At 38.4% G+C, this 105,050-nt stretch overlaps 2 protein-coding genes across 11 annotated transcripts; one reads left to right on the top strand and one right to left on the bottom strand.

Moving 5' to 3' along the window:
• The first annotated feature begins 18,688 nt into the window (after positions 1-18,688).
• Positions 18,689-85,789, top strand: REPS1 (RALBP1 associated Eps domain containing 1). 10 transcript variants are annotated; one of them, XM_069852016.1, is made up of 20 exons: positions 18,689-18,941; positions 34,427-34,550; positions 41,527-41,723; positions 50,341-50,494; positions 56,750-56,877; positions 57,358-57,520; positions 57,829-57,892; positions 58,451-58,605; positions 63,377-63,516; positions 68,012-68,092; positions 71,424-71,511; positions 72,359-72,460; positions 73,984-74,056; positions 76,218-76,336; positions 77,091-77,155; positions 78,284-78,469; positions 79,857-79,952; positions 80,569-80,674; positions 81,329-81,434; positions 82,233-85,789. In XM_069852016.1, the coding sequence occupies exons 1-19, from the start codon at positions 18,789-18,791 to the stop codon at positions 81,406-81,408; spliced, it is 2,274 nt and encodes a 757-aa protein (XP_069708117.1). In that variant the 5' UTR covers positions 18,689-18,788; the 3' UTR covers positions 81,409-81,434; positions 82,233-85,789. The 10 variants fall into 10 exon arrangements, with proteins under 10 accessions (XP_069708117.1, XP_069708114.1, XP_069708110.1 ...); XM_069852013.1 differs by having other exon boundaries at positions 18,690-18,941; positions 56,750-56,814; positions 80,569-80,717; XM_069852009.1 differs by having other exon boundaries at positions 18,691-18,941; positions 73,987-74,056; positions 80,569-80,717; positions 82,233-83,602.
• A 7,170-nt stretch (positions 85,790-92,959) lies between these two features.
• CCDC28A (coiled-coil domain containing 28A) lies at positions 92,960-99,046 on the bottom strand. The gene is made up of 5 exons (XM_069852002.1): positions 98,842-99,046; positions 96,230-96,393; positions 95,303-95,457; positions 94,681-94,703; positions 92,960-93,734 (listed from the first exon to the last, which is right to left on the bottom strand). The coding sequence occupies exons 1-5, from the start codon at positions 98,997-98,999 to the stop codon at positions 93,680-93,682; spliced, it is 555 nt and encodes a 184-aa protein (XP_069708103.1). The 5' UTR covers positions 99,000-99,046; the 3' UTR covers positions 92,960-93,679.
• Positions 99,047-105,050: the final 6,004 nt, after the last annotated feature.

Genomic DNA, 105,050 nt, shown 5'->3' with positions numbered 1-105,050 from the left:
ATGCGCATACTCTAGATTCCTTAATCATCGGAACACCATTATATATGGAAAAACTATATAGGCCTTCGCTATGTATAATGGGATTATTATGGATCACTTATGTTTGATCAAGCAATAGTTCAGGACTTTCCACACCAAAGGTGGTATTATTATTATTACTGTTGTTGTTGTTACTAAATAATTCATTTTAGAAATCCTTTTCTAAGTCTGTTTTGAATGATAACCCCTAATTTATAAGAAGCAGATCAACTTACACATATGAGAAAGATGAACAAAAATCTGTAATTCTTATTTTCTTTTAACCCTTCTTTTATAAGGAAGTACAAAGTATATTTTTGTAATTCTGCTTTTTGAGAACAAAGTGTCATGTACTCAGGAACATATCAGGAGATTATCAGAACACAATATGCTTTCATAACTATTTCTTTCATGGCACTTCCTTGTCAAGTAATGTTAAAATAAGTCTAGGTAAATCAGTACTCAAAACCATCTGTTACCATAACAATTAAGGGAGCAGTGATGCTGCCACAGTATGAAACTGAGCTGGGCAGCATCAGGGCTAAGTGACTGATTATGTCCTTACAGGGACAACAGCAGAGAGCTGGAAACATGAAAATTACGGAGATAGTGATTTTCGGTCATTCTGCTTCCACAAAATTACACTTAAAAAAAAAAAAAGTGTAAAATAGTCCCTTAAAAGCATACAGGACAGACATGGAAATACTGCTCATACATATTTCGTATTGCTGGTCAAGGCCATCATTGGAAACATAATTCATATTCCCCTTTCTGCATTTTCTACTGAGTGCTCCCTAAAAGTCATTAGATTCTCCCTTAAAACAGACTATTATAATTTGACCTTCCTTGGCCACTAACTGTACTGTCACTGTCCCCTCAGAAGTACAGTTTTACATCAAGGCAGCCAAACATAGGAATTATATAACAAAAAATTTTTGAGAACATAGCAGGCATTTGCAAAACAATATAATCAATGAAAACTTTGGTTGATCCCCTGGTTTCTGTACTGGCTCCTGGCACTTATTTGAACAAGTAATTATTCCATCTTCTTTCTCCATCATGTTCATCCTTATAGCTCTCCAATCGCTCATCTTATTTTCAAACTGAAGAGCCATAGTTTTATTTAATCTCTTGTAAGATTAATGCCTTTCCATGTTGCTGATTCCTCTTGTGGTTCTTTATAATCTTTGAAATAATTCCATGTTATTTTTGGGGATTGAATTGGTAGAACTGTCAGCATTATTCAGCATGTGGGTATAGAATATACAATGATATAATGATGTTGTGAACTTCATGAAATTCAACAAGGCCAAGTGCAAGGTCCTCGTTTGGAGAAATCCCAAGCACAAACACAGGCTAGGCAGAGAATGGAGAGCAGCCCCGAAGACAAGGACCTGGGGATGTTGGTTGATGAGAAGTTAAACATGATCTGGCAATGTACACTTGCAGCCCAGGAAGCCAGCTGTATCCTGGACTGCATCAGAAGTGTGACTAGCAGGTCGAGGGAGGTGATTCTTCCCCTCTCCTCCACTCCTGTGATACTCACCTGGAGTACTGTGTTCAGTTCTGGAGGCCTCAGCACAGGAAGGACATGGGTCTGTTAGAGCGAGTCCAGAGGAGCACCATGAAGATGATCAGAGGGCTGAAGCACCTCCCATATGAGGACAGGCTGAGTTGGGCTTGTTTATCCTAAGAAGAGAAGGCTCCAGGAAGCCCTTATAACAACCTACCAGTATTTAAATGGGACCTACAGGAAAGCTAGGAAGGAGCTCTTTGTAAGGGAGTGGAGGGATAGGACAAAGGGTAATGGTTTTAAACTGAAAGAGTGTAGATTGAGATTAAATATTAGGAAGACATTTTTTACTGTGAGGGTGGTGACGCAGTGGAACAGCTTGCCCAGAGGAGTTGTGGATGCCACATCCTGGTGTTCAAGTCCAGGCTGTATGAGACTATGAGCAATCTGATCTAGTGGAATGTGTCTTTGCCCATGGCAGGGGGACTATTCTATGATTCTGTTTCTATTTTGTTCTCAGTCCTAGTAAGTCCCAACATTTTACCGGCCTTTTTAAAAAGTGCTTTGCACTACTCATGCTGGTTTCAAAAACTATTTCCAAAGTGGCAGTAATTAATTGTTCTGTTACAAATAGATAGTATTCTTTCTCCCCAGTATATTACTTTGCATTTCTCAGTACCGTCAGCTATTTTACTGTGTGATTTAAAATAGGATTACGCAAACTTTGTCCCCACCCACGCCATCAATGACAGCTTTGGACAATGCAGGTCCAAACAGAGATTGTACTAACAGAGCTCTAGTAACCTCGCTCCCTGGTGAAAGTTGACCATCCGCTTTACCTATTTGTCTCCTCCTTTGTTTCAGCTGTTTAGCAATTCTGAATGCAGCTTCTCTTCTCACCCTGTGAGAAATTGGTTTTGTAGAAGTGTTTAATATTTACAGTAAACATGTTGTAAACATCTGTCGTAATAGTTTTCTCCAGAGACAGCTGTGTGGCAACACAGGCCAAGACTGAAAATTGTAGGAGAAAGTTACAAGGCCATTAGCTAGGTAATGGCCATTTTTTCTGTTTTCCAGCATATATTAACAAAGTATTCTCACCTCACCAGTTTATTGATAACCCCTGCTGTTCTTGTTTTGTACAGTACTGTTCTCTTGAATTTTTGTTGCATTATATGTGCCTGTGAATAGGCAGACATATGCACCACACCTACATACACACAGTTTTCTGTTGAGATCCTCCCTAGCTAAAAAACATTAGAGCTGCCACTGTGATTTGCAGATTTTACTGCTAGAAATAATCATCTTATCTGTCTTCTTACATAGTCCAGGTCTCACTTAGTTTTTTCAGCATTTTTGTTTCATTTGTTGATTTAGCAGAGACATGAGTTCCTACCACCTGTGTCCATGTCTTATCCCTTTGCCTTAACACCAGCAACTTATTCCCATGCAAAGTGCCAGAAATTCTCTTTACTGTTTCCAAAGCTGGACAAAGCTGTGATTCAACCAGAAGCGCATGTGTGTGTCCTGTCGTAGCCCAGCATCATCATGTATCTGTGCCGTCTGCCTGCCGTGAGTCACGTCTCTACATGGGTGTGCCATATTATGCAACCCGTTGTAGGGTTATGATTCAACGTGAAGTTGTAAAGCCACTTCAGCCCAGGCTAAAACAGGTCTTTAAAATATGTCTTCGCATGATTTGAAGATTTCATACGGTAGAAGATCTACTACGTTGCTTCTTCCTGTGCACTTAGTATCACCACAGAAGAAGTAAGATACATTTTCCTAGAACAAGACAAGGTGTTTGGCTGCAATGAGAACTTAAAAACCACAATAAGTCAATGCTGCTATAGAAATCTCAGGGAAGTAAGCGCTATCCAGAGAGTATGGTTGTTAGAGATAGTCAGAAGAACAACTATATTGTTTAAGACAAGCCAATCAACCAGGAAAATAGCACTCTTGGAGAAGAGAAGACTCCAAGGAGACCTTATTGCAGCCTTTCAATATTTAAAGAAGGCTTATAAGAAAGATGGGGAAAAACTTTTTAGCAGGGCTTGTAGCAATTGGACAAGAGGTAATGATTTTAAACTAAAAGAGAAGTTTAGACTAGATGTTGGGAAGAATATTTTTTTGCTGAGGATGGTAAAACACTGGAACAGGTTGCCCAGAGTTGTGGTAGATGCCCCATCCCTCAAAACACTCAGAGTCAGGTTGGATGGGGCTCTGAGCAATCTCATCTAGTTGAAGGTGTCCCTGCTTACTGCAGGGGGGTTGGACTAGCTGATCTTCATGATCCATTCCAAACCATTCTACAATTCTATGATTCACTCTGTTCTCTTACAAACTCTATTTCCAAAGTATCTCCATCGTTTTTAGTCCAGCTCGTAGTTTCACTTGGCTGCTCTTTCTGTCTTAAGTCAGCAGTAGTTTTAAGAGAGAAAATTATTTTACCAAAATGAAAAGCATAGTGACGTTCAGGAAAACTTTCCAAAAATGTTCATGTTAAGCCATGTTTTAAATTATTAACTGCATAGGCTCTTAGCTTCACTTTTCCTATAATGACTGAAAAAAACCAAACTAAAACCAAAACAGAACAACAAAAAAACGCAGCACTTCCTCCTTTTTTCTCTCAGTGAGTTGAAAAAGTCACCTAGCAAAACATATGCATTTCTTTTAAGGTATTAATAAAAGCAAACATGATAGACCAGCCTCAGAACAAGAGACTACAAACACAATGACTGCTAACACTTTAATGAGCACTTCCATTGTGGTAAATGGAGTGATTCACTTATGCTGTTACTCACCTGTGTCTGTCCAGGAGAGTGGACTTGTTTCAGAAATCACTCTCTTTGTTACCTACTAGGTGCCTCAAACAATGTAATGCAGCTTCTTCCTAAACTAAACATGTAAATATTTACTACAGTCGAACAGAAAAGAGTCGTAGTACTTAAAATCTTGATGTGAGTTATCAAGATGATTTGCTCTACCCCTAACTTGAGAGCAAACTTCTGTATGGAATGACAGAAAGACAGTAGGGAGTAAAAGGCTGGGCCCATAGCGTTACTCATACAGCATGCACTGTAAAAACAACTACAGGATGACCTCATCATATGTCTGAGAGTAGTTATTTGAAAACTGTAAGACTGAACTCAAAACCGCCTTAAGTATATTCAAAGTCAGAATTAGTAGGGCGTGTATTTTGAGCTTGGGTGATGCTTTTCTACACAAAAGGATGTGAAGTAAAGAGGATCTGCGGTAATGTCTTGAGAGAGCAGAGTATCAAGTGTTTGGAGACGGATAGCAAAGAAAAAAGCAATACATAAATAACTGATTGTATTTAATGTGTTTTATAGTGTTTTTTTGCTGTAACAGCTGAATATTTGAGAGGGAGGAACATGAAGACTAATTACTTTCGCATATTCCTGGTATCAAAAACTCTCTTGTAGCAAGGAAACAGCAGTACATCTCCTGATCTCCAGACAGCATGGTAACAGCTGAATCATCATGTCTCTCTGTCCTCTTGTTTGGTAAGCATCATTAAAAAAAGCACACCTCCCCTTCTCCCTTTCCACAACACACATACATACATATACTGACATTTGGGGGACTTATTCAGAAAACCAAAAATTGGCTTCACATATAGATGTCAAAGAATGGTAGTAGAAATGACAGCTACATTAATATAGAATTATTATTCACATCCACATTAAATACTCTAGGCATGATATCTTTATTTATTAGTTTCACATCAATTTCCTTCCTAATGCTTAGGCATTTATAATGACTCAAGACAGAAGTACATCAAATCATTTCCTGAAGAAAATCTTATTGAAATGGAACTGTGGATTGACCTTTGTCAGAATGCATTTACTTAACACATGAGATCTTGTAATGGCAAAAGTCATTACATTAAATTTTTTTTAAAGTGAAATGTCAAGACCTCCTGCTGGCCAGGCAAGTATGGCTGACAGAAGTTTATAGCTGGTTAAAAAAAAATAAGAAAACTTTCTTTATCACTGGATTAATGACAGTTAACAATAATTTAATGCAGCAATCCAGATTATAAGCATTTTTAGGGGTAAGCCTGTACATGCCAGGTTCTCAGCTCAAAAAACTGTGCTTAAAATGCACACTGGATCATTTGAATCTGATAATTCTTGCAATTACACTGAATTCATACTGCATTATGAAGTTAAGTACAGGAGCACGTTATTCATCTCTGCGTATGGGGAAGTGTATTTTGTGTCAAATTTATATATAAACTACCTTTTAAGACTTCTTCTCTGGTTTCAAGATGCAATGCCAGCTCTGAAATCCAAATGAGGTTCAAATTCATAACTGATCAAACTTTATTACAAGGAAGCCACATGTCTTTAGATCAGACTCTCAACACAGCTTCCCATAGAGCACTGCTAATAGTCTCAAACTGTATGCTGATTTCAAATAGTAGACAAATATCTACCAGGGAAGTACGATGAGAACATCAAATTAATTTACACTTTTAAACACAACACATGCTCTCATTACAAATGATATGCCAGTTTTCTCTTTTATCTAACATCTAAGTTTCATCTGTCTAACATCTAATTTTCATGAATTTTTCATCTGCAAAGTGAATTGTAATTGTGAATCTCAAACCTCTGGGATAAATCTTACCCTTTTTCATTTTTCCTTGAGGAAATTTTGTCCAAGCATCTCTGACATGTTGGAGAAGCTTAGACTTACAAAGATGGTTAAGAAAATTAAATATAATTATCTTCGTTTGGTTTATAATTATCCTATATAATTGTGTTACACGGATATAAATAATAATTGCTTTTCCAAGTGTTGTAATGTACTATTTTGAAGAAAATAGTATTTGTTCTCTGTCACACAAATAGCACAAATTAATTCACTTCCCTTATGTCTGCTGAAGGAAAGCACAAAAGCTGTCTTGCACACAGACAAGTGTTTTCTTTGTGAACTTACAGAAACTTCCCAATGCACTTCCTCTGAATCCAAGTCTTCCTTATGTAAGTTTAGGCCAGCTTCAAGTTCCTTCTGCTTTTAGGAACCAGCATATTACTCCGTTTTAAGAAGTTCATCTCAATGTTTACTTTAGTGGAAGCTTATAAAATAATATTAGATGACATGAAAGCACACTTCTGATGGTCTGCAAATCTGGCAGAAACAAGGAGAGGTGGGCCAATGATTTCAGCAGTTATATGTGGTTTTGCTCTAAAAATCATAAATAATTGTAATTACAGTGCTAACAGGAAACAGAAGTGGGAGGAGTAGTTTTATTTTTTTCTTTACACAATTGGCTGCGTCACAGACTAAGCAAAGTAAGTCAGTGTAGGATGAGGAACTTCCCACCTACATAAACAAGGTCTGCATGTCCATTAGAGGGAAACAGTACCAGTGGGCACAAGTACACCAACTGAGATAAGGTTCAAAGGAAACGTTATACTAGCCATCTTCCTCAGGAGTACATTCAGTATACGCAGGGTTTTAAAATGGAAATAAAAAACAGAACAGGGACTTATTCTCAGTTATTTTGCAGGGTCAAACAGCTGGAGTTGCAAAAGGACAGCGGACAGAAGTCCTATAGGTGGAGAAAAACTGGAGAGATGGTTTCTAAACCAGGGAGAACTGATCATTAGGTCAATCAGTGGATCGGTTCTGTCTAGCATAAGGGAGGCATGCAAAGCCAAAGACTCCAGGCAGCCAAATTTCCCTCTTTTCTCCTATTGTATTATTTTACTTATCAGTGGAAGCAAAGGAGAAAATGAGCTGATGGGAAAAGGCAGGGAGAGCCTAACCTCTTGTCTTTTTCTTAAAAGGGTGGGTTGTGACCTTTCATGCTCTAATCCTTCAGAAGACTTCCCTTGACCTGAAGTGGCATTTTGTCAGTGCACATTTCAAAAGAGAGGCTGACCACGATGACACTGTTTAAAACGGCTTGTGTTGCCCTAGGATGTACATCAGCCATGGAAAACTGCTTATCTGCAGACGCCTGCAAAGTAGGACTGCTGTGAACCGCACAGACCAATCTCCCTGAAAAGTCAGCAGGCATTAAAGAAGTCATTGGGTAAAGTGCTATGGCTAAGATTTTGAGTAGGGGTTCAAATATCCCTAATTTTCAGGCAGGCTTTTAAATTGTACTACTGTCCATACACCTTATATCACTATTCATCTCACCAGACTTTAGCTACCTGAAAGTGAAGTGTCTATTTTGAGTTAGTATACATAGTAATGTCTTTATAGTAAAACAGAAAGATAAATACCTTGCCTTTCAGAAGTCTCAATAAGAAGGTCAGAGATGACAAATAACTTTTAGATAGCTAAAGACACATGGAACAAATATTAGTTTATTGGTCACGGGTGTAGGCTGAGAGATGTATAAACTGAAGTATTAAGGCTTTATTGTTGACCCAATCCTGTTGCTTAACCAAAAATTCTCTAAGCAAACACAAAAATTATCCTCAGTATTAACAGCTTCTCACAATTGCAAACAGTCATCAATAAAGACTTGGTACATAGGTTAATTTGTTACTACAGATCAGAATGTTTCCATCACAGAGGCAAACAGAAGGTGGAAAGCCTAGTATCTCACACCAGAAGAAATGCAGGGTTTTTTCTGTTCACTTACTTTCTAAGGAATCATCCTTTATTTCATTACTGGGAAATAGAGTTTGTATGTGTTCCCAAGCTAAAAACTGACTGCACAGGCTATTTTTCTCACAGGTCAGATGTGAGGAAACAGAGCCATTTAACTTCCTTCAAAATCTCTATATAAAGAGGAAAATGGGACCAGACCTATTGTTCTTACAGTTTCCTGCCTCCTTTTTCACTATGCTTCATTCAAAAAAGTATGGGTCTGCCACTTTGAGTGCATCATCTCTATTTAGTGTATTTGGATATCTAATAATATATAAATGACTCTCATGGTACATAGACAATACCAGAGAAGTCTTTTTTGATAAATATTTTATTTCAAAGGTAGCTGCTGCCTCTATTTTTCTTTCATATAAAATATAGTAGCCCTTCATTCAAAGTGTTCTTTATCTTCCAGGATATTACAAGATCAAACTATGCAAATAAATAATCTGCCCACAAAACCTCAGTAACCATTTTTGAGTTTCTTTTTCTCAGCTATTTTTCCTAACTCTTCAGTCATTGGAATGGCTGGAGTACTATGATCAAATATAAATAAGAGAAAGGTCTGAGTTATGAAGTACATTTGGCTGTCTTGGCTACGCTAGTTCCAGGCTTTTTGCCAGGGTTGCAACAATCCTCACTGGAATGAACTGGGAAGTGGTACAAGAAGTTTCTGCTCTTACTGAGTGACGAACTGTAACTGGAGATGTGAGGAAGCAAGCATGAACCCCCTGTATGGTCCCAGCAAGCCCTGCTTTGCTGTCATGTGCAATTTCTTTTATCTGTACAGGATCCACAGCAAAGGAATTGCAGAGATCATGCCTGAGCCTTGTACTCTCTGTCTCTCAACCACTTATAAAAACAAACTCTACCCAGACATTTCCCATAGCTGGCCATGAAAAAACCTACTAGTAGATCTCTCTGTGGGTCAGGAGAGGAAGAGGAGGATGAAATAGCCTGATATTTTCTAGCACCTGTTCAAGTTAGGAGGTCTAGGCTGCCACCTTAGCTGGGTAACAGCAGTGCTTGGATTCCTGCAAAGAATCAGCATTGCCTTTTATCACAACTGTTGTTTGATCTGTTGGTATCTCTGAAGAGATACCAATTTGGGACACAGCCTTTCAATCAGAGGGGCAACTATACATTCTAATCCCTTCCTAATGAAATTACTTTCTCTATAGGAGGCCCAAACTGCTCTTAGCCTGGAAGAAGAGGTGTATGGGAAGAGTAATGATGCAAAGAGCTGCTTTTCTTCACCTTTTATTTCACCCTTCAGTACAAGAGAGGTACACGCCTCATGTGCTCAGAGTATTGTCTCTCTCCCCTGTCACAGACACAAACTCTGGCAAAGGACTTTGCTGGAAATCACACACAAGGGCACACACATATCAAGTTACGTGAAAAAAATGTGTGGGTAGCAAAAGATCCAATTGTCTCTCTGTATTAATGCATGTATATTCATTCCATCCTGCTAGTTTCCAATACACTCATTTTATGATTAATTTAAAGAACTGTAAGATCCAAACCTTTTTTCTAGAAGGAACAGGGACAAATAAAGTACTTGGCAATGATTCCACTTAAATTCAGAGAGCTGTAGCACTATGTAGGCTTAGCCCAAATTCTACCAAATAAGAGTCCCTCTAAAATGACTGGAACAGAACACGATGTTTCAAAATTAAAGAAATGCGATTTCTTTAGAACATTTTCAATGTGTGTTAATTAAGTGCATGTCCACTCTGCTCAAATAATAGGTTTAGTTCAAATCACATTTATTGATTTTACATTACAGGACTGTCATTAGCATTTGCTGACTGAGTCAAGTTTAACAGGAAGTTATGATGGTAAGAGCTTTGCTCCAGGCATTATTTATATACTAACAGGAAAACTACATCTTTCTTCTCTGACATCTTGAGTCTCTTAATTCAAACAGAAGAATTTTCAGTTCTGTGTATGATGTGCATATCTTACTGTCAAATATGAAAAATGGGGTTTCTGTGAACAGGAATGGTAATGCAGTGAACATGCTACCGTATTTCAAAATCAATTTCTGCTTCTGATGTAAATGCAAAGTTATACTCCTCAGTGTGATGAAATTATGTCAGAAGAGATGCTGAGAAAAAATGACCACGAGTGTTGCTGGGCCTCTGGAGCAAGAGTGCAGAGAGCTTTGATAACCAGCGAGCCTCCAGCCTGAGAAGACTCAACATCAGTGGCAAAAACAAGAAGGCATGAAAACAATAACAGTGGTCACAAGGAGCTTTGAAGGAGAAGAACATGCTGTGGAAATTTTTATGAAGGATTTGCAGGACTATTGTTGACATTTTCACTAAGGTATAAATATGAGCTTGTAACAATAAACTTGGTCTTAGCTTGAAATGAAAGCTGAGTCTGTGCCTGTTCATACTCCACAAAATTATTCTAGCTTTTACAACAGTAGATATAAGTTGGTGATGTGGAGGTGAGGTCAATGACCTAAAGATGGAAGTAAGGGCTTGGCTGTGGGGGTCAGGGCCAGCTGCAACTTGGCTGCTAGAGGGGCAGCCACAGCCAGTGGAGACATCATCCTGTGGGAACTGCCTTCATCTGAGGGTCTGAAGTAGGACCTGGCCAGAGCTGTAGCCACAGCTACAGAGCTCTGCATCACAGCCCTGCCTGTCCCTGGCCACAGGCCACTGGCCCAGGCCTCCTGGCCCTACCCAGTGCTCTGGCAGGATGGGACTTTTGTCAGCAAAGATAGCCACCTCCTGTCTTATCATCATGTGCAGCTCCTGGCTTGCCTTGCTAATCCCTGACAATAAATATGGATGAAGAGATGCAATTGGAAATAGAGCTTCAAAATAAGTCAAGATGTTCAGAAGAAAAAGTTGAGAGAGGGGACAGAAAAAACAACATAAACATTAGAAAGTGTGAAGAAATTAGAGTCTATAAAATACATTAAACCAAAACTATATATAGAGAGAGGCCTTTATTTATTAGACTCCTTCCTATAGCCACCACAGATGGAGCATACAGCGTTCTTAATAACCCTCCTATACCTGACTCAAACATGAGAAAAATGTCCAAACAGTGTTGTTTTTAACCAAAGAAGCAGATTTGCAAACACGCTGTGGTGTTTTTGATGTGGAGAGCCGTTAAGAAAAAGAAATAAACTAGATTATTCCTATCTCAAACAAATACAAGACACAAAGGGAGTTTTACATTTTATTTATCTTAACGTATCAAGAGCAGCCCGCATCACAATAGAGAAAAGGGAAGGGATTAAAATCCTTGGGAAACTGATCTTAATGGCAAACAGCCAAAAGAACAGGCTAATTCAAAATCTGACCAAGAAGCAGAATCAAATTGAAATAACAAAGTGGTGAATCCAGAATAGAGAAGGTACCAAAGCATGAGGAAAAGGCCAGTTTAAGTCTGAATCCCAATTCTATCAGTATTGTGAAGGGCTGTATCGCTAGTGCGAGGAAGAAATATTTAGAAGGAGAGATTAAAGGGGGAAATTAAAATCCTTGAGTAACTGATCATAACTGAGAACTGCTAAGGAAAAAAATAGTAAGATTGAAACTAAAATATAAGTGAAATGGAAAAGGAAAGAAACATTTATGTATACAGTTAAAAGTAGAGAATAGGAAAAAGCAGGAGGGGCACGTGTGTAATATGGGAGAGAGAGAGATGTGAAATTTTGTTTTCAGCATTTCTTCCCACCTCATAACCAGTTTCTGACAAATTCAGTAATATGGCAGAAGTTTCCTGAAGTAGCCATTAACAGCCCTCCCAGATGGAGATCATTATTCAGTGGAACAATGATCCATTAGGAACGGATAACATACTCTTCCATCAGCAAGTTACAGTGCACATACACATTCAAGGCATAACTGGAAATAGTAAAAAGTACAAGAACAATGAGAACTGCTCAAGAATCCAGGAAGACTGAAGCTAAGTAAATAAAAGAAGAGAAGGAGGTATAAGACTGATTTCAAGACTAGCTGGGGCTTCAGTAAATTAAATTTTAGGGCTTCAAAACAAAGATATTGAGGGACTACAAAGCTACCCCGCATAATTAAGAAAAAGTAATTTGCACATAACCTTATAATATTTCAAAGCAGTTATTATCAATATATAAATAATTTTATGAAGAATTATGTATGTTAGTTCCAAAAAAGTACAAACAAAAGTTCAACGATCTTACCCTTCCTAACTGTACAAAAATACAGAGTATATGTTTATAAAAATGGATGTAGACACCGTCATGAATAATCTGTAAATAAATATGGCAGCAAGACCAGATGGATTTATAGTTAAGTGTTGAAAAGCTCTAAAAGGAGCTTTAATTTTGTTAAGAAGAGTCTTTTTTTGATAGTATCATGCAAAAAGGAGATAGTGTCTCCTTTTGGTAGAAACAAGGATCATTTTGAACTCTAAAGAGAGGTGGGATTTGAATAGCTGCTCAAGCTTTAGAGATGCTGAGGCAAATATGACAAGTCACTCTCCTTTCAATTCATTCTGTAAAGCATTTCTTCTCCAGAACCTACCAACACATATAGCTGTGCTGCAGTAAGTACATGTCCCTATCTTCTGATACGTGGAGATGAAATCTCATGTAGAAATTTGCCAAAATCATAAAGGATTAAAGCTTTCTCCTTTCCAGTATTGCTTTAATCAAAAATGTTTTCCTTTAGAGGTTTTCATTTGACTGCTTGCTTTGGATGAAACAGAAAAGGGGGCAATTTTAAAAATATTTGCAACTTTTACAAGGACCATGATAGATACAGACAAATAAAAAGCATAAAGGAGATAGATACAGACAAATAAAAAGCATAAAGGAGAGATCAGAGAAAACTGAGTAGGCACAATGATGAATGATGTAGAAAAGGTCTTCACTGAGGAAATTTACAGAGAGAGATATTATTAAATACTCCACAGATAGTAGACGTCTCTAGCCAGGATCCCATACATATTTCAGTGGTGACACAACATGCTAGGGAGGCTGCTGAGAACAAAGTTATTATTTTCCCTTGCGGGATGTGCCTGCACAGAGGTGCTGGAGGGACCAGAATGACCACATTGTGGTGAGTAACAACATCACTTTAGATCCCCTGTTTGCCTGCTGAACACTCCTTGCAAAGGCGCTCTCCTCGTACAAAAGGAAAAAACAATACTCGCCTTGTTGTTACTGTCTGCTGTGTGGCTCTGCATGGAAAGGATGTTTTCATCCACCATGGAAAATCTCATAGCCTGAAATGTGGGACGCCCTTTTGATGGAGAAACAACCCCAGCAGGACTGGTAGAACAGAGGGTAGGTGCTTTGAAATATGGATGCTGTTTTGCAGAAGGTAAAATCAGCAGGAGGTATAGTCTGATCATATGACAAAACTGATGTTCTTCGAAATTGCAAGAATGTGAACATCAAGGGAGTTTATAAACTGTAACTCACAGAACATACATGCAGAAATTTACAAAAGCAGGGGTACAAACATCTGTGAAATGGCTATATTTACATTAAAATGTTCCTTCTATACAAAAGAAATAAGTATGCTTTTAGAAAAGCTAAACAGGGACTTCTTTCATTTGTAAGCATTAACACCATTCTTAAAATATTCTTCTGTCTGGGAATAAAAATATCCTCCCTCCAAAGGTATCTTCTTTTTTTGAAAAGATTGGGCAGTAACAATAAAACAGCTCTAAAGTCTGAGACAGCAGGATTTTTTAAACCTCCCATTCATTTCTAGCCTTAATCTACTTGTCTTTCTACTACAGGATCAGGATAGAACAAGTTCCCATAACTCCTGATGAGCTGCAAGTAAAGGAATATATTGACAGAGATTGTAAAACCTGCTCCACAGCATTATGTATGCGGAAGAATTTACAAAGGCAATGACAAGCTCGGGGCCATTTTTCTAAACTTGGGAAACCAGGTGCAAGGTGGAAAGTAGACCCAAAAACATGCTTAATAAGGTTGAAAGTTATTTGAAGGTGTTCTAATACAGGCACAAAATATAAACCCGACCATATAGCTTACTTTAGTGCAAATTAGGTAGTATATGAGACCCACTAACTGTAATAAGAAGTCAGAGTTTCAGAGATGCCCTAGACATGGCACTCCCGCAGCACTTGATGAAGACCGGACTCTGCATATGTGTATGAGTTATGTTTATTTTAGAAATTAGTCTCAGCATGTGTAACAACTAGTTTTTAGAAAACAATAGCAATTTCACAGATGAGGAGACACTGAAATCTGAGCAGTGTTTTCACTGGCATTTCCCTCAAATGGATAAAAATTTATGGGGTTTTTTTAAGTAGCAATAAACATACATATTTCTGGTCAAATACCAAGCTGTATAAGTATTACTTCTCTAAAAAAGAAAAAAATATATCTTTTATTGATGTATAATTTGGCTCTGATTTTAAGAGTTGTTATGGGCAGCAAAATAGCCTTGCACTTCTTCCTTCTGTGTCATTAGACTTGGCCTTCCTCTGACAAAGATGATTTTCTCTGACTTTGATCTCTTAAAAAGATGACTGCTTTGATATCAATATATGTCATTTAATAGTTGTTTCACAAAAAATACAGTAAAATTAGGCACCGTGCAAAGAATAGCTTAACTCTTAGCTATTCAGAGCTCTGAATTCTAAGAAGATACATTAAAAAGGAAGGAATAAAAGCCAAGAAAAGTTTATCTTCTTGCTCTGTTTAAAACATAATTCTAGGCAGTTAAATTACATTTTTCATGTACCAAAGTCTGAATATACTACATCAAGTGTGTATCGCTAATGATACATTTTGGTGGGTATTTTGCCATAAACCTTCTTCTTTGCATATCTAATCTATCACTGCTCTCAGAAATGCTGTGATACAGAATTTTCCATATCAAAAGAACTAAAAATAGAAATATGCTTCATTGTTTGGATCAGTTGCACTAAGAAGTGCAAAAAGGTGAAGCTAATACATCTTAAAAGCATGCAGCAATACTATTTTCCTCAGTTCATCCTTTAGCAAACAGCATATTCTCCAGCCAAACAAAATGAATCCTCATCAAGGATCCACTGAAAAGATTTTTTTTTTTTTTTTTAAATCTCGGTAGATGCTAAGTCTGGCCTGATGGGAAGAGGTAAAGTTCTGAACAGCAGATCTCTCCTCAGTCTAGAGGTTTGCAAGAGGCCTTTTGTGAGGGAAGGGAGAACCCAGAGCCAAATGCAGAAACACGGTACTGGGACTCTGAGGAAAAGATGCTTCTCCCACTTGTAACTATTTGGAATTAGAAATTAATTTACTAAATGTCATGTCATTTATTGAATCATAGAATGATTTGGGTTGGAAGAGACCTTAATGATCATCTAGTTCCAACCTCCCTGTCATGGGTAGGGACACCTTGCGCTAGATCAGGTTGCTCACAGCCTCATCTAACCTGGTCTTGAATATCTCCAGGAATGGGGCTTCCATAGCTTCTCTGGGCAACCTGTTCCAGTACCATTCTTATGCTTTCTGCTCAGTCTTTGAACTAGCACAAAGCAAGGAGGTAACTTTATGTTACGGGAGTTGGAAATGAGACTCAACAACCAAAATGCTACCTGAATGGCTTCAGAGTGGTGCTATTCATAGTGATAATCCTAGCACATTTCCCCCAAAGCATTCAACTCTCCAATAAGCAACAATGTAACATTTTCACATGATACATCATGTTTTTAGTGAGATAGCCAGTTATTAAACTTACTTCAGAACTGTCTGGCATTTGGACACATTGGAATAGTCCATACTAGGCAAACTCCTTCCTGTATCATTCTTTCTGTCTTATACAAGTGGTTGCATCCAAGTCATCCTCATTAATGTCAAACGAGTGCTCCTGCTGCAAAAATGCAGATAATAAAATAGCAACTCAATTAAAATCATAAGACATTTGCATTACTTTCAGACATAAAACTCAAAATTATTTTGATAATAAATGTATTTTTGGGTCCCTACACTAACTTATGAAGACCTCTATAGCTACAGATATATTAATATACGAGTCTTTCAAACTTCAGTGCCTGAACTAGCATACAATCATTGAACCTTTAAGAAGCAAAGACACCAGAACCCAATCATCTGTTACTAAGTTATTTAGAAACCTCTTCTACATATGGCTCTGTATAACTAACAGAATTGCAGTATGCAATTTAGCTGTTAAGGAAAGGTTACATTTGTTTTACTTATGTAGATACTGAAGTGAAAATAGCTCCAGTTAAGCGATTTACAATGCTAAGGTGGCCTTATCTAAGTCTATAAAATAATAGTAACTAGATATAATGTTAAAAAGTTAATTATTTCTTAAGCATAACCTATTTTGAAGCATTTTAACTAACTGAGAAGCGTGATCAATCTGCATGGTTTCATCATTGATATCGTTTGGGGTTGCAAAAGCTCGAAAATGGTACTTTCTGGGAAGATGCTTTTGCCTGTTACTTTAACTATAAGCTAGCATATGACCAGGTTTCAGAAACTTTAGATAGCAGCAAAAGGTTATGTGCGTATTTCAAAGAGGAAAATTAATCTCTGCTTTAAGTTCTGAACATAACTATCTCAAGAGGCAGAAATGATGAGGTGCTTAAGGGAAGTAAAGCATTTGGCAACAGCAATCTGGAAAGAGAAAAATTGGAACGGTTGTGAAGGAAGATGAAGTGGAAAAAGGGAAGAAGGATAAATTGAAAATGAGAGGATGCCTCTAAGTATGAAGTACGGGATTGCCACATCAGCAGCACTTAAATCAGATCAGGCAGTCAAAAGCGTCTAGCAGGAGACCATGGCATTCTGCATAGGTCCTTTACACTGTCAGGGATGTTATAACACTCTCCAGAAGCTTAAGTATTTTGGAGGGAACTTTCTTGGTGTAGTGCAGTGAGAGCAAGGATTTACCCAGGGAAACACACTGGATCCAGTAAAACAAAGCCAGGAGAGACACATCGAGTGAGACTTCTGCCAGACTGATGTACTGAGTTATTATCATAGAATTGTTTGGATTGGAAGGGACCTTAAAGATCATGCAGTTCCAAACACCCTGTCATGGTCAGTGACACCTTCAGGTCACTCAAAGCCATATCCAACCTGGCCCTGAACACCTCCAAAGACAGAGCTTGAAGCCTTCTTTCTTGAAATTTAGGGTCCTGAACAAGGCAATTAAGTACATCAATAAATTCTTGCAAATCTAATAGAGCATTTATTCTTTCAAGTTATGTATCCATGTCTGGAGATCATCTGCATATTACCTCTTGATACAAGACAGATTTATGGGGAGGGCTGGAGCACCTCTGCTATGAGGACAGGCTGAGAGAATTGGGGCTGTTCAGCCTGGAGAAGAGAAAGCTCTGAGCAGACCTTATAGCGACCTGCCAGTACCTGAAGGGACTACAGGAAAGCTGGAGAGGGACTGTTCACAAAGGCTTGTGGTGATAGGACGAGGGGCAATGGGTATAAACTGGAGAGGGGCAGATTTAGGCTAGACATGAGGAGGAATTTCTTCCCCATGAAAGTGGTGAGGCCTTGGCACAGGTTGCCTAGGGAAGCTGTGGCTGCCCCCTCCCTGGAGGTGTTCAAGGCCAGGTTTGATGGGGCCTTGGGCAGCCTAGTCTAGTGGGAGGTGTCCCTGCCCATGGCAGAGGGGTTGGAGCTGGATGATCTTTAAGGTCTTTTCCAATCCAAAGCACTTTACGATTCTATGTAGTTGCCTTAGGTCAGGAGATAAGCTGAAGGGAGTCTCCCTACATGGTTGGATAACCTAAAAAAATAAACATCCTTTGAAGACTTAGACGGTTCTTCGCCTAAAACTAGTGTATACACACCTGCCGCTTTCGTGTGACGGGATGCCTTTTTCAGAGGGGCATCCGCTTCAGTGCTGAACCGCAGAATAAAAATATCATTGCTTTTGTTTCGAAGACTTTGTCCTTTTCAATACAGCCCCAGTGACTCCGTGTTTCTCCTGACAGCAGGCCCCCCCCCCCCCCCCATTCACCCCCCGCCAGCCCCATTCATTCCCTCCCCACCCCCAGCCCTTGGGGTCCCCGAGCAGCGCTGCCCCCGCCCGCCTGCCCGCAGGGGGGCGCTGCCGCGCGCGCCCGCACCGTGCATCCGGCTCCCCCCCCAACCCCCACCACCCCGACTGCCTCCCTCCCTCCCTCAGGGGTGTCGCGGGCGGGACCCGCCGGCGGCCCCCGTAAGCCCCGCTCCTCGGGGCCTCGCGCTCCGCTCGGGGAGGTGACGCCCCCCGCCCCCCCCCGCCCGGGCCTGTCTTTCCGGGGCGCGCGCGGGGGGTGGTGGAGGCAGCGATGGGGCGCGCGGCGCGCAGGCGCGCGGCCGGGCGGGTGAGTGGAGAGAAAGGGAGAAATAGAGAGAGAGAGAGAGAGAGGGGCGGGGCGGGAAGAAGGTGCGCGCGCGCGCGTATGTGAGAGCGGCCGCTGTCCTCGCGCGCGGCGATTGGCCGGGGCGCGCGGCGGTGGAGTTCCGCTCCTTCTCTTCCCACCCCCGCCCCCCCCCCCCCGCCGCTTCCCGCCGGGCGGCGCGAGGCGGCCCCGCGCGCGCTCCCCGTGAGGAGCCGCCGGGGAAGGGAGCGGAGCGGAGCCTGAAGGTGGGGGGGGGTCCGGGCCCTGTAAGATGGAGGGCCTGACGCTGAGCGAGGCGGAGCAGCGCTACTACTGCGACCTCTTCTCCTACTGCGACACCGAGAGCACCAAGAAGGTGGCGTCCAACGGGCGCGTCCTCGAGCTCTTCCGCGCCGCGCAGCTGCCCAACGACGTGGTCATGCAGGTAAAATAAAGAGACACACGCCCCCTTTCCCCCCCTTTCCCCCCCCCCACCCCGCCTCCCGTGCCGGGGCACCGGGCGCCGCCCCGGCCCTCGGCCGCTCCTGTGGCTGCGTTGTACGGCCCCATGTGTTTCCCACCCACCCCCCATCCCTGAAGGATTTGTGTCCCTGCCCTTGGACTGTTGGAAATCTCTGCGTGGCCGTGTCAGGCAACTGGTAGGTAAGTGACTGGTTTGCTTCTTGTCAGAAGCAAATCCGAAGCGTGAGAGCCACAAAGCATTTTGGGGATCATGGAATCACCAGATTGGAAAAGGTTTCTTGAATCATCGAGTCCAACCATTCTTATCTGCCACTAAACCATGTCCCTGAGCACCTCGTCTACGAGTCTTTTAAATACCCCAGGGATGGGTACTCAACCACCTCCTTGGGTAGCTTGTTCCAGTGCCTGCTGACCCTTTCTGTAACAAATTTTTTTTCTAATATCCAATCTGAACCTCCCCGGGTGCAGCTTGAGGCCATTCCTCCTTGTCCTGTCCCCTGTCACTTGGGAGAAGAGGCCAGCTCCCTCCTCTCTGCAACCTCCTTTCAGGTAGTTGTAGACAGTGATAAGGTCTCCCCTCAGCCTCCTCAAGGCTAAAGAACCTCAGTTCCCTCAGCCAGTTCCAGAGGTGCCTCACTGTCAGCCAGTGGAGAACAACGCAGAAGGAAGGTCTGGGTTTGTATGTTTGTGTGCTGCTGACACTAATCCGCTTCACCTGAGCTGTGCTGTCTGTTTTGGGCCTCACTTCCCAGCAGGTATTAACTTACTTGTAGCCATCAAAACGTTTTTCACAGAGAAAAATGCAGTGGTAAAATGACACGAGCCTGTAGAATCACAGAATCGTTTGGTTGGAAAGAACCTTTGTGATCATAGAGTCCAAATGTATCTGTCTGCTACTGAGCCATATCCCTAAGCAGACTTAGAAAATGTATGTGCATAGTGTCACCCCTAACTTCCCTGGCCAGGTGATGTCTAAAAGGTATAGCAGGATTACGGAGGTGCCAACAGAGAAAAAGGAAAGCCAGCTTTGATGCACATTTTGTGATTAGTTGAGGAAAGTATTCTCAGTGAACCATTCTTACAAACAGCTATTTGTAATAACTAGCTGCTTCTGCAGTTCTCTCTCTCATTGTTCAGAAATTTAAAGTTTATGTAGTGTTTTGTGCTGCTGTGGGTAAAACTGTATTTAAAAGCTGTGCTGCCTTTTAAACAGTTTCATTCTCAGCCTGGTGAGGTAAGCAGCTCTTTTAGTAAAACATTAAAGTTACTGTAGCTGGAAATACAGTAAACAAACTTCAGTGTTCTGCAGTTTAGTATCAGGTTTCAGAAGAATGCTTGTTCTTAGCTAGGGTTACTGTTGCTGTGTACTCATAATAGCAAATTGGTTAGTTAAAAGGAGTTTGAGGTGCAAAAAAAGTGGAAGATGGCTGAATAAGAAATGCTTATTACTTGTAAAACTAGTACTCTTACTTGATGACTTGCTAGACTGGACTTAATGGTAAGAGACTCAGCATGCTCAGTATTATGAGGGAGGTTTCTCAAGGGCCACCCACTGCTTCTTTTTGTGCGTGGCCGATCAGTTTCAGAAAAATCCTCCCAGGGAAGTGAAAGTTCACATTTCTTTTATTTAAAATGTATTTTCCTTAAAACTTGTCTGAATTGGTGTAAAGATTAAAGTGAGTACTGCCTTAGTGCTGAAGATTTTGGTTTGTGCTGGGATTTAGTGCTAGAACTTGGAAAGACTTGGAAGTACTTGGAATTTTAAATACAAGTGGCCACAGACTATATCCTTATCTGTTGCAAAGGAGGACGGATATTTTCTTGCAGAGTAGATCGCATCTGAAGGAGCGAAACTACTTGGGCATCATTCCACAGGTTCTAAAGAAATTAACTGAAGAAGCAAACCGATCTTATCACTGTAGTGATCTCAAGGAAAACCTTGCAATTAAAATGGTAAACAAGATATTAGATTGCCTGAGGAATAAGACTGTAAATAATACAGAGAAAGTCAAAATGCCCTCAGCAGTTTTACCCATTAGGAATGTCTTGTACAATCACTGTTGGTCACCTGTAAATTTCCTTGTTCTTGTGAGGGAGAGAATCTAGCTGCCTAGGGATTTTAGAAGTATGTCTGTATCTCAGATTAATTAAGGCATGAATACGTTGGATGGGGGTTTCTTCCAAGGGAAATTGCGTTTGATGCTTTGGAAGCCGTGACTTGTGTAACTAAAACCTCAAGGTAATATAGCTGAAGAAATAAGGAAACCATGTGAAGGAGATGGAATTTTCTTTTGACCACATGGTGCTGTGTTGTTACCTGTTCCTTTGAAGCACCTGATGCTTGTGGGGAAAGGAACTTGATTCAGTTAACCAATTCTTATATAATTCTGGAATGCAAGCGCAATGTGAGCCATGTGAATGCTAAGTACCTTTGTGAGTGTGCAGAATGTAGTACAAATTACCACTTTTCGAACTCATGCGGACCAAGCAGTCCTCAGGAACTACCTCAGAGTTTTTTGTCTTCAGTAGTGCAGACCTGTAGATACCTTTGAATGTTTGAGGATAGATTCTCTTGGAAGTGAAAATGTGTGGCAGTTGCATTTTGTTTGTGAATCTGTTGTTTAAAGGCTGGATACATGTCCAGCAAAGAGTTACGTTTATGCAAGATACCTGTCTCACAGCAGAAGTTAATGCATGCTAATTGTTCCTAATAGTTCTCATTTCTACCTCTAAGGGACACTGCCAGCTGCCTATTAAATGGCAATAAATGAACATATATACAACTGAGAGAAAGCAGGAAAACGCTGCAGAAGACAAATCTGCGTTCACTTAATTCACATCTACAAAAGGACAGCCTTGTTACCAGAACAAAAATACCCCAAACTGTGCTACAACCTTAACTGCACGTGTGAGAACACAGCCTTTATTAACCCATATTTCTATCTTTTTGTGCACATCCTTGAAATTGGCATTAAGGTAGAAGATTTGCATAAAACAGTGAATAAAAGCATGTGCATTGGGATAACAAGTCTAGCTACTTCGCAGTAGTTACATGAGTCTTTAAATTGCTCTCAGGGTGTGGTTTCACATTGCAGCTAAATCAATCTGATGGTGAGTTGCCACTGAAGGAGGTGGTTCAGTCTTTCCCCCTTCCCCTAGCCATGTGCTTCTGCTTCTGTTTGCAAAGGCATTAGTGCTTATCTGATGCTGTTGTGTTCTGGCATCAGGGGCTATGCAGGCAGAAAATTTATCACGTTTTTTTGTTCATTTTAACACTGTACCCACTAACAGTAGAGTTGAATAAATGTGAGTACTGACACAAGGAAAGAAAGCTATTTGCTCATGGTGCAGAAGAGGTCTAGAGCAGTTGGATATTTCAGTTGTGACCTAGCGTGGGTTTCATGGTAGTTTAAACCACTAGAAGCTGGAGCTGCCTTGTGCTGGTACTGACATTCACATGAACAGATGGTCAGCTGATTCAGGGAGCTTGCTCAGCCAAAAGTTAGGGGGTTTTGTCAAGTTACTTTTCACTTAACTCAGCTGCAAGAGCTCATGGCTCAGTTGTGTGTTTGTCAGTGTTTTTGTTAGCAAGTAGTATGATGTGACATGAGTGATGCTGAGGTGCTGCCATCCACCCTGTATATGTATATCAGAAGCTTTCCATTGGTAAAGTTCTGGCCTGGTCCTGTAGGCTGAATGTTGCCTGAGATACATTAGACGCACTCCTAGAATGTATCTTCCAGGCTAGCTTCTTAGAGAAGAAATCTGGTTGTTCTGGAGTAGCTGCATAGCATGAACCAGAGCACTGAGGGTGATTAGGAAGTTGGCTTCAGAAGCACTTTTCACATCTGTCCTAAATTGCTAATGTAGATAATGCTATTGAAGTCAGTTCTTGGTGCCTCTGTACTGGTAGTGAAGTTGCTTTTAAAAACTACAGTCAGCCAAACTATGTATTGTAAAGTTCATTACTTGTGCACGGGGTGCAGCTGTCCCATTTGTTCAATTTGTAGAGTTCTTTAGGTGGTTTAATCACAGAGCATTTTGTGAACTTGTGCTCTTTTCTTTGATTAGGAATCACAGAAACTTCATGAGACAAGAAGCAGATCAGTTTTGCATACGGTACTCATCTGAAATTAATGAGTTCAGGCATCTTACTTGAAAATAAATTGCTATAAAAGAACAAATATGTCAGTGTTTGTGTGAATTGTCATCCTCAGTGTTGGCAGCGTACAGCAACGTTACCTGACTTCTAATTGGGTGTTCAAGTCTTTGAAGTGGCAGATGAATCGTACAGTTATGTCCAGTTTCTTCAGTTATAATATGCTTGCATTAGCCCAATAACCTAGTCTAAAGCCTACTGTTGGTTCTTGTTAGAACCAATTTCAAGCCTGTTTTTTTTTCTTTTCCCCTACTTCTAAGGAATCTTTACAGACAGTTTTGATAGTTTTGTGTCCTTGATGGAAAAAATTCCTACCTCTCCTTGTCCATCTCAAATCCCTGTCAGAGTTTGCTGCCTTTGTGTCAAAAGTTGTAAGAAAGTGAATATCTTGTAATGCAGATGTCTCATTATAAAGTTTGGACTCTTAGCGTAAAGCCTCATTCGTCAGCTACAGTTTTTTCACTGTGCAGAAAAATAGCTGAGGTGCAGGCATATGCTGCCGTTGTTCTAGGGGTGATAGCTTTTGGCAAGCACACAGAGTGGTAATTTCTTCAGATGCCAGAGCTAATCTGTGGCTTGCACTGCAATTGTAATTATAATTCAAAGACAAAACCTGGCAAAACAAAAGTGCAAGTTCTTGATTTAAAATGTTGGCCTTTTTGTTGGAGTTTGAATTTAGAGAGAAAGGGATCTAAGAAAATAAAAACTTGTTCACAGTGATGTTATTGTTGTGGTTAGTGTTTCAGTGAATTTTCCTACACAAAGACTGTCTGTTTATCAAATCGGTAGCATTTACTAAGTGCCAACTGCAAGTGGAAGCTGAGCCAAGGCATGATTAGGATTACCTGTGTGGTGGAGACATGCAGAAGATTCAACCATGTTCTGTTTAATTTGGTGAATTTATTATATTTTCAGAACTAGTGGGGTAAGAAGTTAAATTCCTTATACACTGCAAATCCTATGCCTTCCTTTCAGTGATATGGATTTGTAGCATATTTATAAATACATAGCACTTTCAGATATTTAAAAAAATGTACACTATGTAAAAAAACTTTCCTTTCCTAATATTGACCTTTACGTAATCAGCCAAGCCTCAGTTTTAAAAAGTCACTTAACAGAATCCAACTCATTTGTTTTGAGTTTAGATATTTTTTATTTTAATGCTTACAGTTTTTTTACTTGACATTTTAAAATATCCCATGAACTGTGCTTTGAGTTTTCTGCAGAAGTCTGTTACAAATATTTACTTTAATGATGTTAACTTCACAGGGAATACAGTGGGCTTCAAATTCTTTTCTTTTTATAATTAATTAATTTAGGTATCCTCATATCTCAGCACCGTTTAGTTAGAGAATAATCATTGTTTTTGAAACAAAAGGCAGGAAATTAATGGCAAAATTCAAGGAGCATTGTTAGGGCTGTTAGTTACCTTTGTTTTCAGCTGATTTCTCAGTATAATTGACTGGCATTCATACTGTATAGTCACTTACATGGTAACTAATTCCTTCATTATTCCAAATGCCAGCACAGCACTCAGCAAATTTCAAGTATCACACTCAACTTTGTTTGAAAACAGTTTGGGTTTTTTTAAATTCTTTATGAATGTGCCATCAGATGGCATCAGGGATGATTAATATCCATTCTGACATGACTAAATAGAATTAGAGAATTATACAGAAATATCAAAGGCTTTGGCAAATGCAGCTGTCTTGGAATCAAACTAGCTGTATAAAATTGTGTACTGTAAACTTTTATCTGTAAAAATTATTCTTATGTATTGGAAGTTGTGAGTACTTCACCCACTATCTGTGAAAAATCGCAAACATGCTTTCGTCTTAGTCTAATAGTCTTCAGTGAGCTTTACTGCAGATACTGTGAAATTATAGGAATTTGCTGGCAGTCTCTATGAATCTTCAGTTGTATTTGCTGGCTTTCAAATGTAGTCCTTACAGACAAATTTCGTACTTGCTAGGTCATAAATATTTGGCATTTAGATTAGTCCTTCTTGTAGAACTCAGAGTTTGAATTTAAGTTCTTCTTTTTGCTTAAATGAGTTTGAAGTCAAAAGTGAATGTGGGAGCACTGTGTTGACTATAAGATTTTTCTTGCTGGAGTACCAGTAATGATTAGTGAAAGAATATCTTTCTCGCTTGTTATTTCTCATTTAGCATTTCTTTAGACTATAGGGTTATTACTAAGCCAGTGGTGTCATTCTTTCTAAACTAGTCTGACGACTTGGTGACCATGTCTGTGACTTGCCTTTTTTTTTTCCATCTGGGGTGGTGGTGTCTAAAGAATTAAATCATCCCCTGTGGTTGTTATACAAAAAATACATCCAAGTTAGGCATGCCTGTCTGTGTATAGAAACTGTTTTGGTAGGTTAAAGGATGTGGAAAAGATGACAGCCTGACCTGAATTTCTGGAATGATTGGCTTATGACAACTAAAATGCTCCTGAAGTATGGTAAAGAGCAATTAGTAGACTCAGATACATCTTTCAAATACATCTTTCAACTTCAGTAATTCCAGAAAAGGTTGACCAAGACTGAGCTGTAGAAAGTTTAGCATTGGATGCTAACTTACATTAAGCATTAGTCTTAACTTATGGGAAGGTAGCATAAAGTAATGGATACAGTAGCTTCAGGTAGACTTGTATGGAAGTGCTTAGGCATAGTAAGGTCAGATATGAGCAGTCCTGTTTGGCCAGGTTCTGGGATCAGAGAATGCCTTAATCTCCATTTTACGCTAGCAAAATGCCAGAAGCCAGTGTTCACTCTGAGATTTTTCTGCCATAGTTGTGAAACGTGATGTGTGGAGAAAATGTTAAAATAACAAAAGTAAGAAATTAATTATTAGCAAGGACTCTCACTCACTGGAATGTTTTGATTCTAAAGGAGGTCTGGAAGAAATCAAAATGTCTAAATGCAGTTTTCTTCAGCATTTAGCATTTAAGTAGAAATTTTGTGGGAAAAGTATTCAACTTAATACTGCATGGCAGGAGTGTGTGCATTTAGAACATCAGTGTGACCTCCCTTGCACTACTCTTTATTGGAGTAATAATTTGAAATACTAGATGTATTATTGCTGTGAAATATCTCTGCCTGCAGAAGCTAGATGCTTTCTTGATGCTTATATGGATACATTGTCTGCTACTGTTTTTTTCCAGAAAATACAATCACTTGAGTGTTACAGAATCATCCCCCAGTCTCAAATTGTCACATAAGGGCTCAGGCATTGAAAATTCTTGCAAAAGTGTGTTTCTTCGTCTCCTCTTTGTGGCACCACCAGGAGAAAGAAGACACGTGTTTTGAGAGCAGTTCGTAGTAGCATGATGCATGAATATGCCTTGCCCAAAGAAACCCTACTTAGAAGGGAAAGATAAAGAAATTCGAATCGCAAGCACTCTTGATGTGTTCACGTGTTCTTTCAGTTGCCTCATTTTAACCTTTTCTGCTTATTAAATGCAAACAGCACAACTTTCTTGAGGCTGCAGTCTTCCAAGAAGTTCAGAGTCAATGAAGTAACTACTTCTACCAGACACATACTCCCATGTATCTTCTGGTTGCTGAGGTGTTTCTTGGATGTACAGTAGACAGATTCAGTTTCATAAAAGGGCAGATAACTAACACAGCAACTTTTTACTGGAGTGGAGTAATCATACTGTGTGATCAGATAGATGAGCAATAGTTACTGCACAGGAAAGGGAGCAGAGGAGGGAGGAGCGCTTTAGATTAAGCAGTAATGCAAAATTACACAGGAAGAGGAGACAGGTATGTGGAATGTCTCCTTTTTAAAGAAACTTTCTTATGCATCAGGAATTAAAAGTGGTTCTTGTAGGTCCCCAGGCTGTCTCTTGCTGCTTTAGGTGTTTTTTTTTATTTCTAGTTCTTCTTGCTGCTTTATTACCATTACTGCTTGTAAGGTACCTTTTTCGGGAGCACCTACTCTGCCAGAAAAAACAGTCAAGAGAATCTTAATTCAAGCAAAAAGCAACTCGGCTTTGAGGTCTTCCAGCTATGACTTCTTACTTGGAAGGACAGTAGCTGCTTTTGAAGTAAGTGTGCATCTGGCTGTTTGGATTTTCCTCTGTTGGTGCTATCAAACGTGTCAGAAAGGAATATGCTTATTTATTCTACCCTCTTTTTGAGGGTATTTGACAATAATTTGTTTGAGTTATAGTTGAGTAGGAAAGTCTGTTGCTCCAAATATTTGGAAAAATGGCCCCTCTAAATCAGAATCTTGAACTTTTTTGTAGTTGCATGTAGGATGCTTCTGCTTCATCTTTGTGAGTTGATTGATGGTGCTTACCATGTACTACCAAATCAAGAAGGGAACCACTGACCTCTAGAGAGTTGTGGAACTCTGCGTAAAAGGCTCTGCAGGTTAGGATTCATGTGTGTGGCTTATAACAGCTTTTGCAGGAGCTGTTAGCAAGACCACAAATTTTGATTGCAGATGGAAAAATCAAAGCTATGGCATTGAGAAATGTCTTGCATAAGTGAGGCTAATCTACCATGAACAGTAGTGCTATCAGGAACAATAGGAGATGCTGCAGACCACTTTTGCAATGAGTTGAATGAGTTAGGAATGACCTCTAAAATAGAATTGATTCAAAAAGCAATGTAATAAGTGAAAACTCTGTAGGTGGGTTTTTTTTCTGGGGGGGTGGGGGCATGAGGGGAGGTATGGGAGGTATACAGTGTGCAACATGTTCACTTCTTAAGGTATATTTATGTGCATCTGTCATAAATCAGAGTTTTAAAGTTTCAGTGCCTTTTGCCTGCTGCTTTTCTATAAACAGAGCAGAGGCATGACTCCGCATCTGCCAAATCCTTCCAAGGGGTGGGCATCTTTGTAAAACAGATCGCAAAGCACAGGGGCAGAATCATTCCTCTGAGGCTTAAAATAGTGGATCATGTTTGATTGGCTGATTAACTTCTTTATTTCTCATGTGATTAGTTCTGAAATTTCACTTGATTGAAACATTCGTATGTTTGAACCCAAAATTACCTGTGGGATGGGGAAGTTTAGTTCCAGGTATCTACAGAGTATTAATTGTTGGAGCTGATGTGTAGTTTTTTTCTTCCTGTTAGTGTTTTAGCAGTCTTCTTCCATTGTGGATACATGCAGTGTGAGAATCAAGGGCAGAAAAGTATTAGGAGAGGCTCAGACAGTAGGAGGCTCTAAATAGTTTATTGCCAAAGAGTGTGTGTCATCTTGGAAGTCCTGTGATGCTATTGGTTTTATTTCTGTAAAGGCCTGTGTTCTGAAGCCAGGTTTGTGGTGTTGACAGATCCATCTTCATGGAACTGTCAGTAAAACTTAAAAGGAAGACCTTGTACTTTGTTGCATAACAAATAGTAACAGTGTCCCAAATATACTCTGTGCGTGGGAATTCTTAGTATCAACTAATTAAGTATATTTACTACTCTGCTTCTTAAGTACCTAATAAGATAAATGTAAGTATTAGAGGTAGTATTATGCTTAGTGTTCTGCACATGAATATTGCCGGCTTTGTGCTTATTAAATATAGCGGTTCTTTATATCTTCCATAAACATGTTTTGCAAATAATCTTTGGATGGATTTAAGATTGCTTAAATGCTTGTCATATACTTCTGCTAGGGCTGCAACATAGAATACAGAATAATACTTGAACTGTTTCAATAGTGTCACTTTTTTTGTCCTGTCTTCAGTTTTTTTTCTTGTGTGCCAACACGTGCCAAGGTTTGTGGAGCTTTGCGAAGAACTAGGTCAGAGACTTGACTCGGTTAAAAATAACTCATCAAAAGAAGGATCTTTGTCAGTTCTCTGTCTTGTTCCTGCTGCACAGTGCTGTCAACTGTTGCATCTAAAAAGCTGCCTATCAAGTGAGATTTTCCTGCAGAAAAGTTAAAAATTCTGATTAATAACTAATCAGTATTGCTTTGTCCAGTTGATGATTGGTGAGAAATTGCAGTTAGAAAACTGTGTCAGGCTGTGGTCTGTAATTAGCGAGACAGAAATAAATGAAGTGACAAATCTTTATCTATTGAACAGTGGTTGTAGAATAATAAGATGAGAAGGTAGCAAGTTGTGAGGAAAGAAAGTTATTCAAATCTAGAAGAAATACAAGGAGGTTTTCCTAGGTCTTCAGTACGTAGTGGTGGTTGGGGTTTTTAGTACAATAGCAATGATTAGGAAGTATTTTTTTTAGACTTCCCTTGCACATCCTCAGATTACATGACACTGTAGAGATATGTTTCACTTTTGTTGTAACTGAGATGAGTAGATTACCTGACTTGAGAGTGCACCTTTGTAGGATAGCATATTCTAGTACCCAGTTGGATGTCATATTCCAATAAATTTATAATTCGGAAAACATCCTGTTAAGTCTGTAAGTTTGCAAAAGGCTTTAGAAGCCTCATCAACGAATTTCTGCATATGGGATACAGAAATAACATTGTTGACAAGATGTTTTTAATTTTGAACTGTGAATCAAAATCACTCTGTAATGATAGTTAAATTTTTATAAAATAACCTAAAACTTAATGCAGGTTATCTATAATTCTTTAGTTTTTTTTATCTGAAGTAAGCCATCAGCTTTTCTTTTAATGTATTGATTGCTTTCACTAAAAGATTATAGTCAATATGCACAATAAAACTCAAATTGTGTACTAAATACTGAAGCACAAGTATATTCATGCAATCTGGTTTAACTCAAGTTTGTGTTAAATGTGGTAAAATGAGTGCAAAAACATGTTTTGCACCTCTCATCCATGGTTTATATGATATTGTTCCTTGTGAGTGTTTCATTTAAACATAAAACTTTTTTACTGCAGGGGTAATCAAACACTGGAAGACATTGCTCAGACAGATTGTAGAGTCTCCCTTCTTAGATATACCGAACTGGTATATATACCAAGCAGGGCATAGCCCTAAGCAATGTGCTATAGCTGAGCCTACTTTGAGCAGGAGTGGAGTGGGTAGTCTACAGAGGACCTTTTCAAGCTCAACTATTTTGTGATTCTATGTAAGGTTTCTTTTTGTTTATTAATTAAACAGAAAGCCAGCAATGTCTTACACTAGCAATACAAACATGAAAATTCCAGCCAAGTTACAACAGGACTGCTAGAATACCTCAGATTAAGAATGTGGTAGTAAAACCTGGACCAAAATGTATATTCTCAATTCCAGTTCTTCTCTCTTGTTTTGTATCAATGTGATATTTATTTTGTGGATAGGCTTGTGTTAATGTCCTAGTTCAGATGACCTGATACAGAAGGTCCTTCCTTGAATTCATTCATTCTCCTCTCCTGTCAGCATGCATGAGGTGTGTTGAGTCACCTTCCCTGGAGGTGTTTAAGGCACGGGTGGACGAGGTGCTAAGGGGCATGGTTTAGTGTTTTGATAGGAATGGTTGGACTCGATGATCCGGTGGGTCTCTTCCAACCTGGTTATTCTATGTTTCTATGAAACTTCAGCCATCAAAAGCTGCCTTAAAGTTTTGCCTCTTGCCACTACCTCTGGTATGGAACAATAGATACTTTAGTAACTCTCTGAGCAAATCAAGTATTTTTATCTTTACAGCGTAGGTGGCATGCATGTTGCTTCATTTATTGTTTTACCATTGAAGTCATACGTGCTTTAATACTGTTGTACTTTTACATGGATAATGTTTACCGATAAGAGGCTTGATTTGCCTTGAAGAAGATGCTTGGGGCAGGGGGATTGTAGTATTCAGGAAGACACTCCCAGGGAGGTTTTCAGAGTTCTGGAAAGTGTGTTTCACCACATTTGAGAGAGATGTGATAGTTTCCATTACACCTGAAATTTTTGAAGATTCCTAAGTCTTAGTTTATTTTGGTTGACAAACCTTTCCAAATTTATGGACCTCTTATTTGAAATATGTAAGAGTTAGAGGTGGTCTGTGTTGGAAACAGTGACTTTTGTCAACGTACTGCTTCCTGTGCATGTCTGATCTGTGCCAACTCCCGATACTGTTGATGCTGCTACTTTGCAGTGTGATGGCTGTGACAGCAGTTTCATATTTTACAGCTACTGCACTGAGGGTTTTCTTTTCTCTTGTATCAACAGCTTCTAGTAATTCTGGAGCTTTATAGAGTTATTGCCCTTAATCTGGTTAATTGCAGTAGTGTGACCTCAGGCTCTTCAACTCTGAGGACATGATAACAGTCGTGGAGCATTTTGTCTTGAAGATGGGTCTTTTTCTTGAAGAATTTTAGGAAATTCCCTATCCTTTCTTTTCCTAAGAAGGTGAAAGTCCTAAACTTAAATCTTGGAGAGCTAGTTACTTGATTATTTATTTTTGTCCTCTTCCCCATCAGTATAACATTACTTGGAGAATGTTTAAATCCTCCTTTATGGAGTTGATGGGTAGGCTATTTTGAGTATGTTCAAGTATGCTGTCTGTCAGTGGAGGAGTCTCTGCTACATGTTTGCATTTACTGATTTTACCCAAACTTTAGTCATGTTTCCGATTGGATTATAGTCTGTGTTTGAAATGGAGGACTCCTCTGGGTAGCTATGGGTGGTTTTGACAGCTACTTTTTCAGCAGCTTAAAGGCATTCTTTTTGCTAGTTGGGTTTTTTTTTGTATTCTTAGTTTTTTTCCTCTTTATGCTTGCATCTGCCATATTTTATACATTTATATCTACTTACTTAGAATCTATACCTTTCTAATACTTGTCTGCCATGGTAGCTTAATTATTAATTCTGTATTTCACTGAGGTTTTTTTAGTCTGTCAATACTGACTAGCTCCAAACAAGATAATGTCTAGTCCAGCACTAGCTTTGAAATTGCCCAAAGACATTACTGCCTAATGATTCCATAGGCTTCAATACCTGCGTCATTCCTTACTTTCATAAGAAACTTTTCCAGAGTCTGCTCAGTTATTCAACTATCAGTGCTAGGCTGCTGGATCCACAAGTTTTTTCTGTTAGGTGAGGTCAAGGACGTCTTGGTTCATCAGTTTTCCGGGCTATAGTACTTTAAAAAAGGAATTGTGCTTGCTGTCACACTGGTTTAGGTTACTATCTGTCTCTTCAATCTCCACTGCTTTGGTTATGCCAGTTATTTAAACTTAGTGCAATTATGTTTTGGCACTAGGTTTGGTACAGGCAATTTTTTTTAATGTTTATGCCTCAATGTTTTTGTTTGAATTGTCACCCAACTCACCTCTTTCCGCATGGCACTCTTTGAGGTCAAACCAACCTATTGATGTTAATGTAGTGGGGAAAAAGAACAAATAACACATACTGTAGGACAATGCAGACATAGACAGTTGATTTAATGCAGCTAACATATGTCCAGCAGGATTTGAGCTGCATGCATGGCCCTAGAGCTATGAATCCTCTTGGGACTTCTTCAGAACTAAGTGTTTGTCAACTTCCCACACCTTCCTGTGACAGGTTTCACAACTTATTTTCATGATGTTCTAGAATTCTGGTGCATGGTAAGGAAACACCCAAGCAGCCTTTTGTTGAGCTGTATCAAGTTCAGCTGTAGTTAATAAATCTATCAATTTCTCTGATTGTACAGAGTTACTAAAGTCTATTTCCCACTTCTGCAGTGCTGAAGCATACTGACTGACTAACTCATGGGTCATGTGGTTCAGTTACCACTATGTGAAAATGTAGCTGACTTTTTTTCAGTTGGAACTTACCTGTAAGCAGGGCTCCTGTGTCCTTCAGAACTGTGTCCTCTGAAAGCTGGGAAGTCTTTCAGGACAGCTTTCTCTAAGCCCAGTAACAGTCCATCCCAGGAGTTAAGAAAATGAGCATCATGTGTCAAGAGGCCAGATTTGCCAAACATCATCTTACGTCTGAGCTCTGGTGGGAAGGGTAAGGAGAGAAATTGGTGCAAGTGGGTGTAGATAAAACTGAGGTTCTTAGTGCTTGCTCTGCATTGATCTTCATAGACAAGATGTCATGAGCCTTTGTGCCTGGAAGTGTGATTGTAGGAGGAAACTAGTAGCAGTACAGGAAGATTGATGGTTCTCAGGAAATACTAAGTTCCTGGGATTAGATGGGATGCTTCTGAGGACACTGAGAGCTAGCTTATGTCATTGAAAGTCATCTCTCTCTGAACAGTTGTGGAGATTGGGATGGCTTTCACCATGGTGTCTCAAGAGTGCTTTTGTGTCTCATTTGGAACATTACAATCTAGATGAGACTGCTAAGTAGGTAAAAAGACTGTCTGGATCATTGATCCCCAAGAGTCTGATTTGGGATGTGTCGTACTTAGTATCTTATCGGTGACCTTGCACAAGCAGGAGTGCATCCTCAGCAAGTTTGCACGTCTTCAATGTGAAGAGGTCTGCAGTCAGTATGTTTGAATGCGTGGCTGCTGTCTGGAGAGGTCAAAATCTCTTAAAATTCTTAACAAAAGTCAAACCCACCTTTCTGTTGTATAGAGAGCACTGGGAAAGGAAAAAGGAATAATGTAACACCAAATCTTTGTTGTATTTCTTAAGTGACACGACATCTATGGCATCATTTGGAGAACCTGAAATTCTGCATCTTTCTTCAATGCTGAAATCCATGCATATATGTAGATACTTACTTGTGTTCTGAATGAATGCTCTAGAGGTTTGTTTTGCAAGTTAAAAGTTTTAACTATAGCAATCCTGTATCAGAAAAGGCTAGAAGGAATTTGCAATTGCCTGTTTTTTTCACTTTACATAAATTCTAACCTTGTCATTGAAATACTTCAGGGAGAAATTTGGGGGCAAACTGTTTATCTAACTTGATTGCTGACACATTGTTCAATTTTTGCCTGAGTTCCTTGAAAATCTTCATTTTGTGTTTTTGGATTGTATATGACAATATAATACTAAAAATGTTGAATGCTGTCCCCTTTCCGTTGCGGTTACTGAAGACAGACAATAGAGCTGTTAATGGAATAGCTAATAGTGACACAGGATGTTTATTTTATGCTTTCTTGGTGGCTTTGTGGCGGAGTTGTTTAAAAAGGAACATGATCCCTGTTACTTTCTTACTGTATCTTGCATCTACTCTGTAGAGCCTCTAAAACCTAGGTGAAAGAAAAGGTGGATAATTGACAAACTAACGTTTTAGACTTGATTTTGCTGTTTGTAAAGAATCCTATTCTCTGGCTTGCATCACGTAATATGTAGTGATTACATGTCAAGTTATTACTGAAATACTTTATATAGGAAGCTAAGACGATTTAATGCAAGGCATATTCTTTTTAAATGAATGAAACCACCTCTGTAGTGCAGTCTGTGTTTTAAGTTTCTTTATACAAGTAACTATGTGTTTTGTTTCAGATTATGGAGCTCTGTGGTGCAACAAGACTTGGCTATTTTGGAAGAAGTCAATTTTACATTGCTTTGAAACTTGTTGCTGTGGCCCAGTCTGGTCTCCCTCTAAGAATGGAAAGCTTAAATACAGGTAAATTACAGGACTAGGGGGGAAATTAAGTTGATAAGTGGAACTGTTGTACTTGGGTCACAGATTCTTGTAGAATAACCTTTTAAATTACTGCAGTATGTCTTTTTACAAGTTTCTAACTTAAAAAATTCTGGAGAGACTGAGTGTATTCTTACTTTGCGATAAAGACAAGGTGAAATACCTTACTCTTACTAAGTATTGCATTCATTGTGGGATCAATGAACAACTGCTGCCAGCTATTGTGTAGGTAGAAGTTCATTCCATAGATTACTAATGTGAGAACTTGTGTGCTGTATCCTCTGAATAAAGTACTAATGGGACTAACGTGAATTGGAAAGAAAATAAGGATGTAATATTTGCAGGCTTTTGTCCTTGGTGAGTTTATGAAGCTTTGATTACAACAAATGAAAGGTCATCTTTTGAAAAGTCACATTCCTTTACACTTGGCTTGATGTTTTTCTCCCTTTAGTACAAACACGAAGATTAATGGTTTAAGGCTTTTCTAGTGAAAAGCCTGTTATCAGCCAAAACACCTGTTAACTGGCTTTTCAAAGGTCATCTCTGGTTTGGATAGTGAAACAGGAACTAGAGGAAGATGGTCCAGAACAGCAGAAAGAGCTTCAATATGAGGCTTTACTGTAGCTTTCTGAGTGACATAAGTGAATCTGTGTCTATCTTGATCTGTGAGATGAAAAGGGAATTAGGAAGATGAAGTTTTAAGACATGGTAGCCCTTTGCAGCATATGACACAATTCACAATTTAGCGATGTATTTGGAGCACAGCTTTGCAATAAGTTGACTTCCACCGAAGATTTTATATCTGTAGAATACATTTTACAATATAATTTATATATGCTAGTAATAAAAGAAAGCTTAGGAGGTTTTTATGTCTAAGGGATATAGATTAAACAGAGTGTTAAAAACAATCTCCTTAATTAATCTGATAGGCCTGAAGAATTTGACAAAGCTATAAAAAAAAAAAAAAGAAAGAAATGGCAGAACGGTCAGGGTTGGAAGGGGACCTCTGTAGACGTAGTCCAACACCCACCTACCACTTCTTCCGCCTCCCTACCCCACTAAAGCAGAGTCTCTACAGCAGGTTTCACAGGCATGTGTCCAGGCAAGTTTTGAATATCTCCAGAGAAGGAGACTCCACAACCTTTCTGGGCAGCCTGTTCCAGTGCTCCATAACCCACACAGTCAAGTTTTTCTCATGTTCAAGTGAAGTTTCCTGTGTTACTGTTTGTGCCTGTTGCCCCTTGTCCTGTTGCTGGGCGCCGTTGAGAAGAGTCTGACCCCATCCTTCTGACACCTACCGCTTAGGTATTTATAAGCATTGACAAGGTCCCCTCTGTCTCCTCCCCGCTAAACAGACTGAGCTCACCAAGCCTCTCCTCATAGACAGACGCTTCATTCCCTTAATTGTATATACTTTTACAGTTAACACTTTTTCTAGGCTTGTACAAACAGTATGTACTGCTTTTGTGGGGTTTTTGTAGCTTTTTGGAAAAGTGCATGCTTTCAGTCAACATTTTGCTAGTATCTAAGTGCCTTTCTAGTCATAAGTCATCCCATGTTTATAAATGGTTTCCCTAGTTTTCCTGAAAAGTGTTCTCAAATCTGAAGCTTCAGGAAGTTGTAACGGAAGTCCCTAGAATAAGAGAGTTGGAAAAGGGACCTTCAGTTCATAATATCCAATAGAACTGGGACTTAATATCTACAATGGTGGGATTTCTCATGAACTGTCTGAAGAAGGCAATGACTAAAACATGTGTGTGTAGCTTTTTCCAGGTTTTTTATATTCTTGGTTTTATTTGAATGTAAGATAACTTAACTCGAAGGAGCTTTCCTAATTAAAGAAAATAACAGAAGAAATGTGAAGGAATGAAGGTACAGAAGTAATTCCAAAATATAAAATACGTTGCTGTAAAATCAGCAGCCTTTGGAATACGTTTCCTTGTTTCATGACTATACTAGAAATAATTGTAATGGTTTCTAGGCATAAGTTACTGTAACTGCTTCCAAACCTGCTAAATACAAGTACAATTGACAGAACATTTATTTTTACCCTAACTGTTTTTAGCTTTGGCTGTCTGTTGCCTTGGTTGCAGTGGTTTCAGTCCTATCTATTAAGTTCCTGCTACTATGATGATTCAAATGTTGTTTTAGCATCTACTAAACAGATAAAATACAGCAGTCTGAAGACTCATGAAATGATTCTGAGGCTGAGTTAGCTTACTTTGAAAACTGGGGTTCAGAAGCCTAGCCAGCTGGGTTCTGCCCACAGTCCCACCTCCAAGAGGTCTTGAAGAGGAACTCTTAAAAGTAAAATATTTAAAATTAAAGATTGTTTTTAGGACATCACTTTGTAGCTCTGTGTTTTGTGCTTATTTTAGTCAATGATTGTCTTAGTAGTGTTATTCACTCTTTTATCTTGATATTTTCTCTCCCCTTCTCTTATTGTTTCTTTTGCTCTTTGGTTCACTATCTGTCTCTTAAGTAGACAAGCAGCTTGCTTTATTTGAGTTGCTGGAATACTAGGTCCATCGAAAAGAAGTGTTGCCCTGTGGGTTCTTAGCTAACTAGATGCTTTTTTTGACTGTTCACATATGCAGTGTAGTAGAAGTACTTGCTTTAGTTAACCTACAAGCCTCTAAATCTGTTGTTCCCTTGCCGTCCCAGAAAATTTTCCTTCTGGGAGTCTAAAAATAGAGAAACTAATAAGTAATGTCTATGTCAAAGTTATGTTTGGTGGTTTTTTATGTGGAATACAGGTTTTTGTGGAAGAAAATGTTAACAAAGATGTGGGCATAAACAGTACCGAGAACAGAAAAACCTTCTGATTTATTCAATATCAAGATTTAAATTCATTCCTGACAGCTATTGCAATTTTTAGTTGAGGGATTTCTGCATGGTAATGAATGTTGTAGTGTTAAAATGAGGGGTTTTTTCTGCTGTTATGTGGAAGAGAGAGATTAATATGGGAGAGTTCAATGAGCCATGTAGAAACTTAGGTACAGCAAAACAAACCTATATTTATCTAGTCTTATTTTTAAAGAAGACAATATGTTCCTTCTGAGCCCTCTTTATTTTGTAAAACAGTGCTAGATATCTCATGCCAACACCTCGTGTTGGAATAGCTGATTGCATAGACTTCCCCTGTGTCAGTTGGTTGTTCTCGTGTCTGTATTATCCTATGTTCTGCTGTCATTCAAATTTGCACTCATATGAAATGACTTTTTTCGCTTTATGACTGGCTGTAGTTCACTGGTTAGGTCTGTGAAGTAACTTTCCTAGTGCCACATGGGGTACAACAGTAATGTGAAAATGGACATCTAGGAATGAGGAAGACACCAGGACATAACACTTTAATGGTGTTTCCAGATGATGGGTAACAAGAATTTTAACAAAGAAGCTGAATTGCATGCTCTTTCCCTGTGGTGAAAGCCAGTTGGCATGTTGAGTTGTGCTTTGTGACAGAGGGTTTAAATCAGGAAGTTGCGTTCTTACTGGAGCATTCTTTAATACTGGATGGATACATAAAAGTATCCATAGTTGTTGAAAACTATGGATACAAATCACAGAATTGAAATGCAGATCAGCTTAATCTTTATGTAATAAACATAAACCAAAACATAAACATTAGATGTTTTATAGAATAAACTGTGCGTTTTCATCTTCTTTTATAGTTGTTAGTACCACTGACTCATTTTCCATACCAAAGGTAGTCAATGTAAGCAGTCAACAGGACAAATTAGATTTGAGCCATGCTTGTAAACTTGTTTTGTGTTTGAAAAATAATTTTCAAGTAAGCTGTACAGCAAATCTGCAATTTTGTTTTTATTCACAGTGGACCAGTAAATCTTGTAGTTAGGATTCATAAAAATGGTAGTAAACTTGCAGAGAAAAATGGAAGACTTAACCTCATTTTCATATCAGAATACTCTGAACCATGGTACATAAAGCTGATAATCTCCTAGGATTTTGTAGAAACTTTGCTTTATGGATGTTCTTAACAAAATGAGGTGATAATTGTAATGTTCCCAGTTGCATCCCAGTAAAACAGCTAACTTAGCTTCTTTTGTAGAAAGATCTACACAGATCTATTTAAGCAATAGTTGCAGTTTTTGCAATGGGACTAGATTATATTACCAGGTTGTGCAAAAATAATTGCTGTTTCTAACCATTGGCTTTAAATCGGCACATCTTGGCTTAGAATAAAATGCATTCATTGTGATAGAGGTCTGGTGAGTAAGCTGGGTGAGATAGTTTTATAGACCAGTCATCTGAGACAGGCACTGTCAGGCATTGTCACAGATAAGAATTGATCCTTTTTGACCAGTGATGGATGAAGTTGCAGTTATTGGTGCATTCTGTCAATTTTCTGGCTATACTTCACTGCTGTGGTGGTTTTTCCAGGATTCAAGAAGTTGCAGTGGATCATACCACTTGCTAACCACCAAACAGTGACAGTAATTTTTTCTTAGAATCATAGAATTGTTTGTTTGGAAAAGACTTTAGAGGTGATAGAGGCCAACTGTAGCTGTCCAACACTAAATGATATCCCTGAGCACCTCATCTACCAGTCTTTTAAATACCTACAGGGATGGTGACTCAGCTGTCTCTATGGACAGCCTGTTCCTGTGTCTGATAACCCTTTCAGTGAAGAATTTTTTCCTGATATCTAATCTGAACCTCCTCTGTCGCAACTTGAGGCCATTTGCTGTCATCCTATTGCCTATCACCTGGGAGAAGATACCACCACCCACCTCGCTACAATCTCCTTTCAGGTAGTGGTAGACAGTGATAAGGTCTCCCCTCAGCCTCCTTCTCAAGGCTAAACAAAGCCAGCTCTCTCAGCCACTCCTGATAAGGCTTGTTCTCCAACCCATTCACCAGCTTTGTTGCCCTTCTCTGGACACACTCCAGTATCTCAATGTCTTTCTTGTAGTGAGGGGCCCAAAACTGAACACAGTATTTGAGGTGCAGCCTTACCGATGCCAAGTACAGGGGCACAGTCACTTCTGTGTCCTGCTGGCCACACTGTTTTTGATACAGGCCAAGATTGCATTGGCCTTCTTGGCCACCTGGACATACTGCTGACTCATATTCAGTTGGCTGTCAACCAACACCCCCAGGTCCTTCTCTGCCAGGCAGCTTTCTAGCCACTCTTCCACCAAGTTGTAGCACTGCATGGGGTTGTTGTGTCCCAAGTGCAGGACTTGGCACTTGGCCTTGTTGATCCTTATACTGTTGGTCTCAGCCCGTTGATCCAGCTTGTCCAGATCCCTCTGTAGAGCTTCCCTACCCTCAAGCAGACTGACACCTCCTCACAGCTTAGTGTCATCTGCAAATTTACTAAGGGTACAGTCAATCCCCTCATCCAGATTGTTGATAAAGATATTGAACGGAACTGGACCCAACACCAAGCCCTGGGGAACACCACTTGTAACTAGCCTCCAGCTGGGTTTAACTCCATCTACCAGCACTCTTTGGGCTTGGCAATCCAACCAGTTTTTAACTCAGCAGAGGGTATGCCTGCCTAGGCCAGTGGTAGCCAGTTTCTCAAGAAGAGCACTGTGAGAAATGGTGTCAAAAGCTTTCCTAAAGTCCAAGTACACTACGTCCACAGCCTTTCCCTCATCCATTAAGCAGGTAACCTTGTCATAGAAGGAGATCAGTTTAGTTTGGCAGGACCTGCCTTTCATAAACCCATGTTGATGTGGTCTGATCACCTGATTGTCATGTGTGCTATGTGATAGCACTCAAGATGACCTGCTCTGTGACCTTCCCCAGCACTGAGGTCAGACTGACAGGCCTGTAGTTCCCTGGATCCTCCCTCCTACCTTTCTTGTAAATGGGTGTGACGTTTGCCAGCCTCCAGTCAAGTGGAACTTCCTTAGTCAGCCAGGGCTGCTGGTCGATGATGGAAAGAGGTTTGGTGAGCACCTCTGCCAGCTCCCTTAATACTCTTGGGTAGATCCCAAGGGTTTTTTGATGCAGCTTCAGTTGATTCTTCACCTCGGTTCAGCCACTGCGCATAACACCATCGATTGTCATATAGAATCTATTTGTCATCACATGTCATGATACCATTAAGAAGCAGATTGCTTTTTGTTGTGCAAAAGCACAGAACAGACTTTAGTAATGACAGGGGGGTTTATTTTCATTCATCTTGTGGGGCACCCATTTGTCAAAGTTTTTTGATTTTCAACTTCGGTACAAATGTCAAACAACTGTTGAATGGTTAACATTTAGTAGTTCTTTAACCTCTCCAGTTGTTTTACATGGGTCTGTTTCAGTACTGCTCCTCAAATGAATGTCATCTCTTGCAGAAGGATGTCCGCAACCCTCCTCATATTCAAGGCTTTCATTTCTGTTAGGAGCTGTTAGGTTCTGATTTGAACCACTGTCAAGCTGTACGTTCATTGATGGTGCCCTGGCCAAATGCCGTGTTAATATTGCTAGCAGTTTCCACTGCTTTACATTCCTTTTGAACTTATAAAACAAAATTGCTCACATTTGCTTTTTCTCCCCAATCTTTAATTCAGCAGCTCGCTAAAAGATGATGTTGACTATGCTGCAGTATTTTAGCATTTGCTTTGCTGATGAACTATTCTGTATGAAGACTCTGTCATACTGCAGTATATTCAACATCATCTTATGAGGGCATAAATGTTGGCAAAACCAAGTTAAAAATTAAGTAAATCCAGATTATGCGATTGCTGCTGCATTTAATACAGAGTTGTAGTGCAAAACTGTTACGGAGCTATGTCAAGTCCTCTTTGTGTACCAGAACTTTGGTGGTAGAGTTGTAAAGTATAATGCAGAAAAGGTATTTGCTTTTTTCCAGCTGGCAGATGTTGGCTTGATTGGATTGGAATTTAAGTAGTTTTTGACTACAAACTAGAACTGCATTTAAATTTTAAGCATCATACTTGTGTATAGTAAATGACCTGCTCCCTTCTTTTAACAGTAAAGGACCTCCCTCTTCCCAGATTTGTTGTGTCAAAGAATGAACAAGAATCCAGACACACTACCTTGTATTCTTCAGACGCTGATAACCCAGCTTCATATTCTGGTGTGATCCCTCCTCCACCTGGCAGGATACAAGTCAAAAAAGGCTCTGTGAGCCATGATGCAGTTCAACAACGTACATCAACTGATCAACAGGTAAATTAATTTAAAAGATTAAATGAGACTCTTAACAACTACTTTGCAGCATAGTTGTCAGTTTGGTAGGGCTTCTAAGTTTTGTTTTCAATATAGTTTATTAAAAAAACCTCAAACTAGTGTATGTTATATAAGACCACCACATATGCTTCTGAAATACTTGGATGTGGGAGACACTTTTCTATGAAGTCTTATAATGTGTTTAAAATACTGATGGTAATGGACAAAGAGTTGAGATGGAAAAGAAAATCAATGTGTAAGACATGATAGCAAACGTCAAGTTGTAATCATTATGATGTTAATACATCGTTTATTAGATAGTTCACATTGGCTTCCTGCTCGTTGAAACAGTAGTGCTGAATACCATGGAAGGCTGGATTTCTAGTCCTTCAGCATGCTCCCATACCTTTAAATTCAAAATACTTAATTTAGAAAGGTTTTTTTTTAAAGTCTCACAGTTACTTTTCTTTGCCTTACATTTTATTGTTCAGCTATTTAAGTAAGTAAAGACAGCAAAAACCAGAAATAAGACAGAAGTTTTCACATAGCTTTTTATTGTGCTCTAGTAGTGAGAAAACCTATTTCTTTTCACTTGCTGGTTCTTCCATGTTAAGCTACTGCATAAATGAAAACTGTAAAAGCTTATAACTCTATGCCTCCTTGTAATTCCATGTATACACTCTCTTTCTTCAGGGAAATCTTTTCAGATTGTCTTTTTACAGGCAAGAACACTGAATGCAAATATTAAATTTTGCTGGGTGTATGTGTGTTTGTGCATAACTGTTGAATGACCTGTTTTCTTACCCATGATATGGGTTTTTTTGGGTTTGTTTTGTAAAGAATCGAGAAACTCATGAACATCCCTTATCTCTCTGGGAATCAAGAAATCGCTCGTAAATACTTATTAGTCTCTCTGGGAATAATCCAGAGTGGTCTAGAAAAAGCAAATTAGCAGAGGCCATCTACAATCACTTTTCTGTTAATGCTTCCTTTTTCCCAGACTGGAGATGGGGACTGTAATGAAAGCAGGGCTGGCAGTAGGTCTGAAAATAACTTGTCATTATTTAGTTTTGGTTAGATGTGTTTGCAAGAGCTCGCAGGTGTTTCATCAAGAAATCAACAACTGCAGATCTCCTTGATCCAGTGATGGAGTTATAGTGTGGTTGAAGTAGTGTTTTGTATGCTTCAATCATGGTATTGAATTTATTTAGTGAACAGCTGTAATTTATTGCAGGGATCTGTACTGGTTTAATTTTAAAATAACAGAAAAATCTGGTGGTTTGAGATCTTCAAGTTCTGGATAAAGCAGCCATGTATTCACAAAGGTGCGTAAGCATCTGAATTTCATTTCTCCATCTTGGTGACAGAAACAGCTTGGTGTCTCTTTCACACAAGACTGTATGGGATCATCGGAACAAAGAAGCTCTGTGTGTAAGTCCTTTTGAGAGATCTGGCCCAGAAAACAGGCTTGGAGCAAATGTAACAGACAACACAGCATTGACTCCAGCAGTTTTAAGCTGTATTCATGGTCTAGAACATGAGGGAAGTATTGTCTTATTTTACACCGTATTGTAAAACTGCATTTTCTGTGGCTGATTATATTTCTGACTGTACAGTGAATCCATTCAAGCAGCCTTCTTGTCCCAGTCTAATATTTATTGATTTGGACACCATGTTAGAAAGGAGCAGAACATTTTTTGAATCCTTTTAGGCTGAGAAAGGGGCTTGAGTCCAGGTTTCTCACTTAACCACAGAAATACTTCAATTGGGTTATTTTCCAAAAGGCAAATACAGTTTTTAGCCATGTTTGTGTAGACATTGCTGATCCAGTTGTCTTTACTTGAAGATACCACTCAGATTTATAAAATCTAGAAAGACGTTCACATTGTGAGTTCTCATTGTATGCAACCTCTATCAGCGATGAGGATTAGAAGAGCTGAAGTCTGAGAAGTGAATTACAGCATGTCATTTTCCTAGAGGTCACTGTTCTTTCTGGAAAAAATTGAGTGTTAAAGTCAAGCTTGGATATTTCAGACATGGAGCTTGTCATGTAGTTGTTAATTACTCCATTAGTGAGTTTGGGGTTTGGTTTGTTGGGTTTTTTCCTCCCCTTAAATTGTTTACTGGCTTTGGTAGTATGCCTGGCACTTCAAAATACATAGATTTCATAAAATACTCTGGCTGAAATATTGTGTGTATGAGATGATAAGGTATCTTAATCTTCATCTTGAAAAATGGGGTTAACTTATGCACAGCTTTCCATATTGGTGAGAGTTTTCATGCGTAGGCTAATATCTTATAGTTAGGAATAATTTTTATGTAGAAGAATTCAGTATTGCCTACTAAAATGCTCTCGCTAAAACTATTTCTTTATTCAGTCTATAGTTTTGGCAGTTCCCCTCAGTGAGCTTTACTTGTAGGCAGGGGGTCAGGAAATGGCAATTAGGTTGTTTCCAAAGAGTTCATCTTTCAATGAAAGCTTGAGCTAAGTTCAGTAATGTGCTTTTTCTATCTGTAGTCATTTTGTGGTGGCGCTTTTAGTTTATAATTGCTCAGTATTATCTAAATGTAGCATTGGCCGGAAGTTTAGAAGTTAAGCCAAATAATGAAATATGATTTTACTTGCTAGATAGCGTGTTGACTGCACATCATAGTGGAGATAAAACATTGAATTTATGTGCTTTTTTAAGAGAAATCCTCATAGTAGAATTAGGAGCTCTCATTGTAGATGGAAGCTTTTCTGGCTTTTTTTTTTCTTCCTTGAAAGGAATAAGACAAATGTACTGAAAGCAGTTTCTTTAGAAGAAGTAACAAAATTGAGATTAGGAAGTATTTTCTGTCTTTGGAAAGTAGCTTACAAGTGAATAAATGGTCTCAATACAAGTCTGTTAGACACAACCTATGGGTGTTCTTTTGTTTTGTTGATAAAGCCAAAAAGCAAATATTTTCTCTGGTGTCTTTAAGTGTGATCCAGGGGTTGATAAGGCACTGCTCTAGGATACTTTCACCTGGCTAGCCTCCTTTTCTGGAAAATTGGGGTAGCTAATTTTCAATAGGTGTTGAGGCTCTTAACAGCTCAAAACCATGTATGTGGCAGATGCTTATAGCCTGGAGCTTATATCAGTGAAAATAAAAAGTACTCATCCAGCTATGTGTGCATTAAACAACATTAGGACTCCAGATTACATTGATTTATTGCTATATCAATGCAGCTATAAGAGAGAACAGCTCAGATTTGGCACCTGTAGCTGTCAAAATTTGATCATTCCAACTTTAACTGTGCGGGAAGTTGTAGGTTTTTGGTTTGGTTTGGTTTTTTTTTTGAGGCTTTTCCAGCAGTCCATTTCTGTTTGCTTCTGTCTTGTAGATTGAACAGGTAATTCCAGGTAAGCTATATCTGGTCTTACATAAATTGTTCAGGAGCCCTGAGCTAGAAAAAAACCCTTGTGTTATTGAGTCTAACCCTGCGTTATAATGAGAAACATTAGATAACGATTTTTTGAAAAATTATCAGGGTTCTCTCTTGAAATAGCAGACCTTTATCCACACTGGCCTTAGTAGTAATATAGTTGAATGTTTGTAGGAATATGGTGGGAATTCCCACTTACTTTGCTCGGATCAGGTAATACTTGTTCTCTTAACTTCGTCTTTAGTATTTGGTGCAGAGCACCACCTGTACTTACTGGAAAACAATCATATTCACTTTTAGCTTTGGTTTGCTTGACAAAACAATCTACAGTCTCAGTTTTATCTCGTAAACTAGGTACCAGTAATCCTCTTAATCCTCTGCCTTTGATCTGATTTGACTTTATTCTTACTGAAAATATTTTTAGGTTTGTATTTCTTGTTCTGAATGAGATCTCACCAATATTAATACTATTGTGTAGGGTATTTCCTTACTACTGCATAATACATCTCACCTCGTATACTTAGCATCTGTGAGTAAAGTAAATCTGTCATATTTGACATATTGTTGTGGTCTGTTAGTTGACCTGTCTATACAGTCTTCTATTTTAAACTCATTGTTTCTTACTATGTACTTCAGTATAATTTCCACTATGCCAGAAACTATTTTATGGTTTTAAAACTCAGTATTTTACCTATATCCTGAAAAGAGTCCAGTTGTCTGGTGCCTCCTTACATTTGTCATAATTCATCAACATGCCTTTTAGTGGGCATAAACAGTTACCGAGAGCATCAAATGAGGTCATTACCCAAATCAAGTAATTCAGGAGCGTTATTGGAAACTTCCCATAGTTCTCATTCTAATACAGTCCAGCATTGTTCTGTCTTTAGTTAGTTCTTTTGCACCTTAGATTCTTGTAGTAATCTCAACATTGCTGGAATTATCTGGTATGGCATCCCACTGAAGTATGCTGTGGTTCAGGTTAAAGGTAGTACAGTTCCTTTGTCTACAAAATCAGAAAAATAGTATAAGCCAACTTCTAAAAGAATTCCCATGCTGTGATTCATTTTGTGTGTTTCTTTTTCTTCAAAAACTAGTCCTAAAACCTTTTGCGGGCTGTGTGGTATCAGGACCTGGATCACAACATCCTTAGAGCTACACTTTGCATACCATGTCTGGCTTCATTGTCTCTGGAATTCTCCTTAGGAGGCTTTCTTCTGGCCTGAGGTGTGAGATCCAGGAAAAGGTTTATAATCTCACTTGACTCAGTGCCCTTTTGAGGTTGAGATCTCTCCAGAGAGTCAAGTTTGCTTGACTTGTCTTCACTGAGGTTCTTCTCTTGAAACCGTATTGTGTATCAGATTTTTAAATTATTTTTAGTAACTGCTTCTCAGTCCAAACAAGTCCAAGGCTTCTGAGTCCTTCATATTATCTTGGTTTTGTAATTCCAGTTTGACAAAAATCATGCTTTTTTTACAAATTTTTGTGGGTTTTTTTAAATTAATATAGGTTATTTAGTTTTTGCCTATAAGCTGTAACCTTGTTCAGTTAAGAATGTTCTGAGAAGTTTGATTTAGCATGAAATTGTTAAGTAGTTATCTACATGCAATAATAATAATTTAAAGAGGGAAAAATAAATAAGGTAGTACAAAATAGAATATTGTAGCTGCTATGATTTTTGAGGTTATTTTGGAGCAAAATTAAAAGCTAGTGCATTAAATTAAATGTAACTGCATTGAAAGTCCTAAAACAGTTTATCAAAGTAAGATTTAATAGTAGCTGATCTAATAAATGACGCATCAGCTACAGTACGCAGACGGGGAACAGGGTTGTCAAAGTTTCCAAAAAGGTTAGGTGGGCAACTTCTGTAAAAAATTGATGAAATTCAAAATTGGTGAGTTCTCAGTGGTGGCTGAGTCACCATCCCTGGAGGTGTTCAAAAGACTGGTGGATGAGGTGCTGAGGAGCATGGTTTAGTGTTTGATAGGAATGGTTGGACTTGATGATCCTGTTGGTCTTTTCCAACCTAGTGATTCTGTGATTCTGATTTTGTGAATATTAGGGTACAGAACCTAATAAATTCTGATCATATATATTTCAGGCTTTCAAAATTAGTTTCTTACTAATAGATCAGACAGATGAAAGTGAACAACTCTGCTTCCTCAGCTGCAACATACTCTCCTAAACTCTCAAAACTCACTTTAAGAGTGCATGTTCTAGTTGAACAGAGGTGGTTCTGGTGAACATACTGCCTCTGTTTACTGAAGTGTGAAGCTCAGTGCAAAACTGGAGTGGAAACTGTACAACAAACCATGTTTTCTAGGCATGAGTATATGAAAATGACAACTTCTTACCTACTGCAAAGGCAGATACCGAATTGATGTTAAACTGTATAAAAGGGGTGAATGACCTGTATGTAATTGCAGTTCCAATAGATCAATCCCTACTCACTATGTTTTCCCATGACTGCTTTTGAGTGAGAGTTACTGTTTCTACAGTCCTCTCCAGTCTTTTCTGGCTTGGATCTTCCTTCTTTACACTTGCATCAAACCACCAGTATTTTGGCTATGCCGGTATGTATCCACACACATATATGTGCGTTTATATACAAATATATATGTATACACACACACACATATGCACATTTTTAGAGAAGTAATTAAGGAGTTTAGGTCTCTAGCTTTCTAGTAAGCTAGATCAATGAATACCTTGAGTGGTACATGCGAGTGACTGGGATTGCACAAGATAAAGATGATGCAACAATAATGCTATCTGAATTTGGTTTTAAATATTTTGGGAATGTGTGTTTTTTAATGATAGTAAAGCTGAAGAAACTTTTTGACAAGAGATTTAAGGACATGCTTTTGCTGTTCAATAATTTTTGGAGTCTGTAAGCTGAAGCTCCAAATCAGTTGTGGGAAATCTGTAAAAATTCGGAATTCTAATATAATGTTAACTGGAACATTGAGAATAAAGGTTATTTGTTATACTTGTACTTCTGATGATCTGTTACCTTTATTACATGCCTTACAGAATCAGATGAGTACCACATGTCAAGTAAACATTTAGGAGTGATGAAATTGATCAAATTTAGTTTCTTATGCCTTGAGTATAGGGCAAATGTTAGGTGGAGACTTGCTGAATAGTGACAGTTGTCAGCTTCCTTAGGACTAGACAGCTTCATGAGGACTACATGTCAAGGGTTCACATGCAGTTGTTAGAAGTAGTGAGTGGTTTCATTTAGGCAGACTATCATAAATTCGTCCATGTCAGGTTTTCTTCAGTACTCTTACTGCGATAATTCAAATGGTCCAGAAAGATACAGGAATAAACTAATAGTGTCTGTGACCAAGCAAAGCTTTCCCTAGGTTTACTAATGATATTTTGTCTAAAAATTCAAATATCTTTCAAAGCTGGTTTGATAAAAATGGCTTGTATAAAAGCCAATGGAAGAGGCAGCTTTTCATTGTTTTCGGTGATGCATCGTCATTGTGCTCCTAGCACCTGCAGTACTATGCCAAGAGGGCTACATTCAACCTCAATTCTAGCTTCTGTCTGCAAGTTTCTGTCTGGATATCCTGACTCCTCCTCCTCTTGCTCCTATGTACTTGCCTGGGCAAGCGTGTACTGTCATCCGAAATAAATTCATTGTCAAGTAAGAGGCTAAGAGGGAGAGTCTTCAGGCAGATTTCAGAAAGGCATGTAACTACGACAAAAAAAAAATCTTTAACTGGTGGAGGTCATGTTGAGAAACAGTGTCTTTGTGCAATCAGCTAGTCCCTGAATTAAAAGTTGAAGTTAATTAGTACTGCTCTCAGCCACTTTGCCGATGGGCATTATTTAAATGCTTTGAATGGAAATTTCAAAATCTTATTGCCTAGGAACTTATTTAAATAAATCTGACTTAATGGGTAGAACTTTGGGGAAATATTTTCATTTGCAGAATCAACCAGGCTAGCACTGTGTGGTAGGAAATAGGAAAATGGAGTGGAGAAAAAGTGAAAGTTTACCTCAGCACATTAGAAAATAACCAGTCATCATGGCCCTAAGTTTTCTGTTAGAATGCATGTAGTTTTAGTATGTACCTTGCATGGGTAGAAGCTTGTTTATGGCATGTTCTCATTGACTTTTAGACCTTTGCAGAAGTAATATTGATTAAAAAGCATGGTGACCTCTGAATATTCAGCAAAGTAAAGCGGTTCGGTATTGGGAATCATGTGAAAGCCTACAGTCAGTTTGGCAGTTAGTACTTGTTAGTGTGTTAAGAACTATTGACGAAGAGTACCAAACTTCTTTTTTGTCTACTGCTGAAACATTCTGAGACATTTAGCTTTGTTTTTACTTTTCAGGAAAATTAAAATTCAAGCTTTGCTCTCTTGTTGTACTTTTTTTCACTAGTACAGCTTAGTTCAAATAAGGACATCTGGCAAACAAGGATTTCAAAACATGTAGGTGTAGCGAGGAGATTACTTTCTACTGTATAAATATGTCGCATATGATTATTTTTCCTTTGTATTTACTTTGAAATTGAATAATTAGTTAGTCTGAATCTCTCATGAGAACTGATTCCAGGTAGAAGTTGCATGGTGTGATTCTGTGTTTTCTTACCTCTTCAGGGAGAATAGAGTACAACATGGGATTAAAGAGAAACTTGACCTCTAGCATCAGGGGCAAAACTAACTTGTAATTTGCACAGCAGAGAAGTATATCCTAGATGGCATCATTCTTTGAAAAAATTACATCTATGTTTTTGCATGTAAAAAAAGTGACCTGTCCAGTGGGGGTTTTTTTTCAATGTTTAATTCTGGTTTGTTTTTTAAAGTAACTGAATCACTTGATGAAAATTAGGTATGATAGCATGTTGTACAGTAAGTAATCTTTTCTCTTGAGACCTGGGTTCAAATGTAACTTCTATCACAAGTGAAAGTGAGTCTTATAATGTAGTTTCCTTTAGAGTCAAGTCATTTAACTTGGTATTGCTGTTGTCTTAAAAATGCCAAGTTAAAAATGTTAGGTGATGTTTGAAGTGAATGTGTCCAGTCCCAGTCATACTGTACCCAACTTCTCCCATTCTCTCATTCTCTCATTTTAATAATTACTAAAATATTCACTCTTTAAAATGGGACTTTAACTGCAGTGATGGTTGTTCCTGGAAGTAATGGGTATTTAGTTATTTAGTAAAAAACTTAAAAGGTTCCTTTGTTTTATTAGGAGTCCACATCTCCAGTTGTTTCACCACAGCAATCCCCACCAACCTCTCCACATACATGGAGGAAGCACAACCGCCATCCCAGCGGAGGGAATAATGAACGACCTCTTGCTGGACCTGGGCCTTTTTGGGCTCCATTTAGTGAAGCACAACCAGGTATAAACGTCTTCTGTTATGCTTCATCTGTAATCTGAAGTTATGGAATTCTTAAGTATATTAAATGAGTAAAGGGCAGTTTATCTTTGTATTTTCCAATCTGGGAAACTTTCTTGGAGAATCAACCGTCGCGTTGATGACAGCGCTATGGAATCTGTGGTCTTGTGTACGGCGGATCCATTTTTTTTAGTGTGGTATGGGAAATGATGAAGAGTTTGGAGGGAGGGAAAGAATATGCAAGTTTCCCAGTGGGAAGTTTTCTAATACAAAACTTGATGTTGGTTGAAATTGTGCAGGAACTGTCAGTGTACCCCAAAATGTGGGAAGCTCAAGGGAAAGCAGACAATCTGTTGTTTGAACTATGTGTCCAGTAGACTAGATGAATTGTCAGAACAACTGATTCTCTTCACATTTTTCTGCTTTCTTTAAAGTTTATGTAAACATAACAAGCTACTGTTATGTAATCTGTCAAGGTAGAATCACTTGTTTCAATAAAGCTTTTCATCTTTTGTTGTTCTTCATTTAACATGAAGACCCTCCCTGTCACTTTCTTGTTGTGCTCAAATTAAAACATCTTAATATCTCATATTTCATGGAGTTCCGTTTCCTTTTCTGATATCTGACAAACTTACACTTGGGAACAGCAAAGCAATTCTAGTTCAGGTTCTGGTTTTGACAATACAGCTAAAAATGCTGCATTTTGTAGGCTGTAATTTCAGATTGAACTGTGGTTAGTTGGTTTATTTCAGTTGTCATATTCCAAAATTGATCTGTTACTGTCCATTTTATAATAATTCTGTACTTATAAGCATCCATAGAAGACCAGGGTTTTTTATTTTTTGTTAGATTTGGATGAATAAGGAAATAAAACTTATTTTCCAGTGTCCTGAACATTGTTTGCTAGTAACTACCAGTAAATTTAGAATAAAAAATAAAGATTATTAGTCTGCTTATTATTTATAATCACTTCTAAGGGTTCAGTCCAGGCATTGTGTTTTTTCAGTAATTTCTTTACTCTTTTCTTGCATGGTTTTGTTGATTTGCTTTTCTTGCAGGGTGAAATAGAAGTTTGTCTGGTTGACAAACTGATTTCTAATGTGAAATTTTCTAACTTACAAAGTCAAAAACTCTAAGAGAGCATGCAAACTATTCTTACTGTTGGAGAGTTCAGTATTGTCCTCTTGAAATTAAGGTTGTACTACCATGTTAATATTTCAGTTTATCAATGCACATTCCCCCTGATACCAAGTGGATAAATTTTTCAGCAGTAGTCTGAACATATTTCTGAACTAGCTCACTATTCCCAGATTTTATATTCCATCCTGAAACACATTTAGTGTTTAAAGTAATTTGAGGGTACTGTTATGGAAGAATTGGCTAATGGTAAGGATAGAGTGGATTTTTGTGCATTAGTTTAAACAAAAATTGTCATTCAGATTCACTGTGGGTGATTCTTTTGTGCTGTTGATGATTAATTCTTTGCATTTCAACTTTATAGGTAGTTTGCCATTCTTTTCCCTCTCTTGAGCCTACTTTTTAAAGATAGTATTTTTTAGAAAAATTACATGCTGCTGACACTTAGGTAGGACCAGGTAGACTGTGATTTCTTAAAATCAGCACTGCAAGCTCATCTTGATTCCAGTGCAGAATCTTGAGAAACCAAGAAATTTGCAAATATGTGTAATATTTCTGTAGGATTTAAGGTAGGACTATGCCATTTCACTTGTGATCCAAGAAAAATAAGAACCCAGGTCTCTGCTTGTGTTTCACATTGTGAAACACTGAGGGTAGTGGGATTGTCCACTGAAAACACAGAACCTCAAGTGTCAAAATGTTTGAGCATAATAAAAATTAGCGCGTTACCTTAAACCAGAAGGACAAAAATCAAAATGTGTTTTTTTTGTTTGGAGAAGGATGTTTCTAAATGGGAAGGTTCTGATTTATTCACGGTAAAGACACTCCCTTGCATTATCATACTCCCATTGTGAACAAAATTGAGTGATTTCTGTATCAAATTGGGCTCTAGAGTAGTTGCTCAGAAGTCTTGAGCATAATGTACAGCTGTAGTTCTCAATTTCTTTAGGAAGAAAACCTGCTCTCATCTCAGCAGAGCAAAAGAATTAGGATTTTGCAAATGTTTTGGCACTGAGTTGTCGAGTAATTCAGGTAGGATAGTCTAAGTGATGCTTCGTAAGTAGCTGGACTCTGAGGCACTGTCATGACTAAGCTCAGCATGCTTACACATATGAGATCAGAAGCCAAGGCTCATTACTGTCTTTCTTCAAGACTTTTTGTAAAGGGAGCCCTATTTTACTTGTATATAACAAATTAAAAGTTTAGTTGCATACATTGATCACTAGGGTCAAGTGAAGTTTGTAGTTAATTTAGGTCTCATCCTTAAATGTTGGAGTCTGTTATTAAAACCTGAGTCTCTAAAGTCTTCCAGGTATCTTTGGTCTAACAGTTTCAGATAAGGCTGTTCAAAAAATCACGTTTTGTCCCACCTCTTGCTTGCATTTCCAATCTGAATTAGCCTTCATAGAATAATATAGTGATGACTGAACTCATTGTAGGAAACAGAATTGTATGAGAGGGGAGCCTCCTGTTCCTATAGTTACAAGAGAGGAAAAAATACTACTACTTACTGTTACCTTTTCAGGTCATTTTGGACTACAGCTTCAGCTGCTAGGAGAATGCTGATGGTAACACATCAGGGAGAAAGAGCCCCTTCCCCACTTCAAGTAATTTGAGTGGCATGTCAGAACAGGGGCTAGAGATTATTTTTTATAGCTTGTAGTCAGTTTGGAGTGGAAGCAAAGCAGAGTGTTTAGGCTGGTAGTATCCAAAAAATGATTTCACACTAGTGAAAAAATAGTCTGGGTTCTTCTGTTCAGTCATAGGACCTCTGTTAGCTTTCTTTGGCGCTGCATCAAAGTTCTGTTTTGATGTCTGAATATGCATGAGAACTTGGAGTCCCCAGCCACACCTCTTTCTTGTCCTCATTGGGAGGGATTTTACTGCAGTTCATGAAATCAAGAAGCAGAAAATGTCATGGACAGAAGTGGAATGTGTCTACTGTGCTAACAGTTCACATGCATCTTTAGAGTTGTAAGATATTTACTGTACTTGCAGGGGACAGAATAGTCCTTTGTTTCCTAGTTACTGCTTCAATAACTGTTGATAATTGGCCTTGTTACAAGGATTGTTATTATCTGAACGTGATTATTTAGGGAGGGAAGAGCTCTACAGCATTTTTATCTTAATGCCAGAATTGTACTCCCCTTCTGTTTTTTTTCACCACAAATTGATGGCAAGAAGAGCTCTTGCTAGTTTATAGAATTAGTTGAGAAGTTAATTCACTGTAAGTAAACCTATGTTTTTATAGTTATTGAAAAGTATAAGCTACTCAGATATTATCTAGACAGACCATTTCTTACAGTTACTTTTGTGGCTTGAAGTGAGGAGTAACTTTTCTCCCACGGGAAATGAGATCATTTTCCATGAGTTATCACTATGTTGATAAGATATTGAAGCTAGAGAAGGATATTGAGCAGCTACAGGAATTTGAGATAGGTCTTCATAATTAAGCATAGCTCATTAGACTTCAGCAGTTGGTTCAAATCTGATAATTGCTCTTAGGCCTACTCTCCATTCAAAGTGCTGTTAATGGTGTTCTCACTGATGAAATTGCACAGACACTGTTGAAACTTGTTTCTTTATTGGGTTACAAATCATAAACAAAAATAACACTGATTGTTCTGAGTCTTCTCTGTGACAGTTTTCTTCCACCTTACCTTCTACTGCAGTGCTGCCAGTCTGGTTTTATAGTTTGAGAATAAAGTAAGGGGTGACTGTCTCATATTCATATGTCAAATAGATGTAGTTTTAGGGTTTGAGAATTGAGCTGCTGGCTGATGCATTCCATGAGTGAGTGTCCGCAGTTACTAGTGAAGTAATTTTTCTCCAGTGTTCTTCAGCCTCCCCATCCTGTGTCCTAAAACGTTGCATCACAGAGTGAGTAACAGGAACAGTAAAGTAAGGGTATTCTTGTTGGGATTATTTGAATAGGGGAGAAAGGAAACTCTTTCTGTTATACTTGTGAAGTACCCCAAAGGTATGACAGCTTAGTGCTACTGACATTGTCACTGTCAAAGCACAGCTTTGGAAGAGGTGCTGTGCTAAAGGGGATACAAATTGAAATGTACTAAGACAAGTTATTGGGAGAAGTAAAGGCTGAGTATATATAAGGTTAGTAGTAATAATATTAGTGTCTCAGGGGCAGAGGGAGGGGTGAGCCGTTGTATCAGAAGTAAAATTTGAGTGTGGAATATTCAGAGAAGAGATGAGAAAGAATTGTCTGAATCTTACTGTGTTAGCCCTGTGCTGAGAGAGTCCAGGTGGAGAAAGACCGAGCTTTTCTGCACGTTTCTTTCTAGTGTTTTAGTTAGGTCAGCTACTGAAGAACCACCCCCATGGCAAAAAGCATTGTCAAACTCTGCTTTTATTCTCAGAAATTTTGGATAAAGTCACTAGAAGCTCCAGGCCACATCAAGGGCTTCCAGAAGTGGAAGACAAATTTGAGAACAAATGGAGTAGTTAAAGACTTTTCATCCTACTAAAGCTAACTTTAAAAAAAAAAACAAAACCCCATTGGTATTGTTCTCGTATTTTGATGAAATTCAGAAGTAATGTAACCTCTCAATTTTGTATATTTGACTTATCTCCTCCTACAAAAAATATTTCTTCCCCTGGAAATCCCGATTTTTACCTCATGTAATGCAAGATTAAATGTTGTGCACAGTTATGGGTACTGTGTGTAGGAGAAAAACAAAGATAAACCAGTTCTAAGCGTTCCTCTCACTACTTTCTCATAGGAAAACGGTCATTTATGGAATGAAAGAGTAATTGCATACTGCCAGATATCAAATATCAATTTTGTATACTAACAATGTTACTGTCACTTTAGATATTAGCTCTCATTATGCTAGTTCCAGCCTTCCTTCGCTCTGTTTACAGCAGATTTTGTACTAGTAGTGTTATCAGTCTCTAAGAACCTGAAATTTATGTTTGTCAGTATCCTAAATAGATTACCTATATATAATGGACTTCTCAGAGCAATATTTTTAGTCAGCGTCCTTACAAATTTTTGGAGTTTGTTCCTTGAGTTGAGATCTTAGTGGCAGAATTAAAATTACAACGTCAATGCCATATTTCTTGTTTGTGGGTTGTGTGAAGGGCTTACACAAATTCACAAGAAGTTGACCTGCCTTTCAAAAGGATATCTGCTTCTACAAATGAGGCAGAAATTCCTATCTAAATATGATTTTAACATAGTTGTGCAGTAAGTGTAGATTAAAGTAGTTAGTTTCACAACTGCTGTTTAGCTCTAAGTTCAGGATTTCTTATAGGAATCAAGGACCAGAATACAGTCCTAGGATTCTTCTAGACTTGTTCTAGAAGGCTTGTTTTCCCTCTGATCAGAGTTCCTTAAATTGCAGTTGCAAATAAAAATTCAAGATATCTTTAAGGGTTTCATGCGTAGAGCAGTGGGTGGCCAGATTTTTCTATAGTTGCTTCATCATTATTTTAATATCAAGGCATTCAGAATTGTCAGTACTTCAGAAGTAGAGTATAAGAAGACATTGAGTGAATATCAATTATTGTGTTCCAAGTAGTTAATACATAGCAGATGTCAGTACTCTGTATGGTTGCCTTTTATTGTTCTTGGCCTGTTTTTAAGAAGCGGAGTTAAATTAGTCTAGAAATAATGTAGGAACAAAATGTAACTGTGTCAAAAAGCCTGATTGAGAGGAATTTCCACACTAAAACCTAAAAAGAAAAAAAGTTTAATATTGATGATAGTCTGCTAATATCATATGCCACTTCTAAGTATCTGTTTCAGTGCTCATTTCAATTGAGTGAAGATGTGGAGTATTGAAACTCATTCAAAACCCATTAAATCAATAAAATCCAATTTACGTTTTACATACGTTGCAATAAGCTTGTTCCCCACTTCTGTTATCTTAGTGCAGATTTATGCAGATCTAATGTAAAAATCTATAAGAGTGAGTTGTCAGGTGAACTTTGTCACCTTGGTGCAATTTGGTTTCTTCTCCATTCTACAAGTACACCTCCCCGACAGAAGCTTGTGTTTCAGGATTCCTTTTGGGTTTTTTTAACTGCTTTCCGTGTCCGTACTTCTTACTCCATTTTCAAGGTTGTCTTTTGAAAAGGAAATGTTTCTTCTGCTTTCAGGCTCATCTGCTTCTAGTGATCCCATATGGTCTGGCCATTCACCACCACCCCATCAAGAAAACTGGGTCAGTTTTGCAGATACCCCACCAACCAGTGCTCTTTTAGCCATGCATCCTGCTTCTGTCCAGGTGTGACACAATTGCTATTTGATTTGCTTCATTTGGATTGATGTTGCAGTTTTGGGGGTTTTTTTTCCGTATAATTTCATTGCAGACGTTTATTGTGTATCTGTGCTGTAGTCTGTTCAGTCTTATTTGCCCAGCAGATACTTGTTTCATTAAGTTGACTTCATTTGGGAAGATTAACTGAAAGCTACCAATTTAAAAAAATGTCAACAATTATGACTAAAACATTTATGTTTAGCTTTTTTGCATATGTGCAATACTTTTTTTTTCCTGCTTGCGTATTTGCGGTCATTCCTATCCATATGTATCAGTGTGCAAAAATAAAAATACCCTGTCATTATCCTGTAGATGCAACCTGTTAGTTTCCTGCAGTTTTTAAACTCCTGCAAGATTTAACTATGCTTTATTTTTTGAAGGCAGGAAGTTGAGAATTTATAGAAGCATTTTAGTTAGATAACACTGAGGAAAAATATTTCATTTCAGGACCAGACAACAGTACGAACTGTAGCATCAGCTACAACAGCAAATGAAATTCGTAGGCAATCAAGTAGTTATGATGACCCATGGAAAATAACCGATGAACAAAGGCAGTATTATGTTAATCAGTTTAAAACCATTCAACCTGATCTAAATGGATTCATACCAGGTAAGTTACTCTTTAAAAATACAATTGTGAGTGCAGTAGTTCTGTTACAAAGACTTTGTTGTTTACTTAGGTTTGTATACTATTTTGAAGAAAGTTCTTTATTTTACTGATGTTGTAGTAAAATCCAGTGTAATTCAAGAAAGGACTTTAAACTGATTTGCTCTTTTTTCCTTCATTTAACCCTAGCAATTAGTGCCATTTTTCCCAAAGCTAAGTATATGCTAAGTAGGTCATCTGTTTTACCATATCTTTAAGCCTTCTAATGATTTAACTTGCTTCAAATATTAAAAATGGTTGTAATTTTTCAGGATCTGCAGCTAAAGAATTTTTCACGAAATCAAAACTACCTATTCTTGAGCTTTCTCATATTTGGTAAGTGTGATATGTCTTTGTTTGGGAAAATGATTTAGAAAGATATCAGCTATCTGACAGTCATCTAGGGATCTACTTAATAGAAGGTGTTAAGTGAAATTTCACTAGTACTTTAGTGTGTTCAGTCTTACTCAAATTTATGGATTATTATTTTAGCAGGCTTTAATGAGTCTAGGCTGGAACTATTTAAAAGGCATTGATACTTGTTTCGGTGTAGTGATTTCTGATTTGGGTATTTTCCCATTTAAAATAAATCACATTTCTTTAGTGTACTTTGCCAGAAATCTGAAGCCAGCAATATTGTGTAATACTGCCTTAAATGAGTTAAAAACTTGCAGAGATAAGTGATTTTAAATCAACTTTAAGCTCTAAGAAATTATATTAATGAAGACTCATCTTCTTTGAAGAATAAAGCAGATAGCACTAGTACGAAGTGTTTAATAGAGTGAAATGCATTATAAACTGCATTCTTTTGTTTCACATGGCACAACCAAAATATGCCTTTTGGAAATGAAATAACCTTGAGAAATTTTGTTTATACTAAGTTTTCCATTTTAGGGAACTATCAGACTTTGATAAAGATGGTGCACTGACATTGGACGAGTTCTGTGCTGCATTTCATCTGGTAGTTGCTAGGAAGAACGGGTATGATTTGCCAGAAAAATTACCTGAAAGTCTAATGCCCAAACTGATTGATTTGGAAGATTCGACGGGTAAGACATGCTTCAACACAAATCTCACTGTTTTCAAATGATGGCATGGTCGTTGCAGTATATCAGCAGATTATATATAGGCTTGTATGAACATTAGTCTGTATGAAGTAAAGCAAGGTGCAAATTTTAGAAAACTTAAGTCAATGCTCAAAGCTAATCTGAGCACATACCTCCCTCTGTACAGGGAGGTGTTCTTTAGTAACAGTGCATGTGGGGACTACTGTGTTTGGAAATACTGCCTGTGTCCTTTTAAAGGGTAAGGAAAACAAAATTTTCAGTGTGGATTTTATTAATGATCAGTTATTGTATTCCAAATTACTAATTCACCTGTACTTTGGACTTGCTTCCAAATTAATATACTTGCTGTTCATCTTCATTTAAGTCTTTAAGGTACTTTAAAATTATTCCCAGATTCAATGCCAGAGGTAGGACTGTGTAGTTTAAAAGTACAGGACCATTAGCACAGCTTTTTATTAATATTCTACTCCTGACTTGACAGTAGCATTTATCCTCTATTAGTATGGCACCTAGTCTTTCTGTGCATAGTCCGTTACCCTTGAGTGCTCCTAGATAAACAATTGAACGTGTAAGTTCTGCTTGTTAATATGTGCCAAAAACTCAGCCTTATAACTGAAAAGCAAACTACTGTTCCATGTAAAAGTTTAAAACCAGTATGTTTGTGGCCTTCTGTTTTTTTACTTTAAAACTGATAAAGAAAACCAGAATATTTTAAAACTGGTTTGGATTGATTTTTAACAAGCAACGTTTGCTTGGAAAGTCGGGTTATACTGTGGGTGCACAGATACTGTGATGCCCTAGAATTTTGTTTCTTTTTACTAAATACTTCAAAAGGAGTCTCTTCATACTGTGATTGTAGGTTGTCAGGGACTTTCGTTTGACAATTATTGATGAGTTCTTAAACTAGATATTATGGCTTTTAGTACCTCTGCTTAATAATTAAATTGGTTTTTGTGGGAGTAGCTTGGCTCCTCGAAGAACCTTTCCAACAGCAGCCAACTGTGACTGAAATGTTTTTAGTAAGAGTAAACCTTTTGCTATGACCAAGATGTTCATAAGCAATATCTGCAATTGTGTGAATGCCTAAAAAGTGAAACAAAACCTACCCTTTCTGTCTATTTTTGTGTAAGGGTGATGGCCAGGCAATAAGTCTTGATAGGAAATGGAGTAATATTTCTTTGTATAAACCATTATTATTTAAAACAAAAAAAACATGATTATATCTGTACCTGATAATCTACTGCCTTTATTGTTAGTAAGTTAAAAGGCTTTTACTGTCTAACTGAAGTTGTCTGGAAACTTTATAAATTGGACATTAAGCCAGGAAGTGTTACATACATGTTTATTGTTATTTTACAGGAAACTTTGTTAATATAAAACTTTGACTTATTTAAAAGTAGTTTAAAAAAGTAAGTTTTTTACTCTAGTACTAGATGGAGGTTACCCTGTTCTAATGAACATTAAAAGGTTACCAGGCTGTGTAAGCTGTGCTTTAAAAAAAAAAAAAGTTCTGATTGATACTCAATTCTGCTGTTAATGGCTACAATTAAAGGTGGCATTTCTTGCAGGTTTTTTTATCTGATTAGCTAGATTTATTTTATTTCTTTAATTTAGACCGCCAGTATTGGAAAAAGCTAGTCTTTTCTAGCCTCTAACATTATTTATGACAAAAACCTGTATGTTGAATAGAAGACTTTAGGAAAGGTTATTGATGTGGCTGCATTTCTACTTGTGATTACAACAGTCCAATTCTCCAGTAGACAATATTTTAATCTAAATTAAAATTGCGCATAGATCTATGTGCAGACTAATGTGCATGTTGAATTACTTAATCACTGTAAATCAGCCTAGAAAGACAAACCAGTCAACTTTCTGTAACATTTTTTTCATTTTAGTTCCTGTAAAAGCTGTATTTCAATAAAGCTTGCTTCCAACAGCCTTTTTGGAATTAGAAACTAAGGCATGTCACTGGAGTGTCTTTTTGAATGCGCTTTTTTCATGAGATACAACTTTCTCAAACGAAATTGCTAGTGATCTTCTGCTGACTGAATCTTCAATATATTCAAGAAGGTGAACTGAATGTCTTTTTACCATCTTGCATGTTGGTTTAAACTCTTATTTCAAAAGGGTTAACAATACCCTTATTAATTCTACCATTTTAGAAACTTTCCCCTTGATCTTCAGTGTTCTCTTCTGCACTTGAAACTTGCTTTTTTTTTACCTTTTGTTTTTTGAACTAGAGGCCAGCAGAAAGAAAAGTTAGAGAGGATTCTCTGCACCCTTTGTGTTTGTTCAGAGGGAGGGAAGAACTGTCCTCTTCTACCCTGGTAGCCTCTTCTTCAGCAACGCCTGTGAATCTGTTCTGTGAACAACTACAGGTGTCCAAAAACATTAACATATCAGTCGTTTCTTACATCTGTTTTCATGACCAGATATGTGCTTCTCATGGGACATAGACCTGTATATAGTAAAGCATTTATATAGTTGGTCATTTTTCTGGATAGTGGTATACCTCTACAGAATTTAAAAAAAAAAAGAAGTGTTCAAGGAGGTGCAAATGTCTTTCTGCTGACTAGGGGAAGTGATTAGGTGTTATAAGTTCTTAGAATAACGTGATAATTTTACAACACATTTGAATGGCTTTAGTATTTTGAATTGGATATTATATTTGAAAGAATTATTTGGTTTGCAGGAGCTCCGCCTAAGGTTTAACATTGTGTTATGGTATTTGTCGATAGATAGTGTCAGCTTTTCAGAATGAGCAAAATCTGTCTGTGTAAGAACAGCCTGTAGAAGAAAACTGCAGTGAATGAAAATGGGAGCTTGAAGTCAGGCAGTGGTACAAATACTTCTCTAAGTGCTTATATTGTACATTTATGGATTGAGTACTGTTGATTGCATCTGTATCTGTCTTGGCAGAATTTATGATCTGCAGATGAACAGAGTACTAGACTCGCTTCCTTTTATGTAGATAAATGTAAATATTTTCCTTCAAGCTTGGCTTTATCTCAGTCAGTACAAGCTACCAAAGCTTTAACAAAACTCAAAGCAAGTTTGGCTTTTCTGTGATTTTTTTTTATTTGGGCAACTGCAACAGTGCCATTGAAAAAGAATCTGCCATGCTTTGTATCTTACACAACTTAATTACTTTAACATCTGAAGTTTTCAATAGGTGTCTTACATGTCTTATGCATGCTTTGTGTAGACATTAGCAAAATTCCTTGAATTACAGGTAGCTGTGCAATCTTTCCACAGCAGTTTTCAACTTCATCTTTTGACCTTGTGTTTAGCACCAGTTGTGCTGGCCACAGTTTTCAGAACATTGAGTCTCAGCCTGGTGCCTGGCAGTTTACAGGAAGTTTACAATACCTTTAAAATTTTGAATTACTGGTTTCCATGCAGTGGTTAGTAGCACCTTAGTCTCCCTTGGCCTCAAAACGGGATAATTCATTTCTTTGTGGACTTCATTGTTTTGGCTGTTCTCTTTAGGCTGTGCTTCCTGCTGTGCTTCCTGCTGTCCCCAGCAGCACTTTGAAAACAATAATGAGTTGTTGGTTTTCAAAGGTACAGTTGATCACCAGTGACTCTTCGGGTGTTTCCAGTTCAATTTGACAATGGATTTGTACAGAATATTGAGCTGTCATAACAGAAGAGCAGGCTACAGAGATGAGCTCTACAGAATCCTGAAAACAGTTCTTTTTTTAATAAATTTTAATCAGTTTTTGGTACAGTGTATCACACATTCTTGTGACAGTTCATCTTTATGTATCAAGCAGTCCTTTTAAATGATAATTTAATTAAGCTGTCTTTCCTCTTCTGCAATATTTTGTCTTGTTCAGAGTCTCAATTATCTGGCCTACAAACATATTAATAAGTCTAGCTCTTATCAGTCGTTCTTTCAACTGTTTCCATTACTTACATTATACAATTGTAATCTGAACTTAGATTTTTTTCGAGGCTTTTAATGCATTGCTAGTATTATAGCGGAACAGAAGACACTAAGCAGAATTTTGCTGTATTGTGCAGAATGCTTAATCTGCTGCTCAGATTTACTTCACTGGATTCTCTTCTAGTTTGAAAAGAACAAAAATAAGTGCGCTGCATCATGAAAATTTGTACAACTCGAAGTAGTGTTTCTGTGGGGGACTACTTCCTGAAAGCTCAGAAAACTGAAATAACAATGTACAGTTTCAAAGTGACAGCTGCTAGACTTATTCAATTTGCAAAATGTAGTGAATTGTTTTAGTAACGTGGGTTAAAACTTAAAAGATTCTTTGAGAAATAATATATGGGAATGGATTTATTCATCTCTGGTTTTGTAATTTTGGTTTGTATTTTCATGGGTATACTGTGTTTGCTTTTACCTTTCATATAAGGAATTATTTTATTCTGTAAGATAAATTTCATAGCTGCATTTGATGCAGTAAATATTAGTGTCAAGTTATTTTCTCATAATGTAAGAAAGGATTACATTTATTTATGCATGTAATCAAAATCTAAAAATGCTATTTAAAAGCTTAAATATATTATTTAATATATTTAAGGGAGATATTATGGTACAGCGTAATCTTTTTAAGTCCAGTTTCTAGAAAGATCCTCAAAATCAGAGTGACACCTGATAAATAGTGGGTTTTGTTAACCGCTACGTATTTATGTGGAAAAGATGAAACTAAAGGGTACTTTGCGCTTTTGATGAGGTGTGAACAACTCTTCTGAGAATAAACTGAATGCAATTCACAGTTTTGGTTTATAGTGATTCCTGTCATTTCAGAAGTTGGGGAACAGACTGGTGAGGTAGGTTACTCCAGCTCTCCAGCAGAAGCACCTCCAAGCAAGTCTCCATCAATGCCATCCCTAAACCAGACCTGGCCAGAATTGAATCAGAGCAGTGAGGTTAGCACTTTTATTTAAGAGTTACTTCATTACCAGTCAATAAGTAAATTGTGTATGCATTCATAATTTATCTTAATTGGATTGTTGATCGCTCATTGTGAAAAGGTTAGCAAGACTGTAGACACAGGAAGGTTCTTCACATGTTAAGTTGTAAAAAAGGTGATGTTTTCATTCTGATCTTTGCATCTAATTATGAGATGAGCCACTATTTAAGATGTACATAATTTATGATAATAAAGCTTTATATTAGTCACAAAATTATCACAGCCTTTATTTTAACTGCTTAATTAACTCCTGATTAAGGACAAGGATGGTTTTTTGGTTGAGTTACCTCTGAAGGGCTGTTTTGGCCAACATTTTGCAAAAACCTGAGAATAAATTTCTGATGGATCTGAAGTGATTTTACCTTGAAATATAAACTATCTCACCCGTTTAGTGAAGAGAAGTCAGTTTTGGTTTTGTTCCAGAATTGAAGACTCAGATTTTTTTTTTTAGCCAACTGTTGGCTAAATTTATTTAAATGTTTAGATTTTGCTGTTATGTATTGCTACTTTATAATCCTTTACCATACACATTTGCTATATAAGCAGTCCTATATAGTAGAGGTGTATTTTGTCAGAAATTGAAGCTGAAGTTACCAAACAGGACTTTTAATGTAATTTTTTTTTCCCCACAAATGTCCATTCTTCAAGAAGCCTGTGAGGGACTGGTTCCTAGAGTTTTTCGTTTTGCTCAGTTTTAATATTTTTGCCTTTGACCTAGAATAAACCAATATTTTATTCTAAGAGCTACTTCAGACTCAAATGACTTCCTGACTGTAACTGTACTACAAAGATGATTATTTTTCATTATTAGGGGCAGAAGTAGTGAAACTATTTTTTGAAAACTCTTTTCATCTAAAATTGTTCTGTCATAGCTGAGTATTGCATTACCTGATTGTCTTATTGAGGGAGCTTTTTCTGGCTTTCTTTATTAGACTTCAAGTGAGTAGAAGACTTGTAGTAAAAAGTTTAGATAAACCAAAGGAGAGTCACTATGAAATAGAAAATAAGCAAATTTTTAGGGTCAAATTTTGGAGCAAAGTTTTCTTCGTCTCTCAGAAGGTCTTTGTGAAGTCTACTGTTCCTCTTAAGGGCAAATGCTAACCTCACAGTGATGTCCATAACAAAAAATGTAGGAAATTATTTAGTGCGTTTTAGTTCTGTTTTATAAAGTGACTCTTAGACAGCTAGTAGCAAGCTATATATTAGGAGGGAAGTGAGCAGATATTGAATTGTTGCTAAAAAGCTGTAAATGTCTGCAACCATATTAGTATTTGTATTGATACATCCCCTTATGTTTGCAATAAATATTTAATAAGCTAATAATTCAGTAGGCTTCATTATAAACAGATTCCTTCAGTGTCCAATGCACTCAAACCAATTGAATAGGGTAATCGCACTAGTGGAAGAAAGTTAATTATAATCCTGTTGGCCACAGTCTTGTCTTACAAAACTTTGTCCATTTGGATAGATAACATGGTATTTTTTTCTAAAAGTCTGCTAATACTCTAAGTTTTGGAAGAGTTCTCAAATTAAATATAATACCAGATACTAATTATACTAAATAAGAGTTGAATATTTAATAAATATTTTAGAGTTTTTTGTTCTAACTCAAAGGAATTTCTGATTTTTCAGCTATATTGCTGTGCATGCTTCCTGTTCCTCAGCATTTTCTTTTCAACATGAGTTAGGTCAAAGTCCTCAAGGTTATAATGTCATGAAAAAATTTCTGGTATTACTGCACGCACCAGTCTAAATGTTTCCTCTTTGAACTTATTATAACTGTCATTAACAAATGAGTCATTTGAAAAAGCTATGCATCCTTGTATCATCTGCCTTTCCAGGAAATTTTATCCCTGTTTGTTTCAAAATAATTGGTTACACTGTTTTTTCTAGCTCATAGTTGATTTTTAGATTCCACTTGCCAGTCTCATTTACCATAAGCTCACAAGTATGGGCTAAGGAATCAATCTCAAACCTCAGAATAAGGAGCACTGTGGCAATTCACCTACATACTTCACTTTCTCATCTATTCATTCATCGCTTCTTTCTCGTGTTAGACATCTCTTCCATACAGCTTCAAGGCTAAGCATTAAATTCTGAATTTGAGAGCTTAAAAACTGAAAAGATGTATTTGTTAAAGCAGTCTAGTGTCGTATGGCCACGTTATCTTTGTTAGAGGTTTGCTTTTGAGTGGACAACTTACACCTTGTTTCAGATGTCTTGGCGTTCTTTTAGTAAGGGTTCAGATTGCTGCAAGTTTAGTTTCTAGTAACATTTTGAAAATATTTTTGAAACATTTTTTACAAGTAGAGAAAACAAATATTTTGGCTTCAGCTAGTTGGAATTTTATCCTAGCAAATCAGTTGTATTGTCAGTGCTCTCAAATTTTGCTGAGTTTGAGATGCAGTCAGTAGGTTTTTTATGTGTAGCTTTTTCTTAACCAGGGAATTAGCAGTAACTAACTTCTGTTAGTATTTCAGGATGAAGCACAAATAGCATATTCCCCAAAGCAGTTAGGAGATGTTGGTGTTCATTTCTCTGTGCCCAGCTAGGGAGCCTAACAGCAAGTAATAAATGTCCTGCAGTTTGGCTTCAGAGGATTAGAATAAAAGGTAAATTCAGTATCCATCTTCAAAAATAGTATTTCAGCATTGATCTTGACTAAAACATAGGTGCTATATGCCTTATGGAAGTTTTGAAAAATTAAGGAACAGTATTTCTGTAATCAAACGGCCTGTTTGTAAATCTCACCGATAACTTGGAAGCTGCTGGCCAAATCAAATCTAAAAACTAGTAGTGGTCCTAAAATAAATATTGATGTGTGTTTTATGAAAACAAGCAGCTGTGTAAATGCAGGAGGCCAAATCAAGGGAAGGGCTGGTGAAACTTGGCTGTTAAGTTTCGGACATAGAAAATGTTGGCTCACTCACCAGGTTTGTATAGCTCCAAACTACTTGCAACGCTGTCCCTTCATGAAGGGGTAGACTGACACAGAGATGAACCGTTTAATAGAGGAAGTGGAACAGAGCAGTTGGGGAAACATACATCCTCGCTAAAAAGATTTCGTTAGATTCTGTCTGTGATGGGGGTAGTTTTGTGCGGTTTTCTTTGGAAGAGAAAAAAAAAAAAAAGGGCAGCAAACCACAAAACCCAACCCAACAACAACAACAGAACAAACACAAAAAAGTTCCACCTCAAAATCCTGTATGAACAGTATCCCATAATCTTTGCCTTAAAGTTTAAAATGAGGAGATAAGGCTCTGTCTCTACAAGGAGTAGCACCACGCACAAAAGCACTTACGAATTTAGTTATTTTCCTGTATTTAAAGTCAGCTGGTTGAAAGCAGTTATTTAGGAATTTCCATAGAGTTGTTTCTGAAATAAGTGTTTTGGACTAGGTGCACATACAGGACACTCACCAAATGTACCTTGGTGTAGAGGAGTATTGTGAGATTAGGTTGCCTAACACCATTTAGTTTGTCCTGTGTCTTCTGAAATCCTTAATATTGTTTTGCCAGTAGAGATGGGACAAGAATATTGATTTGTTTTTACAGCTATACTAGCATAATTTTTGTCAAATTTTCTGGGCACTAGAAATTCTGTATTTGTTATTTTTGCTGTAGCATTTGAAACTTTGTTAATATTTACTTCTTGTTTAGCCAAAATACATCATTTAGCATTCTTGTTGTGATTTATAATCTGGTTTCTGGATCATAGACTTATTTTTTATGTATTTTGATATGTTGATCCAGTTGTGGCTGCAGCTTGACTTACTAAACATGAGGATGCTTAACAACCATGTATACATACAGCATGCCTATATCTATAAAATTTTTCAGGTTGACTTACTTGCTTTTAGCAATCAACAGTATGTTTGAATTTAATTCTTTGCCTTGACAGTGATTTAGATTTGCAAAAAATTCTGGTTTACAGCATAGAATCACTTCTTGGTGTTGCACTGGCAAGCTGAATTGGAGTACTCTGCTCTGTGTTCATTTGGAAAGAGAATCGGCATTTATGAAATATGTTTGAAACTCAGCAGCTACAAAGCTGAGGAATTTTTCTGTGGAATTCATAATTACAAATATGCACAAAATGTGGCACTGACTTTATCTTTACAGTATTTGGAGTGCTTAACCAGTTTTTTACTTGTATGATTTTCATTGGCAAGCATTAAATCTGGAAATGCTTCTGTGACTGTGCACCTGTATATTCATTATTAAATGTGAACATAAAGATTAGTATTAACAGATAAAATAAACTTGGTTGCCTAATAATCTGGCTGAAAAAAAAAAGCTTGATGTGTATTAGTGTGCTTTCCAAGTTAACTACTGTTCAGTGTAGATATAGTACTTGCCAGTGCAACCTCCAAACTACTGTGCTAAATCTCCTCAGTGATCTTTTGCTCCCATCTTTCTCATCATGCTGACTTCTCTCCTCTGTCTGTTCAGCAGTGGGAGACATTTAGCGAACGCTCTTCAAGCTCACAAACTCTGACCCAATTTGATTCTAACATTGCACCAGCTGATCCTGTAAGTCAATCACTTAGCTTGCTTGTTTGAAATTAATTTTATTAACACTGAATTTCCATTCATTGTATTTAGCTATTATGCATGGTTCCGTGGACTGCTTTCTGGGGAATGGTGACAAGCTTCTTTATTTTTTTGCTTATTTTAGGAATATAAATTTTCTAGTACTGCTCATGTTTAGTATGTGAGTGCAATGAAAATACTTTTTCTCCTTGATTTTTGTTGTAATTTAAGTTTTGATAGCATTGCTGTATTGCACAAGGTATTTAAACATCAATTTTTTTTAAGTATTTATAGCAATGCAAGGGCCACTCTCAATGATAAGCCAGTCCCATTTCAGGTTCTGTCTTCAGCATTGTTTTGGGTTTTTTCAAGTTGCAGAGGTTTATTTGCACAAACTCTTATGAGTTGACATTGCCAGCTTCACTGAAAAAGTGACTGGGCTTTAATGGGTGTGGTATTTCATACTCCTAATGTTTTCACCAAGTTACTTATTAATAAGGCTTTTAGTATTTCTCCAGCTAAACCTGTGGAGTTCTAATGCTTTACTTGCTGGCGAATGTGCTGAAGGATTATGTAGTTAGATATCTTGACAAGTTTGGGAGCTAGAAATTCGCTACGGAGTTTCCAGTTCTGCTGGTTTTAAACTTCACAGCATGTAACATCGAAGCACTTCTGAAATGCGTTAAAATTACTTCAGTATTTAGCTGCTGCTTCCTTCCTGCTTTTCTTATAGGTTTAGTTACAGCTGTTAGTGTCCATTTTAATTTAATTAATTACAGTGTTAGTGTTCATTTTATTATATAACAAAATAATAGATGTGCGTAATATATATTGAAATGCTTTTAGTGTTAAACTAGTATTCAGAAATGGTAATTCATAAGTATACATATATTTTTAAATATGTCAGTGCTCCACTCAAAGTTAACACTGCTCTTTATGTGGAAATAACTTCCAGCATGTGGAAATAGGAAAATTCAAACTGCAGTGTTCCCTGTGCTTTGAATGGCCCTTAGAAAGCATTCAAATCAAATGAAAATGTCATGCTTATAGCGAAAAACAGTCCTTTGTCATCTGGGAGACACTTCTTGGTTTAAATGTGTTGTATTTTTTATGTTTTAAAGAAGTAAAAATGATTGAAAACGGATTAAAGTGATTTCTTGGGGTGTATATAGTTGCTTGACAGTACAGAGTGATCATTGTCTTGTCTTCATGTAAGCTTTTAGTTTATTTTTATGTAGACTTAGTAAATGACAGAAATCTGAAGTTTGACTTTTTTCCCATACATTGATAATCTAAAAAGTAGAGTAGTGATGATACATGGAAAACTCATATGTAGCTATATATATATATGTTTGTGTTTGTGCATGTATGCACGTGTGTATAAACAGAAATTCAGTGCAAATACAAGAAATGTGCTGGGCAATCACACTGAGTAATTTTCTTACAATGCTTATACTTAAAGATTTTAAAGAATGGTGAGCATCTTTGGTGCTTGCTGAGGTGGCAGACTTTGGGAATAAGTACTTGAGATTCTTTATTTTCATATGAAGATAAGAAAAAATGACAGCAAATTTTCAGGAGCAGTGTGCGGACTTCTTATTTTAGCAGTCTCAACAGTGATGCATAGGACTGATTTATTGAACAATTGCTTTTCCAAAGGAGAAATTTGGCTTTCTTTAGCAGTTGTTAATAACTAACTGAAGATTAAATCGGTAGACCAGTTCTTATCTTTTTTTTGTTGTTGTTGTTGGAAAAGCAACTGCTTTGGAGGTAAAAGTGGGGAGAGTAAAACAGTACATTCATCCCCTGATATGGGAACATAATTTGACTATTGTAAATGAAAGTTGTTAACATGTTAGATGTTATCAAATTAGATTTGTGATCTGAATTAATATATTATATAAAAATCCACTTAATTCTTTGAAACGTTATTTTTGTAGCAGCTGCATGTTAGGTTACAGTAGAGGACTGAAGTAACTGCAGCAAGAGTTATCTTTGTGTGTTAATCCCATTAAGGGGGTATGGAGGGTGGAGGAAGCAATATATGTTTGAAGTGATAACTATTCCTAAAACCTTGGTGCAACAGGAGTGTTTGAGTTGTGACTAGAAAATGGTTTTAAAAGTTTATACTTGCAACAAGAATAGTTCAATTCAGTTTAAACAGTTTTCAAAACTATTAATCTAAATGTGCTTTGCTCGATAAAATTGATCTACTTAACTAATTAGAACAGATTAGACTTCTAATGCAAGGGTATTTTGAAACTTCTTGTTATTTCTAGGGACAATATAATCTGAGAATTTTTTTTTTTGTGCTGTCATTGTCCCACCCATTCGTATATGCTGAAAATAGTTTTTTAAAATAGTTTAAAAAGTCAGCTGTGTCCATATTTTTAGGTTACTTGTGAACAAACATGAAAATTTGGAGGTATTTTTTAAGCTGTCTATGCACAGTCTCCAAACCAGATGGAAACGGCTGTCTATAAAGTATGTTAAAACAGAGTCCCTTGTCTATGCCTAAGTGTAATGTCAAAGTCTATCTAGAGCTATATCCCACAGGGTTTATTATCCTGAAGTTCAGAATATTTTACAATTTTAAAGACTGCTCAACCTATTTGTATTAAATTACTACAAAGTACCTGTTTAATAGAGAATTACTAATAGTCATAACCTTCTGAGACATCCCTAAGTAAAGCCTTTATAGGACCTGAAGAACCACCTCAAGTTGTGCCAAATTATGTTTAGACTAGATATTCAGAAAAATTTCATTACCAGAAGGGTTGCCAATCATTCAGAAAGGCTGCCCAGGGAAGTGGTTATGTCACCATCCCATGTTCAGAGACATGTAGATGTGGTGCGTAGGGATATGGTTTAGTGGTAGATAATGGTAGATTTGGCAGTTCTAGGTTTACACTTGGACTTTTATGATCTTAAAGTTTTCTTCCAACCTAAATGATTCTATGATATAGCTGAGGTGTGGGGTTTTGAAATTGTGGGGTTTGTTTTGTTTTTTGATGATGCACTTAAAGTAACAGATACCTAGTATGCCAAAAATGGTGGAAAGCTGGGAAAATTCAGGTCCTGCTTACGATGTGGTTATCTATAGTAACATTTCTAGTGCCCTTTTAAAGTAGTATACAAGGTCATTACACATTTTGAATCATTAGAGAAAGTTCAGCTTATAGAACTTAGGGTTTGTGGGGATATTAAATTCCCTGGAACTGTGTAAAAAAAAAATCTATGCAATTTTATTTAAAAATTACATTTTGCATGGTGTCAGAAACTTAACAATTAAAAACTAGATGAACATCACTTTACTCTATCTCCTCCACAGGACACTGCAATTGTACACCCAGTTCCAATAAGAATGACTCCAAGCAAAATCCACATGCAGGAAATGGAGCTTAAAAGAACTGGAAGTGGTAGGATTTTTTTCTCTTGCTAATGAGGAAAGTTTTGTACAAGAAGTTGGCTTTACTTTGGTAAACATGCTAACTTTTTTCCTTCTCCTTAGATGAATATATCTAGAGTTGTAATAGGCACAATTAATGAGATTCTCTGAGTTAAGAGTTAGAGTACTGTTCAGATTGGTGCAGAATTTGAATTGACCATTTGCTGCAGTGAGAATTTCACCATCCGTAAGGAGAGCATTGCTTGGAGTAGCCTAGGAGTGTCACGATATAGATTTTATTGGGGTCTCTAGGAGAATGTCTGCTTCCTTATTAAATACTGAAGGAGACTGGGAAGATGGAGAACATAGCCTGCATTGTTAAAGCTTGTTGTACTATGGTCAGAATACTGAGTTTATTATTTTGAAACTTGACAGCTTTTGGGAGTATTGTCAGGTTTTTTTTTCCTTAATGGTTTGGACAGTAAAAAGCCACTTGGTTCGAAAATTTCTCTTGAAGAACACTGGAGTCTCAATTTATAGATATGTCCCAATATGCCAGTATTTGCTGAAGTCATGTAACTTGTGCAGTCTTCGTCATGAGAGAATAAACAAGTATACACAACACATTTCTTTTGAGATCTCCTTAGCCTTGTAAATAGTTAAAAGTTTCCAGCTCCTGACACTTTGAAACAGAAATTACACTATTACAAGGTAAAACTTCAAAGTTAATATAATTCATACATCAAAAGCATTAAATACATTTTTAGTTTTGAGTGCAGCGCTTCAGGTAAGGGGAGAAAACTAATGTAAAACTTTGGCATCTGAAGTAAAAGCTAGTTTGAATGCGTTTGTTTATTTAGACTTGTTTTTCCATCTAGATCATGCTAACCCTACTAGCCCACTACTTGTGAAACCACCTGATCTCCCAGAAGAAAACAAAATTAGTTCATCTGTAAAATTTACATCTGGAAATACAGTTAGTAAGTATCAAAGTGTTTTCTGATCTCATTTTTTTTACATTACTCAAAAGTAGATCTTATGCATTCTTCAGTGGTTGAAAACTTTCTAGATAGGATAGGCTTATCTCACTTTAAAACTTCTGCAAAAAAGAGATGTTTCTGATAGGAAGTATATATTAGAAATAGTAATTAAAGTTCTACTTATGCCACTGGAGATGCTTTCTTGCCATATGCATTCAGAAAAGTTGACTTTTGTCAGTTCTTTTCCCTTTTCCTATTTTCTCTTTTCATCTTATGAGAATGAAATGTATTGAAAGTGTAACTGCCTAAGTAGCATTTGATTCTCCATCCTCAGAACTGTGTAACAACATGTTTTATCAAGAGTGAAAACCTGTTGACTACAATTTTCAGGCTGTTCTTACCTGGTTTAGCTACTAAGAAAATGTTATAGACTTCCAGATTTCTTTTTTAGGTGCAGCTTTTTCAACTGTTGATTTGCTTCTAATAGCCTTTTTGATTTTCAGTATCTCTTGTGTTCAGAACACTTGGCATTGTTTTGAATTGATTAGTCTGCTTGTCTAATACAGAGAAAGGTCCCAGATTAGGCAGCCTGAATTTCTCTCTGGGATCTGTTTCTGGGATTTTTTTGTGTTCTTTAAGCTGGAAACTTCTTTTTGGTACAAACAAGGGTTGAAGAACTCATTATTTTGAATCCCTTACATTATTAAGACAAGTATTTTGCTTTGTGATACAGGAGTAATTTTGAAAGTGCCTTTTTGCAATTTGTTTTGGCTTCTTCATGAACTCTGTTTCAGTGGCACTCTTCATTCTAAGCAATGTCTTGAGTCTGTGTATCTTTTTCTGTTCAAGCAGAGTTTGGTTTTACTAGGTAACCATCTGGTGCCAAAGAGAATGAGCAAACATGGGCTAGTGTATATTATATAGTGTGCAGGATCTAAGTTCTGAGAGCCCTTCTGTCCCACTTCCCTGGGCAGCCTTTTCGAATGTTTGGCAGCCTTTCTAGTGAAGAAATTTTTCCTAATATCTAGTCTAAACCTTATTTGGCAAACTTGAGGCCAGTTCCTCTCATCCTATCACTAGTTACTTAGGAGAAGAGACCAGCAACTACCTCGCTACAGCCACCTTTCAGGTAGTTGTAGAGACCAGTAAGGTCTCCCCTCAGCCTTCTCTTCTCCAGACTAAACAGCCCCAGTTCCCTTTACTGCTTCTCCTAAAACTTGTTCTCCACACCCTTCACCAGCCTCATTGCCCTTCTTCACATGCACTGCAGCAGCTCAATGTCTGTCTTGTAGTGACGAGGGACAATCACTTCCCTAGTCCTGCTGGCCACACTATTACTGATGCGAGCCAGGATGCTATTGGCCTTCTTGGTCACTTGAGCACACTGCTGCCTTGTATTTTGCCAGCATATAAACCTTCTTAAAAAGTAAAAATTGGATATTTGAAATTCTGTATTACCTGTATCTGTTAGGTTGTATTAATGATGCAAACCAAATATGAAACTTTGTACTTTCTTTTACCAGCAGATGGTTACAGCAGTTCGGACTCCTATGCTTCAGATCCAGAGCAAATTGGAAGCACTGTAACACAGCAACGGTCAGTAAAGTAGCACCTGGAGAAAGTGTCTCAAGAAACCTGTTCCAAACTACTAGTTGATTGACAGCTAGCTTGTCAAATGATGGCTAAATAGACTGTTAACTTTAACACTCAGGAATCTGGAGGCCGGCTGTTTTCTAATATATTAATAATATATGTTTGTCCTGTTAACATGCAAAGTGAAAAATCAAAAAATAATATACTCTACGAAGTTGTTTGGGATTGGCCGATCAAATGAAACTCCACATTCAGTCAGAAATCAGAAGACTTTCTCCCTAAACACAAGGGAATGTTAGCACAGGAGATCATGATGTAACTTGAAACCATTTTTTGCACTTTTAAAAATGTGGCTTTGTTGCATAAAAGAGTAAAACATAAATCAGAAGTGTTGTGGCAGTAACTTAATCCTTTTTAATTAAGGGCTCCTATAAAATGAAGGACCATTGTAGGCCCAACATAAGTTAGGTGATTGGAGGAAGCTATGCAAGCACATAACCAACAGCATCACTTGAGATAAGAGAAAGTTCTGTACAAGCTGGTGCTAATTGTTCCCATTAAATCTGCCTAAATAGGATTAAAAACCAGCTACACCATTAACCGTCTTACAATCTGTTTCCAAGGTGAGTTTCAAAACAAAAATAATTAGGGTGGCTTCAATAGCAAAGTAAGATTTATAATTGCCTCTCAGTACAGCAGCTTAAACATTTTTCCATCATTGTAACTTAACAGCAAATTTGATTCTGTCCTGCTCACATATATGTTTTTGCACTGTCAGCATGACGATTTCAACATGTTCTTTTCATCTCTGATTTTGGGTTGGATTCTTTTGCTGAACTTGCAAGTGAGTGAAGGTTTCTGATGAGTTGCTGCCTAATGGCACGGGTAGCTTCTGTCCAGATCTGGCACTTCTGGTGGTGTCCACTCAGGAAATGTTTTTCCCCACTTCCTCTTTTTCCTCCTTCCACTGTTACCTTTTCAATCAATGTAACTTTATGGGGATGACATTGTCCTTGGCTCTGCCATTAGTCCAGAGTACTTCTTGTATTTTCAAGAAGCAAAAACTTTTAAGGCTATGTCAGATGATTTTATACTTCAAGAGTGTCCTTAAACCACTTTCTCCCTTTTTTAGTCCTACTTGGGTCTTTTGTACTAGACTAGCTAGAGAAGTCAGTAAATTAGATTTGTATTTCATCAGCTTGAGGGTTACAGTGTTACAGAACCATTGTCTTGGAGAGCATATTAAGAAAGCAGATTTTTCTATTGCAGTAATTCAGTTTTGTGTCTGGACTTACACATGAAGAAATTTCAGCTTTTGGGTGAAGCTTGCATATCTTCCTAGTTTTATATCTTGTGATGGTTACAGAAGAATGTTACAAAAGTCAGTTGTAAAAAAGACTATCACTTATGAGTTGAACAGAAGAGTAGCTGTATTCACGTCAATGATTCAGTAAATCAGTCTTGCTCAATTTGGACTAGTTAGGAAGTTTCTGCAAGCTGTTTTTAAATGGAAGCTGTGCAAAAGCTCTGTATGATAAATCCCCTTAAAGCAGTACTTTATCCTTCTGTCCTTTCTGAATGTCTGCTTGATGAACTTGCAACAGGTATCCACTAGATGGTGATCCTACCTAAGAATGAATTACAATTTTTGAAGATGATCTGGGAAATTTCAGGCAGATAATTGAGTAGTTATCTTGTATGACAAGATACTCTTTAAGCTCAGTAGGCATGGAGGCAGGTCCAACAGAAACTTAGTATTTTTCTTCAGTGACATTGAACTTAACCCATGTAAAACATAATCAGGATCTTTGACATCTTAAAATGATTTGCAAATTATAGTGACTACCATCTGGATGGAATTACCATGCTTAGGGTTCTCTTCCTGAAATATCATTGTTTGGGATGTGTGTCAAGTTATGGGTTTCCCAAAGATAAATTACTTGTGGTAATATAAGAATAATTTGGATAATGAAGATTTAGGAAAATAGAAATATTAAAACAATTGTGAAATCAGAGAGTACCAGAAGTTTAAAACTGATTTTTCAGTCTTCAAAATCGGTGGTAATCAGGCTTTTTTGTCTGTCAAACTTAATTTTTTAATCACGTACTTTGAAGAACTTTTGAATTTTAGTTCAAAATTACTACTGAAGCTTACCTTTTGCAGATCACATTCAGGAACATCTCCGGATAATGCTGCACCGCCGCCACCCCCTCCAAGGCCTCACCCTTCGCATTCTCGGTCATCATCTTTAGATATGAACAGATCCTTTTCGGTTACTCCAGGTAGATAAATTGTGTTCCTTGTGTATATTATTTTTCAGCACATATATTCTTGAAGCAGACATTTTTTTTCCTCTGAAGAAAGATTTAGAGTGTTTTTTTTTTTTTAAAAACATTGCTTCTGAATGAAAAAGCTGAAAATGTTGTGAGTCTTCCTGTTTGAGTTAAAATTTGTACTCCACTTTGCATAAACTGATAATTTAGAAGTAACTGCTGAATGCTGGCATTGTAGTCCTTCGGGTGAATGTGAGAAGCAGAGTCAGGAAGTAACATTTTGGTGTTGCATCCACATGCAATGCGTTGCATCTGCAGGTAAATTTTCAAGTCAAATTCTTCTGATATCAGATATATTAAAGATGGGTGTTAAGTATTTCACTTCAGAGGAAATTATTAGAGGTTACCTCTGATACTCTGCTTAAGAGGTTTTTATTGTACTTCTGACTTGTCAGTACTTTTCAGGGTCAAAAAGTATGAGGAAAATGTTAAGACTTTATAACGGGGGCAAAATAAAACAACTAAGATCGGAAAAGTATGGTCGTGTCTGTATTTAGAGCTGGATCAAAGGATAAGATCTGTGTTCTGATTCTTTTGTCCGTTTGCAAATTTGGGAGATGATGTTACAATTGTGGTCCTCAATATGACAAGTTAATATGTAGGCAAAATGCAAGATGCTTTCATGTTGACAAGACAAAAAAATTGGATAGCACTGTAGTATGAAGAGAAACCATCTCAGCTAAACACTGTACCTCTTTTACAGGACAGCAACAGGCTGGAGTTGTTGCCTGTCCCCCTGCAGTGCCTCCAAGACCACAGCCTTCACAGGTAATGTTGTCACTTTTGAAACAATCTCAGACTTGGTGCATCATTTGTATCTAACTCTGAATTTTAACTTATCTCTAAAATGAGTAGTATTGCTTGGTATTTTTTTGAAATCATCAGAATGTGAATGTTGGCAAAACCTAGACTGTAGCCAAATGGTAGCCATTCATTAAGAAAAAAATAGTTCCTGGTGGAACCATGGGAAAGGATTTAAGTAGAGATCGAAGAGGATTGAGTGGCTCTGAAGCTCTGAGTTGTAGGAAAGAGGCCAAAGTTATGCCTTCGTATTTTTTTTACCTCTCCCTGTATTGCTAATAGTCCATAATGCAGACTGTGAGAGCAGTCTTCCAGAGTTTTGAAGAATAAGCATTTGTCTTCCATCCATGTCTGGTACAGGATATAGTTTTACTTAACATGCCTGCTTTCAAAAGGAGTGATCCTAGTTCTTCCTTTGTGGTAGACTTGGTGATCTTTGCAGTCCTGATCTGAGTCAGTTCAGTTTGCTGATTTGGTAGAAGACAAATGCTGCAGAAGTTTTTAATTTGTCTCAACCAGCTGAATCCTTCAACTACTGTGCAGATCTTGCATGGAACAGATAAATTGCTTTTCAGTTGTTTTTCAGCAGCAGCTACTTCTTAGAATCCGAGTTACCAGCAATTGAAGTCAGTCAATGGATGCAGAATCATCTGCAAAGGAAGAGGATACAATGACAGACATATTCCATATGGTGTGATGATATAATCGTGTTCCCCTATGGAACTAGACTGAAAATATATATCAACCTTGACAGAGCCAAGCTGGACTGTGTTACAGCAGAAACACTCGCTGTCCATTGAGTCTAGATAATAGTCCTACAGTGCCTCCATCTTTGGTCTCATTCACTGTATAGTAGCACATCTCATTGAACTTCCTTTTATCTTAAATATTTATCTACTTTTATAAACATAGTGGTTGGTCTGTTTGTGTCTTGGATGAGATGTGCTTTGTCCTACTGACAGGACATAAGTCTTTGACAGCTAAAAAGGCAAATAGCCTTTAACGTTCTATCACAAACTGTTGTTAGGTGAGATTCTTTGCATCATATAACTATGTTAAGAACGATGTCACTCTATTTTTGTTTTTTTATTACAGGGTGCAGGTCCTCATGTGCATCGCCCAGTAGATGCTGAAGGCCTAATAGCTCATACCAGTACCTCACCTCAACAAATACCAGAACAGCCAAATTTTGCAGATTTCAGCCAGTTTGAGGCATTTGCTGTTTCAGGTGTAAACAAAGAGGAAGAAGATGAAATTGAAACACATTCAGAAGTCTTGCAGGTGGGTAGAAGTGACAATCTTGTCAATTGCTTAATACCACCAACAGTTATGAGATTTGTTAAAAAAAAAAAAAAAGTGGAATTTAAAGTCCCAATCCACTTATTCAGTAATTGCCAAATGCCTAGGCAGAAGAAATTTTCTTCTCAGCTTTCAGTTGTAATTCAAAAGATTATGTACTTACTAGCATATATGTGCACAAATGTAATTGTATTGGTGCATTTAAGACTTAACACAGGAAAAACTTGTGCTTCCTCTTGCCAGCCTTCCAAACGACTTACTGGTAGGTTTTAAAGTTATCTTAATAAAGGGGATGACTGTCAAGTATTGTAAGTATTTGGTGTACCACCATTAATTTGGTTTTGTTCAAAGCCATTGGACAAATAGTTAAAGTGACTAGAGCTCTGGCTTCCTTCTGTAATAGATTGTTAGTTGTTTGCAAAACCTTGTTTCCTGCTACAGACAGGTGTTAAAAGTTTGGGAGCCTCTGGGTTTATTCCTAATGTCATAATAGCTTACTGCTATTACATGAATTACTTCATGTTTTCCTTTGTAATTTGTAGCCTTCATCCAGGTTCCAATTTATCTGGGGCAATTCTGCATCCACAATTGCAAAAGTACCTGTGGTGCTTTAAAGTTCTTCCAACTGTGAGCAGTATGTTCTTGCTTCCTTTAATCAGGAAGGTCAGTGAGTGCTCTCCGTGTACCTCACTGCAAAATCAGCTATGTTAGCTTAAGCTGCCACTGAACACTGCTTAATTTAAGCTTGCTGCTTGTTTTGCGTTGAGGTGGGTAGGGAACAATCACGTTGTGTTCCATTGGAGGGATTAACCTTTGGCAGTGACAAATAGATAATAGTGGTAATGTACTAGCAGAAATAGCTGTAACAGTTTATCAGGCCACAGGCTCTTTTGTGCTACACAGTGCCTCAGAACATCAGGGATTTGACTTTTTTCAGAGGTCTTCCAACATCTGGAGTACAATGCTTGAGAGCAGTATACTTTCAAGTAATTATTTCATCTTTTTTTTAATATAGTGATTTTTAGATTTATTATTAAATATATATATGAAATTATTGAATCTTAATTTCTGTATCTGAAGACAGGTCTGGCTATTGATTCTGGAAATACAGCTTTTTACTTATGTACTTCTTCTGTAAGCTGCTCCCAGGCCAAGACCAAGAAAGTGACTAAGAAAGTTTTAGGTGATTTTGCTCTAAAGCAGTAATTGTTGTGTTTCAGCTTGTGCTTCTAAAGAAGGCTCGAACTGGAATTTTAGGTGTTAACTGTATTCATGTCTCAGAATTGCAGCAGAGTTGTATTTATTCTAACTTGCCAAATTAAGTATTTGTTGAGAAGTAGTTTTCTAAATATAGTTTATATCCCTTCAGGTTGAAAAGCCCTCTGATTCTGCAAGTTCTCTTAGAGTTGCCAAAGCAGATGGAAGAGCTGAAGACAAAGCACCTGCTAATGTCCCCACTAGTGCGGTATGCATAGTACACTTGGAAGGAGATCACAGTTGTCTGACATATATGAAATTATATGTCTGTTTTGACTTGCAACAGCAACTTTATATGCTTTCACTCAAACACAGTTTTGTTAGGTCCAATATGTGCTTGAAATAGGCATGCATATGGTTAATTTTTGCATCATATGTTCATGATTAGCTTCATTCTTGAGACAGCAGAAAATGTAGGTACTTGTAAGTGTATGAATTTTTTAAATGGAGCAAGACTTCTAGTGCAGAACTTGGTTAACTGTAGCTTTTTTTATTACAAACACTTAATTACTGGGGCAGAAGTGTGCTCTTAGATGTTGTGGGTTTGCACTTCTTGGTTGCACCATGGTGTTTCTGCTTGCATAGTTCTTCATCAGTATGTAGCAGCTTACTGCCTTTTCACCACAGAGTAGGATTTAGTGCGTAAGTTTTTTTCTAGACTGTATGAGAGTGCAGCTACATGTCCATCAGAAAATATCTGATGAGTTCCAAATTCAGTTAGCCCAGTAACTAGTTTTAAGAATATGTAACACATGAAGTTACTAGTTTATAATGCAAGTACAATGCAATTTGTGAAAATCAATAGGCTGTGTTTTCCTCTTCAGGGTAAAGGCACTACCCCACTTGCTCCACCACCAAAGCCTATTCGCAGAAGATTAAAATCGGAGGATGAGCTAAGACCTGAAGCTGAGGAACATACACAGAAAACAGGTGTCATAGCTGCTGTTCTTGCTTCACAGCCATCTATTCCTAGGTAACCCAAGAAGTGTATAAATACATCTGTTACTGGAAAGTTTACATTTAAATAGCATTCTATTCTAGGAGTTGCAAACAATTTCAGTGTGTTAGAATTAGATTAATTTAACAGTTTAAAGGTTTTTGGTTTTTAAACAAGATCATAGTGAACCCTCTACTACTGGGCAACCTTCTAGAGATCTTGGCTTTTGGAGTGTGAGCCCTTTAACTCCTGCAATTATGTTGTAAATAAGTAGAAGTATTGCTTCATTTTAAATAGTGGTTGCTATGAACAGTCCAAAACGTACAATCTTTGTGTCATAGCATGAAAGTAGACTATTACATGAGTCCCTTTTAGGTAAATAAATGTGATACAGTGTTTTGGGACCTTGGAAAATTGATTATGACAGGTTTTTTAAATATGCTGTTGGCTGTTTCATATATACCGGGTATATGTGGCTTCCATGCAAACAAGGTTAATCTAGCCCAGCAGAAGAGGGAAAATGAACAGTGTAACAAGTTAAAAAATGGAAAAGAGGATTCTGCTCATTTTTAAAAAGGAGGACTGTAAATTAGATATTCAGCCAAGCAATGAAATGGCTTAGTACAATACTTCTGATGTTTTCTCAGATCAGTGGGGAAAGACAAGAAGGCAATTCAGGCATCAATCAGACGTAACAAGGAAACCAACACTGTTTTGGCCAGATTGAATAGTGAACTACAGCAGCAGCTAAAGGTAATTCCATATTCTTTGTTTAAAAGAAGAGCCTTAGCGGGGAAGATGCGAGTGATACACAGTAACAGGCATATCTACAAACGAATGGTATGCATAGTAGAGGATATCAATATAAAGTATTTGGTTGTTTTGTAGATGATAGAATATACTTAATTGTGCCAAACTTTGTGAAATTATAGAAGATGCTTTCACTAATACGCATTTTTCAGTGTTCTAATTTGCTTTCAGCTACACTAAAAAAAGAAATCATAACTTAGTATTAATGATTTGAGGTAGCTGTCATGGTCACGAGATTCTTAAAACGCAGTATTGAGAAGAGCAGCTGAAGTGGCCTGGTTTTTTCCTGAAGGAAAAAGCAAACCTTGAAGTCTTAATAAAATGATAAATATTTTTAAACAACCAATATGGATTACAAAACTTCATCTTAATTAGAACAATAGTCATCTGTATCTACGTTAGCTATTATTGTCTTAGATTTATCTGTAGGCACCATCTTAACATCTTTCTCTTGTAATCTTCCTTACCTTAAGATATCTAATTTTAATTATCAGGTTAATAAAAAAAAGATCATAAATGTAGGCATGAATTAATGTGATGCTGTCTGAACCGGAAGATAGGCCATTTAAAAAATTATCAAGCCCTGATTTCAGTTGTTACTCTTGATGAAATTTAAGCTCAGAGAAATTCATTAAGAGGAGAAACTTGGGCGAAAGGTGCGAGTTTAGAATTTTGATCCTATGAGGAAATTTTAAATATTAATTCTTTATGTACAGTCAGTAGAAAATCTTTCTTTTGTAGGATGTTCTTGAAGAGAGAATCTCCCTGGAAGTCCAACTGGAACAACTTCGACCCTTCTCTCACCTCTAAGCCTACTGCCGTTAACTGTGAATTTACTAATTTTGAGAGGGGTATTGGTTTCAAAGCCTATTTAAAGATCCATGCATCTAGCTCAGTGCACTCTATTCTACATTAAATGTTGTGGTTCTGTTTTGTCAATTTGTCCACTTTTGTATTTAAGTATTTTAATTTCAGTACAGAGAAAAAAAACAAAAAACTTTTTCCTTGAATGTGACACTGCCTCTCACATCATTTTCTCTGGGCATCTGTGATCTTTGTTGGACTTGAGTTTGCAGAGTTTGTCGCCAAAATTTCCAACTGGAATTTTTTAGTCGTTTCTTTTTTCCTGTTGAAACATCTGTACAGAAGAGGATTGCTAATCAGTTGACTTTAAGCACATGAACTCTGTTTGCTATGGCATTTATTTTATTGTGCCAGAAAAGAGAAAAACTAGTAATCTGTCATCAGCCAACGTTACTTCCCGAGCTGCCTTTCACAATTGGAAAGTTATTCACAGTTCTAGAAAGCCTGCCTCTTTGCAATAAACCAGCTTATTCAGGTTGACAGAGTTCTTGCAGGCTGTTTGCCATATCAGCTGGATTTGATTTTCTGGTTTTGTTGCATACATTACAGAGTATGTAACCACAGATTGCCAGGTGTTCACATTTTATCCATTCATGATCCTGATTCAGCCGCATGCGTGTGAAGATTTATGGTACAACTGGTAGTCTGTCAAACAGACCTTTCTCAGTCCTGCCTTTTGTGAAAAGAGTTGGGTGTAATCAACATATTAATGACACGTTACTGAAGCACCACCTGTAATTGCATGTTTCACACATTACCTTTTTAATAACAGGTCACATCCACCAGTCTTCACTATAACAAATTGTATTGTCAAGTATTGTGTCAATACCTCTATTGAACTTCTGATTCCCAGCAAGAGAAAAAAAAAAAAAAAAAAAGAAAAAGAAAAAAAACACCCCAAAAAAGAACAATTTGCTTCTTAGGAATTCTGGGGTACCTTCTGTCATCTTGTTTCCAGGCCTTATTTCTCTGGCATATAGACAAGCTTCACTATTAACAGAGTTCCCCAAGTGTATCCTGCTATTCAGGTTGATGTACTGTATTAGGATTTGTTGTATATTGTATGATACACACCTTTTGATCTCATATGTAAATTTGCATTAATTGCTGACTAACAGCAGATATTCTATTTAATGGCTTCTTCTGGCTGTGGGATCATAGATGTTTAACTGCATGGATGTATCTCTGCAGAATCAGAACTAGCAGTTGTGTGATTTTTACACCAATAAAACAGCACAATATTTTAATTTTGTTGATTCATCTTTACCTGGGAATTGAAAGCAATTCAAATAGGGAGGAGGGGCTTATTACAGGTCTGCAGGGAGTTTTTTGTAATTTTATGGCATATATGAGAAACAATTGGTAACAATCCCTAGACCACTTTCTTCTGTGATTTTTTTAGCTGTTGGTCACAAGTGATTAAATTCTCTTGGTAATCTGTGGCTATATTCCTTTTGTATCCTCCTAAAAGCAAATTTAATATAGTTGTAACTTCTAAAAAGTAAATGCTGGTACTGTCCCGGGTCAAAGAAATGCATAGTTCTTTAGTCTTCATTTCTGGTTTGATTTCCTTGAGAATACCTTTTCAAATTAAAACTAAATGAATCACCTGTTAGCAGCCAGAATCCTCAGTGTCTCACTTCTGTGCTTGAATGGAATTCCTTTAACATCTGCTTTCCTAACAGAAGGATAGCTCAAGTCTGATTTTTCTGCTGGATATGCTGTTTTCTACAGTGAAAAACTGTTCCTCTTTTTGGTTATTATATGCAGACTGGATAATTGTGGTTAACTTCTATTACTATAACTCCTCCAGGTTGTGGCTGCCCCATCCCTGGAGGTGTTCAAGACCAGGTTGGATGGGGCCTTCAGCAACTTGACCCTAGTGGGAGGTTTCCCGGCCCACAGCAGGGGGGTTGGAACTGGATGATCTTTAAGGTCCCTTCCAACCCAAACCATTCTATGATTCTATTGCAGATAGTGTATGTATATAATCCGAAGCAAGATTCCCTGTTACAAAAGACATGAATGTTGTAATTGCATGAAAGATGGTACTTTCTATTTGCATGCAAAGAGATTAAGAAATTAAAACTAAACGGGCACGGAGGCTGCATATAAGTTATTTTTCAACTACATCTTGCCAATTAGTAGATAAAGTGCAAGACTGACTTAAAAAATAAGATGTAACTAAGAAAATTAAAACAAAAGAAAACCAAAACCCAAAACAAAGCTAAAAAAAACTTTAAAATTGAGCAACTAATAATCAATGCTAAAACTGCCAAGTGAGAAGAACAGTGCTTAAAGTGAAAAAACTGGGTCACTCACTGTAGTCATGCAATGTTGATTTCAAACCAACTGTATCTTGTCCATAGTTTATTTTAAAGTTAAAAATACATTTTTAAAATAAAATTATTTTCATATTAATATTTAAGTATTAAGCCTATGTTTATAGAAGCAGGATTCTTAAATCAGAATTAAACATTTCAACCTTAAATGTAAGAAGCCTGTGGCGTGTACATATGAATTTCTGTAACATCCATCCATATCTTTTTAGTAGAATGAGAAGTTAATGTCTCAAGAGAAGAACTTGAGCAGTCTGAATATTTTTGTATCTGGCCAACAAGTCTATTTTTAAGACTGTTTGTGGATTACTTTTAATGCATCATTTGGTATGTTTTGAACCAGGTTTTCATGATCAGAAGAACTTCTAACTGAATAATTACTTCTGTCTTAAGAACATCATTGCCAATGATGTTCAGAAGTTACCTCAGTAATATAACCCAACTTTAATCCCTTATAAAATTATTTCCCTGTCTTCTCCATTTGTTTGATCTTGATCCAGCTACTTGATACATTCTTTTTAATTAACTTAGATTGTAAGCTCTGTGGGGCAAGGAATTATGTACTGTACAAGAGGTGTGCTCTCTATGTTGCAAATATAAATGTAGACTACTAAATAGTACGGAGTGCGATTCACATACCCAGCTAGAATGGATGGATGGACAGCAGCATGCATTTCTGAAATAGCCACAAAATGTGTTTCTTTGGACTTTGTGACTGGAGGAGTGTCTCTTTCTTGCTGGATTTGCGTTTTCTTTGTTTCTCCTACTAATGTGCCTCTTTCTTCATTCCACCTGCTTTGGAGTTGCTTTTTTCTCCATTCATTGCTTATCTTTGGACTGCAGAGATGATTTCCAAAATGCAAAGGTAAAAAGCTGAAAAATCATCTTTTTGGGATAGACTTAAAATACTGCTCGATGTAACAAGTATTTTAAACTTTTTTGTAATTCACATGCCCCTCATTTTACTTGCAGTTGTAAAGTGCGTGAATAGTACATGAACTAGAGGATCTCTTTATTACTGAAAATGTCTTATGTGGGATAAACAAAGTTGAGGTTATAAAAACTTAAACTAAAGAAAATAAATTTGCAGCATTGTTTCTTGTGTGAGATGTCTCTGTCCCTTAGGGATGGGGTGTGCTGTGTTACTGCTCTATATTTAGGGCAAAGTTGTGTTTTACTCTCCTGGGTTCAGCTGTGTACAGAATTTGTTGTTAAATACAACCATACAGATGTCCTAGTCTGAATCTGTTTTTCCTGAAGGAAAAAAGTAAAACAATTTCCTCTTCCTCATTCTAGTCTTAATTTCTAGTAGAATGTAGTTAAATGAAATGGTGATATGTTACAAAAACATGTCCCTCCCAAGTGGGTAATAACAATGCAATTCTTAATATATATGGAATATTAAAAACTAAGTTGTGTACTTTAAGCATACTTGCATGCTTAAGTTGCTTAAATACTTCACAGAGCAGGCCATGTGTAGTTGGTTATTCAGCTATACTCCTCAATAGTTCCATTTTTCAGGAAGTACCATTTAATTCAGTAGCAGAATTCCAGCATGTTTTCCCATGCATAATGATGCTAATCCTTTATAATACAGCTCTCTAGAAGAAAACGCCTGAAAACCAAGGACTTTATTCTCTAGTAACAAAAAAAAATCATGTTATGTTTTCTTAATAGTCTCTGAAAACAGCTAACTAGAAGTTGTCTAGGAAGAATGTTAAAAATGTCTATATGCTGATAAGTGATTGAAGCTACACAGTGTTGTCCTGATAATTAGTACCCAAGCAAAATGTAAACCTTTTTTTAACAGGAGTCTTTAAATTAATTGCTTTTCTAAAGTCAGTTGTGTGTTTGAGTAGCTTAATACTATATTATTTCCTTTCAATAGTATTTCTTTAAATTGGGAAGGTGGGTTTTAAAGGTGCAATTCATGCTTCAAAGCTGAACTGTACACTGCTGATTGTACAGTAATTGGACCTGGTTGTACACTAATAGTGTATTCCAAGGTGATTTTACTGTACGTTTTTCCAGCTTACTGACACATGAGCCTTCCATGTCTTGCATTTCAGTTATTCTCAGAAACAGCCCTTGCTTTATTATAATACCGAGAAATTCAGAATCATAACTCTGCGAAATACTAAGTTTGTGATCTTGCACCTATATCCAAAGTCTTAAGATGACTGTCAGTACTGTATCACACACTGCATGTGTACGATAGCACAGAAAGCCACATGATTTCTCTTCCATCTCTAGTAGATTGTTCTTGACACTTTCACTTAGTGACGTTAAGAACGTATCTAATCTGGAAACCATCGAAATAACTCCTGTCCTTCTGACTCGTTTTGATTATGCATGACGTAGGAAATGAGGAAAACATCATAAATAGTGAAAGCAACGTTCAGTGCTATATTGATTAAAAAAAAAACAACCAAAATCTGGCAATGCTGCTGTTGAACCTTACATGATTGGAGCGTTTGTTTCCCAGTGCACTGAGGAGCTCACAGAGACAGACACATCCTTCTCTACAGCGTGTGTAAACTCTTTGATGTATCCCATATAGCAGCGATGGTGGCTTTTGTTTTCTGTCATCTAACTTCAGAGGTCTAACTGTATTTCTGTCTTTGGCTCAAATAAGAAGGAATTTAAAATTACAGTAGAGGGTGTGGTCCATGGGGTGGAGCAAGTTAAATGTAAGAAACGGTAATTAGAATCCGGAATGTCTCCTGCAAGGAGCCTGTTGTCTTTGATATCCATTCAAAAGGCATGTAAGAAATTGAAAGCATGTGAAAGAACAGCTGCATATTGAGAAAGGCAGCACTAAAAATCAGTTATTTGCTAGGACATGCAGTTGAGGGAGCAGAGAGTGAATAAACATTACAGTAAACTGTTAACACTTGTGTATGTGAACACCTGTTGTGGGCTTCTGAAGGTCTGGCATATGTGATTGGCTGTGTCAGACTTAGCCAAAAGGTACATATGGTAGGTGGCTTCAGCAGTATATGATTTCTCAGCACAAATTAAAGGAAATACTTTGGGAACCCCTGTGGTAATTTAGGTGTGTTCATTAAACTGTCATGGAATTCAGCACTTAGTGCTGCTGTGCCTTACTTTGCAGATCATGAACGGATACAAAGCCTGAGCTCAATCTTAAGTACAAAAATATGGTGTGTATTGCAACAAAAAAGATTATGAAAAGAACTTCTAGGAAGTTGTACTTCAAGATTTCTATCAGAAAATGCAGAAGTGATGTGCCTCTAGCTTGTTTTTTCTGCTACGTAATCCTGCCTTTGGAAGAAGAGTGCTGCACGGTACAACAAACCCTTCTCCTACAGCTTCAATTCCATTGTCTTTTACTGCCCTTGTGAAGGAACTTGGTCACCTGCTTTACGACCAGAAAGAACCCAGAGGTCCTTTTGCTCTAAAAGGGTACTTAAAGGTACTGGAAGCACGGCCTGATGCAGACTCGTAGTGTTACAGTACATCTAATTGCTGTGAAGTTGCATAAAGTTAATAGTTTTAATACAATAATCATTTTTGTCTTTAGAAAATTTCAGTCCTGACATGGGGTCCTGTGGAATCAAACTTCTGTTCAAACTAACTCTTCTATCTAATAAGCTCTGAGAAATTCCTTTTCAATTCCAGCACAATAAACATTGACTTCTGAGGTTGATCTCAGCTTTTCCTGCAAACTACCAACTGCAGGATAAAGGATGTTGCCAAAGAAGTTTGTACATATTTGAAGGAGTAGAGTGAACTGAAGGGTTTGCCTAGGGTCTGGGCTGGCTTTGTCCTGGAGATGGTTCTGTCAGAATATCTAAGATCTGCCTCGGTTTCAAATGAATTAAAAAACAAATTGTTATCCTTTACAATATAAGCCTAGTTAGTTGGGCTTTTTAAAACTGATTTTGCTGATCTAAAAACATTTCCAGCCAGCTTTCTCTTTCTAGACTGGTGCCTTGAAAATGTCTGTTGTAGTAAGATTATTTTTTCTTTTTCATTCTTGAGTTAGGAACTAACTCAAGGAGAGGTTTCTGGCTTTGTTTTTCAGATACTCGGGACCTCTATGAATTCAATACACTTTATAAATAAACAGCTTTGATTACAGACCTTGTTTGACTTGGTAGCCTGTTCAGCATCTTAACTACTGCTCTGAAAGTATTAAGATGCTTACAACTTTTTAACCCGTACAAAGTCAGAAAAGTTTTTCAAGTAGATTGCATATGAATATTGGTATCTGTGTCTATTTTCCTGGTGACTTTCGTCTTCTAGCTTGTATATAGTATGCTGTAGCTTAAAAATTCCCAAGAAAACAACATAAAATAATGTCACTCCTTATAGACTACATATGGTCTGTTGTTCTTATCCTGTGGTTAGTCCTGGGATTCTGAAGTACCTTATTTTCTGTGATGTGTTTGAAAATTAAATAGAAACCTTTTTGCGTTTGAGTAGGAAATACATTGTTTAAAGCATTTTCTTACATTAAGCTTTTAATATTTGTTGGCCTAGTTACTATAGTTTTTGTCAACTTTTTTGACTGGCAGAAGTCTTAAATATGTACATGTTACAATGATTTGTGATCAAACCTAATGTAGTAACAAACTCCTGAGAAAATGCTTTTAATCGCTCTCTGTCTCCAGCTGTGTCTGAATTCATCCTGCATGATAGATTTTAGTTACAAGCAGCAAGCTTGGCTTCTATCTCCATGCTTCCTTTTGTCGTAAGAGCGCAATGGCAATCTGTGTTTCCTTTTGGCACTGCAGCCATCTGAGCAGAGGCTTTCTGGCAGGGGTGTGAATGTCCTCGAAGACCATTTGTGAGCCATGAAACATTGATTTGACCTAAAACAGACATTGAAGCTAAACCCCACGAGCTGACAGGTAGATGGATGAACGGACTGGCTGGCCTCTGGGTACGTTACACAAAAGAGAGAGCAGCACACCTGAAGGCGTAGACCAAGTCACTGTGTGCAGGGATCGTTTCTGGCCTCTGTAAATAATAGTGTAGTAGGGGAAAAAGCAGATACTAACTGGTTTTCTTTAGTAGCCAACAATAAGGTGACTGTTTTAGCAGTGAATGAGTCTTGATTGGATTAATCGTGCAGTCCTTATACCAGTGCTGTGCATAGTGGCTTCTATAGATTTTTCATGTTCATAAAACCGAGCTGTGCTTTTCCATTTTATTTGTTTGCATGTGTTAAAAGTGCTTGATGAGGTTTTAATAATTTGGAGATTCCTAGTCAAAACTAAAAGCTAAGTTATAAGTGAGAGCTAAGCTGCTCTTAAAAAAAAAGTTCCATATTAATAGACTCTTTATTTTGGGACTTTGAAAACAAAAGTATTTCAAGCAATTGTTTGGCTCGTCAAAAACAGACAATACAAGAATTGTTTTATAAACCTTGGTTTGAATCAAAATTAAAAGTCAAGGTAAAAATTATCAAAATTATATTGACTCTTCAGAGAACCAAGTAGCATTTTTGGGATCTGCAGTTATTCCAGAACCTGAAGCCAGCTTAAACAAATTGTCAAGTTTTCAGAACCCAGCTGAGAAGGATAATTAGGAGAAGTATTAATTTAAAAATTAATTTTTTGGCTGTAGGTCATGAGCCTGCAGCTTCCATTTTTGTTGTTATTCAGGATCCAGACATCATGCATTTCACCTGAGAACAAGCCCATCAATCAAAGGACACAGATGGACTATGCTGTTCATTGGGGAGCAGACAGGTACCTTTTTTGGATGTTTAATCATGTTAATAGTTTTAAAAAAAGAAAAATCTGAGTTTGATTTCACAGGAATTAAGGCCTAGTTTTACTTAAGGCCTTTTGTAGAGCAAAATGGTGAGAATTGCCGGTTGAGAACCCCTTCCCTCTTCTTGTCTCCCAGCTTGGCAGTATAAACTCTAGTGCTGCCCTGGCTGGAATGTTATTCACTGTACTTGGTCAGTCTTTTATAGACAGACGTTCTGACCCAAACCAAAAACTTCTAAGCAGTTGGGTTCCCTCCGTCAAATGTATGCATGCTGTTGCAAAAGCGCTTGTTTTCCACAGTTAAACTACTGAAGTGAGCTAGAGATTGGAGAAAAAAAAAATTCCCTGATACTGTTATGCTAGAGAGGGAGCTGGTTTAAGGTTTGCATCTTCTTAATAGCACCTTCTTAGCACCTCATCCACCCGTGCCTTAAACACCTCCAAGGAAGGTGAATCAACCACCTCCCTGGGCAGCCTGTTCCAGTGCCCAATGACCCTTTCTGTAAAGAATTTTTTCCTAACGTCTAGTCTAAACCTCCCCTGGCGGAGCTTGAGGCCATTCCCTCTTGTCCTGTCCCCTGTCACTTGGGAGAAGAGGCCAGCACCCTCCTCTCTACAACCTCCTTTCGGGTAGTTGTAGAGAGCAATGAGGTCTCCCCTCAGCCTCCTCTTCTCCAGGCTAAACAACCCCAGCTCTCTCAGCCGCTCCTCATAAGGCCTGTTCTCCAGCCCCTTCACCAGCTTCGTTGCTCTTCTCTGGACTCTCTCCAGAGCCTCAACATCCTTCTTGTGGTGAGGGGCCCAGAACTGAACACAGTATTCGAGGAGCGGTCTCACCAGTGCCAAGTACAGGGGGAGAATAACCTCCCTGGACCTGCTGGTCACGCCGTTTCTGATACAAGCCAAGATGCCATTGGCCTTCTTGGCCACCTGGGCACACTGCTGGCTCATGTTCAGTCGCTGTCAACCAACACCCCTGGTCCCTCTCCTCCAGGCAGCTTTCTAGACAGGCTTCTCCTAGTCTGTAGCACTGCATAGGGTTGTTGTGCCCCAAGTGCAAAATTTTCTTGTATGAGTCCAATAGATAATGAGCATACATCGTTAATGGATGGTGTAAAAGATGCAAATGTGTACCCAGGAGGAGGTAAGAGAATGTTAATGTCTTAATTATTTGCAATTAAAGCATTCCTCATGCCTTGTGATTGCCTGTGTGCTTAAGATGGTTCAAGAAAAAGGTGCTAATTCTTCTACAATTCTTAATAGCTGCTTAAGAAAGTTATTCATGTCCATATCTCAAATTATACCTGTGTGTTATGTACTTGCATAAACTGCTACAGAAACTTAGAAACCAAGACATCCAACAGACCACACATTCATAACTTCTTTAACTTATTTAAAAGATGTTTGAAGTCTGTAAGCCTCAGCAGGGTTAGATGACAGAGCTACAAAAGGAAAAAGAATTCTCCTTTTCATAGAAAAGCTTAAACTAGTATTTTTCATAGTTAGAAGTGTGGTTTGGGAACCAGTCTGCATTATAGTGCTGCAAGATACTGCACTGGCAACAAGTTGGTAGTGAGAGGGCAGCTCTTCTGAATCAAAAGGAGCTGCAAGAATGTAATTTTTCTTGTATAAATGCAGCTCTGCTAGCAACTTGCGCCACCATAAGAAGCCTCATGTTGAAGCACAAGGCTAAAACATGCTGCTTCTTTTCTTGATTTTCAGAAGTCTGCACCAGAACAAAGTCAGTGTGCCGACAGGGAGCATTTACTGTGGAGAAAAGGATAATTGCCCAATTATCGGTTGAAGAGTGGAAAAAAACATTGGCTACATTTTGTGATGAGCACGTTGTATTCATTTCTCCCAAGCTGTCTTTGGATTTCCCATCATCACAGGTACATACCCAGCAGGTAGGCTGGGACTTGGAGGTAACTTTACCAGCATGTAAAACTCCTAGAGGGGCTCATCAACCAAGGAGATAAACCCTGTAAAGAACAAGAACATTCTAAAAGGAAAAGCTCACCCGGGATCCCTCCTGGTTTGTTAACCATTGAGATTTGCCTGATGGGTGAGGCAGGGACTAATGCTGTTTGTGGCTGAATTTGTAGCCAGAGCAGCATGGTGTTTAAATGGTCTTTCTATGCTACACGTGATTTCAAAAGAAGTTGGAGCTAATGGAATACACAACTACATCTTAGGGGTGAAGAAGTATCTTCTCCAAATTTGCCAAATAGGCTTATTTTGTGCCCTGGCCACGTGCCCCCTTTGAGCTGATGAAAACTTTGCTCTCAAGTAGAAGGATAAAGATTTCATTCCTTGTGCAGTACATATATACAACATAGAAACTGACTACTACCTAAAAACTGAATGTAAAATAAATGTAGAACCAAAGGCATAGTTCTGATGTACCAGAATAGAAATTTTTGATTTAAAACCAGCCTGATTTTACATTATGATACAGACGTTTTTTTCTGACTGTGAACAGAAAGATGACACCAATTAATACCAGAGTAAAACATAGGAATGACTACACAATTGCATATACTGGATTTATTGAACAATTACTATTTGCCCAATTTTGGAATTTCACAATACATTATCAAATTATGTGGAGTGCTAGCCTGCATGCTAGTTCTAATTTAGTGACATTTTAGGATAATTCAAGTAATCAAGAAAAAACCCAACTCTGCAAATATTCAGACTATGCAAGAACTCCTATTTTCTTAACACAGTTGAACAGATACAACTTGACAAAGCAAAACATTTTAAACTTGCTGTTTCACTTTGATAACAATAATTTAATCTGTGGCATCGTTTCAACCAAACACTGAAGACATAATTTGCAGATTGTCTATGTACTGATCAAAAAGGCAACATCATCTCTACCTTCATAAAAACTGGAGAAATGCTAATGATCTTATATACATATATCACTTTCAACCATAGGAACAACATTAAGCAGAAGAAATGCACTTCCACCTTTCCCCAATTTTTCAATTAAATAAGGCAATAATAAAAAACACAGCGTCACAACAATCTACTCAAAACTCTAGAGACAGAGTCCTGACATAATGCAGTGCTCAAAGAGGAATGTGCAAAAATAAACACTTGGATTTGCACTTTGATTCTTCATTGTGTAAAAATAAAAACAAAAAAACGAAGTAACTGTTCCAGATTCCACTGTCAGGAAAAACAAAACAAAAGAAAAGCTTCTGGGAGAATCCAAATTGACAAAGCTGTTCTTTCATCCCGTAGCACTATTTGGAATATCTTGAGCATCTGCTAAATGTAGTTTTTGGCTGAATCAAACCATTGAGGAATAACATTTTCACAGATAGATAAGGTATAAACAAGATAGCAGTGTTAACACCAAACTATGCTTAGTCCTGTCCCAGGTATGCACCAGTCCTCAGTTCTGTTAAGTCCTATATGAGTTTTTAACCAGTAGATTAATCTTTCTCAATAAGACTTAAGCATTACGTATCTCCAGAATCAGCTGGTGGATCAAGGGAGACAGCAGATTATTTTTATCACATTCCACTTGTGTTCTTTGTGAGACCAAGCCTTAAACAGCTTTCCGCAGACCCAGAGAGTGTATATACCTGAGTAGTATTCTAAGTCCCAAACCAGAGTCCCACCTTCCTCAGTGCACAGTGTGTAACATAACTAGACTGCAGTATAAACTGAAAGCAACACTCCTCACCTATATTCTTAGCTTATCAGAAGTCTGATGCAAACAACAAGCTAAGACATTCAGCTTTATCTTCTTCTGGGTGGGCTAAGAGTGCACATTTGTTCAATTACCAAAGCTCTGCTGAAGTATTTGACTGAACAGTCTGACTGTAGAAATAAAAAAAACAGGTCGGTCCCCTATTCACAGTAAAATCAGCTGCATATATTTCTAGGAAAAAAAAAAAATAATGGGATTTGCTTATCAATGGGACAGAGCACTTCTGAATACTGCAGAAGGACTATTATGTATGTTTGCTCCAGAACGTCACAGCAAGACATAAGTAGAAAGACTCTGCTTCTGACGGCCTCTGCCAGTGACTATCAACACATTGTCTTGAACTGGTGCACGCTAACTAACTGAATCACTGTATGAAAAACAGCCTGCAATTAAAAGTGTTAAGATTCCAGTCATTTTGACTCCTGTAAATATGCCATTGACTGGAGAAACATACTGCAAGTTGATTACAGTTAGCAATAATCATAATGCAAAACAGACATTTAAGGAAAGGATACATAGATGAATTCAGTTCTTCTAGCTGCAATATAAATGTAGAAAATATCAGAAATGGCATTTCAGTTAGCCAAACGCAACAATTATGCTGATATAATGAAACAGATGCATGAAAACAATGAAGAAGAAAAGCACTGGGCTGAAATGTATGAAAAAAAGCAAAGTAAGCCTGCACTGAATTTAACACCAACAGAGCTAAGTCCCAAATTAAGTTTAAGTCTGTCAATCTCAGGAAATAAATCCTAACAGCTCTGATTTTTATAGAGCCACGCTAGAGAAAGGAGAAGCTGGAAGTGTAGAATATACAGATGTAAACTCCTTGTTATGCGTGGTCTTCCACCAGCATAGGAGGATGGACCACAGGGAAAATGGTAAGTTTCCTGGTACACTGGCTGTCTCTAAAGAGGCCTACATACTCAGAGTTTACAGCTAGACTGCTCCACTCCCCAAAACAAGCAGTAGCCTATAAAAAAAGAAAACAAGGTACTGCATTTTCACAAAGCGAAGAGAACCACAGGGCTTATATTTTCCTCAACTGTAAATCACTGCCCGCCCAGTATCATTGTTTTCCTAAGCACAGTGCTGTGGGCAAAGTTCCATGTGTTCGGTCTACCCAGTACTTACATCTGACAGCAGCCTATCCAGGTTGGAGTCGCTGGCTATTTTTCTTTTGTCTTCAGGGAGTTCTTCCAGCTCCCCATAGAGCTCTAGGTTGAGACGAGCAAGTTTCTCCTGCATACTCCGCACATGCTCCATCTGCTCTATGGAACATTCATTCCCTAAAAGGACAAGCAACAGCTTTAGATAAAAGAAACCTGAGAGAGAAAATGAAGGTTATGAAAATGTAGCTTTTTTACATAAGAAGAGTTGTTTAAACATCAAGTTTACAAACTTGCTTTTTCAGTGACTTCTCCCTTCTTCACTACTGAAGTTTCTGTCATCCTCTCTGGTGTTACGCTCTGCAGAACTTAGGTAAAATCTGTGTGGAATTAGCATGACATGCTGACCTAACACTAAATTTGCAGAAGCATATATGCAGCTTTCTACACAGCAGATGGGGGAAAAATAGAAGCAGAAGAATGTCATAGGTTTGGTAATAATAGTAAGATGCTAAGACAGAAGAGCAACCTGGGTAAAATTCAACTTGCACTGGATTCCATTAGCACTACAGACTGTTGATAACAAGTTTAATGTGCTGCGAAGTCAGGTGCTAAATACAGTTACTTCCTATTATTCTTATGTAATCATAAATAGGTGACATAAAATTTGGTATATTAAATCCATATAAGCCAAGGCACTACCGCCTTTGGTATGCCATGCTGAAAGGAACAATGAAATGGCATTTGAATCACCTCGCATCAGAGACAACTTTGTAGTAGGAATATAATTTTAAAACACAGTAAGATCTTTTTAAGTTATGTTAAATCTCATTTCATATAGCAGACCAATATGACAAACTGGCACTCTGTCCATCCAGCACATTTGTTTGCAAAAGTTATCATTGTATAGCTATGAAAACAATTATTGTATACACATAATTCATGCACTTACCAAATGCTTGAAGTTTGCCAGAGTGGAAGTCATTCAGGAGGCTCAGGAGTCCCCTTTCCATTTCCTGGACATCTGATACATCTGTGAGAAAAGAATGCTGGATTGGTGCTGCCTGTGCCCCTTTTGCTTCACCTCCTGGAGGCTTGGCTTTCTCTTTTATTATGCTGGAAAAAAAAAAACAACCCAAATCAATACAAAATTTTACTTCCTACTTTCACTGAGACTCTGAAATGTAAGGTAAGTGTACAGCTGGGCTTTGAAAGTTAAATGGAAAATATATAGTACATATTTTGGTCACTCCTTTTAATTTAAGAAAATGGATCACCCATTTGTCTTAAGAATAAAGAATATCACTATCTTGACTAGTGGCAAAATGAAGGATTCTGACAATCTACTTTCCTACCAATAGTTGGAAACATCAATGGAACACATATATGTAATGGCCATCTTAATAATCCAAAGACTACTACTGCCCGACAACGACACAAGGCACATGGGGCATTATCTGCATAAAGCCACCCAAAAAGCAGCCGCAAACTCCTTTCAAGCCAGAGAGTAAGACCCTGAACAACCACTCTCCTCTTATCACTAACACCTGTAGACTGCAACCAGTGTGGAAAACAACTTATAAACCTATACAGTAAGGTGACCTTGCTGCCAGGTATGTTTTCCTGGAGTTCCTTCTTCCCACCTTCAAATAACATCCCGCTTCTGTAAAATTCACATCAAAAGCAAGCTCCCAGTAGTCTTAATGCATAACAAACGGAACTAGTCCATGGCCAAACAAATATTAGCTGTGCTAACAATTCTCTACAGCCCCCTCTGCAACAAAGTAATCAAAATTCATGGTTTCCTTACCTTTTTCTCTAAACATAAAATGTATTCAGAGCACCATATACCCACAGAAACTACACAGATGGAAGTGAATTGTTGCTATGAACCTAAATGAATACACAGTTACCAGTGAGAAGTAACATAATCCATCTCTGACCCAGAGAGAGACGTACAGACAGACTGACTGCATCCCAATACAATTCAGGTAAGGAGCTGTTTTCATCCCCAATTTGCCCACCTATGTGTGCACGCTGCTTTTCTTTCAAACCACTGGCATGGTTGATTCTGCAGCCTTACTGTAAGTCTGTTCAGAACTTGATTCAGTGAAAAAATATGAGCCTAAAAATTAAACTTTAGAATACTACGGGATATTAAAAAAAATAATCACAGGCTTACGAAAGAGGCCTTATTTAATCAGTGATGATAACAGGGTTTACAGCATCATACGCCCCACCCTTCCCTTGAATACACCCATGCTCTGCAATTCATAAATTATCTCCTTCCTATGGGAAATAATAAGCTTCTGTAGCCTATGAACATCATATAGGCTGCATAGCCTATATGTTGGAAGAACTAATGGTCCAACAATTCTCATATCCAGTTCAACAGAGAGTAACACATCTCAATGTAGGTTTAACTTTGGCCATTTCTGCTTCAATTTCAGACTTAAAGGAAGTTTTATATGCCAGAAAGGTCATCCTTTTTTGCAATCTGTATTATCACTGCTTGGTAAGCTTCACTTAACAACTGAGCAAGAATGTCCTTTTCCAAAACTTAAAGCAAAAAGGACATTTTATTCTGTAGCCAATATTGTGGGCTACAAGAAATGCATTTCTAGTGCATTGCAGAATAGCTGAGACTTAAGTAATAACTGTACAGACAGCTGCAAAAAACAGCAGCCTATAGCACATAAGTGATTCTTATTATTTCCCTCAAAATATTAATACACCTTTCATGGAAAAAACATTGCAGAAATTCAATACTCAAGGTCCTTGAAACAGACAATCTGTGCTAATGACAGCAGTTCAGTCTTTGACCTGAAGATTAACAAACTTGGCTGCCTCTCTCTAGCTAACACTTACCTTTAAAATCCCTCTTTGTTCATTTAGCTACTGTGTCTGCGACAGCCAAGAAATAAGTTTTCTAACATTCAAAAAAATTAACATTCTCAAACTGAAATGGATGTATCATCAATAACACACAAACTATTGCAAAACAGTCCTTTCTGAAGAGCTGAATGCATTTCTGAGCCTGGGAGCTACCACTGCCCCCACTAATGGGTCCCAAATGAAAAGGAAAACCCAGAAAATCCAGTTCTAGCTCATCCTGTTCAATTTACTGCCCTACTTATCAGTTCCAACCTTGCAGTCATGTCATATTTTTTTCATCCCTCAGAGCTGTGCATCCGGGGCTCTGCTATCTCCCGCAAGATGCCCACGTTTGCCGTATTTGATCACCAGGCTATTGTCTTTCACCAGTCACATCAGGTGATCATCTCTTCAGCTAAACTGTAATCACCGTAAGTCTACATTGTGTAATATTTTATAAAACTAACAAGAACAATATTAGCAGCTTCCTTTTCTGTAAACTAACCACTATATTACATTAGACACAAATTGGTTTGCTAAAAAAAAGAAGTGTCATAAAAAGATTTTACAAGTCGAAGCTCTTTCTTTTCATTCTGCCCCAGCCAGTCTAAATGCCCTTTAGATCATCTAAGCATGGGCAGGTTTCTGGCTGTCATTTCAACTACGCTTGTAAGATGCTCCCAAACTTACCGTTTTAACTTTGGTTTTTGAACTGGAGCCTGTGGAGCAGGATTTGAAAAGGCTGTGCTTTTACTGACAGGCACTGAGCTTTTCTTGGAGTTAACAACCTGAGCAGGGTGACTAGTAGACGATTTGGGGCTCCTCCTCTTGATCTTCCTTTCTTCCATTTTACTGCACCTAGACTAATTTATTGTCCTCCAAAGAGAAGAAAAAAAAAAAAGTAAGAAATATCCATTTAAATTGGCATTTAGAATAAAAGCAAGGGGGAAAAAAAAACAAAACAAAACAGGTAACAGTGCACAGTTTCTTCAAAGATGAGCAATCACTCATTTCTTCAAACCAGAGAATCCAGTTTTCAGGAGAAGCTGCCCAGGCCTGCCTCATCAGCAAAACAGGCAGGAATTAAAATCTGCATCAGCTTCAGCCTCAAAATGATCTCAGGCTTTGTGTCCCATGGATAATTGCCAGAAAACACTCAGACTACTCAAGTCCATGCCAATCAAAATACTGAGAAGCAATGGTGGCATGAGGATGCTACCCTCCTCTAAAGGGAGAGGCAATGGCCTTATCAAAACTCAGCTGATGTGGAGTTATTGCTATTATATATGGTACAGAAAATTCCAGCAAATAAAAGTCTCTAAAACTCATTTTGGAGTTTCAGAAAGTAAGCATCCTTTCTCAGGTCTGGGCAACATGCAAGAATGATCTCAATCAATAGTGTCCAATGAGACAAAGGCTGGTTACAGAATGTATTTTCCACTTACATGCATGTGTATAAGTTTTCCCAGAAATTTTATGCATATTACATTACTTTCCAAGGTCTGATTTTAATGTTGTGAAACTTTGCAAAAGTCAAAACTCTTGCTAATTTGGAGCTGGCTCCAGCTCTCTGCTTGACCTTGGCTTTAAGACAGCTAAAACTCCAAACAGATGAGATTACAGAAGACACATCTGTTCAGCACAGAGCATACTTCACACAATATGTTATCATTTTCAAAGAAAGGACAGTTTCTGGAAAACACAGTTTTAAGGAAAACATGCTATCACATGGACATTCTGTCTAACTTTCAAAACCCACAACTGCTTAAACTAAACTGTACAATAGTTTAAATAAAAATATTCCACTGGTGGGCGCTACTCAATAATAAACACGCTAGGTTGCTACTATTACATGTGCTGTCATTGGGTGAATCTTCCAATTCACTAAACCTTAAGAACAATCTTAAATTTCAATTACAATGACTGTATGTTCTTTCATAGCATCTCTGCAATCCTGGACAAACCATCACCCTCAAAACCAATCACTGAACAGCTTGGGTTGGAAAGAGCCTTAAAGATCATCCAGTTTCAACCCCCCTGCTATGGGCAGGGACACCTCCCACCAGACCAGGCTGCCCAAGGCTCCATCCAACCTGGCCCTGGACACCTCCAGGGATGGGGCAGCCACAGTTTCCCTGGGCAACCTGTTCCATTGCCTCATCACTCTCATAGAGAAGAAATTCTTCCTTATGCCTAGTGTAAATCTGCCCCTCTCCAGTTTATAACCACTGCCTCTAGTCCTATCACCACAAGCCTTTGTAAATAGTCCCTCCCCAGCTTTCCTGTACCCCCTTTCAGGCACTGGAAGGTCACTATATGGTCTCCTTGGAGCCTTTTTTCTCTCCAGGCTGACAGCAGAGGTGCTCCAGCCCTCTGACCATCTTTGTAGCCCTCCTCTGCATCCGTTCCTACAATTCTGTATCTTTCTTACGTTAAGGACTCCAGAACTGGACACAATACTCCAGATGAGGTCTCACAAGAGAGGAACAGAGAGGCAGAATCCCCTCCCTCGCCCTGCTGGCCACGCTTCTTTAGATGCGGCCCAGGACACGGTTGGCCTCCTGGGCTGCCAGCGCACACTGCCGGCTCATGTCGAGCTTCTCATCAACCAGCACCCCACGTCCTTCTCCACAGGGCAGGTCTCAGTCAGAACCATTCCAACTATTAGGGCAAGAGAACACCCCCGCACTCCCACGGCCTCCATGCCACCCTCTCCTGGGGAGACTCCTCCTCTGCCCCGCCCCCCGGAGGCGGCGGAGGCTACCCACCGCAGGGCCCCCTCACTGACCCCACCGCCCCCCCGGAGGCGCCGAGACACCCGCGTTGCGTCGCCATTTTACGAGCGCGGAGCCGCTCCCCCCGCACCCCCCCCCCCCCCCCCCCGGCGGTGACCGTTAAACGGCCGCCCACGCGCAGTCCCCGCCCCCGGAGCCGCGCGCGGACCCCCCCGGCCCCGCCGAGCTCTCACCCCCTCCCGCCCCGCCCCCAGCGGGAAGCGGCCAGGTTCCGCCACGTGACCGCGATCGACGGCGCCGCGCGAGCCCCGCCCCCTGGCGCCGCTCCCCGCCGCGGGCTGGGCGGCCGCCGCTCCCAGGATGCCCCGCGGCAAGGGGCGCGGCGGGGTTGGGGGAGGGGGAGGGGACGTCGGTTCCTCTGCGCGTGCGCGGGAGGGGGGGGGCCGAGCGCTCTGTGCGCGCGCAGGGGCGGGGCCAGAAGCGGCCGTTAACGGGCGGAGGGGCGGCGCCGGCGGCGCGCGCGGAAAGAGCCGGGGGTCGGGGAGGTGTCCCGGGTCTCCCCGTGCACGGAGCCGGGAGCAGGGAAGAGGCGAGGGATCACTAGAAATGCCATTGCTCGTGGCGGGGGCGTCGCCGACCGCTCTAGAAATACTGGGGAAACGAGCGGATTCTGTAGCTCTAAAACGGGTAATGGTTAGAAACTGGAGAGGGGCAGGTTTAGACTAGACGTAAGGAGGAATTTCTTCCCTATGAGAGCGGTGAGGCCCTGGCACAGGTTGCCCCGGGAAGCTGTGGCTGCCCCATCCCTGGAGGTGTTCAAGGCCAGGTTGGATGGGGCCTTGGGCAGCCTGATCTGGTGGGAGGTGTCCCTGCCCGTGGCAGGGGGGTTGGGACTGGATGAACTTTCAGATCTCTTCCCACCCCGAGCGTTGTATGATTCTATGGAAAGGAACGGCCGCCGCCTCGGCGGCAGGGAACGTCGCACCCCGGGGGACTTAGCGAGCTCTGGCCTCGTCACTTGTAGAAGCTCGAAGGTGAATGGCTTGTGTAGGGTTTGAAGCTTTAGTTTGGTTCGAGACCCATCCTCGTCAGTGACGGGCCCTGTGCTCCAGGTGGCAGCATCACTTCATCCTCCGCAGCTCTTCCCTGATGTCCGAGCTCTTCGGTCAGAAGGAGCCGGGTAGATAACAGGTCTGAGTAACACGGAGGACCCACTCTTCTGTCATGCAGCTTCATCCCGGCGAGAGATACTCCCGGGGGTTTCTGATCCCAGTTACACGAGGGGGAACCCTGCTTCCATGTTTAGTTTGATGCAGCTTTCTGTCTTCTCCAACCTTGATTCCCGTCTTGAGTAACTGGCTTGCAGGAACCTAATTTTCAAGGCAGGCAACGTTAGCAGAGCATGCCTGCCTAGCCTTACTAATTAATTATTTCACACATGCACCCCTCCCATGGTCTGTTTCCTAGTGCTGTCTCTATGGTAGAGAAGTTCAAGGAATTGCATTTCTGGTGATTCCTTGTCTCTTCAGCGCTCCTGGCTTTGTGAACTTGAATGTTCAGAACCTTCCCTAGCTGTAGCTGGTGGCTCGAGTCATTTAGCCCCACGTGACAGTAATTTGTTGCCTAGAGAGATTAATTTATCAACTATCTACAATTTGTCAACCTGAATTTCTTCTGCTTGCAATGAGATCTTAGTTTTTACCTAAGAAACACATTGTTCATAAGTGTGTGTTTTCTGCTTGCAGAGCAGCCATGAAGGGTGGTATAATCCGCGTCACCCAAAGTGAAAACATTAGCCAAAAGCTTTACTGGTGTTTGCAAGGACATGTCTTGATATAAAGCTATCATATGGCTTCACAGGTGTGCAGATAGGGTGCCTCCCTACCTCTGTCTAGACCTTTTATGATACCGAAAACTTGATTCTCCAGTTCTACCCTGGTCCTGAACCTTCTTATGGATCTTGAATTAGACTGAAGAGACTATTAGATGCAATTACTTTCTCGAGACTTCTGTAGGACATTGCAGTTGTGAGACTCCGCGGCCATTTAGAGTTTGAAAAGGAATGTTGTCAAAGGGAGATTGCATTTGCAATGACTCTTAGGTAAAGGACAGGGAGCAAATGTCAACTGAGGGTCATTCTGCAGTGAAAGTGATTCCTTGTAGAAGGACATAGCTTGGGTCTGAGGAGCTGGATGGTTTTAATGCGCTAGAAAGAGTTTTGTTGCAGATTTGTACCAGTGATACACTGACAGTTCACTTAGAGAAACAGACAATTTAGGGGTGTTTACTTGTAAGCTACAAGTCTCTCAAGAAAAAAAAAGGCTCAAGTGAGGAGAAAGAATTCTGTAACATTGGAGATACATTATGCAAAAAGGTAGTGGTACAAGACTTATGGGACAGGTAGAGAAGCAGAAACACTTGTTTACCATCTTTTTGATTCTTTAATACAAAAGACTTCTGATACCAAGCTTGGCATACATTGCAAGGAAACAAGAGCAAGCAAAATTCACACAGGTTGTAAGCCAGTCACGAATTTTCAACCATAGGGTTGCCCAAGCAGAATTCTCATTTGCACACGTGCATATATATGTGTATATGGGGTGGGGCTACAAAAACTGGAGAAAAGCAAGATCATAGAATCATAGAATCACCAGGTTGGAAGAGACCCACTGGATCATCGAGTCCAACCATTCCTATCAAACACTAAACCATGTCCCTCAGCACCTCGTCCACCCGTGCCTTAAACACCTCCAGGGAAGATGACTCAACCACCTCCCTGGGCAGCCTGTTCCAGTGCCCAATGACCCTTTCTGTGAAAAATTTTTTCCTAATGTCCAGCCTAAACCTCCCCTGGTGGAGCTTGAGGCCATTTCCTCTTGTCCTGTCCGCTGTCACTTGGGAGAAGAGGCCAGCACCCTCCTCTCTACAACCTCCTTTCAGGTAGTTATAGAGAGCAATGAGGTCTCCCCTCAGCCTCCTCTTCTCCAGGCTAAACAACCCCACCTCTCTCAGCCGCTCCTCATAAGACCTGCTCTCCAGCCCCTTCACCAGCTTTGTTGCTCTTCTCTGGACTCGTTCCAGAGCCTCAACATCCTTCTTGTGGTGAGGGGCCCAGAACTGAACACAGGATTCAAGGAGCGGTCTCACCAGTGCCGAGTACAGAGGGAGAATAACCTCCCTGGACCTGCTGGTCACGCCGTTTCTGATACAAGCCAAGATGCCATTGGCCTTCTTGGCCACCTGGGCACACTGCTGGCTCATGTTCAGTCGGCTGTCAACCAACACCCCCAGGTCCCTCTCCTCCAGGCAGCTTTCTAGACAGGCTTCTCCTAGTCTGTAGCACTGCACAGGGTTGTTGTGCCCCAAGTGCAGGACCCGGCATTTGGCCTTGTTAAACCTCATGCCATTGGACTCTGCCCAGCGGTCCAGCCTGTCCAGATCCCTTTGCAGAGCCTCCCTACCCTCTGGCAGATCAACACTTCCACCCAGCTTAGTGTCGTCCGCAAACTTGCTCAGGGTGCACTTGATGCCTTCATCCAGGTCATTGATAAAGACATTGAACAGGGCTGGACCCAGCACTGAGCCCTGGGGAACCCCACTTGTCACTGGCAAGATTTACAGACACATTTGTGTAGATATTTGGAAGATTTGTATGAGATGAATACTATTTCTGCAGGGTAACTTCAGAAATGTTTGTGTTCATTCAGCTGATTTTTCACATGCTACATAAACAAGTAAGTGTACCCACCTTGCAGTTTGTATACAGAGGTGTGGTTTGTTTATTCTTCTGTGATTAATGATGTTCTCTGCATGCAGAATAAACCAAAGAGGCTTGACAGTTAGTATGGAAGGTGACTAGATAGCCTTTGTTTCTGCTGAAGCAGTTGAAATGGAAAGTCTTATGGACTGATTTTAAATAAGGAGAAAAACTTTCTATCAATAACATAAGCATTTTTAAAATAAAATTACTTTTATAGTCATAGAATCATAGAATAGTTTGGGTTGGAAGGGACCTTAAAGATAGAAAGTTCCAACCCTCCCGCCATGGGCAGGGACATCCCACTAGATCAGGCTGCCCAGTAAGTCAGTAAGCAGTTGGATTCCACAGTCAACTTTACTTCAGCTTAGTCTCTCAGTATGAGGCATCAAGTATACTAACTTAGT

This window comes from Phaenicophaeus curvirostris, chromosome 2 (genome assembly GCF_032191515.1).
Source record: "Phaenicophaeus curvirostris isolate KB17595 chromosome 2, BPBGC_Pcur_1.0, whole genome shotgun sequence".
Lineage (NCBI taxonomy): Eukaryota > Metazoa > Chordata > Aves > Cuculiformes > Cuculidae > Phaenicophaeus > Phaenicophaeus curvirostris.
Note: the sequence above shows the minus strand (reverse complement) of the source record. Positions and strands in the feature narration are given on the sequence as shown.

Bases quoted from the DNA above. Each gene is read 5' to 3' on its own strand.
- REPS1 (XM_069852007.1), top strand. From the start codon at position 18,789: ATGGAGGGCCTGACGCTGAGCGAGGCGGAGCAGCGCTACTACTGCGAC. The intron at 71,512-72,358 runs GTAGGATTTTTT...TTTTCCATCTAG, and splicing joins GCTTAAAAGAACTGGAAGTG to ATCATGCTAACCCTACTAGC. The intron at 74,057-76,217 runs GTCAGTAAAGTA...TACCTTTTGCAG, and splicing joins AGCACTGTAACACAGCAACG to ATCACATTCAGGAACATCTC.
- CCDC28A (XM_069852002.1), bottom strand. From the start codon at position 98,999: ATGGAAGAAAGGAAGATCAAGAGGAGGAGCCCCAAATCGTCTACTAGT. The intron at 95,458-96,229 runs GTAAGTGCATGA...TTGTCCTTTTAG, and splicing joins TGGCAAACTTCAAGCATTTG to GGAATGAATGTTCCATAGAG. The intron at 94,704-95,302 runs GTAAGTACTGGG...TTTATATTGCAG, and splicing joins TGGATAGGCTGCTGTCAGAT to CTAGAAGAACTGAATTCATC.